This window comes from Nannobrachium achirus (assembly GCF_963921795.1).
Source record: "Nannobrachium achirus genome assembly, chromosome: 16".
Taxonomy (NCBI): Eukaryota; Metazoa; Chordata; class Actinopteri; order Myctophiformes; family Myctophidae; genus Nannobrachium; species Nannobrachium achirus.
The window spans coordinates 49,661,044-49,793,432 of NC_137823.1; the positions used below are offsets into that span (position 1 = coordinate 49,661,044).

The following is a 132,389-nucleotide window of genomic DNA, read 5'->3' on the forward strand; positions in this document are numbered from 1 at the left end:
TTCACCACGATCCATTCAGACAGGCGCTTTCTGTTGACAATTAAAACATAATTCTAATTGTATCTTATTTGGTGTTTCAATATTTAGCATGGGTGTCCTCCTTCATTAATCTCTTTTTATGACTGATGATGTCTATATCTCTATTTGTCCTGTCTGTCTAGCAGACGCCTGTTGACCTTTTCAGTAATACAGCCTTTGAATGGCTGACTGACAGGGATAGGCCAGGGAATTCATGCGGTGATCTACACCACACACAGACGCACACACACAGTTGCAGGCACACATGCATGATTGATCAGCTTTGTTTCTCTGCAGCAGACCAGGGAACATTTTAAAGCATCATCTCATCTTTGATTTGGATACTGATAATCACATTCCACTCAAGATGAAGGAAAACGTAAACTGGTTTACCACCTGAGGTCTTTATGGCTTCTAGCTAACATTGTCGTATCACCATTCGTTTTTTCGGTTGAAATTACTTTCAGAATGCAACACGATCGTCGATCGTACATCCCAACCACTAATTGAATCCCAACTACTAATTGAAGCCGAGGCCCGAATTGCATGACAGGGGTCTCACAGCAGTAGAACCGCGGATCCAACCAATATGCCCATAAAAGGGGACAAGGACTGAGAGATACATACAGAGATCTCCATATATGGGCACACATCCCTTTTACATCACACTGACGTCACACAAATTTTGCATGACAGGGGTCTCACAGCACATGGTTGGCTCTACAGACTCCAACTTTCGCACACGGATAGCTCCGATCTTTGCCTACGTTCTCAGCTATTTCCCCTGCCGTTACTGTACTTGCATGATGTACAGTTGTACAAAAGGACAAGGACTGAGAGACACAGAGATCTCCATATATGGGCACACATCCGTTTTACATCACACTGACACCACACAAATGTGCAAGTGTTACTATTGATGACATCAGGTATCTCCATATATGGGCATAAAGGTCATTGTATGATGTCAGACGTCATAGACGTTTCACATAAATGGCCGTTTATGATCGAATCTGCTATCATATGAACACCACGAACACAATCTTAGGCTTTACTGCTACCTGTCCATGGGACCATGAAGAAAAACATCACTGTGCATTAGGACAACATCAACGCTGAGTCCTCCCTGGCTATCATCAAACAGAGCAACTTGATAATTTGAGACAAGATATTCAGTGTTAACCGATTTAATGTTGAGTGCGTGGAAAGAACACTGAGGGACCTCATCATGAGGTCCTCATGCACTCACAACAACCTTGGGGTGGCAAGACTGTCCTTTTGGGTGGAGACCCTAGGCAAACTCTCCCTGTTATCAAGAGCATCAGAGCCCAGATAGTTCCAGCATGCATCCAGATGTCACCAGACTCACCACTCTATCCTCTCATGAAGCACCACAAGCTAAACATCAACATGACAGACATATACAGATATCTCCATATATGGGCATAAATGCACACAGGCAAACAGATGGTCAAAACGGGTCCTATGACAACAGGTATAATAGGGTTTGCATTAAAAGGTGGGGCATTCATTCCCTATTTACATCGTTCCCGAGTATGCCAGTCTCTGACCTATAGACGCTCTGCCGCCCGAAAGTGAACCATGATTTGGGAATGTTGTGGCGTCACTGGCTATACTTCACCTGATAACTTTGACCATTAACATTTTGTATTGTCTGTCTGTCTGTCTGTCTCTGTCTGTCCCCTTTTTTATTTATTTATTAATTTTTTTGCAATTTTATAAAAAGGTATGGTTTCAGACCAAAAGAATAAGTCACGGTAATGAGAAATTAAAACTTGAAAAAACCAACAACATTAAAATAAAAAGGTTTGGTGAACATAATTGACAAGCAGGAGCCTTGAACAGTAAGAGGATTTTACTTCTTAGTACAAGAAGACACCAAGAGATTCACAAGAAGGAGAAGTCTTTTCCCTGGACCGACTACTCATCTGGACTGCTCAATGTAGGTGGAGATGTCGATCTTCTCTGGAAGTTCAGCCACGTTGACCTCAAATCGGTCCTGCACATCGTTCAATGTCTTGGCGTCTGTCTCATCAGACATAAAAGTGATGGCCAGACCTTTGGTACCAAACCTACCCGCACGGGCCACCCTGTGCAGATAAGTGTCGGAATCTTCTGGCATGTCATAGTTGAATACGATGTTGACACGCTCAATGTCCATCCCTCTACCGAAGAGGTTGGTGGCCACCAGGATCCGACTCTGGAAATCCTTGAACTGCTGATAGCGGGACAGCCTCTCCTCCTGAGCCATTCCTCTGTGGATGGCAATGGCAGGGAAATTCTGTTCCACCAAAAGCTGGGACAATGCCGCGCAGCGTTGGACTGACTTGACAAAGATCACCACCTGGTTGAATTCCAAAACATCAAGCAGGTCAAAAAGTTTGCGATTCTTCTCTCTGTCCTTCAGTTTGCAGTAATACTGCTGAAGGCCGTGGAGTGTTAGCTTCTTCTCATCATCCACAAACACCTCCATGGGATCCTGCATGAACTTCCGGCAGACTGGTCGGATCTCTTTGCTCAGGGTAGCGCTGAACATCATACACTGCTTCTCGTGGGGTGTAAGCCTAAAGATGTCTTGCATGTTACGTCTCATGTCTAGCTGCTCCAGCATCTTGTCGCACTCATCCAGGACAAAGTGCTTGACGTTCTTCAGGTTGAGGGTGTTGTTCCGGATTAGAGCCAGGATGCGACCCGGTGTCCCCACCACAATGTGGGGGCAGTTCTTCTTTAGCACATCCTCATCCTTCTTGATGGCCAAGCCACCGAAGAACACCGCCACCTTCACAGTGGGCATATACTTGGAGAAGCGCTCGTACTCTTTGCTGATCTGGAAGGCCAGCTCTCGTGTGTGGCACATGACCAACACCGATACCTGTCTGTCAACTGGCTCAATCTGCTGCAGTGTGGCCAGCACAAACACAGCCGTCTTGCCCATACCAGACTTGGCCTGGCATAGGATGTCCATGCCAAGAATGGCCTGAGGGATACATTCATGCTGGACTTCAGAAGGATGCTCGAAACCACAGTCGACAATGGCACGGAGCAGCTCTGGTTTGAGCAGGAAGTCTCTAAAGCCAGAGCTGTGGATGGAGACGTATGAACCCTTCACTTCTTTCTTGCCGGCCGGGGTGGCACTTTCTGTGGTTGGTCTTTGACGCTCCTCATCTTCTTCATAGTCGAGCAGCTCGTTGTCAGCATCATTCTCAGCCATTGTGTCTGTCTAGTTCACGGTGCTCAACTAAACCTCTCTGCAAAGCTCTCAAACTTGAACCACCTGTCTGTGTCTCTTTTATGCCCATACTGTATGGAGTTCTGAGTCACGCATACCCAAATAAGGAGTACAAGCCAGACTATGACATCATATTGATGACATCAGCGCATTCCATAATGGGGATTTTAGCGACATATATGGAGATACGCAACTTCACGTCATGTGGGCAGTTGATAGGTAGCCACTGAATATTGGTACTCCATATGTGGAGATATTACCATATATGGAGATACCGACGCAGCTCACTAAGTCTGACCTTACGAGCTCCATATTTGGACCCGGACGAGATATATCCCCATATATGGAGACAGCTCCATATATGGAACCGGCAAAGACATCTAGCTGCTGACATCAGTATGACGGGTTCTGATGTCACAAGTACACAGACGGTTGCTATATAAAGGGTGACTATCAGAGAGCCCATAGCCTTCCGTACGAGTCGGGATATCTGACCTTACAACCTAGATATCTCATAAGCATAAGGGTTGACATCTTGGTTAAGTTCTCACCGGACACCACTGCGGCGGGTCCTAATCCTAGATAACCAGTCCCTTTGAGTAGTATTTACACTGCGCTTCACCGATACACAAGCTGAGTTTAAAGTCGGATGGTCATTTCTGGACAACCAGATCTCAGTACAGTATATGCCTATATACGGGCATATCGGTGGGATCGGTGGTTGTGGACAAGGTGAGTGTTGGGCGTGAGTGTGTGTGCTAAGACTGCTTCTCCCTCCGGTTGGTTTTAGCTGACTGGGCACAGTGATGAGAGCTGGCCAGTGAGACACTGTAATTGGCCAAGGTTCTATTTTCTACACCTCTCTCACTCTCACTTTCTCACTGTGTTCCTGTCTCCTTCACTCAGCACCGCAGTGTTGTCAGTCCCAACGGGAATTGTATTGTAGGTACACTTCCTCCTACACACACACACACACACACACACACACACACACACGCACACACACACACACACACACACACACATACACACACACACACACACACACACACACACACACACACACACACACACGCACACACACACACACACACACACACACACACACACACACACACGCACACACGCACATGCCGAAATGTGCCCTGGGACTGGAATATACGACGACAGACACATCCTCTCAAGCACACTCATTTGAGCACACATCGGCACGAACACACAAACCCCAAATCCAAAGATTTACAGACTCAGGAGCATGTGAGGGTGCTTGGAGGGTGCAGAGTCACACACACACACACACACACACACACACACACACACACACACACACACACACACACACACACACACACACACACACACACACACACGCATGCATTCACGCACGCATACACGCATTCTGGCATCAGCTATGGGCATGTGCCTGTGTGTAGTATATACGTGTGTGTGTGTGTGTGTGTGTGTGTGTGTGTGTGTGTGTGTGTGTGTGTGCGTGCGTGCGTGCGTGCGTGCGTGCGTGCGTGCGTGCGTGCGTGCGTGCGTGCGTGCGTGCGTGCGTGCGTGCGTGTGTGCGTGGGTGGTGTAGTGTGGTGCTCATTAGCCTATGATAGATTCAGTGAGCTTGACTTTCAGGCCCAGGGAAAGCCTTGAGGTATGGTGCGCCGAATAACAAGATATAGTGTGTGCATGCGTGTGCACGTGCGTGCAGCCACACACACACACCCAAAGGAAACACCACCAATAGTTTGTATAGATCATTGCATTCTCTCAGTGAGTTGTGAATCTCAAAACAATCTCTTTCCAACCCTCGCCTGTCAAAGGAACACTTTGATATACAGGTGATGGAAACAGACAGCATGTCACTTAGTCGATTCCTGTCTCTTCCCCGTGCTGGTTTCTGAGTGTTGCTGTCATTTAACCACAACATGAACCCTAGCATTTGTGGGAATGTCATAATAACAGGAGAACATTCCACGAAAATAGTAGATCGCCTATTTTTGCCACAGACATTTGGTGTAGAGGGAAAAGAGGAGGGGCCAAGTATGGACCTCTGGGGGACCCCCACTCAACTTGCCTCAATGCACGTGCATGCCTGTTGCACCTCTCTTGCACTGGCACCTTTGTATTCCAGATGATGATTGTCAATACTGTTGACAATACTGATATGGTCACATGTCTGTATATATTAACAGTCCCTCTCTCTCTGACACACACACACACACACACACATCACACTCCTATCCCAAGAAGAAGTTTTTTCTCGCATTGTGTCACATTCCAGGCGAAGCGTTGCTTTGCGCCCGCACGTGCTCAAGGCAGGGGTTACTATTTTTGAGTGTGGGAGAGAGAGAGAGAGAGCCGCAAGTGACAGTGGCGTATCAGAGGAGAGGTGCTTTTCCCCAAAGATGCTCATTGCCGGAGCCTGTGGAAAGGAGAGGGGGTAGAGAGAGAGAGCATGGTTTATTTATGAGAGATTCGGAGTCAAGAACAGCTTCAAAGTGCAAAGATGGAAGGATAGTGAGGCAAGGATGACTGTATTCATGAGGAGAGCGGTGTGTGTGCTTGCATGCGTGTGCACGTGCACACACTTCTGACTATCAGGTCTATCATTTTTCATCTAAAGTCAGAAACATGGACAGTAGACATAATGGCAGTCACTGCAACGGCCGTTGTTGCAGTCAATGGTGGGAAAAGTACTCAAATGTTTTACTTAAGTAAAAGTATCAATACTGCAATGTGGAAATACTCTGTTAGGGTGACCTCACACCAAAGTACCTATGAGAGTGGAATCCGCGTTCCGCCAATGCATTTCAATGAGAGTGAAGCGGTTTCATGCCAGCAGAGGATTTCTGCAAAAAACGCTCCCTTCTCATTGAAATGCATTGGCGGAACGCGGATTCCACTCTCATAGGTATTTTGGTGTGAGGGCACCCGCCACCCTTACAAGTAAAAGTCTGGATTTCCAAATGTACTTGAGTAAAAGTACAAACGTATTGGCTCAACATACTGTATACTTAAAGTACCAGAAGTAAAAGTTCAAATAGCCTAGTTATAAAATAGGTCTAAAGTGGATTTAGACCACTTTTATAATATTATAATTTATATCAGCAAAGTATCCAGTAACTAAAGTTTTCAAATAAATAGTGGAGTAAAAGTTACAATATTTGGATTGTTAATAAATTATTAAATAAATAAATATGGATCTATAAATCCATAACCAAAATAAGACAGAGACGAGCCAAAGGACAATCAATAAATTGCTGTATTGAAGAGAGTCAGACAAAGAGACAAAACAGTGAGCATACGGTACCATCCTAGTGGCAGCTTGCTAATTCTCTCTTCCAAAGATGGAAGTTAACATATAGTATATAAAGAATACAGATTATGACAGTTAGATCGTGGGACTCATTGATTCGTTCCCATATCAAAACAAGAAGACAGAGACATACAGTATAACCAAAACATGATCTCGTAGTCAGGGTGACCAGTGACCACAGTCACCATGACCTGTAATCCACTAGCCTGAACATACAGTACAAGAATAGAATGTAGAATACATGGTCTCCCATACTGTAAGTTCAAACAGTAGCTCACACAATATAACCTAATAAATGAATCATATAATTATGTATCATAATTCATATCTAACAGTCAATATGAATTGATAAAAGGATGATATTAACCATAACAAAATACCTATCATGGATCTGAGATGTAGTGGAGTAGAAGTAAAAGTATTGGAAATTGGAAATATTCAAGTAAAAGTACAAATACCTCAAAATTGTACTTTTAAGTAAAGTAAATGTACTTAATTACTTTACAACACTGGTTACAGTGATGCAATCTCCTCCAGGTGACATCATCTAGAGAGGAGAAGGGATGAACAGATTGGCCGTGCCCCAGGAAACAACATTCATTTTCAGCCTATGACCCTGCCTCTGCCAGCAGGCAATCGTGGGCTGGGAAAGAGCAGAATGGAAATCATTTCAGCTTGATGGAATGGAGATTGGTCAGAGGGCAGCTTATCGAAAAAGAGGGAGAGAAAGAGAGAGAGTGAAGTTCTGAGGTGTGCGTAGAGGACACCGCACCCACCCTCTGTTGTGCATTTCATCTGAAATATCATGTTTGTTTTTTCATACCAAAAAAATGGTTTAAGGTTAATGGGAGAGAAAGGAGAGATTATTTACACATGTGGTTGATTGTAGTCAAGCAAAATGACAAAAAGTCCACTCGCTTATTGTTTCTCAAATGGCAATTGGTCAATGTTGTATCCTTTGTGAAAATAGAAAACGGGATGCTGTTGAAACAAGAGGACCCAAGTTATTGGGAATTGTACTGAAACATAACTTCATTATGAGTAATTTGGCCGATGAAGACCTAAAACTAAAAGGGTCGAAACGTTGCGGGCTTGTGGCAATAATAAAAGTATGTTTATTATTTATTTTATCTTTTCGATATATATATATCTCTTTTTTTAAGTGTTGTGTTGTGAGAGCTTCTCCTCTCCGGTCTCCTCTGTGTTGTCACCTCAGCTCAACCAATCGAGAGCAGCAGCGCTGCTGGCCCCGCCCATGGGTTCCCAGAACTAGAGCCCGACCGATGCCATATTTTTTGACCGATGCCGATGGTGAGTGCTAGACCACCGATTGCTGATGTTTAACCGATGTTTTGTAATAATATAAAATAATAATAAATAGCCTAAATTTCAAAAACTTCTTACCTTCAAAACATTTTAACTCTTGAGTGTAAAATGAAACCAAATGGATCCTTACGGGTAACGACAATATACCCAAGTTTTGGGTCTGAGTGGCTAAATGTCATCAAATGGTGGTCTAATATTACTTAGAAGAACGACCGATACATCGGAGAGATAATGTCCGATACTGACATCAGGGTTCAAAAACGACCCATACAGTATATCGGTTTGACCGATATATCGGTCGGGCTCTACTCAGAACTCATGTTTAGTACTACTGTACTTCAAGAGCAGGACAGAAAAAAGTTTCACAGAAACCGGGCTGTGTGCTATATGGAAACAAAACCAGAACCAGAAATATAGGTTCAGGTTCTGGAAAGTTTTGGTTCTACCTCGTATTATAAAAGAGGCTTTAGTAACAAAGTTGAAGCTCTATATTGTGATAGTAATTGTAAATGCTAGAGTGTTTGTTCAGTAAGAGTGGTCCTCCTCGTCTGTCTGGCTCTTTGATGAACGGAAAATAAATGTTCAGCTGGGTTGCCAATTTCAACCAATCAGGAGAGGGCACCCATTTATCAGCTTCAATATAGTGTTCCAGTTCAGCTTTTCTCTGGTAATTGTGTTGTTCCATCACTTCCAATTTCACTTGTTTATCTTGTATCCTTGTATGTGTATGTTCTCTCCTCCAATTGGATGAACTGTGTATCCCGAGCCCTGGGGCTGTTAATGAACAAACACTCTGTACCAAATCTACAAATGATTTACTACTAGAAAATATAGCTATTTAATAGCACAAATTAACACAGACAATGAAAAATCTCTTTCTGCATGTTTCAGTTTAGAATGGAAGTGACTGAGACTTAGAATTGGCTGAAAGCTTTTTTGGAGTCACACCTCATAGATTATGTCATCGATTACTGACGACAAAGATGACTAATAATATCACAGACGGCGCGAGATTCTCATTTAAGGCACACCGTTCCCAAGTGCATCCCGAGATCTACAGGATTCGATTTTTACTGCGCATATTAATTTTAGAATGGTGATGACACAGCCACGCAGTTATCTGACTTACGCACATCGCTAATGTGCGTAAGATCAGAATTTAGTATGCTCTCTATGGCGGTGGTGCAGCTTTATTTTATATATATTTAATAAAGCTCACTGTAGTGTATACCCTACAAACATAATGAGTACACAATGTACACCAGGGGCCAAGGACCCCCTTAGCTGAGAGAGAGTTGAAGCAGGTGGACTGCATATTGTATGAAATTGTGTTGCAGATTCAACTTACTTTTTCATATATTTCATCAGTGTTGTGTAACATTTTGTTGAATTCCTGTAGTGAACTTGACTTTTGGCTCTGTACTTGGTCTGCTCTTCTTTCTCCTCTACACATCTCTTTGCTGAGAATAGCTGACCCACAAGCTCACGCAATGCATTGCAGCATGATGCGTTGTGAGCTTGTACATCGACTATTTTCGTCTAATGTCTGCATAAACTTTTGGCGGCCCTGCTGTAGTAACTCTGCGCACCCCAAGGGGTCCCGGAGCCCCTGTTGAAGACCCATGATCTACATACATACACGTCTTATGCAATCATTTTGCCGGAAGCCCTATGATGCGATTTATGTCACATTTTTGCAGTTTACACTCGCTCAGAGGGTGTGTCATGCTTGCGCAGTTGAGTCTGTACTAGTGTCACAGGAGCAGGACCACACCGCCTAATAGATACAATGCACTACGATTGTAATAAACGGTTTTCTTCTTGATGAGTGTCGGTCTGAATTACAGTATTATCATATAACACCTGTGAAGGAAGTAACCCAACTATGTACAGTATGTCAATATGGCTGCCATGAAAAAGGCCTAGAGAGCGAGAAAGGAAACGGTGAAACTAAAACAATGATTGATTGGCGCTTCACTGCGTCATTGGAGTGGAAACGTCGTCCTCAGAGATGTTGGAACGCTTAGAAAGACAGCTCTACTTTGATTTGCAGCGCGTCACGCAGCTTCCATTGGAAATTACTTTCAGCCTGTTCGTTTGTTTCTGCTAGTGTGAATGCAGTATGACTGAGATATCACGAAGCATCACGTGATTACAGCCTCAAGTGGCTGTTTATTAAAAACAATATGGGTCTCAAATGTCTATGTCACTATTCTTGGCAAGCATACAAACGCACAAGACCCCTCCCTACACACCATATGGTCATCACAGTTTTAGCTTTTTAGGGTACTGCCTGAAGAAAATCTATAATTAACTTGGAGAAGATTGTGGTAATTCTTTGAAAGATTTAAGCAGCCCTCTCATCAATTTCTATTTGCCAGAGCAAGCTAACTAACTCTAATCTAATGAAATGTCATCAATGGCGAGGATCAAAGAATATACATTTTTATACCAAAACTATATATGAGTGAAATAATTTTGCAGTTATGTCAGAAGAAGTATGGAATAGCACCCCAGTGCCTGCAGCGCTTTTTGGAACTTTTGCACTAAAATGGGCTGTTATTTTATTTTACACTACTGGCTCAGCTCAACAAAGCAGAGAGAGCACTGCATGGTACTTCAAAGCAGCTGTACTAATTTCATGGAGCCCACTGACTCCAACATGTCCTTGGATATTCTCTCTCTCTCTCTCTCTCTCTCTCTCTCTCTCTCTCTCTCTCTCTCTCTCTCTCTCTCTCTCTCTCTCTCTCTCTCTCTCTCTCTCTCTCTCTCTCTCTCTGCAGAAAGCTTTATACAATCTATAACCAGTAAGACACAGTAACGGCAGGGGAACTAAGAACATAGGCAAAAACCTTAGCTATCCGTGTGCAAAAGTTGGAGTCTGTACTCTGTAGAACCAACCGTGTGCTGTGAGACCCCAAACATGCTTACTCGGTTACTCGTTATTATACATACGTACATTCCCTTTTATGCACATATATGGAGATCCCTGTCTGTAGAACCAACCGCGTGCTGTGAGACCCCAGACATGGGTCCGTGCGAGTCAGTATCTGTCTCTCAGTCCTTTGATGGGCATATTGGTTGGATCAGCGGTTCTACTGATTTCTTTTGTTTTGTGCAACTGTACATCAAGGATCTCCATATATGGGCAAACAAGGGGCAAGGATGGAATGTCATGTCACAATGTGAAGATGTCACAGATATCCAGGGTTTGATCTTTGATGAGGTGATGTCACAATGTCAATGATGTCACAACAATGTGACATTGACATTGAGGCGTTATGACTCTACGACTCTACAGACAAGATGTGCCGGTTTTCATAGTTAACTGCGACCTACAGTCGCAATTAATTCCTGACAGTGAAATCAGACATATTCCTAACTTAAGGGCTTAGGTTTTTCAAGATGGTATACAACCACATTTATTTGAAAAATGCATATCCTGGTGACCTTATGTAACATTTTCCGCTTGTCAAATGTGTATTCTGTCCACATTCTTTATGCACCTGGCTGGCATCGAAGCTAATCATTGTTCCTCGTTGTCAGCACTGAGTCATCGCTGGGTCCACCTGATTGGTCCTCTGACAGGCTTTGATTTCACACAGAATTCTGCACAGTCATTGTTTGGCCCACAAACACAGGCTCCATTCCTCTCAGTATTCCACTGAGGAAAATGTAGTGTGCTTGTTGGTAATAATGATGCTTATTAGGGAATTTCACCTAATTAATCAGTTTCATTGTTCCTCAGAGAAGTAGTTTAAAGGACTTCAAGGAATACGGCTTGTACTGTATTTGACTCTGCTGAATAAAATGTTTAGGATTAGTTATGAATGCATTTCTGACTTGCTAGAGCAGTAGCTTAAATATAAGTAGGCAAGTAGCTAAACTCCTAACGTAACCTATGTTTTCTCCTTGTTCTCCCTGCTGCCCCCCCCCCCCCTTTTCCCTGAAAAATATGAATGATAGAACTTTCAGAAAGTGACTTGGTCGTACGAATAAGGATAACCTGTGAATGTCAGGATGTCCTGTCCTGTTTATCCTTACTGACCATACTGACACTGAAAATGTGAAATTGATTAAGGAATAGTAATAATAATAACCAGTAAGATCCTAATCGGGAGATAAACGACCGTCACGTACAGTAGCATACTCAAACTTTAGAAGGCAATCGTAGCCAATCAGGAGGGAATATCGGAAATGGGACAGATGCATGTTGATGACATGACTTTAGATAATATCCCGATTAGGCTTGGTAACAACAACAAGCAAGTAAGTAAAATGTATATTCAATGTTTTCCTGTACAATATCTTTACAATTATATGTATGTTAGTTTTGTATTATTGGAGGGGAATCATCTGTACTTGTTGCCTATTTAGACATATTATGCTAGTTATGTGAGTCAGATGTATTCTGATGTAGTAGCTTAGCTAGCTATATTTCTAAAGTAGCTTGCCAAACTGTACGAGGATGTCATAGTGATATATTACTGCTAAAGACTGTACACTCAATCTATGGTGTGCAGATCAAATTGCAAAGAGATTCCATGCATGAATGAATCAGGTTTCACTTCAGCCCTGCATCATATTATGTGATTCTGATTAGAGATATTCAGTTTAATATTGCCTCTATAACTCATGCGTGCACACACACGTATGCACGCACGCACACAACTGCATCTATCATCCATCCCGTGCTGAGCTGTTCCCTTCATTCCTCATCAGACTATCTGAAAGAGAGAGGAGATGCCAGAGAGAGAGAGAGAGAGAGAGAGAGAGAGAGAGAGAGAAGCAGCAGGAAGGATGAGCTATGATGTAAGGAGGAGGGGGGGGGTAGGGGGAGGAGCTACCATTGCCTACTGCAGCACAGAAAAGATAGCGCACAGGAAAGGGGGCGGGCAGTGTTGTGATGAGGGACAGAGAGAGGAGAGAAAGGGAGAGAGAGAGAGAGAGGCAAGCAATGATGCTCAGATTGCTCACTGCTGCAGAGGCTTTCATTGATAAAGTAGTGCCGCTTTGAGCCGTAGGCTGCAACTGGACTCATGCATGCACGCATATACAGTCTGCACACAGTCCGTCAGCAGCAGCACCAGCACTGACATGCTTTGTGTGCACTTTCTCACTTTAAAAAGGCACTGACAGTGGCTGAGCACTGCTCAAAACAAACGGCCACTTCCAACAAAACACTTCACAGTCACGCTCATCTTCTTGCACTGCGTCGACATCACAGACCCTCAGCAGATTGTCCCAACACAGCACGGCGCTCCATCCCTCAGTGGCGAGTGAGCTGTGAGCTGACCAGCGGCACCGAGGGACCTGTCAGCACCTGTAACTGGACCGCCTGCTGCCCAGAGCGGAAGCGGCTGCCACAAGGAGTCGGCCCCCGTACTTGGATTAAAACCACCGGTGGAACTGCAACAGGGGGAGGTCGGGGATCGGGGTAGAACCATCCAGCACACACCAGCATAAAGGTATAGTATGCCAGGAGAAAGACAGGCACCAAGTGTGTGTGTGTGTGTGTGTGTGTGCGTGCAACGCACGCACACACACACACACACACACACACACACACACACAGATAGAGATGCTGACAACACTCTGGGAGGGAAGCATGTATCTCTCTTTGCATGCAAATACATGCACATGTAACTCAAGCAAATGCAAACAGGGAATACAGCAGCAAAAACAAACACACACACACACACACACACACACGCACTAGTGTTGTAGTCGAGTCCACCTAAAGCGAGTCCAAGTCAAGTCCAAGTCATATGGGGTTCGAGTCCGAGTCGAGTCCGAGTCAAGAGCCCCTGGGAGGGGGTCGAGTCCGAGTCGAGTCCGAGACCAATGGGAGGCGAGTCCGAGTCGAGTCCGAGACCAATGAGAGGCGAGACCGAGCCGAGTCCAGTTTTCTTTTTCTTTTTTTCTTTTTGATAGGTAGGCTGCAGAAAACAATATATATATTTTTTCGGACACACACACACACACACACACACACACACACACACACACACACACACACACACACACACACACACACACACACACACAAACAATGCAAGAACCCCCCCGTTCATGTGCATTCACCTGTCTGGTGTTTCCTACCAATACCTTTCAAATGAATGGCTTGTCTTCAAAATAAATCAATAGGTCTCCCCAAATTACCTTTGGTTGCTGTCAATGCTGTGGTTTAGGTTTGAGGGAGTTTTATGGAGAGGTAGTTTTTTCCCACCAATATTCTGTCTAAGAACTAGACATTTGAGTTGCTACAATTACATTTTCTCCCAGGCAGAGAACAGAGAACCCATGCACCAAAAGGCCAAGTGATAACACAAATAATATTATTTAAAAAGAATTATGTCTACTACTGTAATCTATTACATTTTTAAACATTGCTGTTATAGTTGCATTGAAATAGAGCATGCATGATTTTAGCAAAACGTTTTTCAAACAAACTCTTATCTTAATATTTTATTTTGACTAAAAGCTAAAATAAATAAATAAGGTTTTCCCATTCAAACACATAGCAGTACGTGCCTGTCTGCATTTCATTGTTTAAGGTGAGAAATGTAGGCTACCCTATGTCATTAGTCTGATGCCTTTCAAGTAAATACAAGGCAAAACAATACCCCATGTCACTGCTTCAAGTTGTTTTGATTCGTTTTAACCTCTCTACAGGGACTTACAATGTTACACTTCTCTCTGTTGATCAGTGCACTTTAAAACTTTCGGACGAGGCTTGCTTAACGAGTAATAGACAACACCTGGAAATACAAAAAGACGTAAATTCTTAATCCACCTGTGCAGGTGGATTAAACTACACATGATCACAAAGGCTTGTGTTTGGAAGCTGTTAGGACTTATTTATTTGGGGACACAAGGATATCCTGCAGGTAAGTGGACTGTTGTGCTGTTGTCTGTTTGGCGAAAAAAAGAACTTCTGGGAAGATTAGATGCTTGCTGCTGTGCTGAGCGGGGGGGCTCTACGTGTGTGTGCCTGTGTGTGTGCGTGTGTGCTACTACTGTGTGCCTATCAGATGCGCGTCAGAATGCTCCGTTACTTAACAAGGCAGCTCTCTCAATGTTAACGTGAATGCGCTCCTCATATGGATATAACATTAATTCCATTGCATTGTAGTGACTTGACTCGAGTGGACTCGGTGGGGGGCGAGTCCAAGTCAAATTAGACCGAGACCGAGACGAGTCCAAGTCAAATTAAGGGCGAGACCGAGACGAGACCGAGTCAGTGAAAATTTGGACTTGGACTTGGACTCGAGACGAGTCATTGACTCGAGTACTACAACACTAACACGCACACACACACACACACACACACACACACACACACACACACACACACACACACACACACACACACACACACACACACACACACACACACTTCAGCTGTCACTGTGCACCCTCCATCCCTTAAATAATCTAGGACACACACAAACACACAGGCAGTTTGACAGCTCACTGCTAGGTGATGTCAGAGTGCTGAATGCCTCCTGAGTGCTGGGCTGTAAACACAACCGTCTCTACTCTTCCTCTCTCTCTCTCTCTGTATCTCTCTCTGTATCTCTGTCTGTGTATCTCTGTCTGTGTATCTCTGTCTGTCTGTCTGTCTGTCTGTCTGTCTGTCTGTCTGTCTGTCTGTCTGTCTGTCTGTCTGTCTGTCTGTCTGTCTGTCTGTCTCTTGTTACGTCTGTTCCTACTGTATACCTCACCGCTCCCAGACCCCCTGTCCAGTCACTCCTTCAATCCTCTCCCATTCCTCTCTTCCTATTCCCCCCCACCCGCCCCCATGTCGTATTTTAGGTCCATCTCTCCCCTCCACCCCGCTCTCTTTCCTCCCCCACAAGCTTGCACACAGAGAGGCATGGCATATCCCTCTCTCAACATCAAAAACAACAACAACCACAACAACAACAACAACAACAGTTACTCTTCTCCTCATTCCCTAGAGACGGCTCATCTTTAATTCTCCTCCCTTCCTCTCTCCCTTGTCTCTCTGTCTCAAGCCTGCCCGCTCCGTCACCCTGGGATCTACGGAGACCGCCGGTGTGCCGGTGTCGGCCATGAAGCTGGTGAACGGGGGAGGTGGTGGAGGTAACGGTGGTGGTGGTGGAGGAGTGGGTGGAGGAGGAGGAGGAGGTGCGGAGAAGACCACGTTCTCCTTTAAGAAGTGCTCCGCCTTCCAGTTTGTCAAGAGGAAGGTGAGTTTGCCGCGCACAACACCTGTGTGTGTGTGTGTGTGTGTGTGTGTGTGTGTGTGTGTGTGTGTGTGTGTGTGTGTGTGTGTGTGTGTGTGTGTGTGTGTGTGTGTGTGTGTGTGTGTGTGTGGAAGGGGAATATGCCATGTGTGCCTTCCTTGTGTGCATGCATTTGTGTTTGTGAGACACACAAGCATACACACAAAAGTGCACTCCCACGTACACGGCACGAGCAGCAAGCACAATCTGTCCGTGTGTGTGCGCGTGTGTGTGTGTGTGTGTACGGTCAGCTTCCAACTCTAGCTGTGTTGCATCACAGATCCTGCAATCTGTGTTGTGTTTATAAAGCTGTGACATCATTGAGCTGACTAGGAGTTGCTCAGCATATCCTGGCTATTTACTGCAGTGCTTTTCCAGGCCACATTTCATGTTCATGGTTTGCATTCTATGGCTGCCTTGGTGGATTAGCCTGCAGTCATTGTGTGTACAGAGAATTAGGTGGCCCAATCAACAGGAGAATGTAGGCATAATGAAGAATTATACTTAAGTGTATTTGTGCACCTATACTGTGTGTGTGTGTGTGTGTGTGTGTGTGTGTGTGTGTGTGTGTGTGTGTGTGTGTGTGTGTGTGTGTGTGTGTGTGTTGTGTTGTGTTGTGTTGTGTTGTGTTGTGTTGTGCTCACTGTGAGGCTACAAGATACTACAATGCAGATATTTTAGACCAGTGTTAGGCAACAGGCGGCTTGTGAGCCAGAACTGGCCACAAAGAGATGATATCTGGCCTGGCAAATGATTTAGTACATATTTTACAATATGCGTCTTAAATATAGGTCTGCTGTAGGCTAGTAGCGATACTCAAAGTGCAGTCTGGGGACCCCCAGGGGCCATTGTAGGGCTTCAATGGGACCCCAGCTAAATTACTGATAGTTTGGAACTATATTGACCCTAAACGATGAGTCCAAATGGACACTCTTGTAGTTACAGAGTGTACCAGAATGTACAAATGTGTACACTCAATTATGACCTAAATTTGAATATCAAACTGGGGTTCCTTGAATTCACAATGTTTGAGAACCCCTGTGCTATAATGTCCAAACAGAGCAGTGCTTCTCAACGGGTGATCCGCGGACCACCAGTTGACCTTGAGGGGGTTCCAGGTGGTCTCCAGCTAAATGATGGAGAGTTGGTAACCAAATAGACCCTTATAGATAGAGATAGATAGATAGATAGAGAGTGTAAAATGTAACCAAATTTAATTTATTTAATTGTTTTACTCTTAAAGTATTGTTAAACATCTGCATTACTTATTTTATAAGAAGCCTATATAATATATATATATGATTTTATTTTGGTCAACGTTCGCCTGTTATCTCTCCTATGGTACCAAATCAATACAGCATGGAATTGGGAACCAAATATTATCCAACCATAACAAAATCATCAAAGATTTGGGTCTGAGTGGCTAAATCTCATCAAATGGTGGTCTGTGGCTCAAATGCAGAATAAATAATGGACCTTGACATGAAAACGGTTGAAAACCATGCACTGAAATAGAGGATACCCCCACCTGAAGAATGCCCCTTATCCATGTTCAGAGTGAATAATAGGCAGCTGTTTCATACAGCTTCTCTCGATATCTAAGAAGAGACCTTGAGCTCCTATACCATAAAATAGCTTGTTTATCTCTGTTCGAAAGGGAGTCTGTCTGTCTCCAGATGTATTGTTTTTGAACTTTTTTAATGAACTTAATATCCCCTTTGTACAACATTCATGGATGAGGCCAGCACAAAATGATTATCCCACGCATTTCTATCTGCACCCACATTACCATTTGATTATTTATGCCGTTCTATCAGTATGCAGTCATACCACACATATCTTTATTTACTTTTTACAACAACAGCAATGGCAATAAGATGGTCGGTCAATGTTCCATTTCTTAAATTAACCATTGATTATGTTCTGGCCCACTATCTATTAACATTGCATTAACAGATGAAAATTTACTTTTTCCACTTTGCAAAAAAGCTTACAGTTTAAACACCCCGACATATCATAAATAAAACTCATCTCACGCTCTCAAAATCTAAATACAGCATGATGTTATACATGGACAGTTTATAGTTGCAGCTGCCCCGCATTATCAGTCAAATACATTACAACAGAAGGTAAACAAATGCACTGGTCACACAAGGGTCAAGAAATGAGAATGCGGAAAATAAATGAGAATCATGCGTTTATAGACTGGATCTCTGAGGCATGAGATAAGAGCGTTCACACTTTCAGGTAAATATAATATTGGGACTATGGTCACAGTAGAATTATTCTTACTAGAAGCACTGTGACATCTGTCACATTATCACAGGTTATTTTGTAGGGGTGTTATACCTAATAAAAAGAGTATACATGCCCAATGTTGAGTTTTCCCAAACTGCCAAACTGCGCTGCTTGTCTAGAATTGCTCATCTTTAGAGCATATCCTCAACACCAATCACACAGCAGAACACCAATCAGCTATCCAGTCTCAGCAACAAACCAAAAAAGAAACCTTACTCAGTGACATTGCCTCTAGTCCAGTGGTTCTCCAACTTGGGGTCGGGGTACCCAAATTATTGTGTGGGTTCCTCAGATGATTAGCTTAATGTAATTTATTTTTCTCACTCAACGGTAAACAAACCAACATAAGTGTATACAGGGTACCTGCACATTTATAAAGTGACAATTTAAGGATTTTCAAGACCGTTTTCAAGGTACCGTTTTAATACCAAACTGGCCAAACTGTCAATTATTAAGTAAGCAAGAGGCAAACATTGTGAAAATAGCAGATCTACATGCTCACAACGCCTCGCAGTGCGAGGCGTTTTACCTGTAGAAGCGAGTCACATTAAATGTACCCATACCTACAATTCCAAGCGCTTGTCAGGATGGGGGTCCCCAGTTCATGTTTATTTTGGGGTTCACTGCCTAAAAAGGTTTGAGAACCCCTGCTCTAGTCTACAGGGAAACAGTCACTTGGCATAATCACGAATTGCTTATCTAGATTGCATGAAAATGCAAATAAGGAAGATGCATTCCCCTTTTGCCGCACATGGAGACTTACCGGTAGCTTAATCATATTTGTCTCCCAAAACAAATTAAGGGTTAACGACCTACGTATAGATCATTGTGTTCAAATAATGGTCATCGGCATGCTGAGGCAATGATGATGTCAGGGCACCAGAATAGCAGCACTCATGCAACAGCCATTAGTCAGTGGTCTTACTGTTGTGTGGCCGCGTGTCTTCACCTCAAGCACAAATGCACTTTAAAGAGTCATGGCCACACCATTGTCATTAGGTTGAATAGATATACCGGTAGATGTAGATGTAGATGTACCGGTAGATGTAGATGTAGATGTAGATATTGTTGTTGTTGTTGTTGTTGTTGTTGTAATGGACTTGTGTTGTAGCATTGGACAAAGTGTTGATTTGGTCTCGGGTGGCTTATGCTGCAGCCGATGACTTGGCTGACGCATCATGGACAGGTTGCATTGCACCCACACACAGACACACACAGACATATGACATGGAAACACACAGTACATACGACACACACACGTGCGCAAAATCCTTAAAAAAAAAGGTTTGGACCAAGCATGTTCCTTTGTTTGAATGTTTGTTTATGCATCTATCTGTCTGTCCATCCGTCCGTCTGCCTGTCTGTGTCTGTCTATCCATCTGTATATCCATCTACCCATATACAGTATCCATAATCTCTTGTTTGTATTTCTCTTTTTCTCTATCCTGCTGAATGTTTATCTCATTATTTCACAAATCCCAAAGAGAATATCAAAAGAATAGATGTCCAGGACTGAACAGTCCTGAATATTCTTATACGAGACAGAGCATATGGAAACAACGACATCTACATGACGGAACACAGCAAAAGAAGGGGGACACTTTACACATACAGTTTCTCCCTCCATTTATAACAAGCCTTAATTCCACAATTCATCAAAACCAAAATGGCATGCCAAAAATAGGTAGCCTACGCCAGGGTTAAAAGTGGTTCACAGCCAACATTGTCCCAGCGACCAAACAAGGACAGGTTTCTGGTTATCGTTCAATCAATAGAGATGATCGTTGTTATCAGCCGGGCCACATTCCATGACCTCATTATCTCCAGAGTCAGGAAACAAGCAGGGAAGGTTATCACTAACCCCTCACATCCTGGCCATCTAATCTTCAAACTCTCCCCTCTGGAAACTGACACTGGACCGGAGAGATGGCCGTAAAACAACTAGCCCTCAGAGTGGCCTTTTCTCCAGTGCAGCTAATGGCACCACCTCTACCACACTGCACTACATGCATTATAACCCAGGGGGCCCTATTATGATGCTCTTATGCCCACGTCTTATGCGTTAATTAAGTGCTTACATCTTATGTGCAATCCTTATTATGCATGTCGCGCTGAACGCAAACACTTAAGGGCTCTATTTTGATTGTCTTAACTCATCCAGTCCCGCCGGCCACAAGGGGTGCTAGAGTGCCAGAAATTTCTCTATAGACCTTCGCTCTAGCTTCCATCGACACTGTCCCAAGTGCCTTGGGATTTCACTCCAGCCAATGCTATGGGTGACGAGAGGAGGAAGCTAGCTGACACGTAGCCAAAATGCTAACCCATTTAGAAGCCCGATCTAAAGCTATTTCAGTTGCAAAAAACGTTTTCTTTGGGTCTGGGAACACAATCCGGAGAAAATCCTGTCTAAAGATGTGATTTATTATTGGAGTGGGCGGCGCGATGCGGTATGGCGAGTGTTGGCCTGGACCATGGATGGACGTTTAGACCGGGGCTTCGTTGAGGCCTCCGATTAAATAATTCATTTTATTAAATATCCCGAACTAGTTCGGGATAGGCACCCTGGAATACGTTGCGCCGCCGACAGTATATATTGAGGTTTTTTTGGGGGGCTCTAAACTTTATTTTAAACCATTTTCAATGGAATAAATCGTCGGACCATCTAGCGTCTCTCGTTGGCTAGCGCTGGACGAGCAAGGACCACCCACGTTGCTCCAAGCAGCTCGGGGTAAGTAAAATAGCAAATAAAATATTGGATTGGATTGAAATAAAGCCGAACTTGTTCGGGATAGGCACTTACAGTATAGGGTTAAGTACCAGCTCTTATGCCTTAACTTAAAGGCCTGTCAATACTGTTTCCGACCACCAAAGTTTTCATTGGAAAGGTCCGAATTAGAGTTCGGAAAGCTGCATGTTGGGTAGTCGGAACTCTCCGACGAAAAGTTTGGTGGTCGAAGACAGTATGGACAGGGCTTTAAGTTAAGGCACACCCAAAAAAATAATCTCTCAGTTGAACACATTTTAAATGTGTGAAACTTTTCCACCCATTTTATATGAGTAAATTTATATATGGGATATATGTAGTCCCAAGTCAAATCTACATTCAATGCAATGCATGTTGTTCAATTAGTCCAACTCATTTTCATTAACTTAAGCCAAGTTAATTATATGAACTTAATTAATTTACGTTTGTCCAACTCAAACAAATGTTAACGTAAATGTGTTGGTTCAACTCATTTTTATGGAATTAAGCTAAGATAAATAAAATACTTTTACATTTACATAAGAAGAGTTCGGTTTCAGGTTTTCTTCTGGATGATTTGTTTCAAGTTTTACAATATCAACATACAGATGCATAATGGATATATGCAATAGCAGTGATTATTGAATAATCAGAACATTTAAGAGAAAACCAACGCAATAACCTCAAAGTTACCATGAGTTCTTCTCTTTTAGCCTAGCATGGGGAGGGAGCTCAAGCTTAAACTAGCAGCCTAGCAGTTAGGGTTAGGGTTTAGGCTCAAATACTGACAAATCAAATTCTGACATATGACAGTCATCTTGCCAAGGCAGACACATTGATATGATACATTTAGCATTTTTAGCTCCCGAAAGCTTAAACATTTCCCTGAAAACCTAGAAAAATGCTGTTCCCAGCATGCTTTGCATAACATGTGACCAACTTATTTGACCAATCAAGGGAAAGGGCTGGAGTCACTTCTCAGATCTGTAAAATGTACTTAATAAAATTGAGTTGGATTCAAACAATATTCTCAGAATGATTTCAGCCTTAAAAACTACTCAATAAAATTGGTGAGAGGCGTGGTTTATGGGACTCTGGGAGTTTTCATTGGAACTCATTTTCAATGTGTTTTTAAATTCCATTACTAAGATTTGAGTTACATGAATGTAATATAAATGCATAATGTTAAATGAATAGATTTTGTATAAGCACTATTAATTACATTTGAGTTGGAACAATTTAATAAAAATGCATATATTGTAAATGTATATATTTAAGGTAAGCACGATTAATATTTGTTCAGTTACATCAATTCAATACATTTGCATATATTATAATTAAATACATTTAAATAAAGCCAACATAATGTAAATGTATCACATCTGGCACTATTAATAATATTTGAGTTATATCAATTAAATGTATATGCTTATGCCTTGAAGTGAAGTAATTAAATAAAGCAAACATAATTTATATGTGTCACATTTATAGGGGGGTTGAATCAGTTTTTTGGGTGCATAAGAGCTGGTACTTAAAACAATCAAAATACAGCCTTAAGGTTTAAGACTCGGCAGCATACAGTATGTAACACATGCGGGAGTGCATTTAATACTCATTCTCTGCAACAGCCCGAGTTGCCTGAGTTATATCTTAAGGGGCTCAATGCACTCAAAATCCCCCTGTCATGTGATAAGAAGCGGCCTGCTCACTCCTCATGCATTGAAGGAAGCATGAGATCAGTTCGGGGCTCATGCTCGGGGAGAGTAGCGCCCACTCCGCCCAGGATTACCTTTTAGGCAATTGGCACTGGGTGAAAAATGGGTTACAAAAATCATGGGATAAAGATTTATCGTAAAAAAATTAAATAACCATAAACAAACCAGACTGGGCATATATAGGCACCATGTGGTATCGGCGGTGCGATGTAGATGTGAGGACTGCGTATAGCGCCCCGAATGTCTAGTGTTTTATAATGCTAGTTACCATATCTTGGAGGCATCTCTCCATACATGGGCATACAGACAGGCACAGACAGATACACAGAGATTTGTGGATTTTTGTTGTGATACAACCGACTTCCCACTTGGTACTGCGCTCCTTCTGCGATATGACAAGTTTGAAGTCGATCGGTCAGACCGTTCACAAGATATGAGGGGGGACAGACAGATATGTATACGTTCTGTGCATTTATAGATAGATACAGTATAACCAATGAGAAGTTTTAACAAGAGCTTGTGAATATATAATAACTACATTGGATCCGATTTAGTTTTTTTCATGAAAAGGTTTCTGCCTGACAGCAACAGAAATGCACCCAATCACACGGCAGGTCCCAAAAGAAAAACCTTTTAGCTGTTACCATGTGAGATTATCTCTTTTGTTTGAATGGATGAAAAGGTTGACTCAGCAGCATCACTTAAAAAAAACACAGTGGGGGTAAAACCTCACATGATCTGATCCATGCCAAAGCCGTTCTCACGGTGCCCTGCTGATAAATAAACAAAACATCTGACAATGTCATGTCAACAACTTGAATTTAAATGCATGAACGCCATTGTGAACTGGCTTCAAGACCCAAATAAATAAATAAGTTTACATGAAAACAGCTCCTGTATTTGGATAAGCCCTCCGCTTTCTGTAGGAAAATCTAAACAGCCCGACTGTCCCTCTCTCTTTACATGGTGGGAGTGTATAGTGTGAGTCTGACCTGTAGCAGCATGGCGTGCTCTGCTCATTGTTTTGCAGGCCGAGTGTTTTTCCATCTCTGTTTTTCTTTAGCCCCAGCATGCCCTGACATGCTGTCTGCACTGCTACTTACTCATTCAATATAGTTGTGCGTGTGCGCGCTGTTTGGTGCGTTAATGTGAGTGTGTGTGTGTGTGTGTGTGTGTGTGTGTGTGTGTGTGTGTGTGTGCAGGGACATGCTGGGCCCCTGATTCAGCCCGGGAAAAAGAGTTGGAGAGGCGCTCATTGCTGCTACTCAAAGATTTGTGACAAAGTGACAAGCCAGTGGGCCAATTACATGAGTTATATTTCGTCGTTGTCGGGTGGAAACCTTCTATGTCCAAAACCGTTTGTTTTGTATTTATCATTTTAAAAATGATTTAAACTAGTGAAAACAGACGATCTACAAGCACACTGTAGATCTGCTGTTTTCACTACTTTTGTGCGACAGCCTTGTATAATGAAGCAGGGCTTTGCTTTGCGAAAAAATGTACACATTTGAAAACTTGGAGATACGAGGTTTCTGCCCGACAGTGACGATTTTTTTCCTAATGGCCGGGAATGAACCAGCCGTTCGGGAGTTGTCCCGCTTTTCCCAATGGCCAGCACGTCCCTGTGTGTGTCACAGCTGTCTGGATCCTGTGGTGTTGGCTCACACAGGCTATAGTCCTGTGGTGTGTTGTTGGCTAAATGACTGACTCACGTGACGACGATCTGCACCGATTTCTTGTGAATGTTTGCTCTCTATTCTGGCCTGAACGTGGCTTATCTGTTGTTGTTTCTCTGTCCCCTTTCTCTTCCCTCTACCTCATCATCATCGTGTCTTCTTTGCTTGCCTCTTTCACTTTACACAACCTCTTCCATTCCAATCCACAATTGTCATTTTCAATCCAAACACGCAGCAGGTCTTACTGTTAGTGGCCCTGTGCCTTTCTGGGAACTGTTTAGTCACAGGGGACGTGTGTGTGTGTGTGTGTGTGTGTGTGTGTGCGTGTGTGTGTGTGTGTGTGTGTGTGTGTGTGTGTGTGTGCGTGTGCGTGTGCGTGTGCGCGCGCGTGTGTGTGTGTGTGTGTTTTCAAGCCAGCCATGGTGGCTGTTATAGTTTGTGTGTGCATCAATGTAGCTCAAGTACAAGAGTGTGGAGAAATGTGCATGTAAAAGAGAGTTTTTGATTGTATTTGGTTTTGATCACACTTCTCAAATGATTGACAATACGGTTACGATGGCCATTGGAAGCTTGTAAGCATGTTGTAACAAGGCTACTGGAAACGAATGGCATTAGCTAGCTATAGCCAGTAGGCAATCTGTCTGTCTGTCAAACCCAAATATCAAAAACTGAACCATCCCGTTCAGTGAACCAACGGGGAGCAGAGGAAGAATCCAAGCAAAAGTGTAAGCGTGCTAAAACTTGATTTATACAATACAGAGTTGCACACCGATGTCAGTCTGGGGACATGCAGGGGTCCTTGGGGGGATTCCAGGAGTCCCCATAAAAGTGAGGAACAATTTCCAAAATGTTAGTTTTGTTTTTATTTAGAAAAATCATGAAAAACTTGGAATAATCTTGAATCAACGGATCTTCTCTTATGGTGGTCCCTGGCACAGTGTTTTTCAGATGGGGGTCTATGGCCAAACGAATTCTGTTTCATTGTCCCGTGGAATACGACGCCATCAGTTGTTGTCTCCCTGTCACCCCATCCAGGTGCGAAGGTGGATGCGCAATCCCAAGGTGAGCGTGGAGAAGGCCCAGGGCAAGGGCCTGCTCTGCCCGTGTCCTAAGTGCCCGCTGGCCGACGACTTGTGGTACACGCACTTCCCCTCGCCCTACGGCTGCTGCTGCCACTACACCAACCTGCAGGGCAGCACCTGCTGCCAGCAGGAACTGCCCTTATCGCCCTGTCCTGCCAACGAGCACAACAACAACGGACACGAGAAGAGCAAAGGCTGTAAGGTAGGCGGGACAAGGGGTGAAGAGTGACCGTGTAGGGGTCTTCAACGTTTTTAGACCAAGCAAGGACCCCTTAGTTGAGCGAGAGAGATGAAGCAGGGACTCCCCACAACCTGTTAATAGATTCCATATCATTTCCTCTTTTGACAGCATAATCATCAGTGTATTTTGGATTCATGTCAATTTGTGTTTTCACAAATTACTTAATAAACTTGACCTTTCATTCTGTACTTAGTCTGTTCTTTTTCCCCTCTACGTTACAAGCTACAAGCTCACAACGCCTTGCGCTGCGAGGCGTTGTGAGCTTGTAGATCTGCTATTCTTGGCTAAAGTTCTCAGAATATGTGGACACTAGGGTTCAAGTGGTTATTATAAAAAAGCAGAAAGGTTTCTATCACACAAAGATATGGAGGACCCCCTGTAGTAACTCTGAGGACCCCCTACAGGCCCTGGACCCCCTGTTGAAGACCCCTGCTGTAGATTTACTGTTTCCAATGTATAATGTTTCAAATAATGGTGCTACTGTAGTAGTAAGCACTTGGTAATTTGGTAGTAGATACAATACTTGTTCACAGAGAGCTCAAACAGTGATTGTGTGCTATGCTGCTCATATGGTTGGGGAAAGGGGACATAAATGTACTCAAATGAACTCCCGGACATCAGCATGCAGGCTAAATACGCAAATGTACGTAGCCTGGAAACCAGACGAATCTGCCGTTGCAAAAATAAATTGCCCTCGGCAGATTTGATATTAGTCTGGCCATGCCCATACGTGCCCATGCGTTCATATACACACACATACACGCACAGGTTCTATATACTGTAATATGGCTGCAGGTGTCCAGGTTGTCCTTGGTTATGTAACTGCAATCATAACACCAAGGCTCTGTCCTTATCAATCACCATCCCCATCTCTCCCTGTGTGTGTGCGCGCACACAAGCGCATGCGTCTGTGTGTGTGGTGTGTGTGTGTGTGAGTGTGTGCGTGTGTGTGTGTGCGTGCATCCCAGTCCCTGCAGGAGGAGGGGAGAGAATGAGTCATCACTGCCCCAGTGAGACAAAGCCACTCTGTATGGTTGTGTGTGTGTATGTGTGTGCACGAAAGACAAGTGTGTTCAACAAGAGCGAGTGCATGAGCATTTCTGCGCGTGCGCGCGTTCATGTGCATGTGTGTGTGAGTGCGTGCATGTGTGATGAGGGGTGGTGAAGAGAGAGAGAGAGAGAGTGTATTCTTTCCACCTCCCGTCTCTCCTTCGTGTCTTCACTTCTTCAGCCCCTTTTTTCTCTCCTCCAATCTCAATCAATCTGTCCATCAAGTCCACCTCTCGGCCCTTCCATCCAATTGATCTGTCACATACATCTCAGTGGAAACAACTACTCTGCACGTGCACACGCGCACGCCGTGTGTGTGCCGTGTGTGTGCTGTGTGTGTGTGTGTGTGTGTGCTGTGCGTGTGCGTGTGCGTGTGTGTGTGTGTGTGTGCGTGCGTGCGTGCGTGCGTGCGTGCGTGCGTGCGTGCGTGCGTGCGTGCGTGCGTGCGTGCGTGCGTGTGTGAAGGATTAATGGATGGTTGTGGGGAGGTGCGAGAGGCTCGGCGGGTTAAAGTGAAGGGGGCTCGACTGTGAGTCATGGCCAATTTACACAGCAGTCTATCAGTGCAGCAGTCTGTGTGCTCAGTGTGAGTGTGTGTTTGTGTGTGTGTGTGCGTGTGTGCGTGCGTGCGTGCGTGCGTGTGTGTGTGCGTGTGAGAGAGAGCGCCTGTGTTACAAGCATGCACTGGTGCATGTGTTTTTATGCATGTGAAGAGGGTTGATCTCGCTGGTCAGCTGACTTCTTGGCGGTGCGCGGTTTCATGACCTCAGACATGATAAATGATCGACCGCAGCTCAGCTGGAAGCTGGTTATGAACTTAGAGCAGATAAGGGGTCAGCCGGTTCCTATTTGCTCAGTCCGGCTGAGTGGACGGTTGAATAGCATTCCTGCTATGCTTGCGTACATAGAGTAACACACACTTTGAATGAACAATTGCCATTAGGATGATGACACACGCCATACATTTCACCACAACGTTCCAAACAGACATTTCACCACAACGTTCCAAACAGATGGACATTATGTTCGGTACTGCCCTACCCACATATCTGGACACACAGTGTCCAAACATCGACCGCATCACAATTGAGGCAAAGTACACTTAACACAATTAAAGGTACTACCACTCCCACAGCACTCACTTGACTGTGACATTTCATGAAAGATTAACAGACCTGTTTACCTTGGATTGCCCTACAGAGATCCTTGAAACAGTTACCCATCACACGAAAAACCTCCCTCAAAACGGAAATGCACTGGCCAAAAAGACACATTTAATTTTCATTTATTTGCTAGATTTAGCAGTACACCCCAAACATAGAATACCTGGCACAAAATCACAATAGGTCTCCCAAAACAGCATTAACTTGTCATCTCATCAATCATTAAACAACTAGTAATAAACAACGTGGCCAACAAACCCCTTTCTGCGTGTACGTGCCACTTTGTGATTCGGTCATCATAATTACATTATATAAAGGCTAAAGTAAACAATCTACCACAACATGGCTTGCATTCTTGTCTCCTAAAAGGACTAAAGAAGATTAAGCAGTATAAGAATGTCAATGAAAAGCAAGAACTGTAACAAAAGCCTTTTTATTATAATGTGGTCTTGTAGGGAATGTACAGTAGGTAAGAAACAACAACCTCACAGGAGATTACAGCATACATGTTATGTTAACCTTTGACCTGGGACATTTACAGTGGCTCATTGAGCGGTGATGCTACTTCCACGTCTCCGTGTTTTGACAGGTTGAAGCCAAGTACTTCATACACATACCGTACAAGCTCCGTTATTGTATTAATAAGACACTGGTTCTTAACATCTGGTCCGGGGACCACCAGGGTCAACCAGATCCTTACGGGTCCGTAACTGGGCCTTTTCCACCGGCAAAGAACCGGTTCCGGTTCTTTCTCCCGCCTATGGGATGAACCAGAGGTGTGCTTTTCTACCGAGAACCGGAGTTGGTTCCGAACTTCTGAACCGTAAAAGTTGGTTAGGAACCGGAACCACAAAATCCTTGGTTTTTGTGGTTCCAGAGCCAAATCCTTGGCTCTGGTTCAATCTGGTGGAAAAGGAAGCCGGTTCCCAAGAACGAACCAAGGTTCCCAAGAAAGTTGAACCGGCACTGGTTCTGGAACCGGTTCTTTGCTGGTGGAAAAGGCCCCTCTGAGAGTACAAGTTGGTCCACTTGGTTCCATTTGCTCTAATTGTACACAGAGCATTTTACAGTGAAGATTGGGGTTCCAAATATACCCCAATCTTCGCTGTCACTATTCCTCTGCAGAGCTGTTTCATTTTCGATTTGATATCTCTACAGTAACAGTAACTGTTGACATTGGCAAACACGTTGTGCTCCTGAATGATGCGCTCTTGTTTTCTTGTAATCGTTGGCAACAACATCCATATCCACTAGAACAGTGAAGACTTTACCCCTGCCACCAGCATGGGGCTTAGTCTTTGAATTCTGTAAAGAGATGGTTGAGAGAAATACAGAATGTGTAGGTATGTGTCTAATTGTGTAGGTATTAGACCAGGGGTCTTCAACAGGGGTCCAGGTAGGACCCCTAGGAGGTCCTCAGCGTTACTACAAGGGGTCCTCCAAAATAAATCTCCCAATCCTTTTTGAGTGACATGGATGGATGGATGGCTCTCTCTCTCACACACAACCCCCCCCCCCCCCCCCCCCCCCATATATATTTTTTTATAATTTTTTTTTAAATATTTTTTAAATATTTTTTCTTATAATTATTATTATTATTATATATTAGTTTTGCTGTTGCGCAGCCTCCACGACCACCGCTCAGTTCACACGGGTGTGATTTTTATATTAACGACTTGAATCCTAGTGTCATATTCTGAGAACTGTAGCCAAAAATAGCAGATCTACAAGCTCACAACGCCTTGCAGATCGGCTATTTTTGGCAAAGAGGTTTGGTGTAGAAGAGAAAAGATCAGACAAAGTACAGAATGAAAGGTCAAGTTTATTAAGTATTGATGGTTCAAGTGGTTAAATATCTGAAAACACAAATTAACATGAATCCAAAATACACTGATGATTAAACAATGAAACTATATGGAATCTATGAAAAGGTTGTAGGGGTCCCTGCTTCATCCCCCCTCTCAACTAAGGGGTCCTTTGCCTGAAAACATTGAAGACCACTGTATTAGACTATTCTCCTGAGATTGGCCAGCCCTGCTACCCAGCCTTTCTCACTGAAAGGCTGATGACATGATCAATACATCTGGCATGGATTTAATCTGAAACACTGTCTCTTTCTTTTCTTGTTTGAGCTACTTTTCCATTATGTATCATTATGTACCTTCCTCTATGGACCCCCCCTTCCTCAATGGGCACCTCTTCCTCTATGGGCCCCTCTTGCTCTATGGGCCCCTCTTGCTCTATGGGCCCCTCTTGCTCTATGGACCCCCCTTCCTCAATGGGCACCTCTTCCTCTATGGGCCCCTCTTGCTCTATGGGCCCCTCTTGCTCTATGGGCCCCTCTTCATCTAGGGGCCCCTCTTCATGTCATGTGCAGTCCTTCGTCTCTGTACTTGATCCATTCTTTCAAAAGAATCTGACTTCTGTACGGATTGTTGATTGAATCAATGTGCAAAGATGTTTTGCATAAGTGCAGAAGAGATTCAGAGATGAAATGCTTTGGTTTAGTTTGACATGATTTACAGGACTTGTGTGTATTTGGACTTTGTGTTTACTGGTTTGCAAAAAATGTGCTTAACATCTGCATTTTGTGTGAAAGCAATGATAAATTATATATATAATCAATGTACTAGTTTAGGTCATGATCGTGATTAAGTGGGTCACAGTTTCATCCAAAGTTACTTAGCAATCAACATAAAATGTAGCTGCGTCTGCCAACATGGTTTCATGCCAAAGTTTCCAATTTGTCCAAACCACAAATGTGTTACTATTTGAAGTCTTTAATGCAGACCATGTGAACTCAAACTGTTGGTATCAATAATCAAGACAATCGTCGGAAAAGCATGGTTCCAGATACATTCTTCTAATATTAAAACAGAGATACAATGTTATACACATATGGGGTTATGCCTGGAATCATCATGTCAAGCCGTCAGTTGTCGTTTCCTGGGCAACCAAGTTTGTTGTGATATTAATGCACAACGTTTATAGCAACAAAACTGTGAGGCAGACAATTCAAGGGTAGAAATATGTTAAACAGTCTAACACAGCTTGTCGGGGGTTCTGCAACTTCAGACTAATAGCTGCTACAAGAACAAGCAAAATCATAACTAATAGGCAGAAAATAAAACTACCGGTATATGGCTCAGAGAGGCACAGGCACTTTAACCATATACACACTTACACATGGAAAATGGTACAAGATGAGCTCCAATCAATCATCAGTTGTCTAAAACAATAATAAGAAACAATAATAAAGCTAGGAATTTAAAAGCGAAATGAAAATAAAATGAGAGTGTTGAGAATGGATTTCAAAGAGTAACTTGAGATGGCAGATCTGATAGGGATGGGAATGCTGTTCCACTCTAGGTGCTGATGCAGCAAAAACATGGGCACCCCCAAGTTTAGTTTTACTTTACTTTCTCAAGGTCTTGGACAGAGAGAAACAGCTTAATTTTGGCAATAGTATGAATCTGGGGGAAAGAATTGCTTTGGCTACAACATTAAGTACCTTTTTGTTGAACTTAAAAGCAATATCAAATAACCCACTGGGGTTGAGTCCATAAGAGTGACAAAGGTCAAGTATTATTGGCTATTTGACACATTATGTTCTTTGCTCTGGACATTTGCAGCCTACATATTGAACATTTTGTTGTTTGTGCTGGCCTGCCCTGTATTCCTCACTTTCACTTCCCATTGAGACTTGGATTACTTTTTTCCATCTCAATCATTGAGTACACAGCCTTTTTAAATTGCCAGTTTGTTTATTGTACTATACAGAACTAAAGCTCAGTTGCAAAAAAGTTTTACAATCCAAAGTCCGGAAGGTTTAGGTTACGCTATGTACCGTATTTTAACACTAAATTATGAATATTAAAAAAGAAGAAAGGCCATTACATAACATACTTAGACATACCTACATAACCATTACGTATACTGTACTCTATAATCCTCTCTCTTTCAAAACACTCACCAATCGGCTAATGGTTAACTTACCATGACAGCATGCACCTTCAGAATGACACTAAAATATGATCATTAAACAAACCAATTAGGGTCAACAGCTTCTAAATTGAACTTAAAGGTGCAAGTTATATTGGATATTTTTTTATTTTGCAAAATTAAGTTGAATAATTAATAGTGTTTATACAGTAACAGGGGTATCCCAGTCTCTCCAGCTCTCTAGTAAAGATAAAATGCATTTCTGGTCAGGATACCAATTTTATTCAATCAGGAGAGATAACTCAGGATACCAGATGAACAAAAAATGGAAATAGAAACTGATAACACAAAGAAGTGAGAAGACAAAATTGGATCTGGAACACAAATTTAAGCTGATAAATGGGCACTCTCTCTTGATTGGATGAGATTGGCATCCCACCTGAAAATGTGTTTTTGGTTCACAAAAGAGCTGGAGAGATCGAGACCAATGTTATGAAAGTATACATTTAACTTTATAACACATAGAAGAGAGGTCCTCTTGCACACCTACTAGGACAGGTGCGTTAATTGGAACAGTGTAATAGATACTGAGAGGAGAGAAGGAGTCCCGCACACTGTCTTCACTTACAATCGATAACTTTATTCAGCAACGTTTCGGTCTCTTCAATAACACATAAAAATACATCACAAAAAATATCACTTGCCAGCACTGAAGCACACAGAAAATTACACATCTTTTTCTAATTACAAAGTATTAGCAGTATGGACACATTCTGTTATCTTGCATAGCCTTCACCTCCTCTCCTTTCAAAGGCTCGGTAAGTGCTATTGCTAAATATAGACACAGAGGTTTATTGTGGTGATAGGGGGATATTATACGGGATCATGGGATCAATCTAATGAATTTATGACACCTTGGAATCTTTTCCACTTGGACTAGGTGACTAGGCTAGTAGAGGAAAGTTACCGTAAGAAGAGGTTTATAATTGACAGAGAGAGAGAGAGAGAGAGAGAGAGAGAGAGAGAGAGAGAGAGAGAGAGAGAGAGAGAGAGGAGCCGCTGAGAGACGACAGTTCTCAAGAAAGAGTGTGAGCTGAGGTCAGAGTGTCAGAGTCATGATCAGAAATCAAACACGTACTCTATAAATCCTCCTGATAAGGACATTGTGTACTGTTCTGACCAAATGCAAACGTAGCCTTCCAGATTAACATTGGTCTTGCACCTGATTATGTCTTAATACTAGGGCTGGGACTTTAACTGATTAATTGTGAATCATTAATTACAGAAAATGTATGCGATTAAAAAAATTAACACATTTTAATCGCACTTAAGTTTTTGCACCACAGAACCTTCAGTTTCGGGCATACTGATAATAGCGATGCACCAACCAAGAAGAGACAACAAACGCGAAGGGAGAAGTAGCCGATCAGAGCACTTTGCTTGGCCCAGTGGATGCGAAATTTAGATTTAAAAAACTCACTTGTTGATTCACTCGTACAACTTGAAAAAAAAACCTTCTCAGTTCAAATATCGATGTGCGATTAAAATGTGATTAATTGCAATTAATTAATCACAGAGCCTGTAATTAATTAGATTACAATTTTTAATCGCATCCCAGCCCTACTTAACTCATACAGTGCCGCCGGCCACAAGGGGCGCTAGAGTGCCAGAAATTTCTCTATAGACCTTCGCTCTAGCTTCCGTCGACACTGTCCCAAGTGCCTTGGGATTTCACTCCAGCCAATGCTATGGGTGACTAGAGGAGGAAGCTAGCTGACACGTAGCCAAAATGCTAACACATTTAGAAGCCCGATCTAAAGCTATTTCGCAAAAAACTTTCTCTTTGGGTCTGGGAACACAATCCGGAGAAAATCCTGTCTAAAGATGTGATTTATTATTGGAGTGGTCGGCGCGATGCGGCCGCGACTACGGCCCGTGGATGGCCGAGTCTAAGTCCCGGCCATGGATGGACGTTTAGACCGGGGCTTCGTTGAGGCCTCAGATTAAATAATTCATTTTATTAAATATCCCGGACTAGTTCGGGATAGGCACCCTGGAATACGTCGCGCCGCCGACAGTATAGATTGAGGTTTTTTTGGGGGGCTCTAAACTTTATTTTAAACCATTTTCAATGGAATAAATCGTCGGACCATCTAGCGTCTCTCGTTGGCAAGCGCTGGACGAGCAAGGACCACCCACGTTGCTCCAAGCAGCTCGGGGTAAGTAAAATAGCAAATAAAATATTGTATTGGATTGAAATAAAGCCGAACTTGTTCGGGATAGGCACTAATAGGGTTAATACACATAACTCTAAGAGTACCTTTTATCATCTGAGGAATGCCTCTAAAGTTAGATGTTTCCTGACACAGTCATCTTTGGAAAAGCTGGTTCATGCTTTTATTTCCAGTAGACTTGATTACTGTAAAATGCACTTTTTTGCTGGTCTGACAAAAGCAGGGGTTACATAAACTCCAGCTTGTTCAGGAAGTATAAACTAAAAAAAAAAAAAGTTTGACCACATCGCTTTTTATCTATACTCTTCACTTGCTCCCAGTAAAACAAACTTAACTGTTCGTAAATTGAAGAACATAACCTTTTGAAGACTTTGAAGAGAATTTTTCTTTTGGACAAATTAAGCACTCTGCTAGAACACCAGACAATGCAATATGGTGAAAGTGAGTGGACATGCTATTAAGATGAGCTACCCTACTTAAATAAAATAAGTCACATGGACTCTTGGCTCATCATACAGTGCCACTTTAATGGTACACCACAGCCTTGCTAACCAGCCTGCCCCGCTGGGGACCCTTTCCAATTTGTGGAGTCCAAAACACACTCATGCAGAAGAGAGTACAAGAGAGGGGAACAAGAAATGCGACGGAGGGAGGAACTCAGGAGAAAAGTACAAGGAAAGGAGAATGGGGGAGATGAGATCAGCCAAGTGTGTCCAAAAGCAGAAATGTATATCTCCTGCTAAAGCTGAGCATGCAGCCTCAGAGAAATGGTTTCCTATCGATTTGAAGTGGGTGGGATGGGTCATACAAAGGTACAGGGTGGAAACCAAGCTTCAATAACAAACAATCTGCTTGTAATAGTACAGTTGTTCCTGCCGTGTACTTTTTTATTTTGTGACAACCACACATTATAATTGCAAAATGTACAGTACAACATACAAAAAGTTGTGATTTATTTTTAATAATTTCTATATTAGTGGTTGTCTATTTCCTAGAGACAATTATATTTCTTAAAAAAAAAAGTATATTTTAACCACTTCCAACCTGACTTCTTTTACTATGAATACAGGTGTGCCTTATTGAGATTATTACTTGCCCATTGGTGTACCTCGGGCACAAAAGGTTTGTAGACCACAGTATATACTAGCCTGTGCTCATTTGCCAGCTTGGCTGATGTGATTGTGTCTTCTTGTTATTGATGTTTGTGTGGGATAGACGCAATAGAAAATCCCATTAATACGTTAAATGGTGCATTTATATAGCACCATTTAAGTGTTATTATGGAAGAGACACCCCTAATTTCATCAGAACGAAGCCTTACTCCTCGCTTGTTAGTCTGACCTGTCACTGTGTTCTCAACTTCTCACCAAGGTGAAGAGAGAGAGACAGAGAGAGACTATGACAAATCCACATAGCTTGTTCTTGCTCACCAGTGACAAGGGCCTGCAGGCAAAGACCTGTTCTACGAATGCTAATGCACCTGGTCTGACAGATGGAATGAGTAGAGGAGACCCTGATGGCGTTTGAAACAGGCTGCTGATCTGATTCGCAAAATTGAATTTGGACCTTTTTAATCAGGTGATGAGAATGGAATCTTGTCCTCCTATAATAAATGTGTGAAATCTCTGTGTGTCAGTTTGTGTGTCCGCCTGGAGTTCACGTATCTCGAGGACTGTCCAACCAAGCAACGACCAGAAGGAGTGCCATGCCCGGCATCGAATCAGTCAGGGATGCGGTTGTCCAGAACCGCTGATCCAACCGATACGCCATGGCATGCATAAACAGAGATCTTCATATTTGGGCACAAAAGGGACATAGACAGACAGACGGGTACTCTGACAACTCGTGGGTGTTGCATAACTGGATGGTGCAACAGCATGCATTTTCAACTTGCATCGTTCGAGAGTAGGTGCCACTGGGCAAATATCCTACTAATAAAGGAGCAAACTCACGCTCTAACGCTCTAAAGCTCTAACGCTCTAACGCTCACGCTTATCTACGTTTATCTATTCACTCGCTTCAGCAACTGATCCCAAAGTTCACATGGTATTGGCCATTAGCATTATACCAACGGTGACGGAGCCCGAATTTCATTTCTCCCAAATTAAAGCTGTTTATTAGCGTTTTCTTAACCACTTCTGTTGAACTCTGCTGTCTGTTGCCAGGGTTACGGTCTGTTCCTCCAGGCCATGGGATCTGTAGCCCCACACACACACACACACACACACACACACACCCCTTTCTCTCACAGTTAGGAATGTTTCTCTCTCTCTCTCTCTCTCTCTCTCTCTCTCTCTCTCTCTCTCTCACACACACACTTTCACCGGGTGCGTTTGACATATTTGGAGCACATATCTTCTAACGGGTAAGGTCTAGTTATAATAATTGTGCAATCCAAGCTGCATTGACTTCCATTATAAGTAATAACAAAAAGGTTTAATATTGTAAAAAATATAGAACACATTGTGAAAGCTAGTGGGATTCTACATGAGACTAATAAAAATCTGTCGCTAACCAGTCCAGACACACAGACACACAGACTTAATAGACGACAACCTGCTTCAGAGCCACTCTGTAACAATTCTTCCCTTGGATTCTTCACTCTGTTTTTAAGATCCGTGGGTGAGAATCAGGCATGCGTACATGCACCACCATATGTATAGCCTATATTTTATATGTATCATATCATTTCCCTGACAAGTGACTTTGCACTTTGTACCCATGTTTGTTCATTCCATAACGCTTGTCTTATCTCAGGAGATATCTCTGAATTTGGGGAAGTGGCAAATCTCAGGCCAGTTCACTTGTTTTAATAGAGCTAATGGTTAATGACTTGTGTGACATATTCAAAGGTTCCATCGCTTTACAAGCATCCCTTTATAGGCCTTCTTCCACTAGTGTTCCCAGTTCAGGGCAAGGACTTGGACTTTGGACTCCAGCCATGCATAAAATGTGCGTCATGTTCACTGGGTCAAAACATATGATTTGCTGTTCATTCTTCTACATACTACTATATAGAAGAATGTACTGCATCAGGGCCTTTCACTCATTCTTGGCTTTCTTTTCATAGACTTCGCTTGAACCACTGGGTCGGTTCACTTAATTGGCAATATTCTGACAGAATCTTTTCCAAATGTATAGTTTTATAGTCAGTTCCAGCTTCAGTTACATTTTGCATTGCATGATGATCTAGTTGGTGGTATAGAAAGTACAGTAAATGAAAAAGAAGGAATTAAGAAGCACACATGATCCAATTAAATACGAAAACTCCATGGAGAGCACTAGCAGCCAGAAATCCCTGTCTAAATTGCATTCAAGGCGGAAATGCCCCGTTTCCAAATGCCCGTTCCCATTCCTTTGAAGACTTAAGAGCTTGCTCTTCTTCATGTTAAGAACGTCCCCAAATATTCAGTCACCCTGATGCCAACAATGCTAAACTCAGAACCCTTTGACGCTTTCCAGCGCTGTGCTTGGTAATGAACTGGTGAGGTGCCAGCTTCATACTGGTATACAGCCAACCATATCAAGTTGGTCAGCAGCCAACGCCACTTACCCTCTTGGCAGTGCTTGATCTTGTCAGCTAGATGGGTGTTCTTTTAGAGAAATTTGGTGACGTTTCACCCAGTTTGTACAATGAAGTTCTTTAAGTGACCTGATGATATTTGGCCTTATTATAAATCCTTCCTGTCATCCATCTCCAGTCCTCTCCCCCACTCCCCTGCTGGGGCACTTTTGTAGGCCCTAATTAATTTTCTTCTTTCTAAGGACGTTTCTGGGTGTTTGGACTGTTTGACATGCACTTAGCAATGGAAAACAGCTAGACTTTTGCTTTTACTTTAACACAAAGTGCTGCGACAATATAAGAATGTGGTAATAGGCTAATACAGTTGGCAGCATTTGGTCCTTGCATTTTTCATGCTCTTTTAATTGCACAGCAAGAACAAAGGTAAGAGATGAAGGAAAAACAGCATAGGAGGAGGATATGCTGCCTTGTTCTCAAAGTTTTGGGGATTTGTAAATTGTCCCCATAGTGTTTAAACTGACACCAGAAATAAGTATAAAGTGTAAACACAGAAAATGATAGATCAAACACAAATCACAACCAGGCAGTTTGCGACGGGTGTTAGTTGTCCTCTCTGATTAGCTTGTCTCACATAGTAAGGGTATTAACCTAACCACAAACCACATTTCATACAGTTAAATAATAGCTGGTGCAGTGCAATGCAATGTGTGGTAGTAGATCTGCTATTTCCAAAACAGACGCCAAAGTTAAAGAGGTTAATTTGTGTGAGATATACAGACAGTCTAATATCAACTGACAGCCTGCAAGGTGGGATGATATTAGCCCAAGTTATGTTCCCCCTAAGAAATAAGAATGTTAGTGTTATTTCTCATGAGGCTCCCAAGTGTTTCCTATAAGAACATTGTCAAGTTAAGACGGATGATTAAAGCGCCAGGCAATGGTGGCTTAACGGAAGGGCATTAGGTGCTGCAGCACAAGGGGGGAGGCCACAAAACGGTGGGGGAAAAGTGAAAGGAGACTATTGCCACAAGAGAGGCAAGATTTTGGAGCAATGGCTGCTGAAGGACCTCCAAAACAGCAAAACGAACCCACGTCCACGATAAGCAGAAAAACAGTCACATTGAATTAATAAGATAATTAGAATGGGGAATGGGGTTTAACTCATTGATTGCTATAAACTGTAATCTAAAACTTGTTTTGTTTTTTCTGCCATGTTCAGCTCTGGGCCGTTGTGCTATACAAATAAAGTTTGATTTGATTTGATTTGATTTGATTTGAAACAGGCCTTCGATGAATTAGCCAGGCAGCCTGCAAATGCCATTTCAATTACTGCACTGTAATAAAGTATAAAATGAATAATATTTCTCCAGACTTATTTGACCTGGTATGTCAATTCCTACTGATGATAAACTACCTTCTCTGTACCTGAGAGGGCTGAGAAGCTCTCTTTTAGTGTCTGTGTCTCACTGACCTTGGACTGATGGAAAAATGGAGCCGCCGCTCCCTTTCCGAGACTCATTGTGAGGGAATTTGGGAATCATTCTCTTTCTAATCCGCCCTGAGAACCCGGCTAATCCCATCTTCCACCTTGCCGTTCCGGAGATAATGCCAGAGTCACAGCATCACGTCAGCTCAGCTCCCCGACCCAGCCGTGTATGGAGTTTAAAGCCTGATTTATGCTTTGTTGCGAAAATTGCAGATCTACAAGCTCACGACGCATCGCACTGCAATGCGCTGTGAGCTTGTAGATACCACCACACCATGGAGTCAAACTCTCATGAAAAGGCAACTGAAGAAATGAGGAGATGCGTGCGTGCGTTGTCCCCACTCCCCGGTTCATCTGTTGGATTTACTTAACACTCCCATTCAGATTCCCAACCCTATTAAAAACCCTTTCTTTGCACAATGGGGTTTGGGTTTTTGGCTAACTGCTATTGTTAGGTGTTCACCCAAACTGCCTTCACATAAGATATTATGCTTACTCATCACATTAATAATGGCACCCCCACAAATCTCTGTACAGTGAACTTTGTGCAAGAGTAACAGTCTTGGGTCTGTGGACCTTAGTCATTGCTGGTGTTCTATTTATAAGGTATGCTGATTGCCTTTATATCCGGAAGTAGCCTACAATGTGAATGCTGCAGCAAGGTGGTGAGTCTTTTGTTAAAGCCAGCATGCAGAGAGAGGGGTTTTCATTTATTTACATGTTATGTTATGTTTCAACAGCTTGGCTTGCCTGTTATCTGATTGCAGTATTAGAAAGTATGATACACAGTATGTGTTCATTTAACCACTTTGACCCAAGATACTTGGCAGATGAAAATACAAGCTCACAATCGTGACGCATTGTGAGCATGTAGATCGGCTATTTTCAAATTGGCCCTTGCACAATAACGAATTTCACACCCACTTCTTTACACCGGTAAACTTGTGATGTGATAATAAAGATGGTTCTGATTTTGCTGACCTGAGTCCCCCAGGGCCAGGGCTCTATATCGTTGTTGTCGGGTGGAAACCTTGTATGTCCAGAACCGTTTGTTTTGTATTTATCATTTTTAAAATGATTCAAACTAGTGAAAACAGCCGATCTACAAGCACACAACGCCTCGCACCGCGAGGCGTTGTGTGCTTGTAGATCGGCTGTTTTCACTACTTTTGTGCGACAGTCTTGTATGATGAAGCAGGGCTTTACTTTACGAAAATGTTTAACATTTTTAAACTTGGAGATACGGTACAAGGTTTCTGACCGACAGTGACGATATGTCCCCCCCCCTCCCAGCACCAAATCTCATCACTGAAAATAGCGATCTTCAAACTCATTGTGGGTTGCAAATGATTTCGGTTGAATGTTCACCCCAGAATAGGGGCGCTGGGTTCAAGTGGTTAACTCACAAAGTGTCAAAAAGGACAGGTTCAATTTGACATCAATGGAGTTAAATGTGCCATAACTCTCAGTGATTGAATGCAACACAGTGAGTTCAAACAATCTAAATTGAAAGAGCTGCTTTGGTGAATCATTTCACAATGCTTTTTTAAAACATAATAAAAAAAACAAAGCCAGTTTAGCCAACATCCCCTCATAAATGTTTGGATTGTTATAACTAACTGTGTGAAATTGGAGCCCGAGCTCTGTGCCAAAACAATGGAGACGAACAAACAAGCAAGTCTCCTAATAGCTACTGCAGTGAATAAATAAACTCTGTCAGACTGAGATATATTCTCTATCCGTCATTCTGCCCATATCTAAAATGGTTACCAGAGATCAGAAGAGATGTGCGTGTGTGCGTTTGCATCCTGTGCAAGCATGCACGTGTGTGTGTGTGTGTGTGTGTGTGTGTGTGTGTGTGTGTGTGTGTGTGTGTGTGTGTGTGTGTGCGCGTGCGTGCGTGCGTGCGTGTGTGTGTGTGTGTGTGTGTGTGTGCGGCTGCGCGTGCATCTGCGTGCTTGTGCGCATCTGCACGTGTTTTTGTGCATACATGTGTTTCAAAGTGTGTAGGGAGAGAGCAGACCCACGAGGAAAATCCAAAGTGAGCACAGCTTTCCAATTTCCGAGAGGACCTGCCGGGGCCGCTGCTGAGCGGATGACCATGAATATTAATGCTGTGTGTGAGAACTCCGGGTTGCACAGCCCTCATCTCAATGCTCATGCGGGATTTAAAGATGAAAGAGCCACAGTGTGGCCCCGGAGGTTTCGGATGGCCACAAACACAAGAGGGGATCTTCGGTTCAATATCCCAATCATTAAATCCCCAACTCACCACTCGGCACTAACCTTCTTCAAAGATGTCATTTCACTTTCTCCTTAACCCTGTAGTCCTTGTTTCTCATACACATTGCTTTTTTTTAAACTAGGTTTTCTGGGTTATATTCTACCCATTCTATAGATACACAACGTGATAGTTAAGCACGGTTGAGGTTTTCAGTGGGCCTTTTCCACCAAAAGAACCTTGGTTCAAGAACCAGTGCCATTCAACTTTCTTGGAACCTTGGTTCGTTCTTGCGAACCGGCCACGAACCGGCTTGCGTTTCCACTAGATTGAACCAGATTGAACCAGAGGAACCAAGGATTTTGTGGTTCCCGTTCCGAACCAACTTTTACGGTTCGGAACCAACTCGGTTCTCGGTGGAAAAGCTCACCTCTGGTTCATCCCATAGGCGGGAGAAAGAACCCGAACCGGCTCTTTGCCGGTCGAAAAGCGCCCTTGAGAGTGCACAAATCGAACCAAATGGACCCTTACAGGTCCAGAGTTATGGAGTCCATGAAATTAAAACATTTGAGCTGAAACTGACCTGACGTAATCGTTCCCTCTCTACCCATGTTTGGATCTCATCCCCCCACGTCCCCCCCTCCCTGTTTCTTTCATTGCTCTTTCCGAGACTTGCGAGAAGAGCAGTTGGCTCAGTGTTAATGAACCACTCTTATCTTTAGACATAATGAGGAGGCTTACATAAGAATCTCTCTCTCTTTCCATACCTTTTTTTTTGGAGTTTCGATATCTCTGTTTGCACCACATTCTCTGTTTTACGACTCTCCTTACTACTAGTCTCTCGTCTTGCCTCGGTCCATTACTCATTGAGGCTCTCTAGACGTATATGGGCCGTCACACGGACAGTTAGAACAACAAGGGGAGGTGTAGAGGACCGGGAAAGATAAGCAGGACAAGACCTGGGGGGTTAAGGCCCGCAGGGTGGGGTTAGGGTGGATGGGGGCATAGGCTGGTAGCTTTAACACCAGAAGATAACTTATGTAACATCTGTTGATATACTGCCAGCCTGATAATACCATACAGCTGGCTTGTCTGTGCGTGCGTGCGCGTGTGTCTGTGTGTGCGTATGCATCTACGTATGTATTATTTAAATATACAAATATTAAATTATCTTTAGTTGTGTTATCTGCTTGGTGTTCTGACATGTTACTGGGTTGCTTGTGTTGTGTGTCAGATCTGATCTGATTCTCTCTGACCTTGAAAACAAAATGACCGTGGACAATAATAATATCCTGTTATTTACAGTGTATATGTGGCGGGGGTTAGGAGGGTTACAGGGCAGATTTTATAGCACGTACGCCTTATGTAAGTGTGTTAATGACCGGGGGCCCCTGATGTCTTTAATGCTGCTCTGTTAAGAAGCAGGGCAAGGGGCAATCGAGAGGTGGAACTGCCGGGGGCGAGGGGGCAGACAAAGTCTGTGTGTGTGTGTGTGTGTGTGTGTGTGTGTGTGTGTGTGTGTGTGTGTGTGTGTGTGTGTGTGTGTGTGTGTGTGTGTGTGTGTGTGTGTGTTCCGGGGCAGATATTTTCCTTCCCCTTGAAGGAAGGAATGCATGCCACCTCTCTTGGAAGAAGGTCAAGTGGAAGCTACAATGAATAATGTCACTTCTATAACAGTGACTATAGGATATATCTATCTGTAATATGGAATGGAAGCAGTGCTACTGATATGGTCTGCGCTTGTCTTCTGCAGTTTAACATATTTTCTTAATGCAATGTTTCTTATTGCTGTCATATCTTTGGTTAAATGGTCTGTAATGGCCTCTGTTTTATTCTGCCTCTGTGGGGCTGATGGATAGAGAGATATAGGTTGTACAACGTTCTGTTATTAACCCTTACGTAACGGTGAGGAAATGCGGGCAAGGTGCAACAGCTGACCAAATAACAGACAGTATATTAAAGCATTGCAAAGTTGTGTTAATTGTGAAACATAACATTTGGGTTTTCGATTAAATTATGGCATTTATAACTTAAGAACTCAAACTTTGATACCTGTGCATGCACTAGCCTGGCTATGCCAGGTTACGCATGCACAAACATGCACGCAGCCACGCACAAACACATTTCCTTCCATTTGCCAAGAGTGGTAATGTCAGTAGGCCAGCAGAGTAGCAGTAACAGATACAGTCCTTGATAAGATAATCGTTTCAAATGTATGTAGTCACTAATCTTGCAGTGTCTGTATGCCAAGGACCCCATTACCTTACATAAGCACCATTCTAGGTCACTGACACATCCATCTGCACTATTTGGTTTCCTTATGACGTTTCTCAGCCTTGATATGTTCCCTCCATCTGGACGTTGTACTGTAGCTGTGCTCAAGTGGAGAGTCTCTCTCTCTCTCTCTCTCTCTCTATCTCTCTCTCAATATCATGATGATAACAAACATTTGCATTTGAAAATAGCAGATCTTGTAGATCGACAATTTCTGTACGCCAACGAAGTATACTGTAATGTAGGGGTTAATCAGACTAATCGATGCAGACCTGTTGAGATAAGAAGTAAAGAAAATCACACCTGTGTGAAGTGAGCGTTGCTGATGATGATAGACCCACATGACATCACATGTGGGGCGTGTCAAATATCTGTATTTGGTATACTGGAAAAACACTTGGACATGTGACGACATCTATGTTTGATATCATGGAAAAACACATGGTCAGACACACAAAACCACTCAAAAACTATATTTAAAAACGGCATATCAGTGAATCAATTAACCTACACAAGCAAGATTATTGGTTCTATATTTCGGTTATATATTTTCGCCAGCATATGACATACTTTCTTTATTATTACCATGTTAGCAGACCGCCAAACAAAGTGATTGATTGTCCGGTGGTATTGCTGTTGTGGAGGGGGTTTGCATAAAGCTTCTTCAGCAGAGCATGGTGATCCCCTTACCTACACAACATAATCCTGAGTGAAACATTTCTTCCACTCTGGAGAGTCTATAAATGCAAGAGGTCACTCAGTGGAGAGAGGATTACTGCTTAAGTCCAGAGAGGACTCTGTCTGCACTGTATGAATACAGCTGAGTCATTGACACGCCCCAGTTAAATGGAAATATGAGCCTCAAATAATATCTGATGTGATTAAGTGTAATAATAATGTGGGCGGGCTCTAGTTAGATGGTGTGTGTGTGTGTGTGTGTGTGTGTGTGTGTGTGTGTGTGTGTGTGTGTGTGTGTGTGTGTGTGTGTGTGTGTGTGTGTGTGTGTGTGTGTGTGTGCGTGTGTGCGCATGCGTGTGTGCGCATGCGTGTGTGCGCACGCATGCGTGCGTTCTTACTGTATAATGGGTTATATGTGGGTTTGTTTTTCTTATGTAATGGTAGTGTTAGTGACATTGGCCTACATGATAAGCATAATTATAAGGACATTAACTTGGTTTCAGTTCGATTTAAATCATATAGTGAATATAACCCAGCTATTCCCTATATGCTGCATTGCTTCTAAATCAAAAGGAAATGACAGAACATGTCCAAATGCGGTCTGAACAAAAAGAATAACACCATAATGTGGTGGGCCCACAGGTCAGGAAGTGGAAGATGTTGGCCTGTCACCATGGCGAGGAGGGAAACAAGCAGAACGATGCGGAGTCGGAGGCCCAGCTGGGCGGGTGTCAGTCCCCCTGGGGGGTCCGTGCCACTCCCCTCCTGGTTAACCCTGTCATGATGGAGTGCTGCGTCTGCAGTGGGCCCTACATCAGCTATGGCATGGAGGACAACTGGCAACCACGCCAGCGCACACAGGTAAACTTTAGCAAACTTCATTAGTCCGAAATGGAAACAGCAGTGAGTCACTTACTGCTAATAGGATAACACAAACGAGTCCTGAGGACTTGTTATTTGCGTGCGTATGTATGTACAGTTTGTATATGTATGTCGGTGTCCTCTCTTGTTTAAGACGTAGCCCAATCAGGGACCAACATCTCTGGCAATGTCATCATTAACAGGCAATGAGGGATCAGTATTCCTGGTGATGCCAGTGGTGATGTCATTGGTCATAATATAACAGTTCTTTTTTGGAAGCGATGATGCCAGTGGTGAGCGCACCTCATGGCACGCTCTGCTTGCGCACAAGTAGGCCATAAATGGCCCTACTTGTGTGTCAAGTGCTCGTTAGTGATCTCTCTTATCAGTGAAAGCATCAAAGACAACTACCTGTTTGATGCCTGTCATAGAGGGGAGGAGGAGGGGGGAATGTGTTTGCCAAGTTCCCCTTTCATTAATTTCATTATCATCATTATCATTACGTTTACCCATTTCATATTTATTAATTTCCAAATGACTACTGTGAAACACAGAGACACCAAAAATGCTCAGAACAAACTGTGGTGGTTGGACGGGAAACCTAATTCCTGATTTTGGTTGCATAATGTGTCACGCACTGAAGATAGGCAATCACAAGCTCATTGTGGATCAGCCATTTCCTGGTTTGGCACGCAACTAAAAGTAAAGAGCTACATGTTTCAAGCTCTTTGCCTGGTTAAAGTATGTTAATGACTCACATAACATCTTCTACCTTTCCTTGCCCTTAACTCCACACAACAATTCCCATCGCTATCCAGCCCAAGCGTTCTCCTGCTTTACAAACACAAGCTCAGAGCATGTTGCATCACGACGCCTCCTGGCTCGTTGTGAGCTTCTAGATCGGCTATTTTCAAATAGACAAGTATATAGGGCTTAACTGGTTAACATATGTTTTGTATAAATAATCTTGTAACAAATGTTTTAAAATAATTCCAAATGAAGTAAAGAGTACAATATTTGTCTTTGAGATTGAGTCAGTAGAGTCAGTAGAGTATAAGTATAAAGTATTTTAAAACGGAACATAAGCATACCTCAAAATTGTACAGAAACCCTAAAGTAAATATCAAAATATTTAATTTATACAGTCCTTCGATTCTGCATCAGTCATGGCTGCCAGTTCCCACCTGGTGTCGTGTGGGAGTTCTGACTGCTCCAGATCATGCTGAATAACTGCTAGCTTGCATAGTGTCTTGAGACTAGGACTCAAGTCTAAGATGTGCAGGTCATCCTTGGGTGTGTCGTCTCCTTTAAATCCACCAAAGATGATGACACGACTTCCCACCATGCAACAGCAGCCCTTACTCATCCAAAATGAGTAGTTCACGTTGGGCTTAACCTCCTTCCAGGAGAAGGTCCCTGGACTGCATTTCCACATGCTATTGCAGAATACAGTTTCACGGACTTCATCACCCCAGTTCACGCCGCCAAATATGTATAGCTCTCCATTGTAGGCAAATGCTGAATGCTCGATGCGTTCTTCTGGAAGATAGTTTACGGAAGGACTGTCCAGCCAGCAGTTCGTCTCTGTATCAAACACTCTGATGTTGTAAAGGAACTGCGCCCCTGTGCTCCCAAATACAAACATCTTTGTTCCAATGATGGTGGCAGAGTGACATGATGATTCAGGTGGCAGAGTACCTCCGGTGTTAATTAAGGACCAGACAGACCATCACGGTGGTGTCCAGCTTGTACGTGTCATTAGTGTTTCCTAATGTAGACCTTCCCCAAGACACAAGCTGAGTGTGTATGCCTCCTCTCTGGAACAGTCCCAGAAACCCTAGACATTATCCATATGTGGGCGTCGACATCAAATGCATAAAGCATGCTGTTGCAAAGCTCATGCATATTATTCCTTCCTCCCCAGATGTAGACGATGTCTTCAATGAGCACAGCTGTGTGGCTATAGCGACTACAGGGAACCTCAGGGGGACGTTCTCCTCTTGTAGTCGTCACATGGGGCAACATCATCCATCTCAAAGACACTGTGTTGAAGACGTACACATTGATATTATCGTGTGGATGGTAACTAGTGTAAATACCGTAAATATCGTATTCGTAACCTCCAAATGCGTACACTTTGTGTCCCACCGATACAGCAACACCAAAGATGCTAATTGGGGCTCCTCGCAGCTTCACTGTACACTGCAACATTTGACAGACCATCAGCTACAACACTCTTTGAAAAGATACCTTTACCGCCTTGCTCCGTAAAACAGTATTTTTGAACATGAGACCATTTATATTGGAGCCCAGACTATGATGTCAATACTGTGATGTCAGTTAGTGTGCTGTCATAATCTCCAGATTTGGATATACTAGAGGTTTGCGCCCGCCTTTTTCAAGGGTTTTCCCATTGGATGACGTAGTTGGATAAGCCCTGAATTATTAATAAAAAGCACCCAGGAGGCAAAGCGCGAGGAATCATCGCCCTCACTGAGAATGGTTTCTCCACCACAGTGACTGTGACAAATATCCTACAGTTACATCATTACAGTTAGAATGATATCAGCAGCATTACTGTGATGTATTTCAGAAAACAACAACATGCCTGTTGCTCGTGTGTATGTAAGTTAGTGTGTGTTCACACACTCCATATGTCGGGACCCTGAGGGGACACAGTCTGCCACATATGGAGAGTATTAACAACTATAAAATATGATGAGTCAAAGGTCACATTCCTCTACAATGAAGCTCCCCTCCCCCTTAACACACACACCAAGCCTTATAGCTGTCCCTCTCACTCGCTGGCTTGCTGTCTCGCTCTCTCTCTCTCTCTCACACACACACACACACACACACACACACACACACACACGCACGCACGCACGCACACACAGGGCTGCAACTATCGATTATTTTCTTAGCTGTGATTCCATTGATCACTTTTTCGATTAATCGAGAAGCTGTTTTTTTAATGTATTTGCTATTGTTTTTATATATCAACGAAATGATTAACAAACCGCTTCAGCGCTATACAAAAGAAAAACTAGTGAAAATTGCTGATCTGCAGCCTCACTGTGCATGAGCTTGTGTTTTTGAACTTTCCTCAATGCCTCGCCATTAGCGTGCCTGCCTAACCGCTGTCCGTCTGTAGAGCGCCTGCGGACAGCGGTTGCCGCCGGGGCTCCCGCTTGGATCTGCGAGGACCGCGCCGCGGTGATACACAAACACACTCGCTCTTTGAGTAAACGCTGCGGGGTATTTCACAAAGATGAACACAATCCATCTCTCACCGCCCGCGTACGCATGCACAAACGAGCACGCTCGCGGGGATTTTCACGGGACTGCGCCCGCTCGCCTCGCCGCCTCTAAACTTCGCTGCGCGGACGAAATAGCCGCCCGCCTCTCATTGAAAATGAATTACTAGCAGGCGGTGACCGCGTACCGTCTGGAATCCCCTTAATACTACCTTCCTTGTTGTCTAGGGCGCTCTACAGACGGACAGCGGTTTCCGCCGGGGCTCCCGCTTGGATCTGCGAGGACCGCGCCGCGGTGATACACTAACACACTCGCTCTTTGAGTAAACGCTGCGCGGTATTTCACAAAGATGAACACAATCCATCTCTCACCGCCCGCGTACGCATGCACAAACGAGCACGCTCGCGGGGATTTTCACGGGACTGCGCCCGCTCGCCTCGCCGCCTCTAAACTTCGCTGCGCGGACGAAATAGCCGCCCGCCTCTCATTGAAAATGAATTACTAGCAGGCGGTGACCGCGTACCGTCTGGAATCCCCTTAATGATGAACACATTACAGCGATGGGAACAGCAGTTCCACTCTGCTGTTACGCGTTTCTTCCCTGGATTTCAAAGTGGGTAAAAAAAATCCCTCTCATCCAAGGACCCAGAGGAAGGCTTTTACTGTTATGTACTTGTACTTAACTTGTATACAAGAAGTAACAATAAAGACACATAGGCACCTTGATACCTCGAAACAGTCTCATCATTACGGCCAAAATATTCTTTGACTACAGGCAGAGTTTTTTAAGAAATGCTAATTTAGAGATATTTTAAATGTTAAATGTTAAATGTTGTTCTGCTCATGACATAATGGTGCATTTTAGTCTCTGTCGGGTGGAAACCTCACATGTCCAGAACTGTTACTTTTCAGGATTCAAATTCAAAAGTAGCAAAAGTAGCAGATCTACAAAACGCGTCACTTTATAGCGGCACGTTTCGAGCTTGTGTATTTGCTGATTTTTACAGTGTGACACTGTAGTATGATCATGATCAAGTAGGGCATTAATTTATGAAGAAAATAAAAAATGTAAAATATGGACATTATGGAGATAAGAGGTTTCTGCCTGACAGCAATGATATACTGTATATTGCGGGCTAATTGACATCAACATTATAATGCTGAATCGCTGTTGTCGCTGTCAGAAAGAAACCTTGTACTGTATCTCCCGAAAAGGAATACTCTATATTTTATACTTTGTCATATGACTATGTTACGCAAAAGTATTACAAGCTCACGAGTTTGTCAGCTTGTAGATTTCGAAGTCTTTTTGTGCTCCTAGTAATGATATGCCCAAAATAGGGATGCCAGGTTGAAAGTGTGAAGTAGTGTAGTCTTTCTTTGGGTTTTATAAATATTTAACCAATGAAAATGATTAACAAGAGCTTGGTACTAAATAATAACACTTGGATTGGATCCAATGGAACACTGGTTTTCCGGCTTCCTGAAAGGTAATGGTTTTCAATGTTCAAGTTTTCCACCTGACAATGACACCTGACATTTCTGTGTGTGGTGCAATGCCTTATGTTCCCATCAGCTACCTCATAGTCAGTTATATCCAGTGGTGTAAAGTAACTAAGTAAATTTACTTAAGTACAGTACTACGTAAGTACAATTTTGAGGTATTAGTTACTTTTGTATTTCCAATTTCCAATACTCTTAATTCTACTCTACTTCTCGGATCTAAATATTGTACTTTATATACTCCACTACATTTTGAATTCTGTACTTTTACTTGTAAGGGCACGGTCACACCAAAGTATGGTTGCCAGCTTATAATTATGTTTTTGTGCGTGGCTGACTAAAAACGCAGAGAGCGCATTCTGTCCCAAAGCCTGTGACGCACCTGTCACTCACTTCCAGGACCCTCCCTGTATCAGCATCAGACTTGGACAGAGGGCTAAAACCGGCATCTACGTGGAGAATGTATCTGCTCCAGCATAAACGCAAGGTCTGCGCGGCACGCAGAAATCCTCTACTGGCATGAAACCGCTCCATTCCCATTGAAATACATTAGTGGAATGGGCAATCCACTCTCATAGGTACTTTGTTGTGACCGAGAGCATTGATACTTTTATTTGAGTATAAAATGTGAGTACTTTTTGCACCACTGGTGATGCAATGCCTTATGTTCCCATCAGCTACCTCACAGTCAGTTCTATCTATAGTTGACATCTAGTTCAGTCCCCTCTTCGCATAAACCTCTGAATAAAACACAGAGGAGTGAGTGTCAACTCAAGTTTGGAGTTGTTTACTTTCCTTGCTTATCTTCTTGGCTAACTCAACTCACGCACACGCGCACGGACGCACAGACCCACAGTCGCACACACACTTCTCCCTACTTTCTCAGATTAGTCTGCTGATGTTAACATATATTATATATATATTGGTGAGCATCCTCATGACTAGGGCTGTCATGATTATGACATTTTACATGACGATTAATTGTCACTCATATAATTGCAATTAACGATTTAATTGTCGTCTTTTTCGTTGACAATTGCATTTCTGTTTGGCTTGTTGGCTTTGAAGTTGCACATGGCAGATATGACACGTAATCTATCTATAAATGCGAGAAGTCTCTGCGTGTCTGTCTGTCTGTCTGTCTGCGTGTATGTAATCCGCGTATCTCGAGAACCGTTCGTCCCACCGGCTTCAGATTCGGCACGCGCGTTCCCCGCCGCGGCACGGAGTGCAGTGCCGGGTCTCGACCCGACCCGACGCGCGGTTTTCCCGAACCGGCGCGAAACGTTCGGAATCTCCTTATGCGGGGTTGATTGTTGACATCAGGCTGTTCCGGAGGAAATCGGCGAAAGCTCTGACTCATTGTGACATCACTTCATAAAAGGCTCTGACATCACGTACGCCACATGAGTCAACAAAAAATCTCTGTGAGTGTGTATGTATGTATGTAATCCGCGTATCTCGAGAACCGTTCGTCCCACGGGCACGCACGTTCTCCATATATGGGCATAAAATGAATGCCCCCATATATGGGCATAAAATGGATTGCAGACAGACATAAATGGACAGAGGCAAACAGATGGTCAAAGATCTCCATATATGGGCATAAAATGGACGCAGACAGACAGATACAGATATCTCCATATATGGGCATAAATGGACACAGGCAAACAGATGTTCAAAACGGGTCCTATGACAACAGGTATAATGAGGTTTGCATTAAAGGGGGAACCGGCACTGTGTCTGCAACACAGTTGGAGGCACAGACAGATGAGGTTTGCATTAAAGGGGGAACCGGCACTGTGTCTGCAACACAGTTGGAGGCACAGACAGATATATGGGCATAAAATGGACGCAGATAGACAGATATCTCCATATATGGGCATAAAATGGACCCAGAACTATAACTGCAGTGATCTCCATATATGGACATAAAATGCAGATATCTCCATATATGGGCATAAATGGACACAGGCAGACAGATGGTCAAAACGGGTCCTATGAAAACAGGTATAATGGGGTTTGCATTAAAGGGCGTGGCATTCATTCCCTATTTACATTGTTCCGAGTTGGCCAGGTCGCCGACTAGACGCTGGGCCGCCCGAAGGGCGGCCCAGCTTCTAGTAACCTAAATATACAAAGAAATTAAGGACATATTTGACAACTTAACACTTTAAAAAGAACATTGATAGTGAAAATAGCCGATCTATAAGCTCAGAACGTTGTGAGCTTGTAGATCTGCTATTTCCACACATTTTTAAATGTTTGAACATATATAAACATTTTTCAACATGTAAACAATTATAATGATTATCACAAAATAATTGCAATTATGTCAAATAATTGCAATTAGACGATTATGTAATAATTGTGACAGCCCTACTCATGACCAATCAGCATCTCTGTATTCTGTAGGACACAGTGGTTCTCAAAGTGGTGTGCGGGAACCCCAAGGGGTCCTTGCGGGGGTTACAGGGTGTCTCCAGCGAAATTAGTTAATATACATATAGCACCAAGATCAGGTTAACCACTTTAACCGCTATATGCATTGGCTATTTGCAAATAACCGATTTACAAGCATACATTGTGTTGCATCACGACACGTTGTATAAGCTTGTACAGGTAGATCTGCTATTTTCAAAGAAATCTTTGGAAATTCTGAATATTTTCAAAACATTTTAGCAACAGCATTTTGTATGAAGTAATTTGTGGGTCCTTGACATGAAAACGTTTGAGGACCACTGCAATAGGAAACACCATATTAGGGACAATAGGGAGTATAAGGTTCTGTGGAATTGGTGAACACTGATGTGAAGGAGCTGTATAGAAATGCTTTACCTTTGGAGGAAAACGATCCCCAGAGCTACTAGCCATGAGCAATTGTATGTGTGTGTGTGTGTGTGTGTGTGTGTGTGTGTGTGTGTGTGTGTGTGTGTGTGTGTGTGTGCGCGCGTGTGCATGTGTGTGTGTGTGTGTGTGTGTGTGTGTGTGTACTTCACAAAGGTCAGTGTGTCATGAGGGAGCTATAAACATCCAATTCCCCTGACTCTTCCTTGAGCTTTGGTCACACACGCGCGCACGCCGCACGCGCACACACACACACACACACACACACACACACACACACACACACACACACACACACACACACACACACACACACACACACACACACACACACAGAGAGAGAGAGACCATATAACTGTGGAAATGACCTCATAACTCTTGTGTCTTTTTGACATTTATGGGATGGCAATGGAACACTGAATCCATGGTCAGATCAGGAATATGAAGAGGAAGGCAGTGCTACGTCATTGCATGCTTGGATATTGTGTTATTTTATCATTTTGTTTATACTGTACATTTAGCATACTTGTATACTATTGTGTGTTTTAGTAGCTTTAAAGTAAATCAAACTAAACCAATTAAGTTACACTGGCGGGGTGATTTTGAAATTGGAAAATCAGCTATTTAAAGCCAAGCCTATATATACCCAGGAAGGTTTTACTCTGAGGGTGTACAAAATAATAACCTAACTGACCCATATGGATGGATATGTACACTTTTTAGCGGTGTACCTTTTTAAAATGTCATTGTATCGACATGACCTTAATGCTGGGCATTCTAATAAGCAGTGTTGGTATTTGTCTGGTCTCCTAGGCGATGGACCTGTACTACCACATTGACCCAGATCCAGACAGCTACTGCTGCAACACTGACAACAGTAAGTCAACAACAGCGCAGCTCACGTTGCTTTGCATTGTTCTCCATCCTCTTCATCAAGGCTTCGCAAACCTTTTCATGTCAAAGACTCACACTAGTATAGCCACGCTCCCCCTCCCACCCCCATCTGAAAATATTTTGTGGCAAGGACCCCCACTCCTACAAGATTTGAGTTTCTTTTTTTTTTAAACTTGATTATTATTTGCAGTTTATTACATGTTCAATACAATTACAGGGTCAACATCATTACATCATTTTAGTCAATTTTTTAGTCCATGTCAAGTATTCGTGGTGTCATTTTGTTGGGTTTTATATTCAGTCCATTTCTCAATGCACAGTTCTTCTTGTATCCTGAGTTTGTGTGTAAATCTCTCCATCACATATGTTTCCTCCACAATTCACAGCCACTGCTCACAAGTTTGATGGTCACTTTTATACCACAATCTTGTTATCGCTTTTTTGCTGACCAAATACATGTCATCTCCATGTGTGTTCTCCTGTGTCAAGTTTCCTAGATACAGCACCACGCTTGTCTTTGGTATTTCGTATTTCAATATCTCCTTTATTACTGACCACACATCATCCCAATACAAGATTAGTGTTTCAAATTATTTAAAATATTATTTTTTAAATAGCAGATCTACAAGAGTGAGCTTGTATTTGAGGTTCAAGTGGTTAAATTGATTTTGACGCTGTATTATTATTTAGCTGGGGACCCCCTGGAATCCCTTTAAGCATCTCTAAACAGTAAAAGCCTCTCTTAGTTTACCATCCTCTCCAACTTCCCAAATCATAATTCTTCCTTTATCTTCTCTCTATCCCTCTTACTCCGTACCTATTCTCTCTCTCCCTCTCCCTCTCTCTCTCTCTCTCTCTCTCTCTCTCTCTCTCTCCCCCTCTCTCTTGTCTCACCTTAATCACAATGCTGCATGGGCTCCGGAAGCATGGTAATTCTGTGCAAACACGCATACTTAAAATAATATGTACAGCTCACCTCTCACTACCTTTCGCCCTTAATCCATTTCTTGCCTCCTGATGTATAATAACTGTTGTTCCCGCTATGAGATTACTGTTTGTTGTTTCGTGGAACGCAGCCCAGGAAGCAAAACAGTGGTTACACAGACACAAACCTGGCTACGATTCATCATAAACACGACACAGTCACCGTTTAGGGTTCCAAAACGTGTTTGCCACTCATCATGCCACTTCTACAGCAGGATTGTGTGTGCGTGTGCGTGTGTGTGTGTGTGTGTGTGTGCTCGTGTGTGTACATGAGCTTCAATGCTATAGAACAGCATGTTGAAGAATCAACGTGTGTGTGTGCGCACGCGCCTGTGTGTGTGAGTGCATGTGTGTGTGTATCTGAACCACCTAATCTTATCTACCCAACATGACCGTAACTGATCATGCTTTCCATCACAACTCTGACTTGTGCCAGTAAACACAACTCAACAGCAGGATCCAAAGGACGCTATCTGTGTGTCTGTGTGCGTGTGCGTGTGTGTGTGTGTGCGCGCGCGCGTGTGTGTGTGTCACTTGTGTCTGGACACAGAGCCTATCTATCCCCACTTCTGGACTTTCATTCCCTCAGCCGGGAAGCGCCTTGCGTGCCAGCATATGATCTCTTCTCACGAGTATCTTGGATGCTGTGTGTGTGGGAGAGAAATCGGAAGCCTTTACTACAGCCAGAAAACCATCACAGTGGGATGAAATGTTGGGATGAAATGTTCTGCGGATAATGTGGAGAGAGCAAAACACTGAAAGAAAAGAAACAGAAAACTGCATAAAAAATGTCCTTTTTATAGAGATTAAACTATCACTTGAAGTCATTACTTGCATCGCCAGGACCCCACTTGGCTTATTTCTATTTTAAACATTCATAAGAACTGCATTCTATGATTAGGAGTTTGCACAGTACCAACCCAGGTCAGTGAAGAAGAAAAAACTAAAAGAAATCCCTGTACAGTAAAATCCTATATGTTAATAAATTAATAAATTAACACTGAGGATTTTACTGTGTGTTTCATTGTACTGTATTATTATGGTCTCTTGGCCTGTGGTGTAGTACTTGCAGAAACATTTTGAACTCAATCCTAAGGACAAGAAATTCAGACTTCTTTGTGGAGTTCACCAATCGTTCACACAGCCGCGGAGGCAGTTAAAAGTTGAAGAGTGTCAATGCAGGAGTCTGTGCAAGAAACATCACTCTAATTGCTGTGTGAGAGCACGTATGTGACGGTTTGTTTTGTAAGAGGAGAAGGCGAGGGAGATAGACCGAAGGAGAATGAGAGAGTGAAAGAGAGATAGTTATTCATTAAATATAAGAACGGAGAGAGGAGCTGTGTATCCATCGCAATTCTCTCCTCAGGTCAGCTGCTTCAGTGCAGAGTGCTGTTATGTAATGGCAAGCATCTGCTGGGTGAACAACCCTTAATAAGTCACATTAGAATTTCTAATCAACTAGTGCCTGCAGGGGGAATATTTCAATGTCTGCATTATTTTACACTCCGTCTTGATTGACAAGTTTATATCATCTATCTTTACCAAATCTATTTACCAACATTTACGTTTATTTGTCACTCACTTATACAGGTACAAGCAACGACATGTCGGTGGTGGGACATGTTCTGCAAGGACTCTACAGCGGTAACACAGTACAATATACTGTAATAATAGACTAAGTATTATTATTGCGACCGTATGTCGTAGTTTACTATGAAACCCAGCAGATCCTGTCTGTCAGTGAGTCAGTCCGTAACGCCTCCATGTCTACCTGTTGTGACATCACATTGTTGACTGTCACGCTCCATATACTGTATGACCAAGGCGAGGTCGCTTCTCGCCCTTAGGGCGTCTTACTGGTTATTATCCAAATGCTATAAAGACAGGAGAGGGAGGAAGAGGGATTACCCTAATCTTAACTATAACTCTTCTAACCCTTACAGTATAACCCAAGACATATGGCTAACCTTAACCCTAGCAGGGAGTGCTTCGCCCTTGCAGAAGAGAACATGATCGTCTTCTCGGAACAGGACGTGAGGAGAGTGCTGAAAATGGTGAACACCAGGAAAGCAGCCGGCACAGACAGCATCTCTGGGGCGGGTCATCAAGACCTGCGCTGATCTCCTGGCGCCAGCAGTCTCCACGTGATTTAAGAGGTCCATCATTGTCCCTGACTGTACCCAAGAACGCCTCCCCAGCCGGCCAGAACAACTACCGCCCAGTAGCGCTGACCTCAGTGGCCATGATGTACTTTGAGAGGCTAGTAAAGGATCACGTCTGCTCCTCTCTCTCCGCACCTTGCACTGCAGTTTGCTTACCATCCAATTCCAAACACTGATGCTACCCTCTCCCACCTTGACAGCAACAAAGAGGGGAACTATGTCAGGCCATTATTTATTGATGACTGTATTATAGCTCTGCCTTTAACACAATAACCTCCACCAAGCTGGCGAACAAGCTGGCATACCAATGAACCATGCAGTATAAGATTCGATTAACTGCAAGTGGTCAGGGTGGGCAGTCACACCTCTACCGCCCTCACCTTACAGTAAATACTGGAGCCCCCCACGAGTGTGTGTCCTTTGCTGTATACTCCCAACACAGTGGACACCCTCTACTTGTGTGGCCAGGAACAGCTCAAAATGCCATTGTAAAGTTTGCTGTTGACGTAGTGGCGATGGGCACAATCTCAGATGACGACGAGGGGGTGGTGGCGGGAAAACAATCTCTTCCTCTGAAAGGTCAAGGAGTAATCATTGTCTAGTCATTTTGGTTCATCATTCAGTGGTGAGCATAGACAGAATTTAGCTTGGCATCTCCATTCAGAACAGGTACACAGTATTGTGTATTATTATTTTATGCTTTAACTATTGAAAAATATCAGATACACAAGCTCACAGCGCGGCACTGAGTACCGCGCTGCGAGCCTGTAGATCTGCTATTTTTGAAAAATCGTGAACATTCGAATTTTGACCCGATTCTATATGTGTCTTTTGAATCCTTCTAAGGTTTTTTGAAAAACCTATGTTTCTATGTCAGCAATCTGGCCAGCCATCGTCAAAGAAAAGGTCCTTTTCACTTAACTGGAGCTCAGTTAGTCTGTTCTTGAGAGACTACTGTGTCAGTGGTTCTCAAACCTTTTCATGTAAAGGACCCCCAAAATTATATTTATTTGGCCACGGACCCCCCATCTCAAAATATTTAGCTCCAGGGACCCCCCAGAAGCTAAATTTGAGTTACAAACGTTCGCTTTGAAAATACATATATTAAAATATTTGCACACATTTTCACGACTTTTTCAAAAATAGCAGATCTACAAGCTCGCTGCACGGCACTCTGTGCCACACTGTGGGCTTGTATATCTGCTATTTTTCACTGGTTAAAGCATTCAATAATTCTAGGCCTAAATGGGTTAAGGTGTATTGCTTTTTTACTGTCTCTGACCAGGTTCACTGGACGTTGCATCCACCCATTATGAGTTCCTTTTGGCTGTCAAACTCATCACATCACTCAGTCAGCTCACACACAACGACCAGATGCCAAACAAATTATCAACTAAACAAGACTCAGCTGTGAACTATACAGGCCCTTTTATTGAGACTTAATCAGATTAGACAGTCACAACAGTCAAATCATCTGTCTTAATTTATCTATTTGTAAAGTCTGTTCAAACTACAAATCTAACCAGCCATTTGCACACAGAGTTAAAGTGTACATCCATCCCAGTCTACCTACTGTAGCCCAGCGAGTGGACAAAGCTGCTCTCTGCTTCCTGAATGGCAGGGGGCTTTATGTAACAGTGTCATTTGGTTCCTTACCACCGAGGCTCATTCACATTCAGTGGCAGACAGCCTGGACCGGGCTCATCACCAACGGACGGACACAGCCCAGATGGAGACGAGGGAGAAACGGACAACCAAATGACGATTGCGTGATCTTCTGCCAGGAGACAGCGGGGATATGGGAATATCTTGGTCTTTGTGTATGTGCAGGAGTTGGGTTGGGTTGTGGGTTGTGTGCACGTGTGTGTGTGTGCGCGCGTGTGTGTGTGTGTGTGTGTGTGTGTGTGTGTGTGTGTGTGTGTGTGTGTGTGTGTGTGCGTGCGTGCGTGCGTGCGTGCGTGCGTGCGTGCGTGCGTGCGTGCGTGCGTGCGTGCGTGCGTGTGTGTGTGTTTGCATCAAGGCAGCATCCACTGTTGACCGATGTTCCTCTGAGAGGCAACCTCCTTCTGATTTAACCAAAAGGGCCCCAAGTGTGCTTGTGTTTGTGCGTGTGTGTTTGTCAGTCGGTGTTGACCTTGGCACCGATGGCAGTGCCGATATCTGGTTACATAAAGTGTGAGTCTTGCACGCACACACACGCTCACACACGCACGTACACACACACCTACGTACAGTATTGTGATGCTTCCTCTCATTGAGGAGCCCATCTACAGCGTCAGACCACAGGGGGAAGAAGGCCAGATACTGTAGGAGAGAACACTCAGTACTCTCTAGGGACCTCTTTCTCTCTCTCTCTCTCTCTCTCTCTCTCTCTCTCTCTCTCTCTCTCTCTCTCTCTCTCTCTCTCTCTCTCTGCCGCTCTCTCTCTCTCTCTCTCTGTCTTATAGTCGCTGTCTTTCTTGATCTCAGTCTCAAACTCTTCTCTACGCCACTCTCACTTTCATTCACTCATTGGGGGCTATGAATACAGAAACCAACACGAGTGCTGCGCTTACTACACTGTCAGGTAACACAACGTAACCATCTTTATTTTCATCATCATCATCCCTATTCTATCTATGGTGATGCATATTTGAAATAGGCTCCACAGTGTTAATTTATCAATTTGCAACTCTGAGAGTTCTCACTATAGGCTAGTTCACAGCTACAAGTATCTCTAAGTAAAATGAACACTCCGAATTGTACAGTATATGCATACCGTTTAACCTATTTCTCTGTGTTATGATTCTTGTAACCTAAATTGTGTACTTAGGTTCCGGCACGCAGACAAGCAGCTTTTCATACCCACGAGTGCTGCATTGTTGTCTCTGAACTGACCTTGTGTACTGTAAATGTATACAGGCCTATAGAAGTCTGCTTTAAGGTCAGGAGCTCTCTTTGGTGTCAACGCCTGCTTTGCCAGTCTTTTATTGTTATCCACAGTTGTGGATGGAATGTGATCCACGGAGGCACTTTAGTTTGACGTACACAGTGTACAGGCTACGTTGTTTTTTTAGACGCATTATTCCCAGGCGAGCTACACTGCACTGAGTTGTGGTGTCAGTGGTTCAATATGTTCTTTGTAGTTGAAGAGCTTGTTGAAAGACTGCATTGCTGGCCGTTTTGGAGGTGAAAGCCCTTATCTTATTATACTGCTGCAAGTTTCGCTGGTGCAGGTAAGCACCATAAGGGAATTTAGGAAGTACTTGATGTGCCCTCTCTCTCTTTCTCTCTCTCTCACACACACACACACACACACACACACACACACACACACACACACACACACACACACACACACACACACACACACACACACACAATTCAAAGGGCTTTATTGGCATGAGAAAACATACGTTTACATTGCCAAAGCAGAAGTGTACACAGTACAATACAATCAATCAATTAAAATAAAATATGTACAATTTAAAGGGGTGGAACAGTTGTCATGTATGTAGATTACTCGATGCAGACAGTGCAAGGATGTGTACACCATGTAGTCTTTAAGGTGGTTGTGTTCCATTTGACATCATTCTCCTATCACAGCAGCTCACAAATCTTGCTGCCGTGTTTGCACATTGTCGTACTTCACCCAGCAAATATGGGAGTTTTTCAAACTCTCCTTGTGTGGTTATGATCTGTGGGAAGTATGCGTCTCTGATGTCTTGGTACAGTGGGCAGGCGGTTAGGAAGTATAGTTCCACACACACACACACACCTTTCCCACTTGCACTGAAAGCTGTAAATCCACTAGCAATGCAAAATCCATTTATACACTAGTCTAGACATTTACCTAAATCTTCACATGCAGTTGATGTGTAACATATGATGTGCTTACTTGCATTATGTGGGTCAGTGTTTCCCAACCTTTGTTGTGCCAGGGCACACATTTCAAAGCCAAAAGATCCCATGCTGTGACGCAGTGTGAGCTTGCAGCTCAGAGCTGTCAGCTGTGTTCCCTGCCCGACACCGTTAGCAAAATCTGGCATTAGGCAGGAACGCACCGGAACGCACAGAGGTATAAAGCTGTGATTATTTCATACAGTACCTGGCTGCCAGGCGAGTACAGGTGACGGCCCCCATGTAGACAATGCCATAAATTAGCATTTCTATGGGCGAGGGTAACACTTGACTGAATGGACTCGGGTGTTGAAATGAGGGTGGCTGTGTGCCGCGGGCCTTTCGATGAGCCAAGCCCGGTAGCCCAAGTATATATTGTTCTCGGGGGAGGGGGTTGCTTTCAGGTGGTTTCAGGCGGCACAGCAAAGCATTTTCAATCGGCACACTAAAATGCCGGGGAACACTGGTTGGGAAAGACTGATGTAGGTAATGACACTTTTATTCCCACCACCTGCAAGCATTGCACAGTCTTCATTTTTGGTGCGGAAGGACCGCGGAATATGGGAACGGTCGCCTATTTCAGCTGTGAATCCCATGTTGCTATGTTACAATCTAGACTAGAGCATGAGCCTTCCAAAGGGAGCCCTCAGTGTTACTACACGGTTGGCGCCAAATTATTGTGTAATAAGAACTTTTTGAGCGGTGCTAAGCGCCCCTACCTACATATGTCCCTATGTCCGTATGTGAGCACAAGACTAACGTTATAGAAAGTAAGCAGAGAATGACACCACAGCTGATGTCATGTTTGATACCAAGTGAGCACCATTTTAAAATATGTTCCTTGCGTGTTATAAGACAGTACTACGCAAGGAATGCAGTACAGAAAACACAAAGCAAAACACAACAAAACAAAACAAACCTTATCGGCAAAGAAGTTTGGTGTAGACGGAAAAAAGAGAAGACCAAGTACAGAAAAGATATTGTGTACAACAAACAAACAAAAAGTTTAATGTTTAATGCAGTGGGGGTCCCTGTTTTATCTCTCTCTCAGCTAGGTGTGTGTGTGTGTGTGTGTGTGTGTGTGTGTGTGTGTGTGTGTGTGTGTGTGTGTGTGTGTGTGTGTGTGTGTGTGTGTGTGTGTGTGTGTGTGCCAGCCAATAATAGATTTGACCGACGTTGAGGGAAAAACAGAAGCAGTAGTAAAAGAATTTGAGGCTATATTTAAAAACTGCAGAGTCAGACACACACACACACACACACACACACACACACACACACACACACACACACACACACACACACACACACTCTCTCTCTCTCTCTCTCTCTCTCTCTCTCTCTCTCTTTGACTCTGCATATTCCTGGCCGAACAATGATTGAACCACTTTAGCCTTCACGGTGAAGCACATTTCGTCCCCACACATACAGGTGCACAGTCTGTATTGAATTTGCCCTCTTAATAGTCAACATGGGGATATTGGAAGGGCAATCACAGTCACATCCTTGCCTTGGGGGGAAATATGTACTAACACAATTCCAGTCACTGTATTGTTGATGATAGCTGCTATTTCAGCTGAGACCTCATGTTGTGATCAGGGATGGAGGTCAGGGAAGCAAGGTAGTATAGTTTTTCTTTCCATATTGACAGCTCTATAGCGTCTATAGCACCACTACCTTTTTCTCAACCTTCCACACAACTCTTTCCATGTTTCTCTAGGCTCTGACTTCACCTTTTCTAACATAGGACTACTGTGTTTATTTTGAGGACATTCAAGATGTTTGAGAAGACATGCACCTCCTACTCTTCTTTATGCTTATCTGTCCCTTCTCTATGCTTGCTCTGTTGCAGGCAAGGCAATGTGCCCATGACACTGCTTGAGACGAAACAGACAAGAGCCATGCAGATAAAGAGAAACATTGTGGTGTGGTGTGTAGTGGCTTGATGCGAACTAAACGTGAACTTGATTGCTTTCCAAATGTAGATTATTTTCCCTTATTAGAGTACAGTAGGTGAAATACCTGACCCGGTCATCCCCAAAACACAATAGAAGAGACTTGATATTTCGTGCCACTGGGGAATTAATTATCTCCACAAATCCGTTTTTTCATTCAGCTCGTGGCTCTCCCTCCTCGAGGAATTGGAGAGCAGTCGTGTGAGCAGTGGCGTAAAGTAACTATAAGTACATTTACTCAAGTACTGTACTTAAGTACAATTTTGGGGTACTTTTATTTTACTGGAGTATTTCCATTTTTGCAGTAGGCCTACTTTTACTTCTACTCCACTACAGAGGCAAAATATTGTACTTTTAGGCCTACTCCACTACAATGATTTGAAAACTTTAGTTACAAGTTACTTTTCAGATATAAATTATTATAATATAAAGTCAACAACATTTGCCCTATTCTATACATAGGCATTTGAAAATAGCCGATCTACAACCTCACAATACGTGTATTTTTGCTACTTTCTACTTTTGGTACTTTAAGTACATTTGGATACCAATACTTTTGTTATTTTACTCAAGTAGGCCTACACCGTGCAGTGCGTGTGAGTTAAGATTGAGAGTGGAGGACAAAGTAAGGAGGCGGGACGTCTCCGCCCAAAATGTATCCGCAGTATGAAACCCGTCAAGAAATGGAATGCGGCGTCTTGTGCAAATTCCTTCTTGCCCTGGCCGGAGACACACCGAGGTCCCTAAAGCCATCTCCTTGTTGTGGCTCGAAAAACCGTCCCAATGAAAGACAAAACGACCGCTTTGACATGTAAGTAGCCTACGGCTAAATATTGAATGATGCGATGATGATATATATATTATTATTTTTCTCTAGGCTATTAACCTACATTCCGTGTCTATAGTATCGCGTAGTAGCCTACCGCCGGTGGGGAGAAAATAAATATGGTCTGACACTTGGTGGGCGCCGTTAGCCCGTGACCTGGATTTCGCACCGTTTGTTATCTCCTGCTGATAGGAGCTCTGCTATATATCCCAGCAGAATCTCTGGTAAAGTTTCTATTCCCAACTTGTTGAACCATCCGAGCACTTAGGGCGGCTGGCAATACGCGTCAAGATGAAAACAGAACTGCAAGGTAAAGGTTTAGTGATCCATGGAATCTCGATACTGCTGCAAATTATTGATTGGCCTAGATAAATGTATTTGCACTTGGTATTGACATTTGTAGTGCACTTGTCATAGGCTATTTGTTTAGCTTGCCTTCCTCTGTTGTTTTTAGTTTCCCTATGAGTCGCCTATAACTTCCCATCATGTAGGATAACGGCAAACTCGAAGTTATAACGCGTCATACTATAGTTGCTTAAATAACACACTGGGCTTTTTTCTTTTCTTTAACAAACGTCTGTGTGAACACTTTCTTTCATAATTATAGTAATTTTAAGTGTGTATGTGCCTATCGCAGCTGTTGGCGTGCTGCGGTTTCAACGTTATGCAACATCAACCTAAACGCTATATAGGTTAAACCGTTGCACATTTTGGGCACATGTTAAAATGTGAACCAGGTGCGATCTGGCATTTTATGTAACTGTGTCTAATGGAGGCAAGCTGCTTAAAGTATGCGACCCTTATGCAAAATGAAACGTTTTTTTTTTTTTCTTTAACTTTTTTTCCTCCTCCAGACAACTAGACTTTTAATCATGGTGTTTTGATTGGCCAGAAGGTTTCCCTTTAAAAGATTAGAACGGGCAGTGGTAGAAAAAGTACTCACATTTCTGCAGTATCAATACTGCAATGTAGAAAACACTGTTACAAATAAAGTCCGTATTTCCAACTTTACTTGAGTCAAAGTACAAAAGTATTGGTATCAAAATGTAGTAGGCTACTTAAAGTGCCAAAAGTACAAATATAGATATAGAATTTCCCATTTCACAAGTTTTCAGATGTATAAATTGTATAGACATCTTTTGAAAATAGCAGATCTACAATCTCACAATTTGTTGCCTCACAACGCATTGTGAGCTTGTATATCCTCCATTTTCAAATGGCCGAAATGTGTAGGCCTATATAGGGCTGAACTGGGTCATGTATTTTTTGTAATAATAATCAAAATCTACAAAGTAACTAGTTACTAAAGTTTTCAAATAATTGTAGTGGAGTAAAAGTACAATATTTGCCTCTGAGATGTAGTGGAGTAGAAGTAAAAGTATTGCAAATTGGAAATACTCCAATAAAAGTAGCTCAACATTGTACTTGAGTAAATGCACTTAGTTACTTTACACCACTGCCCTTTAAAAGATTAGAATGGGGCCCCCTTTTCCTCCTCAACGCTGGTCTTTCCCGTTGGGTTCGTGAGTTGAATTTGTGCAGTTTCGAAGTCCTGTACTTTTCCACTAGTGGCTTTTCCTTGGCATGTGGCCCCCTCTGCTCTGCTCTAGAGTAGCGCTCCCCCTGCTCTTTTGTGTACAGAGGGAACATGCGTCATCGCAGGCCGTTTTCATTGAGAAACAAACGGCCAAACTGCTCGGCTGATCAGGACATTGACCTGAATCTTTGTGACAGCGACACGTTGGTCTGGCTACAATGATGCAACTGGCAAATAGGCTTGTGTGGTTTATGAGAACGAACTAGTAACCATCTACACTGCATTTGCAATTTTGCATGTTGGTATTGTGATTTTATAGAGGCTATGCAATTATGTGACACCTATGCATTGTCCCAACTTGGGACAATGATAGTCTGTCTATATTGTTAAGTGGAGGGGACACACCTGGATAACGACAGCCTAGTGCTTTGGCCTTGTCCGTCATGTCTGGCATAGTAGAACTGCATGTTTGATACAGCTGATTATGGGTCTATATACTTTTGCAGTTTGGAAATCCCACCAACATTATGCAACAGTAAGCCTACAAACGGTTATTTCGCTGATAGGTTCCCTGGTTGCAAATGAGTAGCTTTACCTTTTCCCCATTATTGACACAAATGTACCTTGAGGTGCGGCAGTGATGCGTGGGAGCGCGCAGCGGCCAGTGATTGATCGAGATGGAGCACGGTCCTTCTCTCGTGGGCCAATCAGCTGAGTGGAAATGTTGACAGAGGGACACTCCCACTAAGTAGTGACGTGCAGGACTCTCCCCAGGGGGCGGAGCCGTGCGGGGAAATCACAGCTCCTCCCTCGGCAGGCCTTCTATAAAGCGACCTCAAAAGCAACAAAGTTATCACTTAAGCTTTGAAGTCTTTGTTGTGAGCGCACATTTATTTTCAATTGCAACAATGACAATCAAAAGAACAACAGAAGTGCCTGCACTGACCTACTCTAAATGCAAAGGACTAGTGTCATCTTTCTCAGGTGTGGATAATGACACTGTAGGACATCTGGAATCAAATCAAGATAGGCCACTTTAATGAGCTGCCTTGTATGTTGTACTACTGCCTTGTATTTATTACACTAAACCATATTTTTTTCTCGTTTTGGTTTTTCTCTCATGCTGCAGCTTTCATGAAACAGAGGAGGATGGGCCTGAACGACTTCATTCAAAGGCTAGCCACAAACGCCTACGCGTGCAAGCAGTGAGTACCATCTGAGTCATGTTATTGTACATTTCTTTCACTCAAAAACTGTGGGAGCAGGCTTATGTGTTACGGTAATTCTTGAGAAACTATTTTGATGGATGATTCAATATGAGTTTCGGTATAACTTCCATATGAGATCACTGTAAATACTTGCCTGTAAGGGTGTCATTACATTTTGTGTTGTGTTATTACATTTAATCTGAGTTAAGCATGTATTCTCTTTTCTTTTCAGTCCTGAGGTCCAGTCTATTCTGAACCTGAGTCCTCCACAGGATGCAGAGCTCATGAACGCAAACCCCTCTCCTCCTGTAAGTTGATGTTTCATTCTGTTTGTGTGTGCATGTGCACTTTTACTTTACTTCAGCTTGTTTACATCCGCTGCCATGCACTTTTCAACATCAGCTGATCGTTCAACTAGTGTTGATGGCAAGCTCTTTGGCATGACCAGTGACGTAAACACTGAAGTATTGTGTGGCTCTTCCTTTGTGTATGCCATAAAATAATATACGGACATACGCTCTATTGTTTATTGTTCATTGTTTGTGCTGTGCACAGCACTCGTCAACCCCCTGTTTAAATCAGTGCGCTATGTTTGGGTTTCTTGCTTTTTTATTTGGACTCTAACCTCATTGTCTTTCCTCACTCTCCATCCTCCTTCTTCCACCCTTCCCTGTCTTCTTCACCTTACAGCCCAGTCCATCCCAGCAAATCAACCTCGGTCCTTCCTCCAATCCCACCGCCAAGCCCAGTGACTTTCACTTCCTCAAGGTCATAGGCAAAGGCAGCTTCGGCAAGGTCCTGCTCGCCCGACACCGCTCAGATGACCAGTTCTACGCTGTCAAAGTCCTACAGAAGAAAGCCATCCTCAAGAAGAAGGAGGTGAGGGCACGTTAATAGAGACGCGCACTAAAACCTATTTTATTTAAATCAAGTGAAACACATGCAATTGCACACCATCTCCTGCATCTCCGCCTCATCAAACCTCTGCTGTTTGCCCCGTTGCTTTAGGAGAAACACATCATGTCGGAGAGGAATGTGCTTTTGAAGAACGTGAAGCACCCCTTCCTGGTCGGTCTACACTACTCCTTCCAGACGGCAGACAAACTGTACTTCGTCCTGGACTACATCAATGGTGGAGAGGTGAGCTAGCCTGCTTTCATCTCATTTTATAAAGCGCCTTTGAGTACCTAGAGCAAGTGCTCTAGGAGTTCCATGTATTATTATTACGGCCCGTTGCTAACGAGCTGTTAAACTAGGAAGGAAAACAAGACGATAAGGGGACTAAACGAGGTGCTGGGAAGAAGGTTTTTCAGAGGGAAGAAAAACGGAGAAAGGTGGCATACTGTACGTTAGCTTTGGAAGGAAGTTAGAAAGAAAGGGGGGAGGTCAGGGTGTAGCAATACCGTGAGCGCATGCAGCAAAGCAACAGGGAACATAAGGTGGCTGATCAGTATAGCTGGATGTTAAATGTACAAAAAAGAAGCTACAAGACAGCGAAACACAGGACATATGAAGGGAGAATCAGCAAAAGGGTATCAAAGGATGAGAGAGAGAGAGAGAGAGAAAGATAGACACATTGTGCAGACTCAGGAGTGGAGGGGGGGGGGGGGGTGCACAGACAGACAAACAGCAGGGATATCCTGTCATGTGAAGCAGAATAGAAGCTGTGGTTCAGTCTTTTTTTTAAAGGAAACACCTCTCAGGAAGTCATTGGGTGGGGAGGGATAGAAGCAGCGACTTGAGCCAGAATTAGCTGTGTGTGTGTGTGTGTGTGTGTGTGTGTGTGTGTGTGTGTGTGTGTGTGTGTGTGTGTGTGTGTGTGTGTGTGTGTGTTTGCGCGCGCGTGTGCGCATGTTTAATAGAGCTTATTTCCTGTGATTGTTGGACGACCAAAGACAGAACTGATTAAATATGGCCCTCGTCAGGAAACCACCACATTTCCCCTCCTTCTCTCCTTTCTCTTTTCTCTCTATCGTCCTACTCTCTCCCTTCACCTATTGCCCTCATTCCAATCCGTCTTCCTCATCACCTTTTTATATACTTTGGTCTCTCTCTCGCTCTTTCTTCCTCTCATCCTGTTGTGTCCCTCGTGTCTGTCCATTTATCTGCATCGCCGCCTCTCTGCTCTGATCTGTCCCTACTTCTGCACTCATTTCCTCTCCCTGGTCGTTATGTTTCCTCCAGGGTAATATTAGGGAATGCCCCAGATGCACACACAATGTGACTGTTTTCATTATCGGACACTTCATTGTATCATTTTACTGGTATGCACCAAATGAGAGTGTCGCAACTAAACCTCCCCCTTTCTCGACCTTTCTCCTGCAGCTATTCTACCACCTGCAAAGAGAGCGTTGCTTCCTGGAGCCAAGGGCACGGTTCTACACGGCAGAGATCGGTAGCGCGTTGGGCTACCTCCACTCCCTCAACATCGTCTACAGAGACCTGAAACCAGAGAACATTCTACTGGACTCCCAGGGTCACATCATCCTCACAGACTTCGGGCTGTGCAAGGAGAACATAGAGCAGAACGGGACCACCTCCACCTTCTGCGGAACGCCAGAGGTAACCACGCTTGTCTCCGGACTTATCATAGTTTCAAAAACGTACAATGTCCATTTTAAAGAAGATCAACTCAGTTGTGAATTTTTGCAAATTTGTGTCTCATTCGTCAATAATGAAAGCATAAACATAACTCATCCCTTTCTCTTTCCTAATAGTATTTGGCTCCTGAGGTGCTACACAAGCAGCCGTATGACCGGACAGTAGACTGGTGGTGTCTAGGAGCTGTGCTTTACGAGATGCTCTATGGCCTGGTGAGTTTGACTCCACACTTCATCATATATATACAGTATACAAACATTATATGTATGTGGAATGTTGGTGTGAAAAGCTAGCTTGCAGAATACCAAGTAATCCCCTGTGATTTAAGCCTTGTGTACACATACAAGACATTGTTTCTATATACAAGACTTTCTATTATACATTATACTGTCAGGCCAAACTGCAGATTAAAGTCCTGTCTCTATGTGAACACGATCCTCGCTGGGTCTTGGGACAAAATGTTGATCTATTGTTTACTGTCTTGTCAACAGCCTCCCTTCTATAGCCGTAACACAGCAGAGATGTACGACAACATTCTGAACAAACCGCTGCAGCTGAAACCCAATATCTCCAACGCAGCCAGGAACCTGTTGGAGGGTCTTCTACAGAAGGACCGCACAAAGAGGCTGGGCTGCGCCGATGACTTTGTAAGTGTTTGCGTGTGTGAGATGACATTGTATGACAGCCTGTTTTAATGGAAGCTTTTTTTTAAATGCCGAATCACCACCACCTGAGTTAACCTCCTTCCCTCTTTGGTCTCTCCTCAGGCTGAGATTAAGAACCACATGTTCTTTTCGCCAATCAACTGGGACGACCTCAATGCCAAGAAGCTTACCCCTCCCTTCAACCCCAATGTGGTACGTTCCTTTTATAGACTACGATATCGTCGTTGTCGGTGGAAAACTTGTATGTCCAAAACTGTTCGTTTTGTGCTTAAAAACGATTTAAAATACTGAAAATAGCCGATCTTCAAGCACACAACGCCTCGCGGTGCGAGGCGTTGTGTGCTTGTAGATCGGCTATTTTCACAAGTCTTGTGCGACAGTCTTGTATGATGAAGCAGGGCTTTACTTTACGAAAAAACATACAAATTTGAAACTTGGAGATACAAGGTTTCTGCCAGACAGTGACGATATGCAGACCGCACTGACTTCTGATATTTTCTGCATCAGCAACTACTCGCACCTACTCACAACTTACATATAAATAAATAAACAAGACAATTATAATAAGGGATTTTGAACAGAGAACTATATATCTTTTTTTTTTCTCTTTTTTTTTTTTTTACGTGCAAAAAAATAGGAAATACATAAAATAAAAATAAAATAAAGAGGCTTTTTCGCTTGAAGTCCGTGCCTAAAACATATATATATATATATATTAAACCCCTCCCCCCTCTTTCTCCCTCCTTTCAGACGGGTCCTAATGATTTGCGGCACTTTGACCCCGAGTTCACAGACGAGCCAGTGCCAAACTCCATCGGTTGTTCTCCAGACAGTGCCCTTGTCACAGCCAGCATCAAAGAGGCTGCCGAGGCCTTCCTTGGCTTCTCCTACGCTCCCTCTATGGACTCCTACCTATAGGATTTCAACACAGGCATGCTCTATGGACACCAATGTAGGACATATAGGATCTCATATTCCAGTGGGATTCTTCATAGGACATGAACTGTGTCTGTAGACTTGCATCTTGACCCCTCCCAACTTCCCATCTGGATGATGGACATTGACATTGTTGATCCCATCCCCACAACTGCATCTGCATCTGCATCCACAAGGAACGTGCATTTACGTATATATACACCGCACGTATACACTCGTATTTACAATAGATCCTCTGCTGGCCAGTTCTCCGCAACAAGAGGACTACTGGAGAACGCCGGCCATATCATATATAATGAGCGATTGTTACAACAACAATTGTCCTTCACCAAATGGTTCTGATTTGCACAAACTGTTCAACCCTCCACAGTGGACAGAAAACGGTATCACTCTCCAACCCCCAGAACCCCGACCCCACCTTGCGACAGTGGCGAACATTTTGCACATAGCTCAGGCAGCTGAACAGCCCTCTCACACGATGTCACACACAGCATAACACACAAAACAAACACTCGCACACACTTTTCAGACACTTTCTCAGAAGAGGAAGAGTTGACTGTAACAGCTTCATCTTCATAGGATAATAATACTCTTTCATCCTCTACCCATGTCTCGGTTGTCACCCACAGGGGGCCTGTCAGTGGAGTTTGCCTGAGTAGCATGGAGACGATGTTCATTTTGGTGCTTTAGTTTCTTCTCATTTGTGTTTGTTCCGTTTTAGAAAAGGGAGATATTTAAAGCTGAATGTTACAGAGGGGGGATGCTTTTGCTCTCAAAGGTGCCTTTATTTTTTTCCCCCTTTTCATTGGAGCTCAGATCTTTGGGTTTGCCATGACATTGTCAAGTTACAATGAGTTCACTCTTCCCTCGACTCCACCACAGCTACTTTGCCTGTTTGCAGGGGGAGTTGCCTTTTGAAGTCAGGGGAAGGGATAGACGTAGACGTAGCACTAAAATCTGTGCCCTTGTCCTACCCTTGTCCTAACTGATAATGGAGATGCTGGGAGAAGACGGAGAGAGAGAGAGCAGTGCTGCTATGTCACAGACTAACAGAGAGACTCTACAACAAACAGAAGAAGAAAGTGTACTCAGAAGAATGGCTCCTTTAGATTTGCTTGCCAACCGAGTCCCCCTCGCGTAGTCTTCCATTCACCTCACAATAATGTAACAGGGCCCCGTGGCTGGGCGTTAGTCTGCGGCTGGGCGTTAGTGTCGGAACTGAACATTCCATTTTAATATTGCTGTAACACAGTTTAATGGTATTTAAGTTTATTTGTATATTTGGAGTCATGTGTACTAGTTTTAATGTATATGGAACAAACGAGACTAAAGGTATGCTTAAATATGTATACTGTATGTTAACAATTCATGATGTACTGTAAATTGTAAAATTGTTTCAGATTTATGTTGCCATGTCTGGTTTTCAATAAAAGATGTTTAACTTTATTATACCCAAGTCTTACCCGACAAGTTATTTTTTATAGTTACATGAAAAAAACATTGAAAATGTCCTCCTCACATTTCAGCCAGAAGGGACCTATGTAATTGTAACTTAAACAGTGTAGTTTTAGTAAATTGTGCCATTAATGCATTTGTCTTTGACATTTGCATAATTGACTAGTCATCAGTGCCCTAATGCCTGGTTAAAACTTGTCGCACAATGGTGTTGCACAGCCAAAAATATGCTCACAAAGCGACACTGCTGTATGGCGTATAAACCAGGCATAAAAGTTGATTTAGGAACACACACACACACACACACACACACACGTTTTAAACAGATACAGTAAATGAGAGGAATGTATTTTCTGTTTCCCTGTAAGCATTTGACCGATACAGTGACACAGGCCGACTGGGGCAAAGAACAGACAGAGTTTGAGCCAGTGACCTCCGCCAACTGTCGCACATAACTGTGGACTTCAACCGCTTTCTGTGCGTCAGCAATGTTATACAAGTGTCTGTCTGTGTGTGTGTGTGTGTGTGTGTGTGTGTGTGTGTGTGTGTGTGTGTGTGTGCGCGTGTGTGTGTGTGCGCGTGTGTGCGTGTTTGTTTGAGGGTAAATCATAGGCCGGTTGCAGATAACATGATAAGGCTATTCTGGGTCAGCAGATATATGACCCCAAGGGAAGTTCAACTGGACAGATGAACTTGATATTGAATGAGTCCTGAATTTAGGTATTAAATATATTAGTAAAAAAAACAGATATGTTTTTGTATGTGCCATGCACAGTCAATCACAATGCAGATGTGACTAAGCTGTCTGCTAATGTTAACCCCCAAAACCCATACGCTCTAATGCCATACATACATTATTGATTTATGCAGGAATAATATTAATTGTACACCATATTAGATACACTATCATTATTAGCTGGTGGTTAGATGGTGGTACTTGAAGTAAACAGATCGAAAATAGTTCATACAAGGGATATGCATGGACTGTAGCAGGCACGTGCACACATAGAAATCAAAGGGGGTTTGCCCTTTAATCCATGTGTAAAAAGTGCCCTCTCCACACCATGAATGCAGTTTTTACTATGGTGAAAGAAATGCAAATGCCCTCTTTCCATGCCATACCTGGAGGCAGCATTCAAGAGAATTGCCTTGTCCAAACTCTCCTGAATTTGAATGATCTTATGTTGAAATAATTGCCCTCTCTGTGTAGAAATCCATGCCGTCACGCCACATCTACAGTATTCACTTGATTATGCTTAGTTCAGTGTGGTATATCAAGGACCGAAAATAGCTGACCGTGTGAGCTTGGAGGTCAGCTATTTTCGATATTTTCACCAAAATGCCCTTTTAAAAATGTCAGCCCCTGCCTCTCTAACATTCTCTGCACGTCCCTAACAAATTATGTTGTGCTTGTAATAGATGTTATATATGCTGCATATGACTAGGTTGCTGCACTGTGGGCCAAGAGATCCTTGAATACTTCAGATATGTCTTATGCTATACTGCCATCTACTGGAAATGTGTTGGGGAATATTGTATGTAAGACCACAGTCAAATAACCATCACCTACAGGCAAAAATCATATCTTGCCATGCTGAATGAGGATGCAGGATGTTGTGCACATGCAGTGTGCAACAGCTTGAATCACATTATTACACAGCATACAACACAAGCAGCAGCAAATGAAAGAAAGAAAGAAAGAAAGAAAGAAAGACATAAACCGAGGTGTTGCCATCAAGCCAATCATATGCACCATCAGTATACATCCACCCTGTCACTATAGAGGGTATGCGGGTGACATCATCATCAAACCCGGAATTTATGGGAAAGCCTATGAGTGGCAAAAAACGACTTTCTGGGCCATACATCCAAACAGAAAAGTCCTATCTGATTGTATTAAACAATGTTAAACATCATTAAACTCACTTTGCCACTCACTTTGCCACTCGATTTGCCACTCAATTTGCCATTCACTTTATGCATGTGCATACCCTCTATACAATATTATACGTATACTGTAGTAGTGTGTACCCTGTCACAACTCACTACCTTCAACAACAGACATAACACAACACACTGTAGATGTAGATTCACACCAGCCTTCAACTCCAGTCAGAGCCAGAAACAGTGACTGAAAGGTTCCATTGCCACCCAGCCATTGGGTAATACATAACAATAGAACAAAATAATTATGATAACAATACAGCAACAGCTTGAATCACATACACAACATACTGAACACAATCAGCAGCAACAGCAGCAGCAAAGAAAGACGAAAAGAAGAGGAAGAAGAAGAAGAAGAAGAAGAGAAAAAAAAAACAGGTTCCTACCTTGAGATGTCTTCTTCAGTTGTGCAAGTGATGTCATGGACTAAACCAGGGGTCTTCAACGTTTTCAGGCCAAGGACCGCTTAGTTGAGATAGAGATGAAGCAGGGACCCCCTCAACCTGTTAATAGATTCCATATAGTTTCATTGTATGACAGCACAATCATCAGTGTGTTTTGGATTCATGTCAATTTGTGTTTTCTGATATTTAACCACTTGAACCGTCAATACTTTAATAAACTTTACCTTTCACTCTGTACTTAGTCTGTTCTTTTTCCCCCTCTACACCAAACATCTTTGCCAAAAATAGCCGATCTACAAGCTCACAACGCCTCACAGTGCGAGGCTTTGTGAGCTTGTAGATCTGCTATTTTCGGCTAAAGTCCTCCGAATATGGATGGTTATGGAGGTTCAAGTAGTTTGTATAAAAAAGGTCACAAAGATTTGGATTCTGAGGACCCGGACTAAACTCAATGTAGACATTGTAGCCCTCTGGTGACATCTCCAGTCATCTCCATCCTCCGTACACCTGGCTCGCTTGGCTTGGATTATGCCATAATTACTTCCATAATTGCACGTACAAAAGAATATGATAATGCATAATAATAGCATTTTCTTTACAACAACAACACATTGTTTTATTTTGTCCTTTCTTTTAAACATGCAAAGCCAATCTAAACGCTCACAACCTGATGCGTTATGAGCTTGTAGATCGGCTGTTTTCAGAAAAAGAGATTTGTTGTAAACAGAAAGAAAAGGTGCGAACCAAGTATAGAGAGCTGACCCAACTGTTAGGTCTGTAAACTGTGGTCAACTAACCAAGTATAGAGAGCTGACCCAACTGGTCTGTAAACTGTGGTCAACTGTAATGAGAGATTACTGTGTAGAGCTACTGACTTCACTTTCCACTAGATGGCAGCAGAGGTTTTTTTTATGACAGGTTTTTAGTCTGCAGTAGCAGTCAGCCTTTAGACTTCAGTCATTCTCAAAGTAGGGTCAGTCAGGGGACCCCCAGGGGTCCTTGACGGGGTTCCAGAGGGTCCCCAGCAAAAACGGGAACAATTTAACCAGTTTAACTTCAGGTATTTGAAAATAGCCAGTACATCACAATGCAAGTGACTTTTCTGGGGCAAACAAATATTGAAAATAAAAAAAGTGATTTTTTTTTTGGGTCTACTAGTGGCAAATACATAATTATAGCCTATCAATTTGGGGGTCCTTGATGTGAAAATGTCACTTTATGTCGTCTTTATCACTTTGTTGAGAGCTGATGCTCTTTATTCAGAAGAACTAACAGGCGAGGCTTTAATAATAATAAACCTTCACCTGTCAGTTCTGAGTTCTGACTGATTTCATATAAGGACATTTGGTGACAACAGTGAAATGACTCACAATGACGCAGCTAGCTTTTTTGTCTTTTTATAACAAAAGGCCTACTTCTTTCTAAATATATGGAATGATAGCCAGGCCTACTAGAAGTTTAGGTCTACTATTAATTAGTCAAAGTTTTTCTGTTTTTAAATCACACCTAGACCATGCTGGAGGGATTTAAAAAGAGAAAAACATGCAGCACTTATAGCACTGACCTGCACTGAAGTAGCACGCGCGCATGGTGTTGCATAATATGTCACAATCAAAAAGTTTCACAATTTAATCTAAGTGAAAAGACACATGTCAGCTGTGGTAAGCAGAGCAGCTATCTGGTATGGGCAAACTCACCTGAACAACTAGCACTAAGCTAAAGAAGACGAAGGCAGCTCGTTGTGAAGATAATTAACTTCTCTTTCAAGTGTGCACTGACTGCATGATGTGGTCGAGCTGTTTTAGCCTTTTAACTCCATGATACCACTGCCAACAACGGCCAACGCTAATGTAGCAAGCAAGCAAGCCTATACTTACTTCCATGTTAGGCCTATTAGGCAATAGGCCTGTTGTTTATTTCATGTTTCAAGTAGCCTACATACAACAACATACAGTACAAGAGACTCGAGTTTGTATCAAACACACGTGTGTCGCACACTGTCTTCTGCAGACTGCAGGTGTTGGGGCGGGAAAACCTGAGGATTTAAAGAGCTCCGGCCTCCAGCTAGCTAGCCTAGGATGGCTCTGGTCTGGTCAGGCCTAGGAGTGCCTATCAACAAACTGAATAACACCTAAAGGCTCGTTCACATTGAGCCGATCTCGGGGCCGAGGATCCCCGATCAGATTTCGGGAGGACCCCCCGGGAAAATCGGTTGGTCGGCCCCGGAATCGGTCTTGGGCTTGAACAGTACCCCGACACGATCGGATTATGTTAATTAGCTTTTTTATGACCTCGGGACTCGTCGGGAGCACTCAAGATAATATCAAAAAAGCTTGATATTCTCGGGTCATCGGGTAGGAATCCTTTACAATTATTGTCGTCTGAATGAGCTCACGGGATTGCTTCAGATTATATGAAGCCAGCTCCTCCCTTTTTAGGCTGCGCAGAGTGTAGGCTATTCTGTCACCTCACAATAGAACAGCCTACACTTTTATTATTGCCAGACCCAGGGGGTCGGCCTACATAAGGCTTTGTCGGTCTGTCGGTCTGTCGGTCGGTCGGTCGGTCGGTCGGTCCCTCTTTTCCTCAGTGTCCCTCTTTTCCTCAGTGTGCCTGTGTTTGCCTCTGACTGCTCATCTGCCCCTCCCTTCCCTTGCTCGGCTGATTGCCTTGAGTGCCGTCACCTGTACGGGACCAGCTGAGTTGAGTTGGCTGACGAGCTGCTGAGACTATAAATTCCTGTGTGTTCATGTGTTAGTTCAGTGCTGCAAAACATTTGCCCCACAGCCATACTAGTGAAAACAGCCCATCTACAAGCTCACAAACATTTCCAGCTGCTCAGCCTATAAAATCCTGTGTGTTCATGTGTTAGTTCAGTGCCATACTAGTCAAAACAGCCGATCTACAAGCTCACTACGCTTTGTTGCTGAGACTATAAAATCCTGTGTGTTCATGTGTTAGTTCAGTGCCATACTAGTGAAAACAGCCGATCTACAAGCTCACTACGCTTTGTTGCTGAGACTATAAAATCCTGTGTGTTCATGTGTTAGTTCAGTGCCATACTAGTTTTCATTGCGGGTCTGGCACAACCAGGTGACCTGGTCTAGTTAGCCTACTTACTTTTTACTTTAGCCTACTCTCTCCCTTGTTGTAATCACTTGTTCAAAAACGTTATAGCCTATAGCGTTCTTTTTTCTTCTTCTGCGCAGTCATTTGGCGACAAGGCAGTGTATTCTATCGCCTCACGAAAGCCTTTCCCCATATATCAATCAATCAACTTTATTTAGAAGACACAGGGTCCATTAATAACAAGACACATAAAAACTCATAAAATAAAATAAAACTGTACAGAATCATAAATAAAACATCATCTATACACAAGACAATCGTACCAGTGTTCCCAGAAAGGAGACTGGTACCTGGTAGTACTGAGGCAGGGGTTGATCAACAACCCAATAATCGAGTTTTGCGACTCATTCAAACGACACATATCTCCATAAATCTATACATTAAATTCCTCCGAAGAGCTTGAAAAGTGCTTATACCCAGGTTACAGAACAGCTCACTAGCACTGCTCCACCTAGGTTTTCTCAGAAGTATACGTAAACAGTCATTATAGGCAACCTGAAGTTTTTGCATGCTTGCTTTCTTGAACTTAACCCACAGGGGGGCGGTATACAAAGGAGTACAGTATGCTCTAAAGAGGTTAGCTTTCACATTAACAGAGCAGAAATGAAATTTCCTCCCCAACATGTTAGCTTGAGCATATAATGCTCGTCGCTGCCTATACATATCATCATCATCTGTCAACTGGTCATTTATGACATGTCCTAAATACTTGGCTTTGCTACATACAGGTAACACTTGGCCTGCCAGGTAGAAAGATGGAAATGAAAGATTTTTATCATCCCTCGTCCTACAGGTCATGACAACACTCTTCTTAGCGTTATATTTGACATCAAAGGATAAACCATACGCTGTACACACATCGAGCAAATGTTGAAACCCAGCACTACTGGGAGATATTACTGCCAGGTCATCCGCGTACATAAAATGGTTAATTAGGGTGTCCCCAATCTTACAACCTGTTTTACACTTATTTAAAGACACAGAGAGATCGTTCATATATAAATTGAACAGGGCGGGAGAAAGTAATCCCCCCTGGCGGACGCCATTGCTAACAGAGAAGGGAGCAGAGACCCCACTACCCCATCTGACCTGCATACTCTGGTTAGCATACCAGTATGACAAGATGCGAATGATGCTATCAGGAACACCCTTTTCTTTAAGCTTTAAAAACAGTTTATGATGATTGACTCTGTCAAAGGCCCGAGACGCGTCAACCAACCCCACTAGAACAGAGGAATTCTGACGTTTATATTTTTCAATGACTTCTTTCAGAGCATACACACAGAGATCAGTACCATGTTTTGCCTTAAACCCATACTGATTGTCAGTAGTATCAAAAAAAGAAGAAAGTCGATCTAATAAAACTCTTTCAAGGACCTTGGACATTACACTAGCAAGAGCAATAGGTCTATAATTGTCCAAGCTCCCAACCTTGCCAGCTTTGTCTTTGATAACAGGCACCAGGGTAACAGACAGCAAGGAATTTGGCAGTACCCCGTGTGTCAAAAGACCAGTAAAACATATAGCCAGAAGAACAGCTACCTTTGGACTGGCACGTTTAAGATGCTCAGCAGTGATATTATCAGAGCCACTGGCTTTGTTATCCTTTAACTGTTCAATAGCTTTACGGACCTCATTAGTTGAGACACCAGTGGCAGAGCTATTGGTAATCTTGTCAATTTTATAAGTGTCACTTTTGACACAATTAAAAGCATGTGAGTAGTGCTCCCTCCATAGCTCTGCTATATTATTCTCCCCAGAAACACCCTCCATGTTGCAAGGTAATACAGCATTCCTGTTCAGAGTTCTCACCTCCTTCCAGAACCCAGTTACATTATTGCCAAGGAGCTTAGCTGCCATGGAATCTGCTCTCATACTAGCTTCATGCTTACTAATGTAACGCACCGCTGATTTATATTGCATGTTGGCCATCTTTTTATGGTCCAGGATTGGTCCCTGTCTGGGGCGACCAGCCAGGACCCACGCCTTATGGGCCTGCTTAGCTTCTGTATGGTGAGCTGCCACATACTTATTCCACCCTGGCTTAACCTTTGTCTTACTTTTGTTTTTAATATACAAGGAACTACTGGCCTCATACAAAGCCCCCACTATACAGTCATAGAAGGTACAGAGGTCCTTGCTATGAGTATTAACTTTACAATTCACATCAGAACAAAAAATTGCATCATAGGGCAACAGTAGAACATTGAACAGCTCATTAGTTCTCCCAAAATAAGACAGAATATCATTATCTGAAAGTTTGGACCAATCTAGTTTAGTTTTAACAGCACTATTAACCTCTTTGGTCATTTCAGGAAGTCTGTCAACATCAAGCACCAATACCACAGGGACATGGTCAGACATTGATGCCTCATAGATTATTTCCATAGATTTTAAATTAGCATGCGCATCAGCAGTACAAATGCAATGATCAAGCCATGACGTTGTGTGCCATGCTTCACTTATGTAAGTGTAACTCTCTGCAGGTAACAATAACTGACTAGATAATAAGAGGTTGTTTTCCTCACAAAAATTAATCATGTGCTTAGCAAACAATGAGTGTTTATCAGCAAGGTCAGCGTTCATGTCACCCACCACATAGACACTGGTATTTTGATTATCCAAGATAAAAGAGTTAATAAAAGCTAGCCTATTAAGGTATTCATCCTCATTCTGTAGACTTTCATAAGGTGTATAGACATTAAGAATAGTGAACACTTTGTTGTTGACTCTACACTCAACTGCTATACACCAGTCAGTGTCAAGTCTAATGACCTTAATCATAGAGTCCATCTTTTTGTGCCACATTATAGCTACCCCTCCTCCGGGGATTCTACCCCTCACAATACCCATAGTGAGGTCAGTAGTGGACTCCCCAGCACCATGAAACTCATCATTAAAACAGTTTAACTGCCCCAAGTCCTGTTTAGGAAGGAACGTTTCCTGAAGACAGAGAATGTCACAGACTTGCAGCCAGGCCCGGCTGGTGCCCACAATGGCTGAGGGTGCCCCCCTTTTAAGTGAAGGATGCCCATATATTTAAAAAAAATGAATGTCCAATAAAGCGCGGCAGCTGCAGCGGCGCCCCCTGTAGCCTGCCCAGTAAACACTAGCCGTCATTTAGCCCAATGGTTATGTTTAGCCCTCATTTGAACCGTCTATCGTCAGTCTGTCTATAGACCGATTGTAGCTGATTACATTTAATCCATTATTCCATACTTGTTGATTAAAAAAACAGCTTTAATATCCACACCTGGTTTTCAAATATTGGACTAAAGTAATTTTAAGAGCCAATTTCACTATATAGTCTAGTTGAGTTGTAGCCATCATCTGAACGCTTCCATTTAACGATATATCACCGTTTTGGACAAACGTGTGTTAGACCATCTTTTTTTTTAAATACATTTTTATCAAGTTGTTCATTATCAGATGCTAACAGTATCTCATCCCGGTTCTACCTTAATAGTTGTAGTTTAATTGCATCCACCGAGCAGTTTTCTGGCCATTGCACATCTTATAGCCGTCTAAAAGACGTGCTGGGCAATACCTTTGAAAAATTCTAAAAGTGTAATAAATAATGGCATAATGCCGTGGTGCTGCTATGACAGCATACTATTACTTCTCTGAGTTACATAATTCATTCTGACACCAACAGACACAAACACACAAGACATGTCTCCCCACCCCACCATACGATAATGATTAAATAAAATCGTTTTATAGCTATGCATCAATATAAATTAAGTTAGTTTGTGTTGTCAAACAAAATGCACCGACCTCAAACGAACAGCGGGAGGCGATATGTCAACTACTAATAGCTGCTGGAATACATATAAGTAACAAGCTGTGCCGTGGTCTAGCGGTAGCGCACAGGTTTCATTAACAGAAGGTCAGGAGTTCGAACCCCGTCGACTCCCAGTGTCAAATAATAACAGTGTAAGAAATCATTACAAATACGATCAGCTGCGGTGGTTCGGGTAGCATACGGCGCTCAGAACCAAGGAATAGTGATTTTAAACCCTGCTTGCTGCCATCATTTTCACTACATTTTCACTACTTTCGGCCACGGCGTTTAAATGACGGTGATACAATGTCTAGTCTATACTAGCCGGTGAAAAAACTTTAAAATTTAAACTCGTCACAGACCGGATCTAGCTAGACGTCCGGTTACGGCGAAGACGTCATTTGAACGCGATTTAACCCCCAAATTGCTTAGTGGGTGTCTATATCTGTGCCCACTGCGCAGGCAACGACAGCCAGACAATTAAACCAACCATCACTACTAGCATTAGCAAAACAATCGGAAGCTTTGTTTTATTATTATATTTTATATTATCTTGATAAGTTCCTCCCACGCTAACCTTTTTTCGCGATGTTTCTGGCAGAGCAGGCCTCTCATTCTGTGGACCTTAATGACCAAACTAATAGATAAAACAGAAATAAAAAGTACGGCAGAAAATCACAGGTCCTATCCTATTCCTTGAGCTTTTGGGCTTGTGGGTCCCCAGCTATCCATTCATCTCTGAATTTAACACTGAGGTCATTCTCGAATGCCAGTTGGATCAGATTGGCTTTTCGTGTGTGCAGCATGCTGCGTCGGTGCTCAGAAAATGCATTCTTCAGCGTGGAAAAAGCATTCTCGCACATAGCAGTTGAGGCCCCAAATGTCAGTGCGTGTTTGAATGCAGTCATCACCACTGGCATGGATTGGCATGGATGACATTTTATTATTCATGTTATTATTCAGTGAATAAAATAGCAAATCAAACACATATAAAATGGTCTTTGGGAGTTTGGGCTTGTTTAAATTGGGGTCCTTTTTAAATTAGTTTAAATTGAATGACAAATAAAACACAGTAGGCTATTACTATGCAGAAAGCATTCCAAAGACAAATTGCAAAAGGAATGGTATTTCATATTTCATACTGCTACTTTATAGCCTTATTGACTATAACATGTACATTAGGACAACATGTGACATAGCCCTGTTTACACAATGCTGTACCCCCTGCCCCCCTCCAACTGTATAGGTATGTTCCCCTTTTTCTACTTTTTTTTTTATTGTATTACTATTTTGATACTTGCTTAGGCATTGTAAACTTATGTTTTCTCATGCCAAAAGCTCCTTTAAATTGAATTGGTATAATTGACAAAAAAATGTTGAGAAAAATATTAAACATAGGTCTAACCTGCATGGGGGGGCTAACCTACGTCACACGTGAATGCATGTATGTCATGTCATGTCATGTCATGTCATGTCATGTCATGTCATGTCATGTGCATGCAAATTTAGGAGCCAAACAAAGGCTTTGTTTACCTGTTGGCCGACTATTAACACCTTTTGGCTTCACTAATGAGTGGGGAGGGGAGGCACAAGCTGCAGTTTCTCTCAAAGCCAACATGCCATTGTTAGCTAACTTAGAAGACAAAACGAAAAAATAAATAAAATAAAAAAGATTACTTTTTCTAAATCTTATCTGGGGGTGCTCCACTGGAAAACTGAGGGTGCTTAGCAGGACTAAGCACCCCCGTGGAACCGGGCCTGCTTGCAGCAGTTTGTCCACTGGTGCGCGCCTGGCTACGTCTCCTGCACTGTTCCCAAGGCGCAGCCCCCGACAGTTAAAAAATCCAACACGCATAGCAGACTAGGCGGATTGTTCGGCCGAGAGCCCATTCTGCATAGTATTACTAGCTTGCACCAACGGTGTAAAAGATAATATTAATCACCATTTGAAACGCCTGTTTCAAAAAGAGGAGCTGTTCAGCGAGTCAGCGAGTCACTCAGAACACTGCAGCTGCAGGACTTCTGCGCTGGGTCGTTGGTTACAGACGTTGTCTGTAGATTGTCGTTGGCTTTTAGACAATTGTCGTTGGCTTTTCTTCTTTTGTTTTTCTTTACATATCTACTGCATAGTAGTCTACTGTGTTCTATTTGTCTGTCATTCAATGTTATATGAGATACTTCAATGGTTTCCAGTGGAATTTTCATGGATCTCCTTTTAGTAGACCTTGTACCTGTAAACTGTACCGTCATGAAACTGTACCTTTTCCTATGCAAACTTCTAATAAAGTCTTCAATCAATCAAACCTAGATGCGTCTTTGCAGGCATGCGGTAATTGTTTAATTTCGTCATTTTAATATTATAAAATCACAACCCATTTCCTTAGAATATATGTATGTAAACATGGTTTCATTTTAAAGGAATCAAGGAACCCAAATTTCTGTACATCTTGTACCCCTGTGGGTCCCGATCCACAGGTTGAGAACCACTGCCCTACAGTACAGTGTGTTGTCACTACCTGTACCAGATACCTTCTTGATGCTGTATTGAGATTGGAGAGGTAGTTCACCTAGATATTGAGGTAAAATGTCCTCCAATTCTGGAATGACCCATTTTCCAACACAAACGTTTTTTAGACTTTGTTTTATTGAAATAGCACACACACACACACACACACACACACACAATATAAACTGCAAAAAATAACAATTGAAATGGAAAAAAAGGCAAACACGTCTAATATTGAAATAAGTGTAAAAAAGTGTCATTTGGTCAAAGTGTCATTTGTCAAAAAGTGGCAATCGTATCAAAAAGTGGCAATCGTACAAAGTGGTAAAGTACAGTGCTCAGGTGCAGTGCTCAGACTACAGCTGGGTATAATCAGAGCCCTGGTCATGCTCGACAGTGGTAGCCGGTTCGACCCTGGGCGTCATGGTGGGTGTGGGTGTCAGGAGCCTCGACGCAGAACCCAGATGAGCCCTGTTCTGCTGGCCATGGGGGCTAAAAAGAGGGTCAACAGGGAGTCTCTGCAGAGGAGGCTGGGGCCTGTAGTATGTATGCTGATAATGTGGCACTGGGGGGACCATGAACGGATGTCCAGGATGAGCTGGCAGAGGTGTTGGTTGTGCAGATGGCGGAGGTGATGTGTTGTCCTCGTACCGGCACTGCACAGCCCTCGTTTGAAACTCTACCATTAATGCAGCGGCCTTGCTCTTGTTCGGAGTTTGCCTCAGCTGCTCTGCTAGTAAGATGCCAAAGTGGGCATACTCGTCTTTGGGTGTTTTCCTGGATCTGGCCTCTGCCCTTTCCTCTCTCCTGTCAGCTGTTTCGGAGAGATGTTTGAGAAAGTTCAGCCTCTGCCTTGAGTCCTCAGCTGCAACTCTCTTCCGCTTTTTGCATGCCCCAGATTGCCAGCGGGCAGGCGTAGATTCTGGCGCCGGCGTTGTTGACCGGTCTGGCACCGGCGTTGGTGACCGGGCTGGCACCGGCGTTGTTGACCGGGCCGGTGATGTGGGAGCTGGATCTGTTGCAGAGTCTTCTTCTGCAGGGGAGACGGGACGGGACGCGTGACGGGGCGGGCCGGGACGCTCTGGCTGCGAATCCTCATCATCCTCTTCATTCTCAGAAACCGCATCTCCGATTTCCAAATTCAGCTGGAACATAACACACAACACAAACTCATGAAAACAGTGTTGTGGTGGCTTGAGTCAATTTGGTATATTTGTAATCCATTACTTTAATTACTTGACACATATGAGTATGCTACCAAACATCTGACTAAAAGGTTTGACAAGAATAATAAACAATAAATAAGTATATATCATTGTCTCATTAACTTTAATGTGCAACATTGTTTTCTCACTCTACAGAACAACTCAACAATCAATCAATCAATCTGCACATTTCTTGTTAGTGACAACTTAAGGACTTTTTAATGCCTCTATAAATGACAAAGGACTTTTTAATGCCTCTATAAATGACAAATTCTACATTGGTCAAATTGTCAAAATATTAGAAGCAGAAATTGTGAAAAATAGCCGATCTATATCCTCACAGCAAAACATGCTCTTTTGTAGTGCTCGTCAGGGTGGGGGGGGGGGTCCCCAGTTAAAATATGTTTTTTTGGGTGGTCGCGGCCTGAAAAGGTTGAGAACCAATGGAATATGGCACGGAGGTGGCGGCGAATAGGCGAAAAAATCTTACCGTGGATACTGAGGGTCGATGCTGAATGTGGCGTTTCAGGAAATCCAACATTCGCATCAGCCACTGCGACCGCGGAGTCATTTTGGCCGGGTCAGGAGATGCACCACTGGCTTGTGGCTTCATCAGTTTGCCGTACGTAGTACGTAGTGTGGTCATCCTCGTGTCGATGTCCTTCACTAAAAAACAATTCGACAGAAACAAGACAAGAAAAACATATTAATGGTTAAACCCCCGGGCACGAGATCTGATCGGATCCAATATCGCATTTCGTCTGTGAGGCTCTTTACTGTAGTATGTTGTGTCTTGTCTTTGTTCTATCATTTTATTTTATTTTTTGTTTTGTTTTGGAGACTAGGCTGCTCCCCCTTTTGGGTGTTGCTTCCGCTGATATTAAGTAAAGACAAAAGGTTGTCTTAATATTTTAATAAATTCAAAAGATTAGTCAGTCTAAGTAGCCTAAAATAAGAAAATAACCCATAATAATGAACCATAAAGTCTGACTCTAATAATGCTAATTATATAAATAGGGATCATAAGGGATGTCAACAGAACATGGGATATTTCACTTTGAAACATGTTTGGTGTGTGTGTGTGTGTGTGTGTGTGTGTGTGTGTGTGTGTGTGTGTGTGTGTGTGTGTGTGTGTGTGTGTGTGTGTGTGTGTGTGTGTGTGTGTGTGTGTGTGTGTGTGTTCGTGTGTTTGTGCGTGCATGCGTGCATGTGTGTGTGTCACTGTCTACTCCAATGAATTCCATGCATGTCAGTGCTGCCTGTTTTTCTGTTTTTAAATCCCTCCTACATAGTCCAGAAGGGATTTAAAAGCAGAAGAACTAGTGGCTAATTAACTTATAGCTTTCAATAGTAGCATTACACTACAGTATCATTCCATATTTAGAAGTAGACCATTATATTATTGTAAAAAGACAAAAAAAATGCTCTCCAAACATTTTTAAAGATCGCAGAGTGCAATGTTTGCATTCTGAGATTATTAGTCCTTAGCTATTGATTTCAAGTTGTTGTGCCAGAATACAGAGGTTAGTTTAAAGGTTGACCAAATGCTAAATGTTTTCCCATTTTTAGCCTTGTATGTGGAAAGAAAAACAGATGCTTGTATATGTTATTGTGTGCTTCCCATAGTTGTGTTGATCAGTTGCCTGTTCCTGTTGCATAAGAGACCACACACATTCAGCATCATGCAGTAAACTGGGCTTACTGGAGAATGGAGATCAAACAGATGCAAATACAGGAGCAACAGGTGTAAGTCTCGTACAATGTCTTTGAGAGTGTCTACATTTAAAGACAGTTTTTTTTAAATAGGCCATCTGGTGAGGTCATATTGGGACATTTTTGAAGCAGGGAGGCAGGTGTACAGTATTAGGTCACACACAAAGACTGGACAAACACCAAGGATTGTGGATTTAGGGCATAAGAGCCATGATAATAATGTGTAGTAAACTGTAGGAGAGCCTAAGAATATGGGTGTTTTTACATAATGTAGTAAGAATATGGATGACAAAACTCTGTAAGATGATTATAGACACTAGACAGACACACACACACACACACACACACACACACACACACACACACACACACACACACACACACACACACACACACACACACACACACACACACACACAATCATACAAGACCTTTACATGCAGATAAATGTAACATGCACTGTATACTGTCAACATTGAAAAAATGTTTTTTTAAAACAGGCAATCCTCAAAAAGAGTGACATCAACTATACTCTCTCTGGTGAGGTCATATTGGGACAGCTTTGAAGCAGGCGGGCAGGTGTATTAGGTCACACAAAGACTGCAGAAATAAGGTCAAACCGCAAGGATTGTGTATTTAGGGCACAAGAACCATCATAATAATATGTAGTAAACTATAGGAGAGCCTAAAGGGCCATTCACACTGAGCACTATAACAATAACTATAACTACCAGTAAGACTCCCTCTAATCGTGAGATAAGTGACCGTCAGGTCGCAGCGTGATTTTAGGGCAAAATGTGTAGGAGCAGTGTCCAAAAATGTGTTTGAAAAAATCGTCCAGATGGTGGCGCTATATGGGACAGATCCATGTTGATGACATGAGTGTAGACATACTGTGTACAGATTTGCGTGATTTTAGGTCAAAATCTGTTGGGGCAGTGTCCAAAAATATGTTTGAAAAAATCGGCCAGATGGTGGCGCTATATGGGACAGATCCATGTTGATGACATGAGTGTAGACATACTGTGTACCGATTTGCGTGATTTTAGGGCTAAATCTGTTGGGGCAGTGTCCAAAAATGTGTTTGAAAAAAATCGGCCAGGTGGTGGCGCTATATGGGACAGATCCATGTTGATGACATGAGTGTAGACATACTGTGTACCGATTTGCGTGATTTTAGGGCAAAATCTGTTGGGGCAGTGTCCAAAAATGTGTTTGAAAGAATCGGCCTGTTGGTGGCGCTATATGGGACAGATCAATGTTGATGGCATGAGTGTAGACATACTGTGTACTGATTTGTGTGATTTTAGGGCAAAATCTGTAGGAGCAGTGTCCAAAAAGGTGTTTGAAAAAATGGGACTGATGGTGGCACTATATGGGACAGATTCAATTTGACGGCTGTCTTGGCGCCGCTGAGGCGGACGCGTGGGTACCGGCCCCGGCTCTCCCGGTCGCTCCTAGCCCGAGTTACGGCATTTTATGTGCGCTGCAGTGGCGGGGGTCCTCCACTAGGGGTGCGACCACTTTTGCATCCATTCTGGAGCACCAGGAGTCGGTGGTCCCCGGGAATTCCCCGTGAACAGCCCCGTTAGGGTGGTCATTTGGTCATTTTTGCACTTTTTGGTGGCTGCGAAAGGGGGTCCCTGGAGCTCCGGGGGTCCCTGGAGGTTGTGGAGGTTGTGGATTGGCAGGCAAGGAGTGTGTGTGCAAGGTTTGGCATGGATTGGGGCAACGGTGGCGGAGATATGAGTTGGGGAAAAGTGTGACGTGACGGACAGACTGTCAGACTGACAGACTGACTGACTGACTGACTGACTGACTGACTGACAGACTGACTGACAGACAGCCGGTGGAGGTTTTGGTAGTAACTGCGACCTGACGGTCGCAATAAAAAATATAGTTTTAAAATGTGTTCCAAGTCAAGTGTTCACTTGCACGACTAAGAATACAATGGAGAACAACATAGTTATAGTTGCGACCGTCAGGGAGCAGTTTACTATGAAAACCTCCACCGGCCGTCCGTCCGTCCGTCCGTCCGTCGGTCACACGTCACACGTCACACCTTTGCCCTGCTCATATCTCCGCATCAGTATGACATCACACCACATGTGTACACAAACCTTTGTGTACGTTGCTGTGGCAACAGTCTGTTGTTGCTGGTCTGTTAGTGTACGTTAGCAACCACCTTAGCAACCATGGTTTTACCCTAGCAACCAACTGTTTACCCTAGCAACCAACTGTTTACCATAGCAACCATGTTTTTTTACCCTAGCAACCAACTGTTTACCATAGCAACCAGATACGCAGAGCAGGGATCTCCATATATGGGCATAAACAGGTGACATCACACTGATGTCAGATACTCAGAGCAGGGATTTCTCCATAATATATGGGCATAAAAGGGATTCTGTTAGGGATCTCCATATATGGGCATAAAAGGGATTCTGTTAGGGATCTCCATATATGGGCATACAAGGGATTCTGTTAGGGATCTCCATATATGGGCATAAAAGGGATTCTGTTAGGGATCTCCATATATGGGCATAAAAGGGATTCTGTTAGGGATCTCCATATATGGGCATAAAAGGGATTCTGTTAGCTGTTAGTGATCTCCATATATGGGCATAAAAGGGATGCTGTTAGGGATCTCCATATATGGGCATAAAAGGGATTCTGTTAGGGATCTCCATATATGGGCATGAAAGGGATTCTGTTAGGGATCTCCATACATGGGCATAAAAGGGATTGTATCCCAGATGATGCCCTGTTAGGAGATCCACACTAACAGAATCCATATATGGTCCTACCGACAGCTGCTATAAGCCAACCCTGGCGATAAGGTCTGAGTCGAAGAAATGCTTCTTTCCTGGCAAGAATTGCCCCTTTATTGCGACCGTAAGGTCGCAGTTTAGTATCAAAACCTCCACCGGCCGTCCGTCCCTGAGTCACACGTCACACGTCACACCTTTGCCCTGCTCATATCTCCGCATCAGTATGACATCACACTGCTGACATCAGTATGACATCACACCGTACACAAATGACCCCCATATAAGACCGGCATTGTCTGTCGTACATTTCGGTCAATTCCAGTGGGGATGCCATTGAAAAGTTAATCTAGTTGTACAAAGTAATCAAAGAATGGGTTGACTGGTAGGCTGGTTGACTGCTTTATCTGTGGAGAGTGTATGTCACTGAGAGTCCTTTTATAGCGATTGAAATCATGATGAGGTCACGATGAGTCATCTATGCCCAAATATAGATTTCTAGGTCAGATGGCCCATGGAGTTTGTGATGTCAAACCTAGCAACCCAATATAAACAAACCTGATGTCAGACCTGAAGTATCCTTTTATACCCATATATGGACATACAGAGATCTCCATATATGGGCATATTAGAAAGCCCATATATGGGCATATACGGATGACATCAGGGATATCCATATATGGGCATAAAAGGGACAAGGGCTTACAGTTAAGAGATCTCCATATATGGGCATATCAGAAAGCCCATATATGTTCATATACTGATGACATCAGGAATATCCATATATGGGCATAAAAGGGACAAGGACTTACAGTTAAGAGATCTCCATCTATGGGCATAAAGGGACAAGGACTGTTACAGTAGATATAGAGATGTCCATATATGGGCATACATGAACAAGGACTGACAAACACTGAGATCTCCATATAACCTATGGGAATATAAGGGACGAGGACAATGCGTAGCATTGTGAGCTTGTAGATCTATTTTCTAAATATTGTTGTACATTAAAAACTTGAAATGGGTCGTTCTGCATAGTACTTGGGATTTGTTGATGTAAATGTTCACATAGAGTGTAATAATTGGTAAAACAAACTTTTGGCCTATTTGTGGAGATAAGCGACCAACGGTCGCTTATCTCCCGATTAGGGAGTCTTACTGGTACTGTAGGGCTCGTTTGTGTATTGTATGACATCACGCCACATCATCGGCTGAGGACTGTGTGATGTCATCATATCTCCATATATGGAGACATAAGTTGCTCATGCCCAAATATGGGCTGGTGAGGTCAGACTTAGTGTGATGCGTAGGTTATCTCCATATATGGAGATTCAACTTCAATGAGTAACCATGGCAAACTGTCAACTGCCCGTATGTCTTGATAATTGGTAAAACAAACTTTTGGCCTATTTGTGGAGATAAGCGACCAATGGTCGCTTATCTCCCGATTAGGGAGTCTTACTGGTAGTTATAGTGCTCAGTGTAAATGGCACTTAAGAATATGTGTGTTTTTACATAGGATAGCCGTGTGTAATGGTCACCGTTTGACAGGTAACACTGTCAACTGAGGGTAGGCGAAATGGCTCTTCAACTGCTGTGAATCGGCCAGACAGGGTAGGTGAAAAGACTCTCCTCCATGGCGAAAGTGCCATGCGAAAGGACCAAATGCATTTTGGCGAATCTGTCATAGGCAAATATGCCTGACACCTGCAGTTTAGGGTGAAGAAGTATAGAATGATAATGATAATGAATTGTATTTGTATAGCACTTTTCCAAACAAAGTTACAAAGTGCTTCACAGAACATGGTTAAAAAACAACATACAGCAAAAAAAAATCACAAAACAATCACAAAAAGGTCACAACAAAGCATAGAACAATTAAAATACACAGATATCTATATACAAGAGTATACTTCAACAAAACACTTCTTGGCACAATTTATGTGAAACATTTGGTGTAAAGATAGGTTTTCAAAAGTGACTTGAACCGTGGCAGGGACGGTGCTAACCGTAGTTCCACTGGCAGTTCATTCCACATCCTGGGAGCCCGAGCAGCGAAAGCACGATCGCCCAGGGTTACCAGGTTAGTGCTTAGGCCTTTTAAAAGGCCCTTGTCAGAAGACCTAAGGATGCGCCCTGATTCACGCGGGGGCAGCATATCCCGTATGTAAGCAGGGGCCAGGCCATGCAGAGCTTTAGTAATGAGTACAATTTTAAAATCGCACCTGGAGCTCACCGGTAGCCAGTGCAGAGCAGCTAGAATAGGTGTAATATGATCTTGTTTTCTTGTATTGGTAAGTAATCTTGCAGCCGAGTTCTGAATCATCTGTAGGCGGGATATGTTTTTGAGCGGTGGTCACACCGTCTCCATAGCGTGGCCGTGTGTGTATCCGTGTGTGTCTGTCTGTCTGTCTGTCTGTCTGTAGCCTGAAGTACCTTTTTTGACCACACATGTTAATGGAGGGGCGCTGTTGTTCAGGCCACTGAGGCCAGGCACACTCACACACATTCACATTCACACTCACATTCACGCCCGCACACACACACTCACACACACACACACACACACACACACACACACACACACACACACACACACACACACACACACACACACACACACACACACACACACAGCCTCCACCGCTCAGTTCACACGAGTGTGATTTTCTTGCTAATGCCGGAATAGAGGGAGTTACAGTAATCGAGGCGTGATGATATGAGGGAGTGTATGACTTTTTCTAAATCGGTGGTTGACAGGAATGAAGAGGGTGTTCAGCAGGGTCAAGTGGAGTAGGTGGGGTTGTCTAAAATCAAATAATAGACTGTTGGTTAATATTTCCAGGATCCAGTTGCAGAGGGAAGTGCTGAATACAGTTTCAATATAGTTGGGTGAGCTTGGGCTGTTGGTGATGAACACTGAACTGAAGTCAGTGAACACGATCCTTGCATATACCGGTAGGTGATAATGTAGTCCAGGTGAGTCAGGGCAGAGCTAGTGCTGTGAACAACTGGACATGCATGGCTCTGTTGACCTGTTATTGCAATAGTGCTCATTGCAGTAGAATGCTTTAGCACTGGCACTCAGGTGTTTTGAGGCGCATGGAGTCAACTGCCTAGAACAGTGACAGGTTGAAAATATCACTGAAAACCCCACCAGCTGCACAGTGAAGCCCTCTCAGTCTTCTTCTGCGCATTTACCCAGCTCAGTGTGGAAGACACATCAGTGGTGGAGGGTGAGGCTGGTCAGAGCAAGCATAACATCTGTTGAGCTCACCTCTGGTTGAGGCAGCTGTGTTTGTGCAAGGCCTTTAGTCCATGATGGCTTGAATGCCCGGCCACATGCGCCTTAATTGGTTAGAGTTTGAAGTACTCCTAAATCTGCTGTTTGTGTTTAGATGCAGTCCAGGAGGTACACTACGAAAAGTGCAAATCTGGGAAATTGCAAGTGTGGTTGCACTGACGCAAGTCACGAGGAATTCACTGGGAAATGAATTCCGTCTTACTATTTATATTATATATTGTGATGTCAATTGCTTCAAAAAGCTTCACTTTCTTTTGTGAAAGCAGGTTCACTTTGCTGGCAAAACATTCTTGGACCAAGAACAATAGTGGGTTGCATATATAGCAACCTAGCCTGGCGTTGCTCATACTAATTCCTCACTGCGTGTTCCAGGGGGTGGTGTTGTGCAGTCTGGTTTATTAACCAGGCTAATAGCAACCATACTAATAAAAAGGTGAGAAGCCGCACACTGTCTTCAAAGTTCCATGGATAACTTTATTAGACAAAGTACAATGGTCTTCGTCAGGTACAATGAACTGTGTTTGTGTTTAGCTCTCTCTTTAGACATCAACATGTCCGCACGGACAGATGTATCCTTGGCAAGACTTGGCAGAAGTTGGCACAGTATTTTGGTTAACATGTGTACATAATCTATCCTAAATATAAAAAAAGAAAAAAATCAAGCATTGTGTTTGAATTATTTGGGGGACTGGTAAAGTTTGGGATGATTAATATGTTGTGTTGGCTAGATGATTGCATCAGGTGAGGATGCAATGCAATGCATAATCGGGGTCGCCACAGCAGCCAAATCAAGTTGGGCTCCCATCGACTTTCTATACACTGTACTTTGTACTACAGGAGGAAAAAAATCTGCTTTAAGTAGCGAGGGGTCTAACTAGGGGTTTATCATGATTCTGAATCCATTGCAAGCATTTGTTTTGCACAAAAAACTTTCCTTTGGCTAAAAATGGCCCCATATCACGATGGTTTAGTGACGATAACTGATGAGTCATCACTTTTCACAGTTTTGTGGGCATTTTGTTGGGCCATTTTTAGCTCAAGGAATATTTTTTGTGCAAAACAAATGCTGGAAATGGATTCAGAATCATGACAAACCCCTAGTTAGACCCCTCACATGCTACTTAAAGCAGATCTTTTTCTAGGTATTTTCCTCCTGTATAGAAAGTCGATGGGAGCCCAACTTGATTTGGCCACTGTGGCGACCCGAAGGTCGCTGACTCGGGCCATCTAGGCCGCACACTACACGCTTGCATGTGGTGCTGACCTTAGATGACCATGCACTCAGAGTGTCATTTCATGCCCTTGGCCATCTAAGCCGCACACACCTTAGATGACCACGCTGGCACCCCAAATGTCATCTATGCTCCGATGACCAAGCCGGCACCTATGTCATTCATGTCCCGATGACCGTGCTGTCTCCCCCATGCCGATCGGGCGTCATAGCCATCTAAGCTGCACACAGCACACTTGTGTGTAGTGATGACCAGTCATCTAAGGTCATCATGACCTTAGATGACTATTTCGCACTCAGTATCTTGGCCGTTTATGCTGCACATCCCATGCCGCGCATGTGATGCGACCATAAACAACCATACTCTGGGTTTATAATAAACAACCTTAAACCTATTTTTTGTCTGATGCTTGGTCTCTCCTAGTGAAGTAATGTTTGCTAATCTCATCAACATCAAATATTTGTTCACCTTAACTGAAACCACAAGTATGAATTAACACAGGATTGACCCTGGCAGCATATCAATGGTACAGGTGTGTTACCTGTTTATTAAGCTACTACTATCTTTCAACCACAACTAATGAGACAAGACATCAGTAATGAGTTTGGCAAAAGACACATACACCATATACAACAAATATATTTGTTGGGACAATGAATTGACAAAACTAGATAGTGAAGAAAGGGAACTTGGAAAGACTCTTTCTGACAAACCACAAATCATTCAACTACTAGAAGTGAAAGGAGTGAAATCTCAGCTTTATGTATTTGTATGCAATGCATGGAACTGGATGGAGCTCTCTCATCATATTTGTCTCATCAGCAAGAACTGTACAGTGATCACTAGGCCAGCCAGCACCCCTGTATTCATCATTATTGAAGCAAAACTGGTAGGCTATAACTTCTCGCTCATAAAGATCATCACAATTTTTATTTTTACTATTTTTAAGTGAAATAGTCATAGTAATAATGACTGCACAGCATGAATGTAGTGTATGCTACTTCAAACTGTTTTATTGAATCATGGTTAAAAAAATGAAAATGAAAATATAAGAAATGTTGGTAGATAATGTCTTGTGCCATATCCTACTACACACACGCACGCACGCACGCACACACACACACACACACGCGCGCGCACGCGCGCACACACACACACACACACACACACACACCCACACGCGCGCACGCACGCACGCACACGCACGCGCGTGCACACACACACACACACACACACACACACACCCCCGTTGGCTATCATACAGAATAGGCTACTACTATAGCTTGAGACCAGACAGAGCTAACTCTATGGTCCAGACTCCAGAGCCATAAAGATCATAGTGGACTTTTCCCATTGGCGTGGACTGTTTTTAGTGGGAGGAGTTCCTCGAGTGACTTTCCAAAACAAGGAAACCTGCACGGACAAGAGTCAGAGTTGAGTTTGCAAAAACAAGTTATTGTACAAACATGAATCTCCAGTAGCGGACAGCCAATGGGACGGAAAAGGACACTATAAAAGAAGGATAGCACTCGGAAGAAATCAGCAAAGGGGTCGTCAGGTACGGAGCATGTCAAACGCATCTGTCATTTTAAATCTATTCCACTTGCAAGTTGCAAAGCCACTTTGGCATTTACGGTAACTGCTATTGCAACACCGCAAGAGGCAACAGCTGCGGGATAACATTGGGACAACAGTGAACACGTTTAAAGAGCTTTTTTTTTTTTTAAGTCACCGATTGCTTTAAAACGATGGATCAACTCTTGTTTTGGTGGATGTCGGTCTGGTCCGCTAGTAATGTCCCCATGTAATGACCTTGCAACTGCATTTATCCCGACCCGAAGTGACCTAACATGGTCCACTCTAATATCGGTATAATATGATTAAGGCTGGATGATGAACTGGTCATGGTACACACTTGACTGCAGTCATACAAGGATAGATGTGGCAGAGGGGGGATCTTGCTTCTGTAGTGGACGTGGTAGAGAAGTCTACAGCCATCTTTAGTAGTAGACCCAACTTTTCAACAGCTCACAGCTGCATGCTTGGCCGTGGAGTAGTTTTACTGCGATTTACGGCTGTCCTCTTCCCACGATAACCAGTAATAACCAGTGAATAAAACACACGTCGCAGACACAATGGCAGTCATCTAGCTATATAATAAATATCTTGTTTAACAAATATGCAAAATATTTCTAAACAAGAAATCATCTCGGTCAGGATCAGCAGCTATGGAAACTAGGTCAAACGCAAAGCAGCCTATAGTCTACAATCAAATCATTGTGGAAATGTGATGTCTTATGTAGTTTCCTTTTATAACCGGTCTAATTTTTTGTTTACACCCATGCCTACTGTAGATGCAATAGGAATGGTGGCCTTGATGATAATGATGATGATGATGGTGCTATGAACCATGTTTCCATACATTCACACACTTCTCTACATAGTCGAGACTGGTTGAAGATGGACCCCAGGACTGAGACCAAGACCATGATGGCCTCTGACCCCCAACTAGGCAACCATGAAACCCAGAGACAGTTGCTGGAGCAACCTTACACAGGTACACCAAGCTCACATTTCACAGGAAATGCAACCATATGAAATCTGAGTGTTCATGAACGCTTACATATAGGGAACGTGCGTATGACGTTTTGTAGGCCGATTTGGAGTTATCGGCCTACAAAACCAGCGCCATTGCCGAGGGGGACCAGTAAAAAAAAAAAAAAAAAAAAAAAATTGAAGCAACAGTACTGAGAGATCAGATGTTGAAACATTTTCCAGTGACTACATAAAATAGCCTACAATTAAAAAAAAGTGTCCCCATTATGCAAGTAAACAACATTCGATTGTGATTTAATAAATAGGCTTAGGCCTAAAGAGATTATATTTTAATCGGCAATGCAACACAGGTCCCGTTTTACAATACAAAGTGAAGCTCACTCGACCATTTCTCTCTCTCTTTCTCTCTCTAAACGGAAAATGACTTACCTCTGTAGATAGAAAATAGCCTAAAAGCATTCCTTTCTCCCTGGCTTTTGTTTCAATGTTAATATTATAGATTCCTAGGCAACCAACCAGCAGCATTGACAATAATAAGTCTACATTTATGATAAAGTTTACACCGCTCTGACTTCTGACAGTGCCTGTCAATCAGTTCACACAGCTGCAGACAGTATGTTAGATTGAGTAGACCTCACCACATGAAAGGCAGAGGCACGCATGGACTTTTAATAGCCTAATAATAAGCTAAATGCTCGGGTCGGAAATATTTCAGGACAATGTCACAAGTCTCAAAAAACTATTATAAGTGACGTCCCTCGAGGATGGCGACGGGAAATACGTCATCTGGAGCGAAACTCCGCCTTACGCTCACTTTCTATACCAATACTATTATGTATGGCAGTGTTTCTCAAACTTCCAAATTTCAAGGTCTCCCCTTAACTCTGACAGTGAACAAATGGACCCATTAGGGTCCATTTGGTTCCATCTGTACACTGTCAGAGTTACAGACTTGCATGGGTCAATTTAGACCTCCCTAAAGGAACCTACAGAGTCCCTGGAATCCACTTTGAGAACCACTGATGTATGGTACTTAATACTGTTGGGTAAGTACAGTATAGTAACATACAGTATTACCTATAGGACTTAAGTACAGTTCTTCTAATATATTCTTCTAAATGATAATGAAATTGATACAGTGGTAAACATTGAAATGGCTTCTGGGAAATGAAAATGATTATCAACCGAGCACAGAGAAGGCACTGTTTGCCTCATGCTTGCCTCACACCTGGCATCCCTACAGTATTTGTTTTGGGCTTGCAAAACCGTCACATTGTTGCTCTGAGCCGATTTAATAATAATAATACCTGGAATTTTGATAGTGCTTTTCTGAGTACCCACAGTCGCTTGACATGTGTGTGGTGGGGCCGGGGGGAAAGGCTAAGTAACAACAACAACTTGATTTACAAGCTGAGCAAGTTGTAGATCGGTTAGCCTGTTTTCGGTGAAGATATTTAGTGTAGAGCGAAAACAGGAGGGGAGCTAGTACAGAGCCCTGGGGGACTCTGGTCAACTAAGTGCATAGAGTTCAAATTGGATTGATTGATGTTTTTATTGTCAATTATGCATATAATACATGAACCTATGTTTGTACATATCAGTCAAAATAGCGATTATGGTCATGATGGTCCTTTGAGTGGAAATGTGTGTAAACTGAGTGTCACGTGTTTTGGGTGTGGGGGTAGTAGCAGAGACATGCTGAAGAATTTATTATAAATACTTTAACTATAAATTAAAGGACCACCTCACCTCTGGGACAACCAGATCTTATTTTATTGTTGTTTGGGACACGATCAACACAATCCTGAGTTATTGTTTGTGTTCGATCTGTGTTTTGAGATATTTTAGTATTTCAGCATGCTTCAACTGGTCATATGATGCATTTTGCATCATATGATGCAATAGATGATGCAATATCATGTTACAAAGCATCATATGACCAGTTGTAGCATGCTGAAATACTAAAATATCTCAAAACACAAAAAATAACTCAGGATTGTGTTGATCGTGTCCCAAACAACAATAAAATAAGATCTGGTTGTCCCAGAGGTGAGGTGGTCCTTTAAGCAAATACAATTTCAACATGACAACTTAAGTGGTTAGGCTAACAGCTGACTGTACAAAGCTCCATTTACTGATAATTTGGCCAGAGAAGATGGAAATTCAAGATGGAAATTCAAGTCATCCTGGCTATGACATACAATTTGAAACCTTTTCAACGGGGCTCAACGATTAACAAAGTTGACTGAGTTGATTGATTCTGAAGAAAGTGCATTTCATTTAACAGCGTTGTCTAAATGTTTCCTGCTAAGTACAAGTGTGTACAGCTATTACCCCCAAACTGATAACAATACAGCTTTTTGTGTTCTATACTAATATACGCCATGATTACATAATTCATCATTACATAATGGCAGCTAGAATGGAAGGGCACTGAGAAGGGTGGTGGGGTGCTGTCCTGAAAATAACTAACTTTTGTACAAATCACTGCATGTAGTCCAGTCACAGCTGTGCCCCCCCTCCCCCTCCCCCCCTTATGTTATACAATACTAATTACATTAGAATGAGGAAATGGCTGATATTTCCAGTCTGATGAGGGCTAGAAACAATGATAAACAAGAAAAGGATAGTCCTAATGCGTGTCAAAGAATCTGTGGCAACAATACAATGTTGATAGACGCTATAAAACAATAAAAAGAAGAGTAATAATAACTTAAAAGATTATAGCACAGTAACTAGAACCATAAAAATACATAGGTCATATATGTGTTCACCCACACCTACTGTACTTTACTTGGGACCTGATAACAGTGATAACCTGTTCACATATTGAATAAACAAGTCACAGTGACCCCATGGATTGAATACTTCCTGTTGTCGTTGTTCCTCGCCCTATCTACACTGAATGTCTAAATGAGTGAACATTTGTAGTCTATCAATAAATATAATTGTACAGTGAATATATGAATTAATATACAGTACATCTATCGATTCTGAATATTTGATATATTTGATCAAATAGAATATTTCACGCACGCACGCACACACACACACACGCACGCACACACACACACACACACACACACACACACACACACACACACACACACACACACACACACACACGCACACACACACACACACACACACACACACACACACACACACACACACAACCAATGCATAATGGCTTCCAAGATTGCTTTAACATAGACTCTATCAACAATTAGACCTATATTTTCGTCCATGCCTTACTAGCCTTACTAGCCAATAATAGCCAATAATAGCCAATCTACATAGACTCATTGTGAGCTTGTAGATCAGCTTTTAACAACAATTTAACAATTTAAAAATGTTTTTCAAAATAGTAAAAATAAAAAAAAAGGCAAAGAAGTTTAGGGATAAGGGGTAAGGCATGGACGATGTAGGCAGATGATCATTGATCTCGGCCTACTGGTACAGGGGCGTCACAAGGGGGGGAAGTGGGACGGAGTTACTAGGGCCCAAGGTGGAGGGGCCTTAATTGTTTTATACTTTAGCTATTGAAAAATAGCAGATATACAAGCTCTGCGCTGCGAGCTTGTAGATCTGCTATTTTTTGAAAAGTCTTGAAAATGTGTGCACATCTTTGAATATATGTATTTGTTAAGCCAACATTTGTAACTCAAATTTTGCTTCTGGGGGGACCCTGGAACTAAATATTTTGAGATGGGGGAGTCCGTGGCCAAATACATATCCTTTTGGAGGTCCTTCACATGAAAAAGTTTGAGCACCACTGACATAGAAACATAGGTTTTTCAAAAACCCTTAGAAGGATTTGAAATATTCAAAGACAGCAGATCTATTTCAAAAAAAATATTTTTAATTTATTTTTCAATAGTTAATGCACCCAGGGCCCAGAATTTGGTGCGACACGACACCCCTGTACTGGTATGTCTGGTGACATTTACAGTTAATTCCATGTAGTGACTTGAACAGCGCTGACAAACCTACGCTCACTGTTTTGAAAACAAATATCACCGTCCCAATACAAAGGACTGCCCTAAAGTCTTTGCATTTGTCATGCATTTTTTACATTTAATTTCTGAATTGTTTCCACCCAGTTTTAGCTTTTAGTTTAGTTCAAACCTCATCAACATTACCACAAAACATTACACACCGTAATCCAAAAGCACCTATTCCTATTCCACCTATTCCTTGCACCTTGTTGCGACCGTAGGTCTCTATTTAGTATGAAAACTTGCAGCTCATGTGCGTCTGTCTGTTTATCTGTACAAGAAGTGCAGCCATGCCAGAGTCCATGCAGGAGACAATAGTCAGTAGTCAAAAGTCAATAGTAACAGACATTGCAGGTCTTAAGATTATCTTAAGGTATCTCCCTGATTATACTGTACAGCAGATTGCCCTACCTACAGTATCTCTCTGGTAGTGATTGATGCAAGTCAAAGCACAAACACACACACACACACACACACACACACACACACACACACACACACACACTGCATAATGGCTTCCAAGATTGCTTTAACATTCTTTCTGGGAACTTTTGACCTTCTACATTCTACAGTCAGCACTGTTACGACAGTGGGGGAAGCTACACGTGTGATTGCTTTTATAGCAGTGCATAATTCCTTGAAATACCCTGTTTTCCCCCTAAAGAACTGTACTCCTCCTTGGGGTTAAAGTTTGATAGTTTATACTAATTTGACTCTGCCTTATAATGACATAATATATGCATAATGCAATATATTGCCTAACTTGAACGTGGAGAATAGACAAGATACTGTACTTTACACAATTAAACAGAGTTCATGAGCAACAAGCAAAGTTACCTTATAGAGCAGAATTAGCCTGTACCTTTCTACACCTACCAGCCACCTTTACTCATCTTATCCCCTCTCTCCTCTTAGGGGTGAAAGATACCCAACTGATCACCCTCCTAGACTTTATCCTTTATCCTTGTCCTATTTTTCTTTCCCTTTCCCCTCCTTTTCTCTCTCATCCCAGGTTGCAGTCAGCTGGTGTCCCTGGCAGCTTTCGTGGCCTCGCTCAGTGGCCTGATGCTGGGCTATGAGATTGGCATTACCTCCGGGGCTCTCCTACAGCTGCGGAGCATCCTCTCCCTCTCCTGCAGGGAGCAGGAGCTGCTGGTCAGCTCCCTGCTGATCGGCGCTCTCCTCATCTGCCTGGCGAGTGGCCCCCTTCTGGACCGCTATGGCCGACGCGCCTCCATGCTCCTCAGCGCCGCCCTGGTGGTGGTAGGGAGCATCATGTTGATCGCAGTCACGTCACTGACGGTGTTGACCCTGGGCCGGGTAGTGGTCGGCATGGGAACGGCGCTGTCGGGGACAGCGGCGTGTCTGTACATTGCAGAGATCTCGCCGCGGGAGCGGCGGGGCGCGCTGGTGACGCTGTTCGAGCTCATGGTGGTCGTTGGCGTGCTGACGGGGTTTGGTTGTAGCTACGCCTTTGGTGCTCTGCCCTATGGCTGGAAGTATATCTTTGGACTGGTGATACCTCCAGCGCTGCTGCAGGTTGCTGCACTGTTGCTCCTCCCACCCAGCCCACGCTTCCTGGTTGCCCGGGGCAAGCCGGAGAGAGCCATGGCGGTGCTGGCTAGACTCAGAGGTGGGGTTAAGGAGGACGTGGATGTAGAACTCAGAGATATTCAAGCAGCGATTCAAGAGGAGTCGCAGCATGGCTTCCGGGAGTTGTTCAGTGCCAAAGCCAACCTGCGCTCGCGTTTGCTAACAGGCATTGCGTTGGTGTTCCTTCAACAGGTGACCGGTCAGCCCAACCTCCTGTCCTACGCCTCGCCACTCCTCCGCAGTGTGGGTTTTGACAGTGACGCGGCGGCGGCCTTGGCCTCCACAGGGTTCGGAGTGGTCAAAGTGTTGGGCACCATCCCTGCCGTCTTACTGGTAGACCGTCTGGGACCCAAGAGCTTCCTGTGCGTGGGCGCCGTCACCATGTGCATGTCATTAACCACACTTGGGATGGTGACATCACAGAGTCACACCCATCTCACCAGCCTGTGTCAGAGCCCCTCTGGACTAAACCACACCCATAGAGGGTGGGCTACTAACGCTACCACTATGGACCACAGCGACAATCTGACCACCACTTTTCCCCAGCAATGGAACAGCAGTGACTCTAAGGAGCCAGAACAGTCGTTGGGCTGGGGGGTGACCAACAGAAACAGTGATGGGATAGCAGGGTCGAGTGGAGGGAGGACTCATGTGGAAGTGTCCCAATCACTGAAGTGGGTGTCACTGATCAGCCTGCTGGTATATGTGGCAGCTTTCTCCATTAGTCTCGGCCCCAGTAAGAACACATGTGCACACACGTTTATAAATTATTTATACATTTATAAATGAAAAAAAAACATATTTGCTACAGTACTATGCAGTGCTTACTCTGTCAATGTCAGGATTGTTTTGATCAGTACTTTACCTCATAGCATAATTGCCAAGTCATTTTCTGGACAAACACTGCTGCTTCATTGTGCCTTATTGCCTGTGTCCTCAGCCTATCCAAAATTACTTATACAGCAGTATGAATCAGCAGTGTTAACAGAGTAGAGGCTTTTTGTCTTCTCATGATTGCCTAAGTCAACTAGAGTCAACCTTAAGTCAACTTAGAAAACATGACTTAGTGTACAGTAGGCAAGCACACACACAGACACACACACACACACACACACACACACACACACACACACACACACACACACACACACACACACACACACACACACACACACACACACACACACAGTATATATGTATTTGCATTTTCAACCATGTGATATGATATATATATATCTGTGTATGTGTCTCCATTGCAGTGGTGTATGTGGTTCTAAGTGAGATCTTCCCCACCGGGGTTAGAGGCAAAGCGGTGTCTGTGGTATCAGCTGTCAACTGGGCCACTAACCTGCTCATCTCTATGACATTCCTCACAGTTACAGGTACGAGTGTGTGAATGCATGAGACTGAGAGAGAGAGAATGTAGTCGTTTACTTTGCACATGAATCATCACTCAAGCTTGTGCCCTGTGGTGTGAGGACACAGCTAAACCCTCGCCTAACCTGTCCTCAATAAGCTTTTATTTACCACCGTAAAAACCTTTAGTTATGAAGCCTTCATTGTCTCCACCAGCCGAAGGCTGAGGGAGAGTATGTTTTCCCCTCCGTCCGTGCGTGCGTCCGTCCGTCCGTCCGTCCGTCCGTTTGTCCGTTACCAGCTAATCTCCGGCGCCGTTGGCCCGGTCGCTGCCAAACTGTGCACACACACTCCCTCGATACCAATTCAGAACCTCTGCCCCAAATATTTCACATGGGCCTGTTCTAGCGCCACCAGGAGGCCGACTTTTGCAAAACTAACTTTTGCCAGTACTCCTACAGATTTTGTCCAAAAATCACGTAAATCAGTAGACAGGATCTCTACAGTCATGTGATCGACATGGATGTGTCAGATTTTCCAAATTCCATCCTGATTGGCTAAAACTGGCTTTCAAAGTTTGCAGGATTGGTCAGTTTTGAATAAAATGCCTGAAATCCTGAACGCAGTGTGCGATTTTGGTGAAATTGTGCATGCACATTCCCAATAGGCAGAGGAATAAATGCCACTTAAGAAAAATCAAATCAGCCTCATGGTGGCGCTATAACAGGCTGATTCATGTTTTCACCTATAACTCCACCGATTAGTGTCAAACTTTGTATGCGCACTCCTTAGAGGCCAAGGTAAAACCTTTTCCCTGCATTTTTAAAGGCCAAAAAAGGCACCCTTTTCACATTTAGCGCCACCAGGACCTACCTGACCTGGTGGAGACCTGTGCTCGGAAGAGCACTGCTTCTAGTTCATGCTCTTTTTCAACAACGCCCTGCTTCACTGGGAGCTGGCCTGCACAACCACTGTTTTACTGTTGAACTGAGCAGCCACAGGTCGCACCCCCGTTTATGGTGTAATTTTAAATATGTATATTTGGCTGATGAGATATGTTTCTCCATTGTTCTTATTGCAGAGAAGATTGGTGTTCCTAACGTGATGTTCCTGTATGCTGCTATGAGTTTTGTTCTACTGGTGTTCGTCATTATGTGTATACCCGAGACCAAGGGACGGACACTGGAGCAGATATCTAAAGAACTGGCAAAAAAGTGAGTAGCACCATAATAATATATATACTTAATATTTGTTGCTTTCTATCTTCAGTCTCCATCTTCTGGTAATACAACAATACACAGGACTCTGTGTACTGTGTGCTAACAAAGCGGCTCAACTCTCAATTCCTGCACCTACAAACCACACCTATCCCTAATCCTCTCAGAACTGATGAGAGCTACATCAACCAACCTATACATTACATCAATGTTGAATAAATTACAGAAAAAATGTGTGATTGGTCACGGTTACCAGTTATCTTTCTCAAAAAGTAAAATTGTTTTATTTTTTTTATTTTAGCATTTCTGTGGCACAGTGTAAAACAAGACAACTCAAATTTAATCTATCATTGTTTCTACCTGGCTAATGTTTTAAGAAACATTGTACCTGCCACTACTTTTTTCCCATCTGCATATGATGCCTGCCTATCTTTCAAAATAACATGTACACACCTGCATATGATACTAACGTGAAATTTGATGTACATAATTTCACATAATGATGCCATCTGTATATATACTGTATCTTTATTAGTGTGGTTTCCCCTGCAGGGCAACCAGACTATAGTACTTGTCCGACTTAGATAAGCTCGTTTTTTGCCGCACTACTCCTCCCAGTTTTGGACCGTGGCACACTTGAGGAGCGTTTCGCTGTTACTACGTGTCATCTTTTCGACACCCAACTCTAACCCTTACCCTAAACCTAACCTCCGTGGGGTGAGTCGCTAACCCTCCCGACGCTCCTTTGTCGAAATGACGGTCGTTCGAAAGAATAAGATTTCCTTACGCACTTGGGCCATATGTCAAATCGACCGGCTTCATCGGGAATTGATTCCTTGCATTTTCATAAGAGATATGTTACATAGTTTAATTTCTTCATTCTCCATTGACTTTAATTAAAGCATTTACTTTTCCCAAATATGGAGATGACTGACATCATAGACCACATGAGACTGACACAGTATGTCCATACAGTATATAGGCATTCCCAGATATGGGCTTAATATTGATGAAATCAGGGATCTCCTATATGGGCATAAAAGGGACAACGATGGAATGGTTAGTACCACTCAAATAGGGACAAGGACAGCTACAGAAATATTTGCGAGTGTGACCCACGGCATGGTAACCGCACTATGATTAATATGACTTATTCTTATTCATGCATTTATTTAAAAATAAATTATGGTTTAACCTAGTGCAGTTTAGGCCTAGTAGGTGGACACTATTGGTGATGATTGCAGTGAATGCTTTGGAATGAGAAAAAGTGAACGTTTGCCACCAAAGAGAAATCACAGCTTTACACGCACCTTCTCATCCTCTCTCGCTCATCTCAGGAAGCACTTTGAGGTGAGGTTCTGTAAGCGGATCCAGAACCTGCTCAGCAGCACGTCCACAGAGACTGTCCACACTGTGTTACCCGCTGAAACCTCCCACCCGAGTGACAAGACTTCACACTGAGGGCGAGGAATAGGGACATTTTACCACGTTAGGATCCCATACTTACCAAAATGTCACCTGCAAGGATGCATGTGACGTACACCCTCCTCCTCAAAGATTTTCTGCATAGCGGTACACCTGGAAAGGAGGAAACATGGCGGGTGGAGAAAATTGCACACTGGCAGGAATGGAAGGATGTAGTGAAGGCTGAAACTGTGAACTTGATTAAATGAGAATAGCTCAGGGATCACTCCTGCTTGTTGAAAGGGGGGGTAATCTCTCAAGAACAGATTCCTTTTGATGATGGGTTCCCAGATTGAAGGAGAAGATTCCCCAAGAGTAGATTTCTTCATTCATTCATATTCTCTTCCCTTAAAGAGATTCTAATGTTGAAGGGACACACCTTCATTTGTTCAAGAGCTTTCTCTCTCCAAAATGTTGTTCTCTTTTAACACCATTAAGTTCAGTAGAATTGCTACTACCAGAATGGACATTGAGTTTAAATGTACATATGAAGAAAACTGCTGCTTTTCCATAGGAAAATCTAAATTTACTTTTAAATCAAATACTAATCTCACCAAATTATGTTGCACCTACTGACTTAAGTCAGTTTCTAAACACTTTGCTCAACTAGAGACTATAAGGACAATCTCCCAGCTTTCATCGATAAATCTGGGTGTAAACGAGTTAAAAAAAATGGCTTCCAAAGCACGAGGCATAGGTTTGTCAGTGACAACTACCTTGCATTTAGAAATCCCTTGATCTTGATTGTCTAGTTGTACCGTATCATGACTACACGTACAGTATATAGATGATATACTGTATATATTTTTGTTTACGCATGGTAGTAGTAGCTGAGCACAAGCGCTCATTTTCAGCACCACGTCGGTAAAGGTTTCACTGGAACCCAAAACCATTTTCACCAGTTTAATGATATCTTTTATTTTTATCTGCTGCTCACCATAATACACTTGAATATACCAATGAATATACCCCCCCCCCCCCCCCCCCCCCCCCCGACAGCAGCACCACATCCATGTCAACTACATTTGTAAATTGTAGTTGACATTTGTAAATTAAAAAGCTGCAATTTCTAAATAGCTTATAACTAAAAGAACATGGCTGGGCTAAACTAATCATTGCCCATGTAATATACACACAGGTAGTATTATTTTCTGTCTTTCCCCCCATGCATCAAATAATGCAGATAGTTCTATACACACAAAAAAATAACATACAATGTGCGTCACAAGGGTGACGTAAAACCACATCCATTTGTTCTCAAAAGAACTCCCAGCTCCATACAGAAAGTGGTTGTGGAAGCGTCATAAATACCTCTCGTGTTCTTGTCTATTTTTGGTCCAAGACGAACTCAGCACGATTCCTAGTAGTGATACAGAGATGCTTGATGAATACGGGCCATGGTCCGTTGGGAACAGGATATACAAGGTTAAAACTGCAGCAGTAGTTTGCACAACTTTGCAGTAACGTGACCTGAGTATTTTTTACGTGTTGATGCCGAAAACACTCCAGGGTTGAAATGCATAAAACGACAGCTGTTTCTCAATAAATTGTCAGATTTTGTAATTTTCTTACCTAGCTTGTGTTTTCTTTTTGTTTAGGTGTTTTGTTTTGTTTCCAAGATTTGGAAGCTTTTGTTGAGTGTCACATTTGAAACCTCTTTAGATGCATTATGCTGTGCAAGCTCTATTACTCAACTTATTTGTATGTCAACATTTGCAAATATAATAGTATAAAATATACAGACGGAGAAAAAGGATTATGACAGTAAAACATCATTCTCATAGTAGCTTATTTTATTCAGTTTTTCTTTGTCTTTTCTTTTTTTAATACAAAATACAAAAGTTTTAACAACACAAACAAGAGTGCCGTGTATCCTGGTTGGACAATAATTCCAGTCCGAGTCTCTTGAGTCCAGGTAGATGACACATCATATCAAAGCCATTTTATCCATAATATATACCACCAGATACACCAATCCAAGACGTTACCTCTATTCACAGATGTAGGACGGGGTTCGGGCTGATGTCAGCCCCACGTAGGTATGGATTAATTCTTCACATTTCATTTTCTTGTTTTAAAAAAGCATTTTGTGTACAAAGTACTAGTATATTCCCCTACCTCTACTGTCTGTGTGACATACTGTACAGAGCATTTCTGAAGGTTAACATGTGATTATGCACAAACATTTGATATGAATGATCCATGGCCCTATTTTGGAGTGCAACAATGAATAAGTATAGGTAAGACCGTCAAGAATTTAGGCATCTCTTCAAATTCCTCACAATGAATAGAGGACATTGACGCAGGGCACTCAGACATACCCCAGCTACAGTATGTTCTGAATAAGTGAAAGACGTATACTATTTGGGTTACGGTTATGGTAGCTAACATTTATCTGCAGCCAAGCTTGATATTTAAATTGTGGAGGGGGATGATATTTTAAATGTGAAGGAAGTAGGAGTGTAACTTGTGTGTGTCGGCCAAGAGGTAAACATTTGAATAGAGAAAGTGAACAAAATGTACGCCATCATTCACTCAGCGACACTTGGCTAATTAAGATAATATAAAGGGTGTCCGGGGTGGCGTGGGGCTAAAGCTTATGACCACCACCATGGCTTGGCCAACGAACACAATTGACCCGTGACTGCCGGCGGGAAGCTGGCAGGGATGTGCTTTCTGTCTCTGCACTAGCTACTCCTACAGGTGGCAAGGAATGCCTGTTCCTCCGCATGCATTACGCCCTCCTGGTGACACTCCTCACAGTCAGGTGAAAAGACGCGTTGTCGTCTCCTTGTTTATAGATGGTCGCCTCCACAGACCCATAGGGTTTGGCTGTGATTAGGGACTATAAACATGGGAGGAATTCGCAAACGACTACATTGGGGATAAAAGGAAAATGCAAATTTTCTGTGTCCAATGTTCTCCAATGTTTTTCATTCACTTTACAAATTGAATAATTTCTCCAAGTTTGTCATGGCCTGCTTATGCTAAACAATTAACAGGACAGTTTTTGGTCCACTGTGGTGTTTTTTTATCTAATGGCATCAGACATGAATGGATTCAACACTTGACACGGAAACAAGGGAAGGGAATGTGAAGAATCTATCATTTAAATTGGAACTAAACAAATACTGTCTACACACACCTTTGTAAATGTATTGTCCAAGTCCATTTACTGTACTCTTATTGTTATCTGCTCCGACTTCACAATATGTGATTAATTGTTAAACATACAACTAAGCTTCAATGAAAAGCTTACTTTGATTTTGTGTTCAGTCAATAGTGGCAGCAACATGTCCTTCTGAGCTATAGTATGCACGTATGGACTCACTAGACCCTTAGGCCCTGAAACATCCTTGACATAAGTACTCAAACGCAAACACCCGCCAGCTTCCAAGTGCACACCTCAGTTTCTGTAAATATTCAATGTGTATTCTTTTGTCACTGTGGAGGTAAATACAGTCTCAGAAAGATACATTTGGAACTATAGCCTGCTATATTGAAAGATACAGAAGAGAACCCAAATCGAAGACGGCTTCATCCTGTTGTTGCCTGCTATAGAAACTCTGGTTGCACTGGTTGTGCTCCATTGTATTGAGAATTTCAGGTGACACATTGGAAAATGCAACCACACGTCTGTGTAGTTCGAAGCATCCACATTCCACCCACTTAAGCGTATTTCGGGGCTTAGTATCTGCATATAGGAGCAAATTCTACTTCTAAAAACAAGTTGTGGACGGAGATTCTTCCAGAGAAAGTGAGTCTTTCTGGGACAAACTGGGACATGTGTATATAGGGTTAAGACAAGGCATCCCAAATGTTAAAATACTGATTAATTTCCTCATGACAGTCACCATTGTTACGTGTTTAGCACAAGTTACGTTTCTGAAGACTGGCTTGGTTGCGGTCATCAGGTCATGCAAGAACACCCATAGAGGAATAAAGTAAAGGTCAACAAGATTCCATCCAAACCTCCCCAGCTCTCATTGTCAGTGAAGCTTGTTAGAGCAGAAATGTTGGGTGAGATTTTAGCAATGATCAAAACCGTTAACGGGAATTTCAGATTTAGTGAGGGGAAACTGTTAAAAACTGTTAAAAACCAAATCTAAAAAAAGGAAAAAATGGATTCCGGATCATTCTCAGCCAATATAGGTGTGTGGCTGCGGACGCATAGTGATAAAAAACAACAATCCAAACACATCCAAGGGATAAGGTGCTTCGTCACTTGCCACAAACTGATGAGAGCAGTCTTCTGTGTAATTCTTTCCTTCGCTCTCTCACTCTTGGTTTATTTGCAGCGAGGTTTCTTACACTCGAACAGTAGTGGGTAAATATGCTCCACCGCTGTAGCCACACTCTGTACATTTGGTCCTGAGACAGGATGGGGGTGATGAGATATAGAGAGAGAGAGAACAGGTCAACATACTGATACTACATATTGTCCAACATGGACAAATAGAAAATAAGAAAATACTTTATAACAGATAACTAGAAATTACTCAAGTCCTTTTATAACAGCTTAGATTAGTCGTATGGTGACGGACCCCAATCTGCAAATATAATTTGTGACAGGGACCCCCTGTACTATAGAAGACGGCGACGCAGTTACACAACATTGCTACCTATCAGCTGCCGTTGGATCTATTCTTTCATGGAGTGAAGCAATGTTTTGGTGCGTTCAACTGCGTTGAGCCGTGGAAAGGACACACAGACAGCAAGGTTTGTCTCGCTGTTGCACACGCACGCACGCGCACACACACAGCGCGTACAAGTCCATTTGGTACCATGCATTTGCAGGGAGGCGCACGTGAAATTTGTGGCAGTAAAAGTATTGCCCCGCAGCCATATATACATATACACACACACGCACACGCACACACACACACACACACACACACACACACACACACAGTCCCATTCCGCGACCCATCCGTGGGTCGAGACCCAGTATAGGGAAACAGTGCTGTAAAGCGTTACACACACGCAGTTATTAATTCAATAGACGCTACTGTATCTGTCTCGTCATGCAAAAGTCCCTCATAGTCACGCAAAGTCCCTCATTTGGTCACAGCTCCTTTAGAATGGCTTCTGCAAAGCCGTCAAAAACACTACATGCTAAAATATGCCTTTTAGAAACTAAACCTAAACTATAACTTTTTTTTTCCTGTGTCCAGGTTTTGATTGATGGATTGTGTTGATGCGATTAAATGTGAGAACTGAAAACACACCAGTATCCTTTAAATCTATTCAGTCACTGGCCTTGTGCATGCCTTATGATAACAGGCAAACCAAGTGATTTGACTTTGTTAAGTAAAATTCCTGGGGGGGGGGGGATTAGAATATTAACAAACTTTGCGTAACACTGGTCTATAATAGAATGCTTTATTACAATGCGGCCTCAATCTCTTAAGCTGACTTTTAGTTATTTGGGGGGAGAGAGAGAGAGAGAGAGAGAAAGCAAGTATGTGTGCACAAGAGAGCTTTACCTGTAACTGTAATGCTTCCGGTGGAGAAAACCTGCACGGTAGCCTTGAGGGTTTTGATCCGGTATGTGACAGCAGGATGGAGCTCTGGCTCATAACTGAAATACATACAGACAGTTCACTGAGTTCAGTATGCAGACAGACAGTACACTGAGTTCAGTAGTATGTACATTAGTATGCAAATTATTCTGATGATAACAAATGTCACATGCCATTTCTAAATATAAATATACATGTGGGTGAATGACATGCCGTGTACAATATTTGTTTCTTTTCTGTTGCCAATAAATTACATCCAGTAACCAATTTATGTAAATTTCAGTGACTTTAAAGACCATATGGGTATATTTGCACACGACTATATGTGGTACATAAGCATGGAGCATTTTGCCATCAACTAGTTCACAATTGTCTTTATTTTGGTTTTTACATTTGATCCAATGCCATTAGTTAAAACGCAACTGAACTGAATGTAAACGAGTAATTGAGTCAACTGAAAAATACTGCACAGTTAATACATCAGTCATTTGACTCCCAGGGTGTCAGTTATATTAATATTCAAGCAAGAGCAAGGCTCCCACCACTAGAGACCGCCCTATCCCTACAAATACAGGAATAAATAAAGTGAATAATTAGGTTTTAATACAGTGCAGTATTTATCCCCAGCACTCTATGATCACCAGCCACATCTACGGCTGACCCTATTCCACGGTTTTCATACTTTAATTTTTGTGCCCAATGTCCACCAAAGGGCATTAGGGCAAGATCATAAGGATAACATGTATTATCGCTCTTATCACTCTGTAACTCTTTTTTACAGTATCTAATGTCAAATATTTTCACAAACTTAAAAAAATAATAAAAAAAATTATCTACAATCTCACAACGTGAGGCGGCACGTTGTTCCATCAACACTATTTCCATCGACTACTCCCATCTTATTTTATCTGAAATTCTTCCTGATTGGCCCCCTGGCATGCTCACTTAAGCCCCTCCAAATGCTCCAGAATGCTGCAGCATGCTGGTCATCAACCACCCAAAAGCTTCATATTATGTCTCCCTCCCTTTTAGCTCCATCCAGTGGCTTCCAGGTGCATGTCATTAATACCTTGCAATAGGTCGGTTGTTTTTAGTGAAGTCAATGAGGTGGACAGCAAAAGGCATGGAACACACTGCCAACACATTCACCACCTTGAAGTCTGAAAACCGCACCTGCATAGACAACACACACGCACACACACACGTACATTTAGACATTTCCCACTCTGTTCACCACTTTTATGATTCTTCCTGGGGTTTCTCCCCTTTCTTTGTCCGCAAAGGGTATTTTCCTGGAACGCTTTCCTTGCTTGAATAAGGACCAGCGGGTGTCGTTAGTTTCCTTAGTCAAATGTGGGACTGTAGCACTTTGAGACTGTAACAGTGATTAGGGGCTATACAAATATGTTGAGTTTAGTTGAGGTGCACACACCATTTATCTGTATGGTAACTAAGAAAGCATTAAAAAAATCAGATGTGTGATACTCAAAACTCAAGGACCACCGACTCCACATTTGGAAAGATTTTCTGCCAGGGACTTCCACAAGAGAATGTGTGTCAACTATTGTCATAATATTTCTAAATAGTCAATCTACAGGCTCACAACACATTGTGATGCGACACATTGTGAGCTTGTAGATGTAGGGATTAAATCTTTCAAATAAAACGTCTACTTCAGTGTTTCCTAAACACTGGGTCGGGACCAAATTAATGGGTCATGCACACATTTTTATGGGTGTAAATATCCATCTTTTACCCTTGTTTGTTACCCTTGAAAGAAAAAGTGAAAATATCTGATCTTGCTTGTAGATCAGTTATTTTCATTATTAATTTGAAATGTATTTAAATAAGTTTGAGTCCCATGTAAAGACCAAATGTATCTTCTCAAGCTAAATGTGACGTACCTCATAAAACATTTGCATCTGACCAACACTGTCATTCTCACCTTGAAGCCCAGCTTCTGTAGAGAGCGTGCTAACCTGCGTGCTCCCAGCTTGGCGTCGTCCTCGCTGGGAGAAGAGGAAGAGAGGGAAGCAGACATGATTTTACATGTGCATGTGCAAACGGTAACATGTATGCACAACAAGGGTTGAATTGATGTTAACTCGTAGAGTGTCTCTGTTTTCAGAGACTGCTGCTAAATGTATCACATCACTGTCTGTGTTACAGGAGGAAATCAGGAGGGTGCTTTGAGCTAGGCTATGCTTCAACATTTTAGATGATGAGATGTGCCAATAAAAAGATCCTTCCCAATACTGATTCCAATTACTTATTATCGTTCTAAAATATGCCTGTTCTACATAAAGCCAATCAGTTAAAGGTTTTAACCTTTGCTTTTATGAAATATCTGAGACCATTAGGGCTTATGGAAGATGCTTCTGAACATGGATTCTTCTGCTAGTTTTAACCAATTCAAATACCCTTTAATGTTAGACATTTTCTATCTAGAATTACTGTAGGGCTTGACTTAATCAGCCACATGCTGATAGGGCATAACCTGATGTATAGTGTACTTGTTTGCATGCCATGTATTGTACTGAAAATAGCTGATCTTCAAGCTCACAATGGCCATTCTCAGTGTGTGACATCAGTCGACAAACAAGTAAAATAACCCTTTAGAGAAAGACACGTTGACTCTAAGGAATCGAAATGACTGAAATCAGTCATGTTTGTGTGTGTGTGTGTGTGTGTGTGTGTGTGTGTGTGTGTGTGTGTGTGTGTGTGTGTGTGTGTGTGTGTGTGTGTGTGTGTACCTGGTAGCTCCAGTGCAAATGATTTTCCCTGAGGACCAGATGGAGGCTGTGATCTTGGGCTTGCGAAGCTTAATCAAGACTTTCTGAACACAAAATAACAAACACAAAGTGAGCTGGTTTGTGTTAGACAGCACAACAACAACAACACATTTACTAGTACAGATGGTATCCAATATCCACCTCTTCCTTTACACTAGACAATAGACTAGTTTGCAAATCCGCCCCATTCTGCCCTGTTACTATGATGGGACATTTTCCCTGGGCAGATTGTTTTTATAGTGGCAGTGAATGGGATTTTTTTATCATTACAGCTATATAAAGTACCAAAGGAAAAACATCTAGGTGATATTAATAAAAAGGGAAGACAAAGGTACAGTAGTTACATTGCAAAACAGGGGGTTTCCCCGAAAATATATGTTTTAATGTGTTTAATCCCAGTGGGACAGAATCACTATTGCAGATTCTTTTATAGTGGAAGTGGATGGGATTTTTTTTTGTTCATAGCCTCATTACAGCTATATAAAGTACCAAAAAAAACACATCTACGTGATATTAATAAAAAGGGAAGAAAAGGGTACAGTAATTACATAGCAAAACAGTAGTTTCCCCCCGAAAATATATGTTTTAATTAGTTTAATCCTCTGGATCAGAGAGAGAATAGAAATAGCAATAGAAAGCGCATTGAATCTTGGGTAGGAAGAGGAGAACTATAATCTGTTCTCCTCACATACACGTAATTCTGCCCATTTAAAATATATGTACCCAATCGTAACTAGTTAGACCATTGATAAGGTCCATGTGAACTAGTTTGTTGAAGCTTATTCATTATGATGAGCGAGATCGCCCCCTACTGCCGCGGCCGTACCAGGCGATTGCCGTGCTCCGCACTGCGGACAGTTTTTGAAAGGCTGAAGCAACATTCTCCACTGCACAAACTCCACCCCCGATAGCAAAAAGTGAATGTTTTTTCTGGTTGGCCAGTCAGGGAGTCTCAGGGACCAATCAGAAGGCTGACAAAAGGTATGTCAGTAAAAGGCAGATTGGGGGGGGGGGGGGGCAGGGGTTGACACTAAGGTCTCAGAGGCACTTGCCCATCAAGCAAGTACAGGTCATGTTCTACTTCCCCAACGATCATGCCAACTTGCTCAAAAAGTAAATCGTCCATTATAAAATGATTGCGACCGTAGGTCGCACTTACTACAGAAAGCTCCACCAGGCGTCCGTGAGTCAGTCAGTCAGTCAGTCCGTCCGTCACACGTCACACTTTTGCCCTGCTCATATCTCCGCAACCGTTGCCCCGATCCATGCCAGATTTTGCACACACACTCCTTACCTGCCAAACTACAACCTCCAAGGACCCCCGGAGTTCCAGGGACCCCCAGGTCCCTGGGGGACCCCCAGGTGTAAAAAAAAATACCAAATGTGCAAAAATGACCAAATGACCACCCCCACGGGGCTGCTCACGGGGAATTCCCGGGGACCACCCACTCCTGCTACTCCAGAACGGATGCAAAAGTGGTGGCGCCCCCAGTGGAGGACCCCCTCCACTGCAGCTCACATAAAATGCCCTAACTCGGCCTAGGAGCGTCCGGGAGAGCCGGGGCCGGTACCTATTCGTCCGCCAAGGCAACGCGGAGACCCCACCCCTCATTTCTCACATGGCCCTCTTCTAGCGAGACCTACGGTCGCTTATCTCCCGATTAGGGAGTCTTACTGGTAGGTAAGATTTTAATTAATGCTCAATGTAACACTTATTTCTTTACTTTCTGGGGCTGTGTGATTAAAAATGCCATACCTCAATACCTCCAAATCCAAATACCTACATATTATGCTTTGATTGAATATGTCTGCGGTTTCACACATTTTATTTTATATTTTTAGCAACAGTAAAAACATTACATTATAGGTAAACAGTGCTGTTATTTTACATTCCACAGACCAGAAGACAGGGCCCTCTGGCTCTGGCCACATTGATTGATTGATTGATTGATTGAAGGCTTTATTAGAAGTTTGCATAGGAAAATGTACAGATTCATGACGGTACAGTTCACTGGTACAAGGTCTACTAAAAGGAGATCCATGAAAAGACTAAGCTTATTTCAACAGGAAACCATTTAAGTATCTCATATAACATTGAATGACAGACAAATAGAACACAGTACTATGCAGTAGATATGTAAAGAAAAGGGGGGAAAAAAAGAAAAGAAAACAGTAAATCTAAACAAACAGTAAGTATATACAAGGAATATACAGTAAATCTAAACAAACAGTAAGTCTATACAAGGAATATACAAGTATACAAGTATATACAAGGAAGGGGCAGGGAGGGTAGGGTTGGGCTAGGTTTTTTACCAGTTGCGAACGGCTGCTGCCTGTAAGTGGTTTTTCAGGGCAATTTTAAAGGATGCTAGTGATCCACACTCCTTTATGGCCTTCGGTAAGGCATTCCACATTTTTGTGGTATAGCAGAAGAACGAGTTCGACCCTTTCTTTGAAAGGTGTTTAGACAGATATCAGTATTGTATTGATCGTGTCACGTGCGTACACGCCGCCTCGAATCTTTTTCAGCAGCAGAACGGACATGCATCGAAGTAAAACAACCCCCAAGTTCACATGCACCTCGACAAAGTTTACAGACGCTGTAGAGTCACAGCAGGGTGATTTAACAAAGGGACGAGCCTGTATGCATATCAATAGACCCGTTAACTCCTGTAGAATAGTTGTTAAGCCACGTGCGAGTGACGCCAGTAAATGACCGTTCACCAAACATTGAATCATCAATGCAACATAGGTGTTATACAACAGTGACAGACCTCCACCTCTCCCTCTCTCTCTCACTCAATCACTCTCACACACATCTATGACGTATGCGTCCTCACCCCTACTTCAGGTTTGTAGATGACATTGATCCCCTCCAGGGCAATGGTGCGCAGGTTGAGGTGGCACCTGGTCCTGAAGGTGGCCACCACGTTGGTGATGATGATGTCCAGAGACTCGTCGTCATTGCTGGAATCCATGAGCGGGACTGTGTGTGTGTTTATAGCACCAGGGTACCGCCGGCTGTCACTCCTCTCCTCAGTCACACACCCATCAACAACACGGCTGTCAGCATCACCATCTTCACCACAGCAACGGACAGACAGGGACACGATCTGAGAGAAAACATGAACGTTACACACAGCAGTGGTTCCCAAACTTTTCAGGTCGCCTCGAAAGAGAGATTTTATTTTGCCCGAGAAAGAATTGGAGCCTTTTATTGTGTTAAATCTAGGTTGAACATGATTAGTGGAGCTGTCTCTGGTGTTTGATCATGGACATCCTTGACCTTTAGGAAGTAGTTTGTCAGGTACATGGGTATCTTGGAGGTGTAGTTTAGTGTATCTTGTACATCAGGCCCATTGCAAGATGCTGTACTCTGTCAGCTACTTTGAGCCACCCCACGCTTTCATGGTGATGATCGGTAAGGTGGGCCCGAGGAGGAAGACCAAGCACGACCATAATCAGTTTGTTCAGGGCTGTTTGGAGCTTTAACTTTCAGGCAACTGGGGCATTGCGATACCAAACGAGGATTCCGTAATCAATGAGGGGCCCAATAAGAGCACCTCCAACTAGGGTCTTTCGTGTTTTAATATTGATCAGTGGGGCAACCCTATGCCAGAAACAAATTGAAATTGACACTTTATTGATTACCTGGTAGTCATTTGTTTCACTGGATAGGTTAGCCTCCAGGATGCAACCCAGATAGCAGATGTTTTTCTTATCACAGTGTCACCTAAAAGAACTCTAATCTGAGTCCCCAGAAGTTTTTTTTTTTTTTCAAGAACTCTAACGTTAAGCTATTACTAATTCATAACCAACAGCAAGCTTGCATTGTTCCATTTTGGCCTGTGACACCCGGCCGTATATTTAGTACTCTACTCCACTAAATCCCAGAGGCAAATATCGTACTTTTGATCAACTGCATTTTTTGGCCATTTGAAAATAGACGATCTAAAAGCTCAAAATTGTGAGCTTGTATGTCTGCTATTTTCAAAATATATTTTTTTATACATTTGAAAACATTAAATGGCACATTCTGCATAATGAGTACTTACTTTTACTTTAATACATTTACATTTTGATGCCAATACTTTTGTACTTTTACTCAAGTACATTTTGAATTCCGGACCTTTACTTGTAACTGAGTATTTCTATATTGCAGTATTAATAATTGTACATAAGTAAAACATTTTAGTACTTTTTTCCACCACTATGCTCACATCACCTAGCTTAAAGAAACCCCGCAAGAACTAAAGTTAAGGGCGGACAAAACACTAACCGCTGCCAGGCTACTAAACAAACCCAGCACAGTGCAGCTACCACCGTGTTGCCCAGCGAGCTAGCAGCCAACAAAGAACAGTAGCTTAACGGCCAAATGAATGAAAAGTTGTTAGCTCGTTAGCGACCAGCTAACTGACAACGTTAGCTAAACAGAAGGGAAGGGGTTTGGTTGACTACTTCCAAACGCAATGGCTTCACGACGTGTGGCTCCGTGTGGTCTAAAGGTAACGGTGTGTATTATTAAATGTAAATGTAGCACGCTACCTCTGTGCAGGGACGCTTCAGTCAGTCAGTGTTGTGGTGTCAGAACCAAAACAAAAGCCATTCCATCCACGGTATTATTTGGAGTCAGTTCCAGCATCAGCTGCTAATGTTGACTTCCTGTTTAGCTGCTGGCTGGCGCCCCCGTGTGGTTGAAGAGGGCAACGCGCCTAAAATCACAGCCTTCTTCTTCACCTATCTGTGACCCCTGCGGTGTGTAGGTAAGCTTCACATGATGATGCAATAAGCATCACATGATGGCAGAGCCAAACATGTTGTTGACTCCTTTGTTTTATTTAAGGTGTTTATCTGATTATCATATTGTAATGAATTCCACAACATAAAAATATACCAAATGTACTAGGTTAATTGCGATCATAGGTCATGAAAACCTGCTGCTCATGTGCGTCAGTCAGTCACGCCTCATGTCACACTCCATATAGACGGGTTTCTTGTTTACAAACATTGAGACTAAATGCACAGGTGACTGTATCATGTAATCAATTCCGTCCAATCCCGAAACCTGTTGTTTTGGGGAGCGCTGGTTTCATTGGCTAATAGACCGTTTGTCAGCCTTCTGATTGGTCCATGAGACTCCCTGACTGGCCAACCAGAAAAAAACATTCACTTTTTGCTATCGGGGGTGGAGTTTGTGCAGTGGAGAATGTTGCTTCAGGCTTTCAAAAACTGTCCGCAGTGCGCGACACGGAGATCGGCCGGTACGGTGATAGCGACGGCAAGCGTCAAGCGATCTCGCTCATCATAACGAATAAGCTTCAACAAACTAGTTCACATGTACCTTATCAATGGTCTAAGAGTCACGATTGGGTACATATAATTTAAATGGGCAGAATTACGAAAAGCCAGCCTATTATGTGAGGAGAAACATTCTCTCTGTCCTCTTCCTAGTACCCAAGATGCAATGCGCTTCTCTTTCTATCTCTGATCCAGAGGATTAAACTAATTCAAACATTTATTTTTCGGGGGAAAACTACTGTTTTGCTATGTAATTACTGTACCTTTTTCTTCCCTTTTTATTAATATCACGTAGATGTGTTTTTTGTGGTACTTTATATAGCTGTAATGAGGCTATGAAGGGGAAAAAAATCCCATCCACTTCCACTATAAAAGAATCTGCAAAGAGGATTCTGTCCCACTGGGATTAAACACATTAAAACATATATTTTCGGGTAAACCCCCTGTTTTGCAATGTAACTACTGTACCTTTGTCTTCCCTTTTTATTAATATCACCTAGGTGTTTTTCCTTTGGTACTTTATATAGCTGTAATGAGGCTATGAAGGGGAAAAAAATCCCATCCACTTCCACTATAAAAACAATCTGCCCAGGGTTAATGTCCCATCATAGTAACAGGGCAGAATGGGGCGGGATTTACAAAAGGGTTTATTTTGGTACCGACCCTGCGCACAGTTCTTATCAGTGTAACGTGGACCAGAAACCCGTCTATATGGCCAAGACAGAATTCATTTTCAATGTGCCTCGCGTCATGACAACCACACTTGCAAATTCATTCTGTCCTTTTTTTTTTTAACTATTTATTTCTCAAGATTCAGGGTCATAGGCAGGCCTATGGGATCGGTGACCTGATTGGGGAATTGCACATTTTTGTACATTTCTTTTGACAATTTGCCTGTTCCAAATTGTCTGTTTAGCCTATTGGTAGCCAGTGGGTCTGTGTGAAAAGTGTTCTCCTCTCAGAGAGTGGGAGCAGGGAGAGTGTGTCGACCCTCACAATAGTGCATATCGTCGTTGTCGGGTGGAAGGGAAAATCCCAGTTGTCCTACGCCCAGTTGTCCTACGTCCCAGTTGTCCTACTGTGTCCCAGTTGTCCTACTGTAGCCAGTAGCTACATGTAGCCAACCCCCACCTCAGCATTTGTACAGCTACTCAAGTAGTGTACAGCTCTCGCTGAAAATTCGCCGTCCTACTGCTGTAATTATTGTCCACAACATTGCAAGCGGCGCGAAGGCCAGCGGACCTTGGTCCTGCTCTTCGCGCCCGAGCGCCGCAGGCGCGAGTGCCCGCGAATAGCGGGCCAGGGCCCGCCGGCCGCGCGAGTTACGAAGCCGTGGTGAATGCAATCGTTATATTTATGCCCAGGCCTGGGCAAGCGCACGATAAACGCATGAATGGGATGAAGATCGCTTGCTTTACAGTCTGTTCGCGGACTAGTCCATACAGCCAGGCTACAGTAGGACAACTGGGACACAGTAGGACAACTGGGACGTAGGACAACTGGGCGTAGGACAACTGGGACTAGCCCGGGTGGAAACCTTGTATATCCAAAACCGTTTGTTTTGTATTCATAATTTTGTAGATAGGCTGTTTTCACTACTTTTGTGCGACAGCCTTGTATGATGAAGCAGGGCTTTACTTTGCGAAAAACGTACAAATTTGAAACTTGGAGATACAAGGTTTCTGCCCGACAGTGACGGTATGTACGACTTTCCTATATGAGTGATGTGTGGGAATTGTGCCACACTGGGGCGGCGGCATACTCCAGTGTCTTAGATACCATGCCAGTAGACCCTTATTACTATAAAAGGTCAACCTGTGGAACATTTTATTTATTAAGATGTCACAAAACAAAAAGTTGCTTATTTTTCCCATTGTGAAGATCTGCTCATCATCCCAAGAAAACGAGATTCGGCTAAAATCGACTCAGTCTACCCAGCCCATCCCTTATCTTATAGTCCTATATCTGGATTTCATCACAGTCTGAGTAAATTAATGAATGACTTAGTCAATGTTAGGTCAATTGGAGGAAATGGTAAAAGTTAACGTTGTTAAAAGGGTTTGTCGACAGATGCTACAGCCCAATGTGTCCACAAGTTCATCATAATATTCACCCTGTGTCTGCCAATACTACACTTAACAGGCTTATTTTAACACCCTTTTCCCAGACAACAGTGTGTAGCTTGTTTCATTGTTTATAGTCCTCTGACATGCGAGCTCTGTGGATTAGTAGCATTTCTAAGCAACATGAAGCACATCTGGTCAGTAAACGCTCCACAGGGCTATTCTGGACAGGTTACAGAAGAGTAGAAGGAGACGGAGTGAAGATAGGAGGAGGCGAGGGAGATGTTTGTGTTATCAATGAGACAATTCACAGCCGCTCTTCTTGTGCCTGAGTCATGAATGACTTTAGTGAATGGACTCGAGTGTTCCCGGGCTTTTGTGGATGCACTGGCTAAAAAGCCTCAGAAACCACGGGACGATTTTGACGTTTGTGTTCAATTCAGGTTAAAAACGGCAGCAGATTACAAACATGGCAGGCTGAAAGGCAGTTGCCGTTAATAAAATGAGTAATGGGTGTGTTAGATATAAGTGTTCCCAGAGCCATGGGTGTGTCATTCACAGACAGTAAACAGTATTGTCAATGAACACTGGCACACCTAAATTATTAATAGGATTAGCAACATCTGTGTTGCTTATATAGATCAGTCTGTAGGCCTATGCTTTTACCCTTCTGTTTCTTTTTTTTACCTGAATTGTAAAACCAAATGACAAAATCAGGGTTTCAATCCCCTTTAAGCAAAATAACTTTCAAGCCCCTTTGATTCTGTAAGGGAGAAAGCAGGTTGTAGGCTACTCCTACAGACTGGTTATTAATAACACAAAATAGGCTACATCTTGACACTTTCTTTTGGAGATTATTGGAAAACATAAATCCCAATAGCAGACAAAACTAGAAATGCACTCTGTCGAGGTGCTAACTTGCATCTTAGTAGTAGGCCATACATGGCCTACTTGTGCACAAGCAGAGCTTGCCCTAAGGTGTGCTCACCATTGGCATCACCGCTTCCAATAAAAACCTGATATATTATGATATATGCCAATGCCAATGACATCACCATTGGCATCACAAGGAATACTGGTCCCTCATTGCCTGTTAATGATGATGTTGCCAGAGATGCTGGTCCCTGATTGGGCAACGTCTTAAACAAGAGAGGACACCGACAGACAGACATACATACATACATACATACATACATACATACATACATACATACATACATACATACCGGTACACATACATACATACACATACATACATACATACATACATACATACATACATACATACCGGTACACATACATACATACATACATACATACATACATACATACATACATACATACCGATACATACATACATACATACATACATACATACATACATACATACATACCCAGCTGATTGCAGTACTTGCATGCTCTGTTGCGCAAGTAATGATACAATCTTAGTGTCCTTGGTAGACATTATAATGTATTGTACACTAAATGCTCAGTATTTATGAGATATAATAAACCTCATAACATTTCCATAACTGATACTTCATTTTGAAACTGAACTCTCTATGGCTTATGAGTCTTTGTCTTAAATTCATTTGACTTCACAGTGACTTGTGTAGCTTAGCGCAACATTGTTTGCATCTCCAGCATAAACTTTTAAGAATGCTATAAGATATCAGAAAGATGTATGAGGAGGAGCTTAAACTAAACATACAGAAGGGTGTGTATGTGCATGTGTGTGTGTTTACCTTTATTGCATGTGTGTGCATGTACAGTGTGTGTGTGTGTGTGTGTGTGTGTGTGTGTGTGTGTGTGTGTGTGTGTGTGTGTGTGTGTGTGTGTGTGTGTGTGTGTGTGTGTGTGTGTGTGCGTGCGTGTGCGTGTGTGTACGTACAGTAAAATCCTCTGTATTAATCCAACTCTGAGAGTGCTACAAATGTAACCAAATGGACCCATTTTGGTTACATCTGTAGTAATGTCAAGTTAAGTTTTTAAAAGGATTTTATAGTGTGTGTGCCATAACCCAACCCTTTGAGCTGACCTCTGGAGAACACACACTGTCGTTCTCACGCTTGGCCGGTGGCCAAACACAACAGCAAAATAACTTTTTAATGATTCAGTCCTCTGTTGTTTGTGCTCGTCCTCCCTGGTTACCAAGTTGTCTCTTCCTTCTCACTGAATCCTCCTGGGCTTTTTCTCACAGTGAAATATAGCTGCTGTAAATCACATCCATTACCCCCACTGAGAGCCTTGTTCAGATGTCTCGAGATGTTTACTATAAAGATGTAGATTTAGAACAGGTTAGCAAAAGTCGGACCACAAGCAGCGATGGTCTCTGTGTGCGCGTGCCGGCCCGGCCGCACGTGTGTGTGTGTGTGTGTGTGTGCGTGCGTGCGTGCGTGCGTGCGTGCGTGTGTTGTTGTCGGTGGGCTGACGTAGGACCCTGGGCCCTTTGGAGTGTGTTTACAGTTTTGTTGGGTTGCACATCGCTGGGACACTCTTTTCCCAGGGGAACAATGCCCTTCTTCACATTAGCTCATAAGATGCGGCGTGTAAACACACAGATGTGAGCACTTACGGCCTAATAGATCCAGATATTCCGAGAGTAAATAGAAGCTCCATCACCGCAACCTCTTCACTCCAGTGTTTGTGTGTGAGAGAGAAAGTCGGAAAGAACAAGAGGAGAGTGTATTTTTGCTTGAGTGTGTATTTGTAAATGAGAGTGCATGTGTTGTGTGCATGTGTTTGTGTGTGTGTGTGTGTGTGTGTGTCTGAGAAAGAGAGAGAGAGAGAGAGAGAGAGAGAGAGAGAAAGAGCGAAAGAGGGAGAGAGGAGAATATGTTTCAATATGAATTACAGCGGATATAACGTTGACTTAGTGCTTCTATTTAGCAGAATTAGGTCAAACTTGGAAATCATCTAGAAATGTTACCCTCAATATGCTTGCCAAGTATAAACACTGCATTTAAAAACAAAATCCTTGAAAGTTTTGCTTTCCCCCTACAATGTTTGGACTTGGAGAAAGAGGCATTCTGGACAATTTGATATTCTTTTGACAAAAATGTAAATCTCATCAGAACTTCAAAGAGACAGTTTTCTAAGTGGAGTGAACCATAACATCCAGTATCTCTGCGTATAGGGTACCATTACCTTGCTGTTTTCCAAAAAACACTTACAGTATGTTTAATTTATACTCCATCGTGACGGTGTTGGTTGCCGAAAATAGCAGATCTACAAGCTCACATAAATCAGGCTTTAGTACATGGCACTTTATTTTAGGGCTTCAGTCATCTACAGTGTGTCTATCCGCATCACTGCAGCAGTGTGTGCTGCTGGGCTGACCTCACCATTGCCTGTAAACTGGACGTGTTTGTCAGGACCCCAGTGTTCTGTTTATGTTGGGAGTACATCACAGGCCTGTTTAAAAAAGGACTTAGGACTTACGAGGTTGAAAGTCTTATGAAAGTCTTTGCCAGGTGTAGTGATAAATGGGGCTCACTATATATATAGGCATATATATACACCGTATTATATAATTATATGTATAGTACCTTTTGTGAAACATACATATACATTCATACAGTACATTGTGTTTTCTTTTTAAGTTCAAGTTGTGGCGGTGTGCTGTAGGTGGCGTGCAATTCATGCATATATGCCCATTTACTGTATGGACTGTACATGCATGACATCAGCGCAAAACAGCACTGTTAGACAATGGTTACTGTCAATGCAAATCCTTGTCAGACAACGGTTTCTGTTGAGCTAAGATCTCGATCAGCGAGAGAGAGAAAGGGAGAGAGGGAGAGAGTGGGAGACTTGCAGGAAGAGCGGGAAGGAGGGAGGGAAAGGGAGAGTTGCATGAAGTGAAAGTTAATAGTGCATCAACATGCATCATTGTCAGTGTGTTATACTGTACATGCACATGCATACAGTATGTGTGTGTTAATGCACTATGTATTGTTATGTTTTGAGGAGGAGGAGAAGGGGGTTGAGTTGATAAAGCATGGTCTGGTCCATGTGCACATTGATCGACAAATTATCAGTACAATAACACCAGCTATTGTTACACATTCACAATATGAATAATGAAATATGAATACAATCAACTTATCAAGTAGTGATAAAGTGTGTTTTAAGAAGTGAATTAAAAAAGAATATTGGGGGCACCTGCTGGCCTACTGGTCCAGGCGCATGCCACATAGGCATGGATGCCTGGCAGCGTCGCCGTTCGATTCCCGATCCGGATGACCTTTGTCGCGTGTCACTCCCCATCTCTCCCCCATTTCCTGTCAGTCTACTCTACTGTCCTATCAATAAAGCATAAAAGCCCAAAAACAAATCTTAAAAATACTGAGTTAGCAATATCCACAGGCAGTTTGTTTCAAAGTCTTGGAGCCCTTCACAGAGGCCTGATCACCTTTTGTCTTCAGCCTAGATTTGTTTCTTTAAAGCAACTGATAAGAGCGATAGGAACAGCGAAATGATGAAGTCAGTGAATGTGGGGCCTGAAGATAAAAGCCAGCGGAAGGTGATAAGACAGAGAGACAAGATGTAGAGAGTGAGAGAAACACTGAGGAACACAGAGTGGGACACCCTGAGTGCGCACCTGCAGCCCGGGTGCACGAAAGTGCACGAGTGGTGCACATACGTGCGCGCACTGATGCACATCCATGCACTTGCGCCGTGGCGCACGCTTGCACATGCGTGTACTTGCACGCCAAGTGTTTCTGGTGAGAGACAGAGATGGATGGCGTGTGTGAGCTGGCGGGTGCTGCGGAGGGAAGCTTGCGCTCTGGCAGCACTGCTCTGGGGTCTCCCAGTATAAACAGAGACGTGGGAAAGACCGGGCCTGTTTACATCTGACCCATTCTTACTGGGACCAGTCAGCCAGGCATCAGGGGAGCAGGAGAGCCAGTGCACCGGCTTCACATGGGTGCCGCATCGCCGTTGAGAGCACTCATACTCACGGCAGGGGTATTCAATGTTTTCAGTCCAAGGAGCCCTTAGTTGAGAGAGAGATGAAGCAGGGACCCCCACAACCTGTTAATAGATTACATATATTTTCACAGCACAATCATTAGTGTATTTTGGATTCATGTCAATTTGTGTTTTCAGATAATTCAACCATCAATACTTTTAAAACTTGACTTTTCACTCTGCTCTTTTTCCCCTCTACACCAAAGCTCGTTGCTGAAAATAGCCGATCTACATGTTGATCTGCTATTTTTGGCAAAAGTTATAACACAAAAAATTAGAGGACCCCCTGTAGTACCTCCGAGGACCCCCTAGGGGTCCCGGACCCCCTGTTGAAGAAGCCTGCTGTACAGTATGGGCATTATGTGTACTATGGGCATATACTCTTACCGTAGGCACATAATGTACATTGACCTATAGGGATGTTGAAAGGCAACGCAGCGATCCTGTCTCCTTCAAGACATCAATTTCCTAAATATATTTCAACCGACGGTTAATTTAAACTTCATCGTATGACTGTCGCTCCCTGAAAATACGTTATTTTCGGGCAAGAGAGCTGGTGGTATAAATTAGGCTCAAGTTACTAAAATGTTTGACATACACCAATGAAAAGGAGGCTTCTCCGTTGTACTGAGAATCCTGCCACACACAGTTCCTGTCCGCTGGTGATGAAGATTAGCCTACATGACAGTGAGACACTCACTCCAACACTCACCTCGCCAGATTTACTGGCCTAACATTAACACACCTGTGCAAATATTATGGGGTCCCCTTCTGAGCCATGTTTAGACTAGCCGCAGAAATGATGACATCGTTGCGAGCATTATCATGGTGCAATTCCACTCCCCGATGATACATTAAAGATATGAGATCCCATGTAATAGCTACATGGACTATGAGTGAATTTGCGGTGATTGCGGCGATATCTGAGCTGTCTAGTCATAACTCATCGAGGAACTATGGGGAAGATAATGTATTAAGGGGGGTGTATGTGATATGTTTTGTTCAAATAAGAGTTAAATATTGCTATATTCCCATAATCATTGTTCACTAACATAACAGGTGTCTCTCCAACTCTTTAGTAAATAGAAAATAAATGTTCAGGTCAGGATAATATCCTGGCCTGATTTCATCCCATCACGAGAGACAACTCATGGAGTTTGCATGGCGTTTGCATGTTCTCCCCGTGTCCCCTAGAGGTACCCTCACAAAAACATGCAGTAATCCTTGTCTCTATAGTGCCTCCTGCAGGCGTGGCATAGTGGTATATCAATATGTCTAATATATCTTCTAAATGAACGACATGAAGGGCAAAGTTTGAGATCACATACATTTAATCTAAGAACATTTTGGAGTGGGAAAAATTATTACCATGTCTTTTTATTGATCAGAGATGAGTTTTTCTGAGAATTAAACCACACTCTGCCTCTGGATGTGTGGAGTCCGTCTTTTTTTAAAGTTAAAAAGGAGAGACAACTCATACAGGATATAGGAGGGTGTACGGGTGAAACTGGAAGTGATGAAATAAAGAAACGAGCTGACAAAACTGGAATAATGTAAAAGCTGATCAACTAACTAAACAGTATGCAACAGAATATAGTTTTGTTGAATAATGGTTTGTTTAAACAACAAATAATAGCATTACAGCAATATTATGTTTTATTAAAGCACTCCAATGCTCGTCCAGCTTGATTTGTGGACACTGTGTACATGTTAAATGTTTTAGGACAGCTGACTGTGTGATGTAAGAGTTTATACTGGATGTTTGAGCTCTTGAGACCTGTTTAGTATTTGTATATGACAAAATGAAAATACAGTATGTTGCAATGCTCTTGTGTTGCACGTACCAGTATAGTAAAGGTTCAATGCATGATCCTGTAACCATTTTGCAAGTCCATTTTCTTTCTTTCTTTTTGAGCAGTGGTCCTGGAACAGGAGATATAGCTCCAACATCTAGCTTTGTCCGGTCAAAGAATTATGGGGAAAAACGTGTTAAAAAATGTCTAGGGCTTAAATATATTGAAGCGTGGCCTACATCTGGCCTAGATACAGTATGGCCTACATCTTGGCACAAACGGCTCAAGGTTTGTTGTGTGCCCACTGCCCAGGGTCCCACTGGCCAAGCTTTGCAGGACACGCTGTGATTGGCTAGCGGGATGCTTGATGAATAGCACCGCTCACTTCACACTAGGTGTGATTTCTTGTAAGAATATTGTACTTCTTTCATCATATTTCAGCATTATACACATTGCTCAAATGTCTTTATATCCACTAATCATGGGTTGCATTTGTAGTCCTAAACGGCCATGATGAGGACCAACACAGGTGCTTCAATTTGTCTGATTGGCATAGAACTAATGTTTTACGCCAATCAGAATACCTGTGTTGGTCCTCAACATGGCTGGTGTAGGACTACAAATGCAACCCATGAATGACAGTAGGACTGACTCAGAAGCAGTGACAAGAAGCTGCGCTTCTCACGGTCCTGAGAATATGGAAGTTCTTGAACACTTTTAGGTCCATTTAGCCTCTTGGTGAGTCTCACTGCTGAGAAATAGATAGACAGACCTGATACATGATGGTGGTAAATGGAGAGGGGCCCAGCGGACACTTTGGGCCTCAGACAGACAGACAGACAGACAGACAGACAGACAGACAGACAGACAGACAGACAGACAGACAGACAGTGTTTGGATAGAGAAGGGGTTGCTGTAAGCCTTGTGGAGTGGACTCTTCCTCTCTCACTAGAAAACAGAGCACTCTGAAAACAAACTGCCTGAAGAGAGTGGAGGAGTTCATCCCAAAAGCATCTGACGTCAGGGAAGCAGAGATCCAAAATGGAGACACACACAAGTACGCACGCACGCACCCACGCATGTGCAGGCACACAGACGCGCACACAGATGCGCACACAGACGTGCACACACTCGCGCACACACACACCACACACACACACACACACACACACACACACACACACACACACACACACACACACACACACACACACACACACACACAGAGAGGCTATATTGGTGTTGTAGTGGTCAGTGCAGGAGAAGGGAGCAGGTTATCAGATCTCTCTTCAATTACACACCTGGTTGCTCTTTGAGATAACGTGTGTGTGTGTGTGTGTGTGTGTGTGTGTGTGTGTGTGTGTGTGTGTGTGTGTGTGTGTGTGTGTGTGTGTGTGTGTGTGTGTGTGTGTTGCACGTGTGGGTGGGTGTGGGTGGGTGTGGGTGGGTGAAAATTAGTTGTGCATCAGCATGCATCATTGTCACAGCACAGAGTGGGATACATTGCACATGCATAGTTGTGTGAGTGCTAATGCACTATGTAGTGTATATTTGGAGGAGGGGGAGGGGGGGTTGCCATGTGCATGGCGTTGACTTGATGAAGTGTCCCGGTGGTCTTTTGCCAGGTCCATGTGTACCGGTTATGGATGTGCGCGGGGCGGGGGGCTCGCCTGCCTAAACGGCTACGTTTTGGCTACAGCTAGGGGTTGGGCGAGGCGAGATGGTGTGGGAGGTGTTGACAAAGAAGGATGTTTTGGGGTGGCAGAAGGGGTGAGGTGTGGAGAGATGATAGGAAGGATGCATGGGTGCTCGGGGGGGTTCTGTTGTGAAGTGTCTGGGAGGAGATCATCTTGTATTGCAGATTTGTATCGTTGGGGATTTTTAGCAAACGCTCACACTCTGTGTAAATGTCACGTCTCAGAACCCAAGACTTAGGTCATGCTCTGTAACAAGCCGCGCAAAAAAAGCCCCTGCAAATTTCCCAGTTGTGTGTTGAGCAACGTAAAGGCACATGCACACTCGCAAGCACACACATGCGTACACGCGAGCACATGTGCGGATACACGCGCTTATGCACACACACACAGGCCCGCACGCACAAACACTGATATCTAAATTAATGGTCTCCTTGGGGGGTCAGCCAAAGGCCGCTGGCGTTTGGGAGAAAAAGATTCTCGGAAAAAAGGCTTCATCATCAGAGCGTTCGCTCATTAGTAACCCCATCTTAGCCATCCTGGGAGAGAGAGAGAGAGAGGATGAGAAGGAGAAAGAGAGACGTGGAATGGAGTAATACATTTATTCATATACAGTATGTGATATGCATCTTTATAGTGAAGAAGCAGTTTCTTCATCACAAGTGTTCACATAAACTGAGGGTGTCAATGAAAACTGTGCAGTATGGCAACAAAATAAGACACAGAAAGATAATTTCGTATCTCCAAGTTTCAAATTAGTTTTTTCGTAAAGTAAAGCCCTGCTTCATCATATAAGACTGTCGGACAAAACTAGTGAAAATAGCCGATCTACAAGCACAGGCGTTGGCGTTGTGTACTGGTAGATCGGCTATTTTCACTAGTTTCAATCCTTTTTTTAATGATAAATACAAAACGAACGGTTTTGGACATACAGGCCTACAAGGTTTCCACCCGACAACAACGATAAATGTGTCAAGTAACCAAACATAGGATTGAGGCAAATGTTCCTCTCTCTCTCTCCCTCTCTCTCTCTCTCTCTCTCTCTCTCTCTCTCTCTGTATACAGGAAGTCATTAAAGAGTAAGCCAATAAAGTTGTGTCAGATATACTGTATCTCTGTCATCTATGCGGGCAGATAAAACCAGGGCCTCCCAGGCACAGCAGACATGGGGATGGGCTCACAGCACAGTACAGTACCCCTCCTCTGGAGTTCACAGAGTTTACACAAGTTATTGACTTTCTTTCGTTAGGCGGAAGGCTCTACGATATTGTTTCCGCTTTTCACGAAGATGACCCCGCAAGAAAGGGAGGTGCTGGCCTGGACAATGGGAGAGGCTTTGAACACAAGTTTAGTGTCTTCCCCGCGCGCATCTGTGCATGTTTATAACTACAGTGTGTGTGTGTGTGTGTGTGTGTGTGTGTGTGTGTGTGTGTGTGTGTGTGTGTGTGTGTGTGTGTGTGTGTGTGAAGTTGAGTTCCCATGCGAGGGGAAATACTTACGATGATATACCGATATATATTTGAGTCTTTGTTCTTGTTTGTCTTGGGCTGTCTTCAGTTTAGGTTTAAACGTTATTTGGACAAGCATTTCGTACGTTACGCAAACCAAAAAGGCTCATTCGAAAGGAGGGGGAAAAACAGCAATGCTTTTTTTTTCTCTCCCCTCTCCTTCTTTTTCTGTTGATAAGAGCATTTATATGTTCCTCCAAAGCAAATATGTCACACATAATCTATAACGGCGGAGAAGAATGTGTTATGTACAAAAACTGTGGTGCACTTCAAGTGTGTTTTTCCTCTCTATATATTGTGTTTAAAATACGGGGACATAATGTATCTCTCTGGCTCATGCATTTTGAAAGGGTGGGTGGGGGGCGGGGGTTGGGGGGGAGAGAGAGAGAGATGGAGTATATGCTGCCATATAATAGCATCATAATCAGAGGGAGATGTACAGTATAAATATATCACTTTAAAATATATATAAAAAGAGACATGGAATAGAGTAATACAGATATGATTTATTCATAT

General features: G+C 43.0%; 4 protein-coding genes across 7 annotated transcripts; 2 read left to right on the forward strand and 2 right to left on the reverse strand.

Annotated features, from left to right (window-relative positions):
* Positions 1 to 1,963: 1,963 nt before the first annotated feature.
* LOC308300439 (ATP-dependent RNA helicase DDX39A-like) lies at positions 1,964 to 3,255 on the reverse strand (the record flags this gene model as incomplete). Its single annotated transcript, XM_080744279.1, has 1 exon — positions 1,964 to 3,255. Exon 1 carries the CDS (start codon positions 3,248 to 3,250, stop codon positions 1,964 to 1,966), a length of 1,287 nt encoding a protein of 428 aa, XP_080600405.1. The 5' UTR covers positions 3,251 to 3,255.
* A 12,733-nt stretch (positions 3,256 to 15,988) lies between these two features.
* sgk1 (serum/glucocorticoid regulated kinase 1) lies at positions 15,989 to 72,052 on the forward strand (the record flags this gene model as incomplete). Of its 2 annotated transcripts, XM_080744538.1 has the most annotated exons (13): positions 15,989 to 16,126; positions 25,630 to 25,878; positions 45,131 to 45,349; positions 53,771 to 53,834; positions 66,321 to 66,396; positions 66,632 to 66,707; positions 67,090 to 67,278; positions 67,408 to 67,539; positions 68,725 to 68,961; positions 69,117 to 69,212; positions 69,492 to 69,647; positions 69,768 to 69,857; positions 70,416 to 72,052. In XM_080744538.1, 13 exons carry the CDS (start codon positions 15,989 to 15,991, stop codon positions 70,581 to 70,583), a joined length of 1,890 nt encoding a protein of 629 aa, XP_080600664.1. In that variant the 3' UTR covers positions 70,584 to 72,052. The 2 variants fall into 2 exon arrangements, with proteins under 2 accessions (XP_080600664.1, XP_080600665.1); XM_080744539.1 differs by lacking the exons at positions 15,989 to 16,126; positions 25,630 to 25,878; positions 45,131 to 45,349; positions 53,771 to 53,834 and adding an exon at positions 66,060 to 66,175.
* A 23,225-nt stretch (positions 72,053 to 95,277) lies between these two features.
* Positions 95,278 to 107,772, forward strand: slc2a12 (solute carrier family 2 member 12; the record flags this gene model as incomplete). Of its 3 annotated transcripts, none has more annotated exons than XM_080745174.1 (6): positions 95,278 to 95,603; positions 96,400 to 96,602; positions 101,612 to 102,928; positions 103,452 to 103,574; positions 104,630 to 104,762; positions 106,103 to 107,772. In XM_080745174.1, exons 2-6 carry the CDS (start codon positions 96,449 to 96,451, stop codon positions 106,224 to 106,226), a joined length of 1,851 nt encoding a protein of 616 aa, XP_080601300.1. In that variant the 5' UTR covers positions 95,278 to 95,603; positions 96,400 to 96,448. The 3 variants fall into 3 exon arrangements, with proteins under 3 accessions (XP_080601300.1, XP_080601301.1, XP_080601302.1); XM_080745175.1 differs by having other exon boundaries at positions 96,490 to 96,602; XM_080745176.1 differs by lacking the exon at positions 106,103 to 107,772 and having other exon boundaries at positions 104,630 to 104,766.
* A 232-nt stretch (positions 107,773 to 108,004) lies between these two features.
* Positions 108,005 to 119,166, reverse strand: tbpl1 (TBP-like 1). Its single transcript, XM_080745177.1, has 7 exons — positions 119,089 to 119,166; positions 117,384 to 117,656; positions 114,505 to 114,587; positions 113,697 to 113,760; positions 112,821 to 112,924; positions 111,716 to 111,810; positions 108,005 to 110,600 (listed from the first exon to the last, which is right to left on the reverse strand). Exons 2-7 carry the CDS (start codon positions 117,519 to 117,521, stop codon positions 110,518 to 110,520), a joined length of 567 nt encoding a protein of 188 aa, XP_080601303.1. The 5' UTR covers positions 117,522 to 117,656; positions 119,089 to 119,166; the 3' UTR covers positions 108,005 to 110,517.
* Between the last annotated feature and the right edge of the window lie 13,223 nt (positions 119,167 to 132,389).

Coding starts and splice junctions, on each gene's coding strand:
- tbpl1 (XM_080745177.1), bottom strand. CDS start 117,521: ATGGATTCCAGCAATGACGACGAGTCTCTGGACATCATCATCACCAAC. Junction 113,761..114,504: donor ATTTGCACTGGAGCTACCAG/GTACACACACAC, acceptor CTCTTCTCCCAG/CGAGGACGACGCCAAGCTGG. Junction 110,601..111,715: donor CGGAAGCATTACAGTTACAG/GTAAAGCTCTCT, acceptor ATCCTGTCTCAG/GACCAAATGTACAGAGTGTG.